The 144,179-nt window shown below is 42.4% G+C and overlaps 5 protein-coding genes across 7 annotated transcripts; 3 read left to right on the top strand and 2 right to left on the bottom strand.

Annotated features, from left to right (window-relative positions):
* Positions 1-11,489: 11,489 nt before the first annotated feature.
* polr3k (polymerase (RNA) III (DNA directed) polypeptide K) lies at positions 11,490-17,651 on the bottom strand. Its single transcript, XM_028814121.2, has 3 exons — positions 17,242-17,651; positions 12,583-12,670; positions 11,490-11,958 (listed from the first exon to the last, which is right to left on the bottom strand). The coding sequence occupies exons 1-3, from the start codon at positions 17,350-17,352 to the stop codon at positions 11,831-11,833; spliced, it is 327 nt and encodes a 108-aa protein (XP_028669954.1). The 5' UTR covers positions 17,353-17,651; the 3' UTR covers positions 11,490-11,830.
* A 42-nt stretch (positions 17,652-17,693) lies between these two features.
* On the top strand, positions 17,694-33,041 carry snrnp25 (small nuclear ribonucleoprotein 25). Its single transcript, XM_028814119.2, has 7 exons — positions 17,694-17,830; positions 21,098-21,277; positions 22,542-22,632; positions 22,833-22,938; positions 27,765-27,839; positions 31,644-31,707; positions 31,865-33,041. The coding sequence occupies exons 2-6, from the start codon at positions 21,104-21,106 to the stop codon at positions 31,699-31,701; spliced, it is 504 nt and encodes a 167-aa protein (XP_028669952.1). The 5' UTR covers positions 17,694-17,830; positions 21,098-21,103; the 3' UTR covers positions 31,702-31,707; positions 31,865-33,041.
* A 5,931-nt stretch (positions 33,042-38,972) lies between these two features.
* On the top strand, positions 38,973-52,165 carry LOC127525833 (coiled-coil domain-containing glutamate-rich protein 1-like). Its single transcript, XM_051934329.1, has 3 exons — positions 38,973-39,142; positions 49,275-49,682; positions 52,110-52,165. Exons 1-3 carry the CDS (start codon positions 38,983-38,985, stop codon positions 52,163-52,165), a joined length of 624 nt encoding a protein of 207 aa, XP_051790289.1. The 5' UTR covers positions 38,973-38,982.
* Positions 52,166-54,916: 2,751 nt separating this feature from the next.
* Positions 54,917-59,839, top strand: LOC114661400 (LITAF domain-containing protein-like). Of its 2 annotated transcripts, XR_007936250.1 has the most exons (3): positions 54,917-55,039; positions 55,442-55,589; positions 58,884-59,771. XR_007936250.1 is itself a non-coding variant. In XM_051933813.1 (2 exons), exons 1-2 carry the CDS (start codon positions 55,369-55,371, stop codon positions 58,990-58,992), a joined length of 330 nt encoding a protein of 109 aa, XP_051789773.1. In that variant the 5' UTR covers positions 55,354-55,368; the 3' UTR covers positions 58,993-59,839. The 2 variants fall into 2 exon arrangements, 1 of the variants encoding a protein (XP_051789773.1); XM_051933813.1 differs by lacking the exon at positions 54,917-55,039 and having other exon boundaries at positions 55,354-55,589; positions 58,884-59,839.
* A 4,657-nt stretch (positions 59,840-64,496) lies between these two features.
* Positions 64,497-130,780, bottom strand: mrtfba (myocardin related transcription factor Ba). 2 transcript variants are annotated; one of them, XM_028814115.2, is made up of 18 exons: positions 130,650-130,780; positions 108,716-108,839; positions 89,829-89,924; positions 85,148-85,362; positions 76,629-76,694; positions 76,094-76,149; positions 75,190-75,265; positions 74,830-74,988; positions 74,197-74,336; positions 73,867-74,007; positions 73,420-73,667; positions 73,160-73,322; positions 69,454-70,197; positions 68,884-69,051; positions 67,813-67,974; positions 67,567-67,692; positions 66,789-66,849; positions 64,497-66,678 (listed from the first exon to the last, which is right to left on the bottom strand). In XM_028814115.2, the coding sequence occupies exons 4-18, from the start codon at positions 85,299-85,301 to the stop codon at positions 66,134-66,136; spliced, it is 3,009 nt and encodes a 1,002-aa protein (XP_028669948.1). In that variant the 5' UTR covers positions 85,302-85,362; positions 89,829-89,924; positions 108,716-108,839; positions 130,650-130,780; the 3' UTR covers positions 64,497-66,133. The 2 variants fall into 2 exon arrangements, with proteins under 2 accessions (XP_028669948.1, XP_028669949.1); XM_028814116.2 differs by having other exon boundaries at positions 85,148-85,359.
* Between the last annotated feature and the right edge of the window lie 13,399 nt (positions 130,781-144,179).

The raw sequence follows: 144,179 nt of genomic DNA, 5'->3' as shown, positions 1-144,179 counted from the left end.
CTCATTGTCAATAGCATGGATGTAATGGAAAGGTGTGGAGGTCAAGTTACATAAACAGCGCCCCTCGGAGGACCCCATGTGACTACAAAGTACACCCATTGAATTACCAGAAATGGCCCCCCTCTGTGCTCATAGTACACTTTCAGTATTACTAGACTTAGAAGTTGGGTTGGGTGGGTTAGCAGTTTTGTGGGGGGGGTCGCCCTCAGTGTCCCCTCATTGTCAATAGCATGGAAAGGTATGTGTTTTCGTTGGGGTGGTGGTATTATTAGACTTGGAGGACTGGGGAAGGGAACACCCCTACCCCCCCCCACCGTGACTACAAAGTACACCCCTTGAATTACCAGAAATGGTGCCCCTCGTTGTCCATCGTGTGGATGTAATGGAGAAGTAGAGCACTCGGGCTACTTGACTTACATAAATGGCGCCCCCTAACTGTCTGGGGCAGGTGCCCCTCAGCTTTTGTAAATGATGCCCTAGGTGGGCACCTGTGTCACCGAGTGGATTGACCGGCACTGATCATATACCTAGTCAATAGCAGTGAGCCCCCAATTTATTTCCCCATCATTATATATGGTGAGCCCCTGAGCCGAGTTACACCATCATGTGAATGTTCACTAAACATCAAGGGGGACCACCCCTCACTCTTCGTGAAAAACCAACTTTTCCCAGCTTCTCAATTTTACATGCATGTAAGACAGCACTACCATCACACCGGGGGGGGGGGTATTAAGACCCCCATACCTGCAGATCCTATGAACGCCCCTCCTCTGACTTCTTACGTAGTGTGATGCAAAACGAGCCACTGGAAGACCTGCTTGTCTTTTTCTAAAGTAAGATTGGCATAAAATGTGCCCCCCCTTGTATCTTCAGAGAACCCTCACTTTGTATTGCCACTGTTGCATGTTCTGCCCACCGTGGGGGGTTTTACTGCTCAACTGTCTTAAGTGGGGGGGGGAACTGACAGCCCACCCACCATTAAAAGATGGTGCGAGAAGAACAGAAATGGCATGGACTTGGTGTGTGGATGAAAGGCGGTGGGCTATTCTCCTCCTCGGAACAGTTCCACACGTGTTGGACCCCCGGCAAGGCGCTAGATAACTGTAATCATGGAAAACGTGGGTGAGGTGCCAAGTGGGTACACGTTTCCCGCTTTTGTATCTCTTGACTTTTGAGGTGAGTGAGGGTCCGCCTGTGGTGGGCTGGCACCCTGCCCAGGGTTTGTTTCCTGTGTTGTGCCCTGTGTTGGCTGGGATTGGCTCCAGCAGACCCCCGTGACCCTGTACTTAGGGTATATCGGGTTGGATAATGGATGGGTGAGGGTCCGCTTGTTTTTATTCCTTTTCCAGTTTTTTGCGTGGAAGCCATTGTCGTGTCCAGGGGTGTAACGAGGAATTAATTATAAGGCGTTGAGAAAGCACAGGAATCACAACTCGGTGTGTGATCAAGCAGCTGGCACTGTCGTCAAATATTATTTTGATGGGGGGGGGGCCTGAAATCCCCCTCCCCCCCCATTCTGTAGCTATGCAGGTGTTGTGGATACTTGAAGCTGAAATGGGCTGCCCAGGGGGGTGAGAGTGGCAGTCATCCTCTCCTGGACCCCTACATTCATATTTGGTGTCCTCTGGTCCCCTCCTCCGTTAATTGGACGTTTATCGACCTCGCCGATGAGTCTAAACCATGGGTGGGCAATGTCGGTCTTGGAGGGCTGCAGGTTTTTGTTTCTTAACGAGAAGTCAATAATTGCTCAAGTGACATTTTGATGCTTCATTGTAGTGGTCTCGCTTGTTAAGGTTCCCCACCCTCGATTTTCTTATTTCAATCTTAAAAGAGCTGCATTCCCAGTTTTAATGGCTCCTTATTAACAATAAGATGGACAGTTAGGTCCATAAATATTTGGACAGAGACAACTTGTTTCTAATTTTGGTTCTGTACGTTACCACAATGAATTTTAAATGAAACAACTCCGATGCAGTTGAAGTGCAGACTTTCAGCTTTAATTCAGTGGGGTGAACAAAACGATTACATAAAAATGTGAGGCAACTAAAGCATTTTGTGAACACAATCCCTTCATTTCAGGGGCTCAAAAGTAATCGGACAGATGAAATAACTGGAAATCAAATGTTCATTTCTAATACTTGGTTGAAAACCCTTTGCTGGCAATGACAGCCTGAAGTCTTGAACTCCTGGACGTCACCAGATGTTGGGTTTCCTCCTTTTTAATGCTCTGCCAGGCCTTTACTGCAGCGGCTTTCAGTTGCTGTTTGTTTGTGGGCCTTTCTGTCTGAAGTTTAGTCTTCAACAAGTGAAATGCCTGCTCAGTTGGGTTAAGATCAGGTGACTGACTTGGCCATTCAAGAATTGTCCACTTCTTTGCTTTAATAAACTCCTGAGTTGCTTTGGCTGTATGTTTTGGGTCATTGTCCATCTGTATCATGAATCAATGTGACTGCTGTATTTAGCTGGATTTGAGCAGACAGTATGTCTCTGAACACCTCAGAATTCATTCGGCTGCTTCTGTCCTGTGTCACATCATCAATAAACACGAGTAGATGATGTGCTATGCTTTGGATAATGAGCTGTTCCACGCCTTCTCCATACTTTTTTCTTGCCATCATTCTGGTAGAGGTTGATCGTGGTTTCATCTGTCCAAAGAATGTTTCTCCAGAACTGTGCTGGCTCTTTTAGATGTTCTTTAGCAAAGTCCAATCTAGTCTTTCTATTCTTGAGGCTTATGAGTGGCTTGTACCTTGCAGTGCACCCTCTGTATTTACTTTCATGCAGTCTTCTCTTTATGGTAGACTTGGATATCGATACGCCCGCCTACCCCCTGGAGAGTGTTGTTCACTTGGCTGGCTGTTGTGAAGGGGTTTCTCTTCACCATGGAAATGATTCTGCGATCATCCACCACTGTTGTCTTCCGTGGACGTCCAGGTCTTTTTGCGTTGCTGAGTTCACCAGCGCTTGCTTTCTTTCTCAGGATGGACCAAACTGTAGATTTTGCCACTCGTAATATTGTAGTAATTTCTCAGATGGGTTTTTTCTGTTTTCGCAGTTTAAGGATGGCTTCTTTCACCTGCATGGAGAGCTCCTTTGACCGCATGTTGTCTGTTCACAGCAAAATCTTCCGCATGCAAGCACCACACCTCAAATCAACTCCAGGCCTTTTATCTGCTTAATTGGACATAACAACGGACTTGACCACACCTGCCCATGAAATAGCCTTTGAGTCAATTGTCCAATTACTTTTGAGCCCCTGGAATGAAGGGATTGTGTTCATAAAGTGCTTTAGTTGCCTCACATTTTTATGCAATCGTTTTGTTCACCCCACTGAATTAAAGCTGAAAGTCTGCACTTCAACTGCATCGGAGTTGTTTCATTTCAAATTCATTGTGGTGATGTACAGAACCAAAATTAGACAAAAGTTGTCTCTGTCCAAATATTTATGGACCTAACTGTAAATGACAAAGTAGCCAGCTTGTTTCCATTTACATCTCTGTGTGTTCATCATGCACTGTTTGATTTAATAAAACAATTAATAGAAAACAGGATGGCACGGTGGCGCAGTGGGTAGCGCTGCTGCCTTGCAGTAAGGAGACCCGAGTTTTCATGTTCTCCCCGTGTCTGCGTGGGTTTCCTCCCACAGTCCAAAGACGTGCAGGTTAGATGCATTGGCCATCCTAAATTGTCCCTAGTGTGTGCTTGGTGTGTGTGTGTGTGTGTGTGTGCCCTGCCCGGGGTTTGTTTCCTGCCTTGTGCCCTGTGTTGGCTGGGTTTGGCTCCAGCAGACCCCCCGTGACCCTGTAGTTAGGATATAGCGGGTTGGATGATGGATGGATTAATAGAAAATGTGACAGACTGAAAATGATCTTTTTTTAGGCTTCAATTCATTTGTTGGATGTCCTCCACTGTAAGAGCCTCACATTGCAGAGCAACAAGCCATGAAGTTAAATAAGGTCTGCGATTGGCGAGCACTGGTGTCTAATGAAGCAATGAAAACCTGCAGCCACTGCGGCCCTCCAGGACCCCTGCTCTAGACGGACGTCCCCAGTCCAACCTGCCACCCTCAGCTCTCCTCCCAGTACAAGTAACTGTTTCCGCCGTCGGGCTGGTAGGACACGATTATGCAAGCCGTCCCGAAGACCCCCCCCCCCAGGGCCACAACACTCAGAATGTCACCTGCCCAGGCCCGCTGTGTCGTTTTCAGATGTCTGTTTATTTTGCACGACCGGGGTTTACTGGTAACTTTTCTAACTACTTAACTTTATCCTGCACTTTGAGCCACGAGCATCCGAGATGCTTTTGCTGGCCCCCCGTCCGTCACGAGGGGCAGTGGGTTTTTATTTTTCCTTCCTTTGGAAATAGAAATTTATTTTACAGCTTGCATGGAAATTGTTAGCGTCTGCTGTGCTCAGATATTCTGTATGAAGTGCTAGTCGTATGTGAATGTGAGGGCCGCAGCAGCATGGCTTGAGAACCTGGTGGGAAGTGGGGTGGGTCGGGGTGTTGGGGGGGGGGGGGTGGTTGGGGGTCTCGCTTCCATTTCCTCGGAGTTCTCGGCTGCCAGTATGCAAAGTTCAGTGGCTTGCGAGGGACACCGAGACAGAAATGACTTGTTAAAATCGCAGTCCTGGCCCTTCGTGTAACTGTATGTCTTAGTGTTGCTAGGTGAACTACAGTTGGACCACTAACTATTGCATACAATAATAAACAAATTATTCTTTTAACAATACAAGTGCCTGCTTTCTTCCAACGGGTATCCCCTTCATGCCCCACATGAAAAAGAGGAAAGCGGACAGACCTGCAGAAAAGGAGGTGCGGTGGATTGACAAAGTCTCACCTTTGATTGGATGGGAAGTGCCATCGATCTTCAGGTCTGGGCCACTCGGGGACACTTGAGAGACTCGTCCTCAGGCCACTCCAGCGTGGTCTTGGCTGTGTGTCATTGAACAGTCGCCCCACTCGGAGGTGGTCTGCACTCTGGAGCAGGTTTTCTTCAAAGTCCCCTCTCTGTTTTTGGTTGCGTTCCTCTTTCCCTCAGTCCTGCCCAGTCTCCCTGTCCCCATAGCATGATGCCACCACCTGCCACCCTGCTTCAGTGTAGAGATGGTATTAGGGAAAGCGATGACGGGTACCTGCTCTTCATTGGACCGCTCCATTTATGTGTGCCGTGAGTCCCTTAAATGCATTCTACTCAGTCGGCCATTTTGTGTGGTGTGGAAGCAGGCTGGCGCGGGCACTCGGGAGTCTCGGGACAGGCAGCAGAATCGGGCTTCATTGTTCAGGTGCATCTCAATAAATGAGATTATCCTTGAAAAGTTCATTTATTTTCAGTAATTCAATTCAAAAAGTGAAACTCGTTACCGAATATGTGTGCAGTGGAGGTTCAGCCCTTTAACACACACAGACAGACAGACCACAGCAGTCCAAAAACACACACGTTACAGCACCACACAATGCCACCAAATCAGCTCACGGTCCCTTCTTTCTTCTCCTTTTCTTAATTCTTCTGCCGCCCCGACTCCCCTAATAGAGTGAGGCGGCCCCTTTTATAATGCCCCCCATGTGCTCCATGATGATCTACCTGATGTGGTGGAACTGCTGCAGTCCAAGGCTCTGTAATCATCGGGGCGCCCCCAGACCCAAAACAGGGTTGAGCTTCTTAGCTCCGATTCTGTGGCCTCAATGCAGACCAGGACGGCTGCCCTCTCGTTGTCCTGGGATGAGGTATTGTCCCTCACCCGGTCCTTCCACCTTCTGGGAGTCTCGGCTGGGGTCCACCACATGACGTATAAGGGCTCGTTTCTACTTCAAGCTCAGAACGTGTACGCGTACGCATCGTTCATTACAGTGCATCCGGAAAGTATTCCCAGCGCATCACTTTTTCCACATTTTGTTATGTTACAGCCTTATTCCAAAATGGATTAAATTCATTTTTTTTCCCTCAGAATTCTACACACAACACCCCATAATGACAACATGAAAAAAGTTTACTTGAGATTTTTACAAATTTAGTAGAAATAAAAAAACTGAGAAATCCCATGTCCATAAGTATTCACAGCCTTTGCTCAATACTTTGTCGATGCACCTTTGGCAGCAATTCCAGCCTCAAGTCTTGTTGAATATGATGCCACAAGCTTGGCACACCTATCCTTGGCCAGTTTGGCCCATTCCTCTTTGCAGCACCTCTCAAGCTCCATCAGGTTGGATGGGAAGCGTCGGTGCACAGCCATTTTAAGATCTCTCCAGAGATGTTCAATCGGATTCAAGTCTGGGCTCTGGCTGGGCCACTCAAGGACATTCACAGAGTTGTCCTGAAGCCACTCCTTTGATATCTTGGCTGTGTGCTTAGGGTCGTTGTTCTGCTGAAATATGAACCGTCGCCCCAGTCTGAGGTCAAGAGTGATCTGGAGCAGGTTTTCACCCAGGATGTCTCTGTACATTGCTGCAGTCATCTTTCCCTTTATCCTGACTAGTCTCCCAGTCCCCACAGCATGATGCTGCCACCACCATGCTTCATTGTAGGGATGGTATTGGCCTGGTGATGAGTGGTACCTGGTTTCCTCCAAACGTGACGCCTGGCATTCACACCAAAGAGTTCAATCTTTGTCTCATCAGACCAGAGAATTTTCTTTCTCATGGTCTGAGAGTCCTTCAGGTGCCTTTTAGCAAACTCCAGGCGGGCTGCCATGTGCCTTTTACTAAGGAGTGGCTTCCGTCTGGCCACTCTACCATACTGGCCTGATTGGTGGATTGCTGCACAGATGGTTGTCCTTCTGGAAGGTTCTCCTCTCTCCACAGAGGACCTCTGGAGCTCTGACAGAGTGACCATCGGGTTCTTGGTCACCTCCCTGACTAAGGCCCTTCTCCCCCGATTGCTCAATTTAGATGGCCAGTCAGCTCTAGGAAGAGTCCTGGTGGTTTCGAACTTCTTCCACTTACGGATGATGGAGGCCACTGTGCTCATTGGGACCTTCAAAGCAGCAGAAATTTTTCTGTCACCTTCCCCAGATTTGTGCCTCGAGACAATCCTGTCTCGGAGGTCTACAGACAATTCCTTTGACTTCATGCTTGGTTTGTGCTCTGACATGAACTGTCAACTGTGGGACCTTATATAGACAGGTGTGTGCCTTTCCAAATCATGTCCAGTCAACTGAATTTGCCACAGGTGGACTCCAATGAAGCTGAAGAAACATCTCAAGGATGATCAGCGGAAACGGGATGCACCTGAGCTCAATTTCGAGCTTCATGGCAAAGGCTGTGAATACTTATGTACATGGGATTTCTCAATTTTTTTATTTTTAATAAATTTGCAAAAATCTCAAGTAAACTTTTTTCACGTTGTCATTATGGGGTGTTGTGTGTAGAATTCTGAGGAAAAAAATGAATTTAATCCATTTTGGAATAAGGCTGTGACATAACAAAATGTGGAAAAAGTGATGAAGCGCTGGGAATACTTTCCAGATGCACTGCAGGTCCTCAGAAATTAACGAGATGCGTGCGCGAGTTGCAGTACCAGCAAAAAGTTGGGGGGCGCAGTGTCATCGAGTCGGGACGTGACGTCAGAGACTCCGTTTACTATCCACATGTGACAGAAAGGCGCTTACAGGATCGATGTGTGCGCTTCGATGTCTGATGAATGTTTGGATGTGGTGAAGCAAAATGCCGACATACAAATATATTCATGGTGCTTTTATATTCAAACGTCACATATTCCCCATTGTAATGACGCGATTCATTTTAAAAGTTTCACCGTCTTGTGTTTTTTTTTTTTGCCACTTCACAACAACATCAGAATGTGCAGCGCTGTATTTGAGCCACAGAGAAAAAATAAAGCATACGGTGAAGAGGCGTATTTTGTGATTAAAGTGGACATTTTGGCTTTAATCGCGAAATGTCCACTTTAACCTTGTAGTTTACTTTATCATTAAAGCAGACCGTCGTAAACGTCACCTTAAAACCGACCCAGTTGTTAATCGCTACAGTTGTGCTTGAAAGTTTGTGAACCCTTTATAATTTTCTATATTTCTACATAAATATGACCTAAAACATCATCAGATTTTCACTCAAGTCCTAAAAGTAGATAAAGAGAAACCAGTTAAACAAATGAGACAAAAATATTATACTTGGTTACTTATTTATTAAGGAAAATGATCAAATATTACATATCTGTGAGTGGCAAAAGTATGTGAACCTTTACTTTCAGTATCTGCTGTGACCCCCTAAACGTTTCCAGTAACTGTTGATCAGTCCTGCAACACCGGCTTGGAGGAATTTGAGCCCATTCCTCCATACAGAACAGCTTCAACTCTGGGATGTTGGTGGGTTTCCTCACATTAACTGCTCGCTTCAGGTCCTTCCACAACATTTCGATTGGATTAATGTCAGGACGTTGACTTGGCCATTCCAAAACATGAACTTTATTCTTCTTTAACCATTCTTTGGTAGAATGACTTGTGTGCTTAGGGTCGTTGTCTTGCTGCATGACCCACCTTCTCTTGAGATTCAGTTCATGGACAGATGTCCTGACATTTTCCTTTAGAATTCTCTGATTATAATTCAGAATTCATTGTTCCATCAATGAAGGCAAGCCGTCCTGGCCCAGATGCAGCAAAACAGGCCCAAACCATGATACTACCACCACCATGTTTCACAGATGGGATGAGGTACTTATGGTGGAATGCAGTGTTTTCCTTTTTCCAAACATAATGCTTTTAATTTAAACCAAAAAGTTCTATTTTGGTCTCCTCCGTCCACAATAGCCTTCTAGTTTGTCCACGTGATCTTTAACAAACTGCAGACGAGCAGCAATGTTTATTTTGGAGAGCAGTGGCTTTCTCCTTGCAACCCTGCCATGCACATCATTGTTGTTCAGTGTTCTCCTGATGGTGGACTCATGAACATGAACATTAGGCCTTCAGTTACTTAGAAGTTCCCCTGGGGTCCTTTGTGACCTCGCCGACTATCACACGCCTTGCTCTTGGAGTGATCTTTGTTGGTCGACCACTCCTGGGGAGGGTAACAATGGTCTTGAATTTCCTCCATTTGTCCACAATCTGTCTGACTGTGGATTGGTGGAGTCCAAACTCTTCAGAGATAGTTTTGTAACCTTTTCCAGCCTGATGAGCATCAACAACTCTTATGAGGTCCTCTGTAATCTCCTTTGTTCGTGCCATGATACACTTCCACAAACATGTGTTGTGAAGAGCAGACTTTGGTAGATCCTGTTCTTTAAATAACACAGGGTGCCCACTCACACCTGATTGTCATCCCATTGATTGAAAACACCGAACTCGAATTTCACCTTCAAACTAACTGCTAATCCTAGAGGTTCACATACTTTTGCCACTCACAGATATGTAATATTTGATCATTTTCCACAATAAATAAATGACCAAGTATAATATTTTTGTCTCATTTGTTTAACTGGTTTCTCTTTATCTACTTTTAGGACTTGAGTGAAAATCTGATGATGTTTTAGGTCATATTTATGCAGAAATATAGAAAATTCTAAAGGGTTCACAAACTTTCAAGCACAACTGTACCTGCTGCTGGGTCTTCCTCCTGAGCCAACAGCAGCGATCGCCACACCAAACACGTTACATGTATGATAGTCCAGCTCTTTGCATATTTAGAATCCTTAGATTTATACTTGATATCACTTTCATGATGAAATGCATTAATGTATGTTACATTTTACAGATAAATCATTCATTTTGTTTAAATACTGTTAATAATTACACACATGGGGGTGACACGGTGGCGGAGTCACGTCCCTTCTGTTCCCTGCATGCTGGGTTTCCACACTGGGCTCCGGTTTCCTTCCAAAGACATGCAGATGTGGTGACACTAAAACGACGCCAGTATGTGTGTGTGTGTGTGTGTTCACCTTGAGCTGATGCCCAGTTTTGTTTCTGCCTCGTGCCCAGTGCTTGCTGGAACGGGCACATCCCTGGATTGATGGATTTAATCCTTAAACATCCTTTTCAGAGATCTTGCGGTAAGGTGTCATCGGAATTTAATGGCAATTCACAACACAGCGAAGCCGAACCTGTTCTCACTGTCGCCGTCACTTCCCCTACCTCTTCATATCTTAAATCATTCTTGAGGCAGATTGAACACTTGAGTGCCAGCTTAAGTGAAAAAGTTAAGGAAAACGTACAAAGTAATCGCAACACAAACACTGACGTAATCAGTTCTAACGTGAAAAGATGGCGACGAAAGAAGAGAAAAAGCGGGCCGGTAGGGTGGAGGAAAGAAGAAGAGCTGCTCAGGAAGGAACAAGCGCATCAACCTCCGAGCAAACGAATGGTAAACATACAGAGAAAGAGGATGAAGACTAGGAATGGTCAAGTCAAGTGTAACGTGCAGTGTGCCATTAGTGGTGTGGTGGACAGCCGGGTCCCATGCCTGGCAGGGACGCCCCTGCTGCTTATGTTCCAGGGGAGCAGCCATGGACAGCTCAGTACCTCCCCCGGGGTCGCTTGGTGGCAGCCTCCCTGGCCAACGGTCATTCCCCAACCTCCCACAGGGCTCCATGGGAGATGGAGTCCTCCACAGCCTGGTTGGGGCCTGGGGTGGCAGCCTGGCTGGACGAATCTTCGGCCCCACCCAGAAGTGCAATTAGGACCAGGTGGTCAAGCACCTGGAAGGCTTCCGGGTGGGCTATAAAAAGGGCCAGCCACCACCACTTGAGGAGCCAGGGGCAGGAGGAGGAAGACTACACTTGTGGAGGAGTGGTGGTAAAAGGACAGGTGAAATAGTGCTTGTGGACTGTGTTAATAATAATAATTCATTACATTTATATAGCGCTTTTCTCAGTACTCAAAGCGCTATCCACACAGGGAGGAACCAGGAAGCGAACCCACAATCTTCCACAGTCTCCTTACTGCAAAGCAGCAGCACCACCATTGTGCCACCTGTGAGGACACCTGTGTGAGGACAATAACCTGTGTTATTGCCTGTGGGTCACGGGGAAGACGTGCGCCCACGGGTGAAGAAAAATAAAGTCTTGTTGGTTTTATACGTGCCTCTGTGTCGGGCCAGGCGCCTATATAGCGCCTTGTTACACTGGTAAATAAATAAATAAATAAAATGAAGCACAAGGAGTATTCTGCTTTGCACATTTGCCTCGCTTCCTCGCATGATGCCATCCTAGACTCCCTATGTTGGACTCGCTTTGAAGTTTATTGACTACTAAAGACTATTCATGGCATTCATTTTTGACACCATTTTTTTTTTTTTTTTTTTACCCACAAGGCTTTTGCACAGAACGTGTACACAAATGGAGAGAGCATCAGTAACGGAGCATGTTGTCGAAAGGGAAGTTTTAAACAGGCCGAGATTGTGGATCTTTTGTAAAATAAATGTTGTCGAAAATAAATTTAGCTTGTAAATCACAGGTCGTTGTTTGCTAATTTATTAGTATTCTCATATAAATACATATTTTTATGATATATTAAAATAACAGAGAAAAAAAAAAGTCAAAAAACGCTTACAAGAATGAATTGCTGCCTGAGTTTCGCCAGGTCAGTGTGTGTCCAGACGGGCCAGCTTGTCTCCGGTAAGACGTCCCGGGACGTTCTGAAGCTCAGACCAGGGCAGAGGTTGAAGCCTCGGTAAGACTCTCAGCCAGTTAAAGAAGATGGTAAACAGGCACCCACCACCACCACCACCCACCGGCCGCCAGCTGTTGATTGCCGAGAAACGCGAGTTGGAGCTCATGACAGTCAAGTCCGTGTGACACACCTTCCGGGCGGAGGACATCTTTGTAACACGGCAGACGCAGCAGGACTCCTTTGGGTAGGCAGGATGGCAGCAGTCCTTCCCCTCAGTCCCTCCAACGATGGCCACACTGCGGATTGCAGCATTTATAGAAAGTAGTCATGGGCTCATCTGCAGATCTTGTCTGAATCTGCATGAAGTATGCACGGGCGTGTTCACATTTAGGACACGTCTCTGAAAGCAGAAAAGTGAGAGCATAGAGGGAGTTAGTGGTGGTGGTGGGGGGGGGGGGTCCTCATCAACATTAATGTCACCCTTTTTCAGATATCAGCGCCACACACCCCTTTACAGTGACCTCATGGCCCTCTATGGTGGCCTATACCTGGTCCAGCCACTTGGGTCCCCAACAATAAGGGTCCTGTGAGTCGGATCACCCTTGGGTAATTGCGCCACATGGCCGTAGTGCCATAACTGGCGCTCCCTCACAGTGCAGGTCATGTGCCCCATTCGGGACTCCGTGAGCAACACAAAGTCAAACCAGCGGGACCCAAGGATTCTCAGAAGAGACCAAAGGAGTCCAGGCTTCATCTCAGGTCACTGGATAACGTCCATGTCTCACAAACAGGAAGCACCAGGACTCTAAAGACTTGGACGTTATATATTACCAGTAATAATAATAATACATTTTTTTTTATATAGCACCTTTCCAATGCTCAAGCCACCTATCAGTATTACTATCATTCCCAAAAATAACAAAAACCTTCAAATGTCTGCTTAGCCTGGGCCTTTAGTTACGCGCCTCTTCAACTATCAGATGCTCGAACAAGGAAGAGGTGGCAAGAGTCTCAGGAAGGTTACCTGGAGTGGAGTCAACGTTTTCCCAGGCGGCAGCTCCTCCCAGAACATCGTCCACCTCCTTCAGCTTTGGATACTTCCTGCTGGTGACCTGCAGAGTTAAAAAACAAACATGAAATAAATAAAACAGCTCATACGTGGCACCCTGGTCTGGTGGCGTCTCACTGCTGTCTCAAAGGCTCAAGGACTTGTGTTGGACTCCTGGCCTGATCAGCATGTGGAATTTGCACGTGACTTCACTCCAGTTACACTAAAAACACACCTGTCAGGTGCACCGGTGTCTGTGAATTGCCCTGTAAGACCGAGAGTCCATTTGGCCGGTGATGGCCTGTCCAGGGATGGTGGCTCCTGCTCCACTCCCTGGGACTCAGTTCAAAGTACACAATATGGCAGGGCAGACACTTCACTTGGCGCCTGGACGTTTACAAGAAAGTGCTGTGCCCTTCATAGTTATGTGAACGAGGGGTGGCTCACCAACACCTGGGCGGGCGCCAGTGGTGTAGCTCAAGTTTGTGCCACTCAGGGTGGGGCGGGGCTTCAATTTGCCGCCCTGCAACAAATATGAATATGTTAACTTATTTAAATTGAAAATTAAAATGACGTATAGAGAAAGATTAAGATACATCTCTATATATAATCTTCATTTGGATCTTGATCTTTGTTTGTCCGCGAATGAATTACAAGAAGAAGCACTAGATGGCAGTAGAGAGACAGCTAAAACATGGGCATTGCATTAAGAATCTCCTCCAGGCTTATACTACTGAAGACTGTAGTACTGCAGTCACACCTCAAAACACAGACATTCAAACTAAACAAATTGTTGTGCTTTAAATTAACTAATCTTTATATATAATCTTCATTTGGATCTTGATCTTTGTTTGTCCGCGAATTCCACGCATGCATAGACCACCTTCCAGTTTAGTACGTTGTTGTTACTCACAGACGTCAACAATGTGCCGGAATAACGAAAGGGGTGGTGGACAGTGTTACGCTGGTTAGCTCCTGAGGCCTGGTTAGAGAATGAGATTGCCGAAGATAAAAGGTACGTGCCTACGTAACATATGAATGAAAGAAAGACAGTGGGTAAAATGAATGATGACATAACGGCACGTTCTGGAAATTATTATTGTTACGTTGTAGCCGGCGAGTGCTGCGCGTCTCACAGTTGTACCGTGGCTTGCTCACATGTCAGTGAAGTGATCCCTATTTATGCTTTAAAGAGCCTGGATACCTATGTGTCACCCTTTAATAACCATTGCTCCGTGTATATCGCCTTACTCTTTGGATTGCCACAAAGCAACCTGTGAGATTGGAGAAAGGTTGAGAAGAGATCGTGAGAGGAAACGACAGCGTCGTGAAAACGAGACGGACTGTGAACGGAGAGAAGCAGAAATGCTCCTACACCACCACATAATTACTATTCGGACAGTGATTCCGAGTAGGCCGTTTCTATCGAATCAATGTCCAAGGGTTTTGTTTTGTAATTTTGTTTCCCTTATAAAAAATCAATGCTGTGCGACGAAGGGCCCAGTTCACGACTGGCAGCCGCGTTTAAACAGGGAGCCCTTCACAGACAACTTTAACACGCGCAACGTAGTTGGGCGCACATGGCTAGTTTTGCATATATTTATTCATATACAGTAATCCCTCGCTATATCGCGCTTCGACTTTCGTGGCTTCACTTTATCGCAGATTTTATATGTAAGCATATCTAAATATATAACGCAGATTTCTGTGAACAATGGGTCTTTTAATTTCTGGTACATGCTTCCTCAGTTGGTTTGCCCAATTGATTTCATACAAGGGACGCTATTGGCGGCTGGCTGAGAAGCTACCCAATCAGAGCACACAGTTAAGTTCCTGTGTGCTGATTGGCTCAGCGACGGAGCGCCGAATTCGATTCCGCTGCATTAACCAGGAAGTCTCGTCTCGCTCATTCAGCATCAACGTGTTTCGCTGTGTAAAGAGTTAACTTTTGTGCTCTTTTGTGTTTATCTTTGTGCGTAGTCGGGCCCTTTGTTATGTCTCCAAAACGATCTGCTCCTGCTACTGCTTCAGGGGCCGTGCCCAAGTGCCAACGATTGCTGAAAAGGTAAAAGGTTTGGATAGAGCTACACCGCTGTAGGACGCCATTACAGCATCAATGAGTCCACGATTCTTTTTATTTAAAAAGGAGGAAAAGAAAATAAGATCTACGGCCGCAGTGTCCTTTAAGCAGGGCGCAAAACGAGTTGCAAGTGGATGTGATAAGGCGGTACTGTAGTCTGGATGGAATCTGCTTTAGGGATTTGGATTGAAGACCAACGGCGGTGCTGCACAGTCACCTGAAGAGGCTCCTTTAGAAGAGCTGTAACGCTGTCCTTTGTTGTGCAGTAAAATTAAACTCATCGTTATCGGGCAAGTCGTCATGTCATTGTTGGTGAGTAACCAGAATTAATTATCTACGTACAGTACTTATTACATGTACATAGTTTAGTGTCACTGTACACACATTTTACTGCATACAATTTTTCTTGCATTGTACGTATTTATTGCTGGTGGCCTGTCTGTCGTAATGGCTGTAACATATGTGATATCGGAGACACTCGATATCTTTAAAATAATATTTAGGTTTTACTGTATATAAACTGTGTTTACATCCGTAATTTCAACGAATCTTACCTAATATCTAAGAGAATACAAACGGTTTATGCTGTATAATTGTGTGGGAAATGTTTATAATAGTGTGGGAGAGTTTATAAGGGCTTAAAATATATAAAAAGAACCATATGAACATATGGTTTCTACTTTGCGGATTTTCACCTTTCGCGGGGGGTTCTGGAACGCAACCCCCGCGATGGAGGAGGGATTACTGTACTTGATCCTGGTGATTTCAGTGTCTTGTATATCTGTAGTACTAGGGTGTTGTACCGTGTTAGCCATTATGAATGTAGAGGAAAGCCAAGCAAAATGACACCTTTTATTGGCTAACTAAAAAGATTACAATATGCAAGCTTTCGAGGCAACTCAGGCCCCTTCTTGTCCTAGAGTGTGTATATAAACACAGGGAACTCCAGTTTCTGTATTACATCTCGCCTGAAGAAGGGGCCTGAGTTGCCTGGAAAGCTTGCATGTTGTAATCTTTTCATATAACTTTCCGGAATGGCCGCTGCTTCTGATCAGATGTCAAAGTGTATTCTCATGGAGTTTTCCCCTGAAAATCTTGGTGCGTGGCGAGTGATGAACATGGTGAGCGATTTCATCAGGACATTTTTTTGAAATGGAAAAATAATACCAAGGCAAGGGGAGTCCCAGAATGGTTGTGGACTACTGCTGGACCCTTAACAGCAGAAAATGCTACTCTACCTTTTAGGTGAGACGCTCGCAGCATCTGCATATACAGTGTAAATAGACATTTATCATAAATTTTAAATTGTGTGACAGAGAAAGTCTGATGCGATCAAAGGTCTCCAGTTCCGGTCCTGGAGCACTACTGCAGCTGCAGGTTTTTCATTCTAACCCTTTTCTTAATTAGTGACCAGTTTTTGCTTTTTTTAATTTGAACTAACTTGTTTAAAATTTACTGGGGTGAGCTGGCGCCCTGCCCGGGGTTTGTTTCCTGCCTTGCGCCCTGTGTTGGCTGGGATTGGCTCCAGCAGACCCCCTGTGACCCTGTAGTTGGATAATGGATGGATGTTTAAAATTTAGTCCTCTGAATTGCTTTCATGTTTCTCCTTAAATGGCACCCATACACAAATGGGATGTGAAGTGAGCCAACTAACGACCAGCGAAGTCAGTCATCTGTCATCCATCAATTTTACCTCAACCAGTTTGTTAATTAGAAGCCGATTCTGGTTATAAATTACACCCGTTATTTAATTTCACGGCTTCTTCGTGCTCTCATTCTGCCAAAGCAGTCATTTCCAAAACTTTCGATTTTCTTTCTTCTTCAAGCAACATCACAATATTCCACGGACCTGAGCAGATCAACATTACCAAGCCTTTCACCTCTCTTTATTTTCAGATATTATATGATAGACACGAGTTTGCTGGTCATGTGTTGGCTCGTTTTGTACCTCATTACTGTCTGGCTGCAAATTAAGGAAAAAAATGACATAATGAAGGGGTCCGAGTCTTAAATAACAAGCCAATTAAAACTTGGGCAAAAAAGTCAATTAGCAACAAAACAGGTCGCTAATTATGAAAAGGGTTAGAATGAAAACCTGCAACCACAGCCCGAGGACCGGAGTTGGAGAACCCTGGATTAGATATCCGAATTTAACACGAAAGATAATGTAAGAGTCACCTATATTGAGTCATGCGACAAAAAAGTTACATTTTGTTACTAAAAAAATCAAATAAATGTTTGCAGGAATACATAAAATACACATTTTAGGTATAGCAAAACTGGATGAGCGGTTTACAAAGGGGATAGACGGGCGGTCATCTGTATAATAACACAACGCAGCCACGCAAATCAAGTGCAGCAAAGTTCGCGCAGACCTTAAAGACGATTGGCTAAATGCAATGCAGCCAACCAATGAGCTCCCAAGGCTGCGCCAGATTTCAGTTTATACGAACTCTGATAAACAGTTCGAAAACAAATGTTCGCCAGCTCAAACGTTTAAACAACTTAACAAATAATCCTCCCTCCCTGTTTGTCTTTCTCGGACATACACGTACCTTTCTTGTAACGTTATGTATATAAGGGCAGGTGTTGCAGGCAAACCGGTAACACTTCTGGCCCTCTTCCACGATCAGTACGTTCCCGCAGGTCGGACAGAACAGCAGCATCTTATTTCTCCTGAAGCGCTCGACAGTTTGGGCGCCTTCTCCGCCTCGGAGGATCCGAGTAGATGATGCTGTCGTTCACACGCTCTCCGCTTGTAGCGTGGGGTCCTCAGGGTGGAGCTCGTGCGGAAACACTGATGGACGATAAACACGGAGATTAGCAGCTTTCCAGTGACTTGTGTCGGTCAACGTGTTTTAACAATATGATCCTATTTATTTTAACCGTATACTTGATTTTAATATAGTGACGTCTGGTGCGTTATTTGGAAACAATTAAAAAAAACACAACTTTCATCTTTTCCTGCCGGTCCGGAAGTGATTATTTGACCCTTGGATGTCAAAGCCGCTTAAAGCGCGAGTGCGCGTGCGTGCTCAATTGGATGCGCGTTTGTAATGAAACTTGCAGTTACAGTGGAACCCCCCCGTTTTGGAAAAGTGCACGCGAATCCTTGTCGGCGCAAAGAAGACCTTATAAAGAGGGGTAAGCTTTTACAAAATAGTTACTTTGAAACTTACTGAAGGACACGCAGTGGATGGCACCTAAACCTCCTTTTTAAGGAATTTAGCGTCGTTTGCACTCGTGTCTATTCCACACACCGTTAATTGTCGTAATGCAATTCAGTGGTGTTTAATTCCACTCCCAGGGGGTCCACTATGGCTGTAGATTTTTGTCCCGACCAATTTCTGCGTATAATTGAACCTCTGCTTTAATTAAGTAAGCGGTTATTAATTGGGTTCTATATTCTGTATAAATACAGAGATGCCAAACCTGCATTTTTGATTGGAATGCAGCAAACCTTTATACATTTTCTGCGGGGATAAAGGCACTTTTTAAAATCGTTTAAGACTTATTATCGGCATGCTTTTCATTCTGTTTTTCCTGGTGTTCTTGATACTACAGCCTTAATAAGCTTGCTACTGGGTGTGACCCTGAGTCAACTGTAACCGCTTAGCACAGGGGTCCTCAGTCACAGTCCTGGAGGTCCGCAGTGGCGGCAGGTTTTCCTTCCAGCTAATTTCCTAATTTAAAAGACTGGCCTTGTGGACAATGAAACTTGGGATTTAACTGTTTGGCTTGTTGTTAGTGCTTTCGTTCATCCAAGTGAAACTTTAATTGCACTGTAGAGTTTCCTTCAGTGAGAACATTATCATTGTGTTTGGTGGAGCAGAACAGATTTAAACTTAACACTCCTTCCAGTTCCCTTCTCGTTTATTTTTAAACATTTTTTTTTTTTAACACCGAGCTCTATTTTGTTTTATAGTTCTTGAGCCCCTGTAAAGGATACATTTCCTTGTGGGACAAATAAAAGTTCCATCTAACCCAGGGGTCCTCAATCACAGTCCAGGAGGGCAGCGGTGGCTGCAGGTTTTTGTTCTAACCCGGTTTCTTTAAATAGAAAGCAATTCTTGCCAATATTTTAATGTCATGGCTTGTTAGTGCTTTAACTCTGCTATGTCAGGTAATTCTCGCATCCTAGATTTTCTTCCCCTTTCTAAGGATATCATCCAAATGATTTGAAGGCTTAAATGGCTGAGTAATTCTTAGCCCTTCCCTTTCCTTCCAAGTATTTAATTAAACCCAATAATGCATGATAAATACACACAGGTGTAAATGGTAAGTTAAATGGAGAAATGCTGGTCTCTTTTGTCATTGTTTTTGCTAATTAGGAGCAATTAAAAACCAAGAATACAGCTGTTTAAGACTAAAATAAGCAATACGGGTTCAAAATCTTAATGAGCAAGACCTCTAAAGTGAAGCAGAACTGTTACTTGAACGATAAGGGCTTCTTATTAAGCAATTGGGTTGGAGCAAAAACCTGCAGCCACTGCGACCCTCCAGGACTGTGATTGAGGACCCCTGATCTAACCTAAGGAACAGTACTGAACACTATTGATTTTTAAAAATTCAGTCCTGGGGATGATGGATGACTTCCTAACATCCATCCATACATACATTATCCAACCCGCTATATCCTAACTACAGTGTCACGGTTTCTGCTGGAGCCAATCCCAGCCAACACAGGGCACAAGGCAGGAACAAATCCCCGGGCAGGGTGCCAGCCCACCGCAAAGCGCACACACACCAATCAGACACTAGGGACAATTTAGGATCGCCAATGCACCTGACCTACATGTCTTTGGACTGTGGGAGGAAACCCACACAGACATGGGGAGAACATGAAAACTCCACACAGGGCGAACCTGGGCCTCCTTACAAGAAGTGATAGCGCTCCTGCCTCATAACAATTAAGTTATTAGGTGCCAGTCTCTGCAGTTAATTAGACCATACATATTGTATTTATTTTTCAGTATTCACTACAAGTGTGGATTTTATTTTTCTGAAATAGTTGTTTTTGATGGCATTAGACATTATAGGCCTGGATGTAGCAATATGATCTTTAATATTACACATCCTTCACTGTTTATTTTTTAAAACTGGCTTTTAATTATCAAAACAGTTAAAATGACCAATATCTATTTGAGAACATTTCTAATCTGACTGAAGTTTTTCAAGTTAGAAATTAGTACATTAAATCCCAGTTATTTAAAATAAATTTTAGCATTAAGATCACAGGGTCACTGATGGAAACAGGGCAGACTTTGCCCAAATGCCAGAAGGTTTATCTTCATATGAAGGACCACAGACACGTGGAGTAAGTGACCAGGTATTGTAGAGAACAGGAGTTGGGGGACCTTCAAATTTCAACTTTTTTTTTTTTTTTTTTTTTTTTTGTGGCCAGTATAGGTGTGTAGCGGTCCGGTGCCGCTAAGATTCACACCGTCAAAATGACGGGGATTTATTTATTTTTATAGAGGAGCCCAGGGGCACTCCCAGCCTTGGTCAGACTCGCTCACGCTCACAGAGACAAAATTAAGCACACTGGGAACTAACAACAATTAAAGAATATAACGACATTAAATAATACCAGCCCAGTACCCCTACGGCGATATTACATTAAACACAACTCCACACAGCAAAGTCCATGGAATAGCACACCGGATGTAATGAGATATGAGCAGAGAGTAAGTCCAGAGATCTGTATGTTATAAGGGAAAGAAAAACCAGTCCTACCGGTAGACAATGTAAGGGTGAAGACGGATGGATGGTTCAGGAGCGCTCCTGTACTTGTGGGAAAGCCGTAAATCCACAATCTGTCCTCGGCACACGGGTAGACAGACGATCCAGACCCCAACAACGAATACAGTCCAGGACACAGTGACTACATACGGCTTAATTGACGGAAGGCAGTCCGACAGGTAAACGAAACACAAAATACAACAACAAAACACTTTTTGTTTTCTCTTTCGGACACCTGCCCTCCTTTTAAACCCCTCTGACCACCTTTGACCCCAACAGCCCCTGCAGGGACTGCTGGGAGATGCAGTTTTAACCACTAGTAACGCTGCTACAGGTGAATAGGATAGGCAAGCTTGCTGGGCAAAGAAAAGCCCACTCGGGCACAGATGCCACGTTCAAATGCCTCCCAGGCAGTGCCAGGGTTGGCCATTATATTTCATGTGCTGCTTCTGGGACAGGCACTTCATCCAACCAGATTAGCAAGTTAGATGCGAATAAGGGACACTTGAATTCAAAAGAACAGTTTATTAATAATTTAAACAGAAAACAAATATTTGAATGCACTTCATCAATCATTTTCACAAATTATTTTAACATAATGCTTGTTGTCAGTCTGCATGGGCCCCATTTAAATGTTCTTGTTTATATTTAAATTCTTTTTAATCACAGCTATTGATGGCAGAAGCTGAACAAGGAGATCTTTTGGTGGTGAAAGAAGAGTGTTGTCAGGATGACCGGATTGAGCAAGAAGACGAAGAGGAGATGACCCACGCTGATGTGCTGGACATCTTTGAAGAAGGCCTTGCGAGGTTGGTCCAAGACCCTCTGCTATGTGATCTGCCCATTCAGGTTTGTCGATGCAGTTTGTGTTCTTCACTGGGGTGGAGAGGGGGTCCTTGGAAAAAGTGCATGTGTGTTTTAGTTGTTACATTTTTATAAGTGATGCATTAAATTTAAATAAGAGGTTGACAGACGAGATTAGGCATGAGCCCTTGTGGACTGTGATGTTTGCTGATGACATTGTGATCTGTAGGGATTAGTAGGGAGCATGTTGAGGAGACCCTGGAGAGGTGGAAATATGAGAGGAATGAAGGTCAGTAGGACCACCAAGACAGAATACATGTGTGTGAATGAGAGGGAGGTCAGTAGAATGGTGAGGATGAGCGCGGAGTAGAGTTGGCAAAGGTGGATGAGTTTAAATACTTGGGATCAACAGTACAGAGTAATGGAGTGTGGAAGAGAAGTGAAGAAGAGAGTGCAGGCAGGGTGGAGTGAGTGGAGAAGAGTGTCAGGAGTGATTTGTGACAGACGGGTATCAGTAAGAGTGAAAGGGAAGGTCTACAGGATGGTAGTGAGACCAGCTGTGTTACATGGGCTGGAGACGGTGGCACAGGAGACAGAGCTGGAGGTGGCAGAGTTAAAGATGCTAAGATTTACATTGGGTGTGACGAGGATGGACAGGATTAGAAATTAGGACATTAGAGGGTCGGCTTAAGTTGGGAGACAAAGTCAGAGGTGAGATTGCGTTGGTTTGGACATGTGCAGAGGAGAGATGAGGGGTATAATGAGCGAAGGGTGCTAAGGATAAAGGTGACGGGTAAAAGGAGGAGAGGAAGGTTTATGGATTTGGTGAGAGAGGACATGCAGGTGATGGGGGTAACGGCAAGATGACGAGGGCAAGAAGAGATGGAAAGAGATGATCTGCTGTGGCAACCCCGAATGGGAGCAGCTGTAAGAAGAAGAAAAGATTGGCAATAAAGAGAACTTACTAAAGCACAAATACATTTTTTGCATGTATAGGTTATTCACCGGGACTCTTCAGTCAGTCAAATTATTATTTTCAGACTGAGCTTGTAAAAAGTATTCACCCCCTAGGAAGTTTTAACATATCCACTGTGAGTCAATATTGTAGAATAATATATGATTTGACTTTTTTGACACTGATTAGCAGAAAGTCTATTTAATGTTATCTTACTCCTGATTTTGTTCTTTTCCATGCTCCATTGGAATTTTAAAACTATTAATGGAAATGTGTGGAAGTGTGTTTCTTAGCACACACAGTTGTCAGCCTCCTAGCCAGTGGGTCTGATTCTGTGCTGTATTTCCTTGACAGGTTACCTTAGAAGAAATTAACTCACAGATTGCCTTAGAGTATGGACAGGCAATTACAGTCCGAGTCTGCAAAGCTGATGGAGAAGTTATGCGTAAGTGGCACCACAAACATTACGGCTGGGACATTACTGCCTCTTTAATGTGGCGATGTGTAGCAGATCTGAATCTGGGGGCAGCAACAATACACTGACTTATCTGTTGTAAATGACAATAAATTCTTTGAATTCTTGCAAAGTAAATTTTTTGATATTTTGCCACCCAATTAATATATTGTCCCATTTTCTTCCTTTAGCAATTGTAGTGGTGCAGAATGCCACAGTTCTGGATCTGAAGAAGGCAATCCGGCGGTACGTGGAACTGAAACAGCAGCGGGAGGGAGGCATCCAGTGTATCGGCTGGTAAGGCAGTGGACTGGGGGTCTCTCGTGCCTCCAATGACAGTGGGGAGCGGTGTTGGCTGATTCTTGTTTAGATTTGTTACAACTAATCAACTGAATCCCCCCTCAATTCTGTTTATACAGCACTCAGTTTTTATACTAATATATATATATATATATATATATATATATATATATATATATATATATATATATATATATATATATATATATATATATAAAATAGTTTATTGTAGTTTTAAAAAAAAAAAAAAAAAAAAATTATTAAATACCAGTAACGGTGCACTGCATGATAACGTGCAGTGAATCCACCTGACTTGAGCATTCCTAGTTCTCATCCTCTCTCTGTAAGTTTACCATTCGTTTGCTCAGAGGTTGATGGGTGTATTATCGTAGTATTTCACTCTACTTACCCGTTACCTGTTTTCCCTCAAGGGTAAGTGTACTCAAGTTCATTATCGGGTTGGTCTACTGTTGCGCTTTAAGATGAACACACACATACACAGATATACGAATACACACAGACCCTAATCACAACAGTGCCCCATGAATGACACACAAATGCTGATTAACCTCTAGCACTTTAAACCACACAAGTGCTTTAGGAATAACACAGCCTGTCACTCGGCACTTCAAGAGACTTCCTTACTTATCGGCACGAACAACATACGATGTTTTAATGATATCTCAGACCTAAATATTACTTTTGGTCTACAAGAATACATTTAAACATACAAAGACTCCGCACTCTTGACTATCGGCCATTTATCAGCCAAGAATACCTGCTTTACTATATAATAGTCTTTAGAAAAAGCTTACAAAAAAAGTTACAGATGACAAGGATGCTAAATCTAACGCCTCCCTGGGACATTCAGTCGATATTCATGATGCTTTTCTGATGACCAGTGACATCTTCATCCGTTCTTCTTCCTCCCTCCTTCCTTACGTCCTTACTTCCCTACTCACTCCTCAGACGAGGCATATTTATTCTAAAATTGTACCGGGGGTTTTGCAAAATGTGATTGATATTCTGATTGGCTGGCTGTCAATATGAAGAATTAATTTACCGTCCGTTTTCACAAGCAATAGCACCTTTTATGTTCTCTGAGATATCGGCAGATCTTCCTTTCCCAGGCTGTAAAATAATTAGATGTCCATCCACATCCCGAGACATGGCTCGGTCTTCCTTTCCCAGGTTATAAAGTAGTTGAGCCACCAGCATGTCGTCTTTTCTATGTTGGAACAGCTGTTTTAAAAGTGAGATATAACTGGGGGGAAAAAATAACATGCATTGATTTGTCCTGAATGTAGTTCATCTGTTGTCTTGAACAAAATATAATGGAAATATAAACCAAAATGTACAGATTTTGTACCCCCACAACAATGTGCTTGCTGCTTCTTGAGCCGCTCTTTTCTCTACCCTAGCGGCCCACTTCTTCTCTTCTTTTGTCGGCATCTGTTTGCTTTTAAAACTGTAAGTCATTGTTTGTGTTGCAATTACTTGGTACGTTTTCCTTAATTTTTCACTTAAGCTGGTACTTAAGTCTTCAATCTGCCTCAAGAATGCTTTAAGATGTGAAGAGGTAGGGGAAGTGACGGCGAAAGTGGTAGGAATGAGAATGGCTCCTGTATGCATGCACCGCATGGTTGCTGCCGAGTTGATTCTACAGTAAAATAAAAATAAGGAAATAACCCGTGGAAATCAATCATCAGCCTGAAAGCGGATTGTAGAGGTCATGTAGTATTTGTGTACCAAATTTCAGATCAATAACTCAAACAGTTTGTGAGCTACAGGTGATTCAGAATCCTGCACAGACAAACGAACAGCCACGGTAGTGTAATAAATGAGCAAGTAATAGAGTGAGCTTGAATGTAAGGTGTTTTAAATTTTTTGGGAGTGGGGGGACAATTTTCATTATTTCAATAAATATCCCTGCAACCCTTTAGACTTACTTACTTAATACATGATTTCTAGATGGCCCTGCATGGAGGCCTTCTGGGAATTCTTCCACTAATTTAAGGGCTTGGAATCAGTATGAGGAAGTTAAATGTCTTTGCCTTCTCATTCAGAATGTGGCCTTAAACCTGACCATCTTGGCTCAGGCCATGACAATTTTTATAATTTACTTGTCCCTTATTAAAAATGACGTAGTTAGTGTTGGGTTACTTTATCATGTATTTGCAAATGGTAAAAAAAAGAATTGGTAAGAATATATATGACTGCATGGAGCAACAGAAAAGTTCAAGCAAATTATAGAAAACAACTAGATCTAAATCCGTTAATTCCCGCGTGAAAAGCGGACAGACAATGCACTTGGAGCACGATATTTTTAAAACCGTTTCTTAGCGAGCACCTATGGGCTAGGGCTAACCTACATTCCAAATTTCAAGTCCGTGGTATTTGACTTTTAGATCTCCTCTCTCTATATAAATGGATATATAAATAAATCTTCTGAATGGTTCCTCTTAAATCTAATAAGCAAGAAGGGCTCTCTGTCCCGATGTTAGTCACAATGCAATCTCCAAGTGAGAGGAAAAGTACTGTAAATATCCAAAAGCTATACTTTTGGTGATTTTAATAAAAAAAAAAAAAAGTGTGAACGTGATTTGAAAAATTTAAAAAAACAAAAAAAAAAAAAAACGCAAAACAGTAAATTCTAATTTAAATTGAAAAAAATATATATCAAGGTTGTGGGAAATGTGGCAACACTGTCACGTCATCTACAAGTAATCAGCTATTCTAACCAGAATCTGAAAGGCAGAGGGCCTTTTCATTCCACATATAGCTGTGATTTCCAATAAACTCCATTTCCTTTTCAAATGACTTCAATTTACGGTACATCTTGTATTTGCAATGTCCATAAATAAAGTGCAAGGACAATCGGTTAAAGTTAACTGCCGTTTACCTCAAAGATCTGTTCGTCGCCTATTCCAGGGTAGGATCAGGAAAGAATTAAAACCGTTCTTTTTCGCGAGTGCAGCATTTCTAAATCTCCTCCTTATTAGAGCAGTAGCGCTCTTAACTGAACAGCCTGAGCATCTCTGTGTAACCTTAGACACTCTGCTCCCATTCCGGTCACTCTGTGTAAAAAAGGTTTTCAGATATGGATGTACCACCTTTTATTTTAAAGGCATTGACTATCTTTCCTTTTTATGAGACCCACTTTATTATTTCTTTATTTTTTTTTTAAACAAATGTTTATACCAGTGTTGCAATGGTTACAGTAAATAGTAGCAGTAGCCACACCCATCATTTGCTCTTTGTGGTATCATTTGTGGCATGAAATTGTATTTCTTGCATTTACAATCTAGTAAATGATGTGTGACTGGAAGGGATGCCTTAAAACCCCCTAACACCAGTGCATAGGCACAGTCCCAGGTTCAAATGGCCATTTATTTTTAGGAAAACGCCTTACGCAGGCTTCTTCCAATGCACAATCAACAATGCAGTCCCTTTTATGTTCTTCCTCTCCCAACTGCAACTCCAAGAGTGAGATGAGACGGCTCCTTTTTATGCTGGACCCAGGAGTACCTTCAGTACCAGAACATTGTAATGCAGCCCTGTGGGCGTCCAAACTGCGAGCCCAGTCACCAGTCATATTGGGGGAACAACTGTACTCCACAGGCAATCTGCCTCTGTTTTCTTATTTATACTAGGGGGCTCTGCCCCCTGCTTGCTTTGCTCGCCAACCCCTGGTCTTGGGTAACCCGAAATAGATTTGAAAGAGATTATTTATCTCCGTCAGTTGTGGTCTTTCGTTTTGAACCCGTGCCTGCTTTGCTTCCGCAGTTTCAGATGTGCATTGTAGGCGCCTGCGTTCATTGATCTTATCCAGGTGGGCTCGTGTTTGTATCGTAGAGCTGTATTGTGTTTGAATTTGGTGTAAAGCGTTCAGCGGTTTGTACAGTCCCAAGCAGCACGTTATTCCTAACTTCACTCCGCTGTAGTGTCACTCACAATATGGCGGTGACGCCTGCGCCTTTCGTACTATCTTTGTGGACCTGTGGGGCCTCCGTAGCCTCTCACGTTTGACTCTGGGGTGCAGTGCAGAATCCTCTTTTTTTGTGTGGTTTTGTCGTTAGTGGTAGCAATGGGCGCGTTGTTGCTTCATTTCTCATTCACGTTAGTTGAGCTCTTTCGTTCTTGGGCCGTGACTCCTTCGTTCGCGGTGGATACGACTTCGCTTGCGGTTTGAGACGCGCGCCTGCGCAGTATGTCTCTCATGGTCCCATCGCCGTGTCCCTGCATCCATATCTGGTTTATTCTCGGTTAGTAATGTGGATTTTTGTCTCGACTGGGAAAGGGCATAGGAATCCTTCTGGTCAGGATGTTCATCCATCTGGCTGTTCTTCCATAATGGCCTCCCAGCTGGGTAATGGACCATTCTCCTTCCCAGCTGGGATGTCCGTCCATCCATTACATGTATCACGGTTGTCTCATTAGAATCTTGGTGTGTGTGTATATATAAGAGAGTCCTTTCCTTTTGAAATATGTTACATTTCACTTTCCAGTGACCATAATGGTTTTTGGTCTCATTTGGGAGTCTTGGCTAGAGCATCTTTTAAATGAGGGCATGAATTTTTAAAAACTTAAACCAGCAAAGTACCACTGCTGAACTCATGAGGCATTAAGATGCTTGTCTCCTCGTCACTGACTTGAAAGGAGACGTGACCATTATGGCATCTCTTAAATGTGGCCAGAAATCTTTTTTTCTTTTCCATTTCAAGTGTGTGTTTCTGCACTTTTCAAGAAATGGAGATCATAATAGAACACTGTTAAGGCCTTGCTGACATCACTGATGCTTTTGTTTTTTGCATATTTTCCAGGAAGTATGTGTGGCGGACTTTTCATCTTGTTTTCCAGGGAGAGAAGCTTGAAGATGACAAGATGAAACTGAAAGAGTGAGTAATTGTTCACCTGTGTGTTCGGCAGTCTCTGAAGAGAAGAAGACGGTTCAATAAACGGGCAGCTTAGGCCAAATGAAGGTGCATGAAATCCAGGTTGAAAATCCTTGTGTACGCCACAAACATTTTGGGATCTCTTTACAAAAAAGAAAAACCAGTAAACATCTTACTGTTGTAATTGCTGAAAATTGAAATATACTTTTGACTCGGAGACAGTTTGATTATAATCCTACACCTCATCAAGAAGGTAGATTACGGGCCACTGTTCAGTGTTTTACATTATGGTAGACTCCTGCGCAGAGATGTTAGCCTTTTCCAGTGAGCTCTTCCTGCCTTTAGCTGCTACTTATGGGTTTGTTTTTTTTAGCATTGTGCCCTTACAGGCCCCTTCTTGATTACATTTTGCCTGAAGAAGGGGCCTGAGTTTGCCTCGAAATCTTGCATATTGTAATCTTTTTAGTTAGCCAATAAAAGGTGTCATTTTGCTTGGCCTTTCTTTAGGCCCCTTCTAGAAAGAGTAGCCACAGCACTAAATCTGTTTATCCACAGTTAGACAAAGGGAGAACTAATGAATATCCACATTTGTCAAAATTACTTTGTAACCCTTTCCAACTTTATGCAGTTCAATAATTCTTGATCATGGGTCTGCTTCCTGTGAATTGCAGACATAAAATGTTACTTTTTTTTATTAATAGGTCAACATAGTTCTAAGCCACGCCTCCACTTTCATTTCATTGGTTTGACACCAAGTTTGCTACCTCCAGAGCCTTTGAAGTCATTAGCTAAGGCAGGGGTCCCCAACCCCCGGTCCGTGGCCCACTACCGGTCCGCAGCCGTCTGACAGCCGGGCCGCGAGAGAACTGCCGGCAACGGCGACCCACTCAGACTTTTCAGAACGTTTGGCGGGTGGGGCTTTGCAGCGGCGCAGAGAGAGGAGAGAGACTATTACAACAAAGTATTGTTACGGTCCCGACAGTTTCCCCATATGACACGAGTCTATAGAAATCGCGTTACTATGAAGTACATTCAGCAGATGCTTTTGTGGTCGCAGCTCAGTTGTGCACGTTTGCACAACGATCCCCAAACATTGTAAAAAAATCTTTCTTCGAACTTTCCTTGTACTGTTTTTATTTTTTATTTATTTTTTTTGCTGTTTTTGTTTTCTGTGGTTTTCAGTGATACCTTTTGCTTATTGCTTGTCAACATTTGAAAAACATCCATTGGAATTTAACTCATTGTCACCCTCCTATAGAAACGGCAGGCACGAAAAAAAGATAGTGTTTAATGTTTGTGATGTGCAATCTGTTGGAATGGCAAATGTAAAGCATATGTCTTTGTTATATGCAAAAAAAGAAGAAAAATCTCAGATTGCAACCGTATGCAAACTGCTTAATAACTTTAATAATAGAAATGTTCTGTAAATTGTGTATAAAACTGCCCCCAAGACAACTGGTCCGTGGAAAAATTTGCATCTAATAAGGTGGTCCTTGCTGTGAAAGGTTGGGGACCACTGAGCTAAGGGGTTTACATACTATGAATATCTGAGTGATCAATATTTACCAGAACATTCAATAATTTGTGTTTTATTAGTTAAAACATATTGTGTTTGTCAGTCCGTCGGTAATTAGAAAAGAAAACCCCGGTCATGCAAAATAAACGGACATCTGAAAACGACACAGCAGGCCTGGGCAGGTGACATTCCGAGTCTTGCGGCCCTTGGGGGGGAATTGGTCTTCGGGACGGCTTGCATAATCGTGTCCTCACCAGCCCAACGGCGGAAACGGTTACTTGTACTGGGAGGAGAGCTCAGAATGGACAGGGTGGCAGGTTGGACTGGAGTCCTGTTGGAGGGGACGTCCGTCTAGAGCAGGGGTCCTGGAGGGCTGCAGTGGCTGCAGGTTTTCATTCCAATCCAGTTGCTTCATTAGAAACCAATCCTTGCTAATCTCGGACCTTATTTAACTTCATGGCTTGTTGCTCTGCAATGTGAGGCTCTTCTATCGGAGGATATCCTACAAATGATTTGAAGCCTAAAAAAGATCATTTTCAGTCTGTCACCTTTTCTATTCATCCATCCATTGTCCAACCCGCTATATCCTAACTACATGGTCACGGGGGGGGTCTGCTGGAGCCAATCCCAGCCAACACAGGGCTCAAGGCAGGAACCAACCCACTGCAGTATTGTTTGTTCATTTTTGTAATTTTAGATGACGATCAGACCATATTTTACGGCAAATTTATATGTAAATGTGGTTCATTCCAAAGAGCTGACATACTTTTTCTTTTAGGTATATGAGGTCAATACTGTGAAGTACAGAGATTCTTTCTTGCATGTAATAAGGAACTTGCAACATTTAGGTTACTACTGTGCAAATATTTTAGGCTAATTTTAACAATCTCTCATTATATTAAAAAAACTTGGGGAAGAGAGATGAGACGCGACTTTTTCAGAGACACTTTCACATCCCGTGAGACAAGACATTGTCTACTGTCTTATTTCCAGCCCCAGGCGTGGTTCAATCTCTTGGCACAAAGTACAATGTCGTAAAGAATTCAACAACGCTGGCATGATACATGTGCAATGCAGGTTAGAGATAATGGATGTATGGAAATTCAAAAGTCCAAAAAAAAATTATAGTGAAGATCGCATTCGTGCAAACGGAAATTACTTGGTGAAACAGAATAAAGAAATTGAATATATTGTTCAGACTTAAACTTTTAAGTCGGAGACTTCTAGGTCATCTATTGCGTGTTGCCAGTCTACCCAATGAAGAGGTGTATCAGTGAGAATTGGTGAAAGTGAAATCCCATGAGAGAGAATTTCAAGCCCCGTAATATAAGAGCTTCTGCAAAGAGATTTGGAAAAAGTCCCACCCACATAACCAGGCACACGGGTCAATCATTTTCTCATTTGTGTGAATGCTGTTGTCAGACACAGTTCTTGTAGAGAGGGAAACGACATTCACTCACGGACAGTTATATGCTGCATTGTCACGATGCAAGTCCAAACACGGAATCAAAATTCAATGCGATCTGACAAAAAAGGTAAGAGGAAAAGATTGTTCGGCTTTAAAGGTTAAGTCGGAGACTTGTAGATTGTCTAATTCGTGTTGCCATCAGGGAAAATGAGTATTTCTACCCAATGACGAGGCCCATCCGCGAGAATTAAAAGATGTGTTTGGTGAAAGTGAAATCCACATATGCGAGTGACAGAGACGTGAAGTTGCTGGCGTGTATCGCGAGGTGGCAAGCAAAGCCCCCTAGTTTTAATTAAAAATAAAAGGGGGGGAAAAAAATGATTATTATTCAGCAGAAAAACACCACTGCAGCTCCTTCTTACCAACGCCATTATAGTGCCTCAGTGGGACTGCGGGCTGCTCTTTATCGTTAGTTAGGTCAGAAGGATTTATTTATTTTAGCTTTCTCTCCTTTGTCGTTCTGGTGTTTGTTTGAGAGGTGGATGGTGGTGTATTTTTAATATTTACTTATCAAGCCGCTGTTTAAAAGCCACTGGGGATAAATGCTGTTCACCTGTTTGTCAAAAGTTGTGTGTTTGTGCAGTGATTTGAATTTATTTTGCTGTGGTTTATGAATGTCTAAATAAACTTTAAACATACAGTACATTTTTCTTTTGTGAAAATTCATCCTGTGAAGCCTGAATCGATTATGAATTGGATTGTGAGCGAAGTGTATTGCCTAATGGTCAAATTATATTTAGGCCGATCAGACTGGAAACACATTAGGTGTGTAAATTCATTGTGTTTGACCAATAATGAGCTCAGTCTAAAATGTCTTCCACAGCTATGGGGTCAAAAACCGAGATGAAATTACTTTTCTGAAAAAGCTGAGGAAAAAGTGAACATTGGTGAGTTGTCTTGTATTATTCCCTCCTCCACACCTCTCGGAGCAGGTTGTGTGTCTAGTAGTCCTGCGTCTAACTTTATGATGTCCAGTTTGTTCCTTTTTTTTGGATGTTATCACTTGTCCTTTTTATAATTCTCTATTCCTCTTCAACTCCCTAGATTCTTGCCTCCATCCTCTACTGCAGTGGATTCCATGACCCCTGATGACTGTTGCGTTTTTAATCATGGAGACCTTTATCTGCTGCTCAGTGCATTTTGGGATGGAAAGTCGGCGACACCTCCTCGCAGACCCTCACTTTTTAGGACCTCGATCCTTTTGGGGAAATAATACAAAACATTTGCAGATGATCGATAATTCAAAAGAAATGTGCACCCTTGTGTGAGTTTGGAGGGCCTTTTAGTTCCCAAACTCCCAAACTTCCCATCTGGCCATTCAGCACATTAACCTTCTATTGACTTGATGTGACTGAGCAGACCACCGTACAGCCTTAGAATTTGCATTCCCATGTCAAGTAGCGAGCGGTCAGTCTGGTATCTTCCTGTCCGAGGTGAAGAGTTTCACTTCACCGTTCAGTGATTATCAGGACTCTGATGTCCCTTCCATTGACATCACCAACAGTCCTCTCTGAACTTGGACACCCTTCCACGCTGAAGAGCTACTGTACGCAGTTCACGGTTTTAGAAACCTTTTATTTTCAATCAACATTTGTGTTTCAGAAATTTGGTTTGGTTACCACAAGGATGCAGCCATTTGAAAGGGGAGGAGATTTAAAACCTGGTAGTGTGAATTGTGTTGCTCTGCAGGGTTGACGTTGTCGGCTGTAGAGTCCTTTTTCCAGTGCTGTCGTTTTTGTCTTCCCGTTCAATTCCTGTGGATTCTTGTTTTTTTTTTTGTGTCCTGGATTATCTCCTGTTGATGGGCATGGACTGTCTGTTTTGGATTCCGTGTCGACCTTTTGAAGAAAGGAGCGCTCCATCATTCGTCGTCATCACGAAATACCGGTAGGACTGTCTTTCCACTTGCATCCAGCACGCTGGTCTCTGGACTGTCGGCCTCCATTTGATGCATCGGTTGCCATTTTCATGGACGACTTCGTGTGTGGTTTTTGTTAGTGATTTGTTATTGAGTTCGCATTTTATTGTGTATTGTTGTAAAGGGAATTGGGGTGGGATCATTTAGTTTGTGTAGTTATATTTTGTTTTATTGTTTTAATACTGTCTTGAATTTCTGTGTTATTACCGGTTGCTTGCTTTTGTCTGTGAACGGAGTGTGTGAGAGTCGGGCCAAGGCCGGGTGCGTTCCGGATATCCCCACCAAAAAAATAAATAAATCCTAGTCAAAGGCAGTGTGAATCTTTTTTTTTAGCTGGGTTTTTTAGTCCGCCACAGATTTTGCTGAGCCAGGTAAGGAGTCCGTCATTGAGGATGAAGGTCAACGTCAACTTAGCAGTCCACAGCGTAACTTCTCGTAGGAAGTAATGAAGACAAAGTAAACCATAACCTCAAGGAGGGACACCAAGCTTTTGGTTTATGGAGCCATTTGTGTTACTAGAGAACTGTATAGCCGCAGACAGACGTGAGAACGACAGTAGGTGCCGTTCTTATTGCACTTTTTTGCATTGTGCGCTAACACACTTAAAAGTAGAGACGAGGCCCTAAGCATGGATTAGATTTTCACAATCCCAGCTACCAAGCTCGGCCATTTGTGTCGGAGCACAAACTGGGTTATCAACGTTTGCTTCAAACTTGAGGGGGATTCTGTCAGGCACTGCCTCCAAGAGTGTCTCGGGATCCCTTGTCAGACATTTTATCAAGTTCCTCTTTAGGCTGACTATTCAATCCTCCAGTAGTCTTTGGCGTATCTAGTCCTGTGCTTGGCTCGGCAATTCTAAATGCGGAGCTCCTGCGTACCATACTTGGTCTGCCTGTGTGAATGAGTCCATAACTGTGTACACAGAGACAGTGACATTAAACTTTAATATTTATAACAAAACTTATAACGGAGACATCGGGACTCGGGTGATTTATATGAACCCCAAAAATAAAAAAGCAAATGAAGAAAATGGTCCTTCTTGAAAGTTGATGAGCACAAAGTCCAACAGGGGGACTTTAGGGCTGTAGTTTTGTCACTACCCACTCTGTGCCCTTCTTCTTTCCTGTTTGGGATCACCACAGCAGATCGTCTTGTTCCATATCTTTCTGTCCTCGTCAAACTTGCTCGGACACACCCATCACCTGCATGTCCTTTCACCACATCCATAAACCTTCTGTTAGACCTTCCTCTTCTCCTCTATCCTTATCACCCTTCTCTCAATATACCCAGCATCTCTCCTCTACCCATGTCCAAACCAACACAATCTTGTCTCTCTGACTTTGTCTCCAAACTTGAGCTGACCCTCTAATGTCCTCATTTCTAATCCTATCCATCCTCGTCACACCCAATGCAAATCTTAACATCTTTAACTCCGCGTCCAGCTCTGTCTTCAGTGCCACCATCACCAGCCTATGTAACATAGCTGGTCTCACTACCATCCTGTAGACCTTCCCTGTCACTCTTGCTGATACCCATCTGTCACGAGTCACTCCTGACACTCTTCTCCACCCATTCCACCCTGCCTGCACGCTCTTCTTCACTTCTCTTCCACAATCCCCGTTACCCCAAGTACTTGATCCCAAGTATTTAAACTCCTCCACCTTCACCAACTCTACTCCCCTCATCCTCACCATTCCACTGACCTCCCTCTCATTCACACACATGTATTCTGTCCTGGTGGTCCTACTGACCTCCTCCTTCCTCTCCTCTCTAGAGCAGATCTCCACCTCTCCGGGGTCTCCTCACCCTGCTGACTACTCACTACGGATGCGGGTATTTCCATTAGAAATGAAAAGTGAATGTGGCCGCCCATCTAGCGGGGAGCGGCTCACCTCAATGGTAAGATTACGGCCCATACTCTTTAGTGCTTAAACACGAGAATACGGGAGTTGAAGTGACCTCTCGAGGGAAATGTGAGTCAGTAATGGAAGTTGCACAAAATGTTTCTCTGTTAAGGCTGATGAGTTTGACAAAATTAGCAAATGCTTTTCGGTGGGAGGCGTTCAACTTTCAGACATTTGTACAGCACGCTGTCTTTGGGATATCTCAAAGGAAATTTGTCGAGTTCAATTTTCATTAAGTGTAAGTGTGTCAATTTTCAACAAAATCGTTCGGTGTGGTTTCTTGCCAACAGGCAGACAGACATGTCATTGGGGGGGGGGGGGGGTGGTTTTGGACATTATTTAAAAAAAAAAAAAAAAAAAGGAAGAGGGTCCGCCAAAGTGATAATCCTATGCCCAGAACACCAGTGTTGTGCATGAACGAGTTCTAAAGAGCGCCTTCATTGAACGAGCGCATGTTTCTAAGAACAACTTTTATTTCTATAGCACATTTTCATACAAATGGAGCTCAAAGTGCTTTATGTGATGAAGAAAGAGAGAGGGGGAAAAAAAGACTAAGAATTAAAATAAGAGAACACTAACCTAATAAGAGTAAAGTCCGATGGCAAGGGAGGACAGAAAAAACAATCTGCAGGGGTCTGAGGCCACGAGACCACCCAGCCCCCTCTAGGCATTCTGCCCAACATCAATGACCTCAATCAGTCCTCATGGTATTCCGGGTTCTCGTGGAAGGACTTGCTGATGATGGTCATGTGGACCTCTGGCCTTTAATCCATCAGTGGAGGGACATCACGGTGCACTGATCAGGTGGTGGTGGCGCAGATCACCACAGAAAACCGGAAAAAGAACAGCAGAGAGAGTAGGGGTTAGTATGGATTTTGGAAACACCATGAATAATAATAATTTAATTGAATATACAGATCATCAGGATTAAAAAACTGATAACTCATTACTGTAACATGACTTTCTCGTAGCTTCGTTTTAGTTTAAAGTGCTCCACCGTATCAGCCTGGTGAATTTCTAGAAGTCAGCTATTCCAGATTTGAGGTGCCTAACAGCAGAAGGCCGCCCGCCTCACCACTTCTTTTAAGTTTATCTCTTGGAATTCTAAGCAGACCCTTATCTGAAGAACTAAGGTTACGATTTGGAATGTAAGGTGACAGACATTCTGAAATATAAGATGGAGTGAGATGATTGAAGGCTTTGTAAACCATCCGCAGGATTTTAAAGTTAATTCTGAATGACACCGGTAACCAGTGTAGTGACACTAAGACTGGGGTGATGTGCTCGGATTTTCTTTTCCTAGTTAAGATTCTAGCAGCTCCATTCTGCACTCGTTGCAATCGATTGATGTCTTTTTTGGGTGGTCCCGAGAGGAGTGCGTTACAGTAGTCTAGTCGACTGAAAACCAAAGCGTGAACTAATTTGTCAGCATCTTTCAATGTTATAAGAGGTCTAATTTTTGTGTTAAGTGAAAAAATGCTGTTCTAGTGATCTGATTTAATATGGGATTTAAAATTCAGGTCACAGTCAAGTTACCCCTAAATTCTTTACCTCCAACTTGACTTTTAAACCTAATACATCAAATTTATTTCTAATAACCTCATTATATCCATTATTGCCAATCACTAAAATTTCAGTTTTCACTTTATTTAGCTTGAGAAAATGACTACTCATCCATTCAAGTAAGACATTGTGTTAGTGAAACAACAGAGTCAACGGTGAACTTAACAAGTGAAGAACTTGAACGTGAGCGAGTTCAGTTCTATGTGACATTCTGGATCTGGTTTGGCTCCAGATTAAACATTTTGACTTACCCTGTAATGTAGGGGTGGAGCCGAATACGGTATTTGGATAAGCACAAATAGTGGATTTTTATGAATATTCGTACAAATTTTTTGTTATTTATTTGTATTTGGGGGGAATAACGTCTAATCAAATCGGCCCTGTCTGTCTACCTGCTTGTGCTTAAACTGCAACCCTGTTGACACGAGCACGCAGTGAATCTCCGCTATCGCTTTTGGGGAAAACGTTGGACTTTGCGAGGCCACTTTATATTTTTCCCCATTGGACATGCAATATGTGACGTGAGTTTTGACTGGCAGTGTAATAAGTTGCTTCGCCTACACACTGTCTCCACAGTCGTCATTTGTGTCACGCAGTTGGAAACGGAGCAGTCATTTATGTGAATACTTGCATCTATTTAATTTCTTTTTTGACCGGAAGGATATTAGCATATACAGTAATCCCTCCTCCATCGCGGGGGTTGCGTTCCAGAGCTACCCGCGAAATAAGAAAATCCGCGAAGTAGAAACCATATGTTTATATGGTTATTTTTATATTGTCATGCTTGGGTCACAGATTTGCGCAGAAACACAGGAGGTTGTAGAGAGACAGGAACGTTATTCAAACACTGCAAACAAACATTTGTCTCTTTTTCAAAAGTTTAAACTGTGCTCCATGACAAGACAGAGATGACGGTTCCGTCTCACAATTAAAAGAATGCAAACATATCTTCCTCTTCAAAGGAGTGCGCGTCAGGAGCAGTGACTGTCACAAAGATAGAGAGAAAAGCAAACAAATCAATAGGTCTGTTTAGCTTTTAAGTATGTGAAGCACCGCGGCACAAAGCTGTTGATGGCGGCAGCTCACACCCCCTTCGTCAGGAGCAGACAAAGTGAGACGGAGTTTGTTTTTCAATCAAAAATCAATACGTGCCCTTCGAGCTTTTAAGTATGCGAAGCACCGTGCAGCATGTCGCTTCAGGAAGCAGCTGCACAAAAGATAGCAACGTGAAGATAATCTTTCAGCATTTTTAGACGAGCGTTCGTATCGTCTAGGTGTGCAAACAGCCCCCCTGCTCAATCCCCCTACGTCAGGATCAGAGAAAGTCAGCGCGAGAGAGAGAGAAAGTAAGCTGGGTAGCTTCTCAGCCATCTGCCAATAGCGTCCCTTGTATGAAATCAACTGGGCAAACCAGCTGAGGAAGCATGTACCAGAAATTAAAAGACCCATTGTCCTCAGAAACCCGCGAAGCAATGAAAAATCCGCGATATATATTTAAATATGCTTACATATAAAATCCGCGATGGAGTGAAGCCGCGAAAGGCGAAGCGCGATATAGCGAGGGATTACTGTATGGTTATACGTGTTTGTTGCTGGGTATAACTCAATAAAGTATTTAAATAAAGTCTTGTATTTTATTCAAGGACACTGTAATAGTCTAATATAAGGCATGCAAAACTGAATCAAGTAAACTCGTGTGTCTTTTATTCTCACTCCTTTAAAAAATACAAAATTGACTGAACTAGTTAAATTGAATGCATTCACGTTCATAGCTCACCATTTCATTTTAATCGGTGGGAACTGAACTTGGAGCGAGTTCTTGGGAGGTGTCAACTTGCACAACACTGCTGAACGCAGATTAGAATTGCAATGATCCCCCATTTTTTAAAATATTTTGAAGAGACGGGACAGAAGAAGGGGGACATCAATTGTCCCTGCTTACTGGAAGGGACTGTAAATGGCGCATCTCCACTACATCAAATGGTCACCTATTAATGGCAGCACCTGCTGGAGCCTCTAGGGGGGAGTGCTTGATGTGTACAGTATTAGAAAAACAAACTGCGGTCTTGTGTCACTCGCACATTAGAGGAAGGCGAAAGGGTTAAAGGGAAGTTTCTGTCCCATCATTTCTCGTTCTGGCTATGATGGCTTTTAACAGCTCCAAACAAAGATGCCACTGAGCAGATTGTGATTACGATCTGTGCAAACACCTGATTTACATGCAGCAGTCACGGCTTCATCTGTTCTTCCTACTTGTGGAGACAATCTTTGACTGTTTTGACACGGACACTGAGCGGTGAAGAATCCTGGTCTTTTCATGGACGTTTCCCCCTCGGGCCACCAAGATCCATTTCACTGCTGACCAGGTTAAGTCTTTCTTTTATTTTAATGTTGTACTTTTTATAGAATTTGACTTTCTAACTCTGACTCTGTGTGCTGGTCCTCCTTCAGTCTTGCCCTGTGCTCTGTGTACATACGCAGGTTCTCGGCTCTGGGGTGGCTCTTTATTTGTGGTGTCCAAGTCTTTAGAGTCCTGGTGCTTCCTGTCTTGCTGTATGGTTGTGAGACATGGACGCTATCCAGTGACCCGAGACGAAGACTGGACTCCTTTGGTACTGTGTCTCTCTCCGGAAAATCCTTGGGTACCGTTGGTTTGACTTTGTGTTGCTCATGGAGTCCTGACTGAGGCACATGACCTGCATTGTGAGGGACAGGTGGCTCTTCCATGTTGATGTCATTTTGCTCTCTGTCCCCCTCCACACACAGTGCTGAGCAAGATGTCCACTTCAACTCCGCAGGAGCAGACTCAGGTGGGACCGACTTGTCATGGGATCATGATGCACAGTCTGATACGCAAAGAGGACCTGCTCAAGACGCGGCAGAAACTCAAACGCACAACCGCCAGCTTGACGGGGGAGCTGCTGCCCCAGCTTGGAGGTATGGCCAGCTTTGTGCTTTTTCTTTGTCTAATTAAAAACCAGGTTTATTCTACTGACCGCCTCCTGCTCGGACCTCTGGGAATCCTTAAAGTGACTAATTAGGAGACGTCACTGCAGAAATAAAAAGTTTGAAGAATATTCTCACCAACAAGGGGGCTCTGCCCCCTGCTCGCTTCGCTCGCCTGCCCCCGGTGTTGGGTAACCCGAAATACATTGATGAATGTATGAGATGTATTGGAGTGTAAAGGTGTAGATGACGAACAAAGGAAGTATAATCATTAATCCTAATGAATGTCCACAAATAGTGGACTCATTACAGAATGCGTTGTCAGCTAATTGGCGGAATTGTTTATCGGCCGTCTGTCGTTCCTTTCTTTGCCGTTTATCTATTCACTCTGCTGTTTGAGAGACACGTTGTAGGCGCCTGCGTTCATTGACTTTATCCAGGCGGGCTCGTTTTTGTATCTCCGTCAGTTGTGGTCTTTCGATTTGAACCCGTGCCTGCTTTGCTTCCGCAGTTTCAGACGCGCGTTGTAGGCGTCTATGTACATTGTATTTGTCCATGCGGGCTCGTTATTGTAGCTCCGTTAGTCGAGATGTTTGGTTTTGGAGCCGAGACAGTTTTGCTTCCGCGGTTTCGGACGCGCGTTGTAGGCACCCACGTCTATTGTTTTTATCCATGCGGGCTTGCATCTTTGTGGACCTGTGGGGCCTCCGTAGGTGTGTTAGAAGCGCGTGGACCATGCTGTGTAGTGTGGCCGTTTAGTTCAGAAGCGCGTTGTAGGCGCATGCGCCTTTCGTACTTTCACGTGCCTTCCGTACTATCTTTGTGGACCTGTGGGGCCTCCGTAGCCTCTTCCGTTTGACTCTGGGGTGCAGCGCGGAATCCTCTTTTTTGTGTGGCTGTGTCGTCACCTATGGGCGTGTTGCCTCATTTCTCATTTACGTCAGTTTTTGAGCTGCGACTCCTTCGTTCTCGGTGGATCAGACTTCGCTCGCTGTCAGCGCCTGCGCACTATGTCTCCTGCATCCATGAGCATGCCATGTACCTGCGTCCATATCCGGTTTACCATTCTCGGTTAGTAATACGGATTTTCCCTGGAATTTTTTTTTTAAATAGGTGACGTGTGCAGATTTTTAAAGGCATATTAATACTCGAGCACTCTGGTTAGGACGGTGGATATCTCTGGGTCCACGGTTCTTGAGGCTGATCCTCCAACTAGCTGTGAACCCCACCAGTCTCACTGCGATGGCACAGGTGGTGATCCAGCTGTGAAAGGCTGCAGGGGTCTGTGGTATCCGGGGTGACCTTCTCCAGGCTGTCCTCCTGGCATTGCAAGCAATCTTTGCTTCCATTTGGGAGACTGGCATCATCCCAATTGACTGGCAAACGGGACTAGTGGTACCTATCTGGAAAGGGAAGGTTGTTTGCCCGGATTGGGGGGGGGGGACTACAGGCGGATAACACTGCTCTCGGTGCCGGGTAAGGTCCTCACTTAGGGTCGTCCTCAATAGGGTCCGTGATCACTTGCTCACCTGCCAGCGACCGGAGCAGTCTGGTTTTACGTCTTAAGGAGTCGACCATCGACCACATCCTGGCACTGAGGGTTCTCATGGAGCGCAAACACGAATATCAGCAGAGTTTCTTTGCAGCCTTTGTCGATTTTCGTAAAGCGTTTGACTCGGTTGATCGAGCTGCCCCTGTGGGACGTCCTGTGGGTTCGCAGGATCCCCTTGAGGTTGCTGGATATCATGGCTGACCTGTACACTGGTACTGTGAGTGGAGGCAGAACCTCCGTGTTTTTCCCAGTTGATTCTGGGGGTCCGTCAGCGGTGTGTTCTGCTCTTACTCTGTTCAATGATCACATGGACTGGGTAGTTGGGCAGGTTGTGGGGTCCAGTGGCTGGGGGGCATCTGTTGGTGAAGAAAGATTCACGGATCTTTGCTGACAATGCTGTGATCTTCAGAGTCAATGGAGGCTCTTAGTGACCGAGAGACTGAGTGAGGAGTCTGAGTGTCCTCATGAAAACCAAAGATCAGGGCCTTTAATGACCTCTTGGGCACGGCCATCAGCATTGTGTCTGTCTGTGGAGAGAGTGTCGACCTCGTCATCGAGAGGTTTACTTACCTTGGCAGTGACATTCATGACTCTGGTGACTCTTCCTATGAAGTCAGTAAACGGATTGGAAGAGCATGTGGGGGGGTCATGAGGTCACTGGAAAGGGGTGTGTGGCGCCCCCGATATCTCAGCAAAAGAACGAAGGTTCAAGTCCTTAGAGTCCTGGTGCTCCCTGTATCGTTGCGAGACATGGATGCTATCCAGTGACCTGAGCCGAAGACTGGACTCCTTCATGTGTGTCTCTCCGGAAAATCCTTGGTGTGCCGCTGGTTTGACTTTGTGTTGCTCATGGAGTCCCGAATGAGTCGCATGACCTGCACTGTGAGGGAGCCTCAGTTACGGCACTACAGCCGTGTGGCGTGTTTCCCCCGAGGGTGATCAGCTTGTATGATCCTCATTGTTGGGGACCCCAGTGGCTGGACCAGGCCAAGGGGGGTCGCCCATGTAATACCTGGCATGCGGCAGATAGAGGGTCATTTTTCAGAGGGTGGTACTGCACTGCGTGTTTGCCTCTTGGGGTTGCCAACCGGGATCCCAAGTTGTTTCGTCGTGTAGTGGGTGTGGCAACACGCTGTACCAGTGCCTGCTCCCCAACTTGACTCTTTACAAGAAGGACCCCCAAGGCATGATGGTCTTGGTCACTATCTACATTCACTGCTCAGAAGCCATTAAGATGGCTGACAAACCATTTAGGTTATATAGCGCCCCCTTGTGTGTGAAGTACAAATTGGGGGTGGTTATACTTGAGCACTATAACACACTGGTGAGGCCTCACTGCCGGTACTGTTTGTTTAGTTTTAGTCTTCATATTAATAAATCCAAATCCTATTATGTGATCTACTGTTTTAGTTCTGCTCTGTACTTGTAATATTTTTACTTTACTATTGGCGTATATACTCGTGTATTAGTTGGGTCTTGAAACCTGAAACATCCATCCATTATCCAACCTGCTATATCCTAACTACGGGTCACGGGGGGTCTGCTGGAGCTAATCCCAGCCAACACAGGGCGCAAGGCAGGAAACAAACCCCGGGCAGGGCGCCAGCTCACCGCAGGGCACACACACACACACCAAGTACCTAACCTGCATGCCTTTGGACTGTGGGAGAAAACCCATGCAGACACGGGGAGAACATGCAAACTCCATGCAGGGAGGACCCAGGAAGCAAACCTCAGGTCTCCTAACTGCGAGGCAGCAGCGCTACCCACTGTGCCACCCCTGAAACTAGAAAACTCGCTCTTAAAATCAGATCCCTACTTATACGCACGTTCAAAAATACGACACTTAAATTTATTTTTTACATCTTCCTGCCTCCTCCAATCTCACATCAGTTTCTCAGACGCATCGAATTTTTGTTGCAGCAGCTCAGTTCCCAATTTCTTTTGCCACTTCAGCGACTTTTAATTTAAAACCAGCTTTATATTTTCTTCTGATCGTAGATCAGGGATGTTCTTACGATGAAGGTTCATGATGGTGTGAGTTTGGGTATTAGAGAGAGAAATTAGGGGCACACGCTAATACAGAGCATCGCCGCACCCACATAGAAGAACAAGGCCGTGTGCCCCGTGGTTCCTCTCTCAGGTGGGCGTTAGCATATCGTAATCTCTTGGACCAATAGTGTGAGTTTTCCACAATCGACTTCTACAACCGACATTATAAAATACCGGAAATTTATACTGTAACACGAAGTCTCGACTTCTCCGCGAGTAGATACGGTAAGTGAAACCCCAGCCGGCTGGCCTCCATTGAACTAATTATGTAAAATTCTAAAACCAGCAGGCTGCGCCAGTGACAATGCAGGGTTGTCCTATTAAAGGGGGTGAATGTTGTCACTTTACAGAGAGCTCTCTTTTCACTTGGACATTTTTTTGTTGCTCAGTGTCGCAAATGCCAAATTTTAAATCCACGGGCATTCAATGTTCTGTAACACTAAAACGTGAGGACCTCTTCTAGGCCCGGAACGTCAGGCAGCGGACTCGATCTCTGAGTGGAGCATCTTGCTGTTCCCAATATTGACAGACCGTTTTGAGTTCTTGTAGGCATTAATTGAGATGGTCAGAGTCGTCCGCAGTTATTCCATGTCATGGAAGTGGACAATCTGTTCTTACCGTTTTACAGGGGGTGTCCCTGCTTAGCAGTACGGTCAGGGTCAGCCACGTGTCCACCCCAAGACAGAACACAAGCTGCTGGGTTACATGGCCACCTGTTCTGCCGTCCTGCAGGAGGAGAACCACAACAACCAATTGGCTTCAACAGAAAGCAACCTTCTTTATTGTCCCATATGCAGAGTCCAGTGAAGTTCTCGCTTGGATGTGCCAATCGGCATGAGACCCGGTGTCCCCCTTCCATCATTTAACTCTTTCCAAAAAACAGTTTCTGGAAAGCAATGGTTTCACACAGAAATCAACATAAAACGCCTGTGGCTGCCAGCTTGCCAAGAACGTGAGGCAGGCTTGCTGCCAGGCTGTCTTCGCATGGCTGGGACAGCAGTGACGGTGATCAGGGTCGCAGTGCATTACAATCTGGTATCATTGTTAAGTGGCAGTCCTCCCTGGCGAATATTGTCAGTACCACGATTAGCTGGGGTACAATCCGCTGAAGCTGGAACCTCACATTCGTTTTCGATTGCTTGTATCAAAATCTGAGTCCGACAAGTCATAGAGACCGGTGCAGAGATAACGGGCAGAACGTCGTCCATGGAGTATTTGGCTTAACGCATTCGCTTTGATCTCTTGCCAGGTATCGGGGCCATTTTTTTTGCCGTCGATTCTGTGCTTCGCTACTCACACGTGCGCAGGAAATCTCAGTCAAACCAATTAATCAACGAGAGTCCAACTAAAACAATTGGTTTAGTTACAGTTTACAGTCGATCACAATCATCAACTCCTCCTTTTGACAAAAGTCGACATCAGCCCTGCAAGTGTTGGAGGTAAACTTGCTCTGCTTATTAAATTTTCTACCTCTCAACTGAAAAATTAAAAAAATAAATCTCCAGTGTTCATTCACAAAACGTCCTGCCGTTAGGAGACCCATGTACGGGGGGTGGGGGGTGAGAAGACAGGCAGTCAGTATCCAAACACGGGGTCACGGGGGGGTCTGCTGGAGCCAATCTCAGCCAGCACAGGGCACAAGTCAAGTCAAGTTGGGGAGCCTGCACACGTCGAAACAGCTCGGAATCCCGGTTGGCAACCCCCCAGGCAGACACGCAGTCCAGTCCTACCCTCCGAAAAATCACCCTCGATCTGCCGCATGCCAGGTATTACATGGGCGACCCCTTGGCCTGGTCCAGCCACTTGGGTCCCCAACAATGAGGATCACCCTCGGGGGGGGGGGGGGGGGGGGAACACGCCACACGGCTGTAGTGCCGTAACTGAAGCTCCCTCACAATGCAGGTCACGTGACTCATTCGGGACTCCATGAGCAACACAAAGTCAAACCAACGGCACCCAAGGATTTTCTGGATAGACACACCTGAAGGAGTCCAGTCTTCATCTCGGGTCACTGGATAGCATCCATGTGTCGCAACCATCTAGTAAGACCAGAAGCCCCAGGACTCTAAAGACTCTCCTTTTGTTGAGATATCAGGAGGGTCGCACACCCCTTTCCATTGACCTCATGACCCCCCAAGTTCTCCCAATCTGCCTACTGACTTCATAAGAAGAGTCACCAGTGTCCTGAATGTCACAGCGGAGGTAACTAAACCTCTCAATGAGGTTGACACTCTCTCCGCTGATGGCCGTGCCCAAGAGGTCATTAAAGGCCTGATGGTGAGGTGTTCCAAGCACGTCCAACCGGGAGGAGGCCCCGGGGAAGACCCAGGACACGCTGGAGGGACTATGTCTCTCGACTGGCCTGGGAACGCCTTGGGATTCTCCCGGAAGAGCTAGAAGAAGTGGCCGGGGAGAGGGAAGTCTGGGCATCTCTGCTCAAGCTGCTGCCCCCGCGACCCGACCTCGGATAAGCGGGAGACAATGGATGGATGGATGTTGTTTTTTAGCAGGACCCTCAGACTCCTCACTCAGTCTCTCAAGTGCCCCAATCAGAGCCTCCATTGACTGTGAAGATCACAGCATTGTCCGCAAAGTCAAGATCCGTGAATCTTTCTTCACCAACAGATGCCCCCCAGCCGCTGGACACCACGACCTGCCCAACACCCAGTCCATGTGATCATTGAACAGAGCAGGAGCAGAACACACCGCTGACGGACCTCCAGAATCAGCTGGGAAAAACACAGAGGTTCTCCTCCACTCTGCACAGTACCAGTGGACAGGCCGGCCATGATATCCAGCAACCTCGAGGGGATCCTGCAAACCCTCAGGACGTCCCACAGGGGCAGCTCAATCAACTGCGTTGAACGCTTTACGAAAATCGACAAAGGCTGCAAAGAAACTCTGCCGATATTCGCGTTTGCACTCCGTGAGAACCCTCAGTGCCAGGATGCGGTCGATGGTCGACTTCTTAGGCGTAAAACCAGACTGTGGGAGGAAACCCACGCAGACATGGGGAGAACATGCAAACTCCACGCAGGGAGGACCCGGGTCTCCTAACTGGGAGGTAGCAGCACTACCGCTGTGCCACCCGGGAATATAATGATTAAAAATAAGATCAAATACTTAATTATTTGAATTCCCCTGCTGAAGTTGTTCATTCCTTTTTATGTGAACAAACTTCATCTTTAATTTTGATGGTAGTTTCATTTTAATGAAGAAAGAGACAGAAAATCAATCAAAAATCCAGCAAAGACGCATTACATCAAAGTTAGAAATTGATTTGCATGTCATTGACAGAAATAAGGATTGGATCCCCTAGAACCCGGCCAAAATTCTGGCCCCCACAGATGGGCTAAGTGCCCGCGTGGCACACAGATGACAATCAATTGATCAATCACAGATCCTCCTCATCTCAACTCATGATGTGTGTAACGCTCACCTGCCCCTGGTGGTGGTGGAGAGGTTGGAATGGAAGAAATCGATTCTGTGGACAAGACCAAAGAGCTGTCAAAGGAGGTGCAGGACAAGGCTGGGGTGGGCTTACAAGACCATCAGCAAGAAGCTTGGCGAGAAGGTGACAACTGTTGGTCATTTTTATATTTCTTCCATTTGTGAATAATCACACCATCCATCGCCCTCCGTCTGGAGCTCCATGCAAGATGTTGACTCATGGGCTGGTGAGGGTGATCATGAGAAAGGTGAGGGATCAGCCTGAAACTTCACGGGAGAAGCCTGTTAAATATCTGAAGGCAGTTGGGACCACCACAGTCACCAAGAACTCCACTGGTAACACACTACGCCATCATGGATTGACATTTTGCAGCGCCCGTAAGGTCCCCCTGCTCAAGATGGCACAGGCCCAGCTTAAATGATTCAGAGAAGGTTTGGGAGAAAATGCTGCGGTCAGAACAAAAACCCAAATCGAGCTCTTTGGCATCAAAGGAGAAAGAGAAATGCTGAGTATGACCCAAAGAACACCATCTCCACAGTCAAACAGGGAGGTGGACACATCACACTCTGGGGTTTGTTTTTCTGCTCACCCCATGAAGTGAGATCTTGCATGGAGCTCCAGAACGAGGGTGATTTGATGGTCATTTGATATTCCTTCCATTTCTGAATGATTGCACCAACAGTTGTTGTCACCTTCTCACCAAGCTTCTTGCTGATTGGTCTTGTAGCCCACCCCAGCCTTGTCCCTGACGGTCCTTTTGACAGCTCTTTGGTGTTGCTTATTATGGTGGAGAGGCTGGAATGGAAGAAATGGATTCTGTGGACAGGTGGGCTTCATACACAACATGAGTTGAGATCGGGAGGATCTGTGATTTGATCGATTGGTTGATTGTAAATCGCTAAACTGTGAGTGCCAGGATTCTGGCCGGGTTGTAGGGGGATCCAATCCTGACATGCAAATCAATTTCTAACTTAGATGTAATGTGTCTTCTGGATTTTTGTGGCTCATCAGTTTTATCCCCCTGTAGTTACTGCAGTCCTGCACATCCCCCTTATTCTTAAATATCGGCCCACCAGTACACTTCTTCTTCTCCTCTCACTTTCCAAGATTCCATTAAACAATCTTGTTTTTAAAACTCTACTGCCATCTCTCCTAAACACCTCCATGCTTCCACAGGTATGTCATCTGGACCAACGGCCTTTCCATTCTTCATCCTCTTCATCACTCTCTGTCCTCACTTCCTCCTTGCTAATCCGTTGCACTTCCTGATTCACGATCTCCAGATCATCCAACCTCTTCTCTCTCTCGTTCTCTTCATTCATCAGCCTCTCAAAGTACTCTTTCCATCTGCTCCACACACTCTCCTTGCTTGTGAGTATGTTTCCATCTTTATCCTTTATCACCCTAACCTGCTGCTCGGCCCCCTCTGTGTAGCCCACCGGTCCTTTTTCCCCCTCCTTAGTGTCCAACCTCTCGTACACCTTTTCTTTAGCCTTCACTACCTCTCTTCACCTTGTGCTCTTGTCTACTTTCTGCATCTCTCCGACTATCCCACTTCTTCTTCTTCACCATCCTCTTCCTCTGTATTTTCTCCTCATTCCAGCCGCAGGTTTTCTTTTCCTCCTTCCTCTGTCCAGATGTCACCCTTACTACTTCTCTCTCTCTCTGTCTCTGTCTCTCCATTAAAATGAAACGACCATAAACATTCCAGTTGGTTCATTTCTTTGCAAGCGAGCAAACTTACAAATTTAGCAAGGGTTCAAATTCTATACCCCCCATACCCCCGTACATCCCATATGCCATTGTAGCTTCGGTAGCCTTTAGCTGTCTGCTGCCCAGGAAGTGAAGCACTTGGTGAATGCGGTGGCCCAAGTTTGTCCTCCGCAGGTCCACGGAGAGAGGGGGGACTCAAGTTGTAGCGGTCCGGTGCCGTTAAGATTCACACCGTCACTGTGACGGGGATTTCTTAATTTTTGTAGAGGAGATCCCAGGGTCGCTCCCAGCCTTGGCCCAACCTGCACACACTCAAAAACAGAGACGAAATAAAGCACACTGGGAACTAACAGTTAAAGAATATCATGAAATTAAATAATATAAATGAAAACAATAATGCCACCCCAGTACCCCAGCGGCGATATTCCATTAAACAAATAAACACAAACACCACACGGCAAAGTCCATGGAATGATACACCAGATGTAACGAGAGTAAGTGAAGAGATCTGCTTGTTGTAAGGGAAAGAAAAACCAGTCCTACCAGTAGACACCGTAAGGGTGACGTCGGATGGATGGTTCAGGAGCGCACCTATACCTGTGGGAAAGCCGTGAATCCACAATCAGTCCTCCGCACACGGGTAGACAGACGACCCAAACCCCAACAACGAATCCAATCCAGGAGACAGCGATTTAAATCTGGCTTAACAGAAGGCAGTCTGACTGGCAAATGAAGCACAAAATACAACAACAAAAAAAGCTCCTTTTTAAACCCCTCTGACGACCTTTGACCCCAACAGCCCCTGCAGGGACTGCTGGGAAATGCAGTTTTAACTCCTAAGTAGCAGGTTACACCTTCTCCCTACCTGCATTTTTAGTTTTCTTTCTGGTCTGTAATTGGGGTTGGAGGTGGGTGGTGGCGTTTATCATAATAGAATTTTATTTATTGGGCTTCTATAAAAAAAGCCAAATTGCGCCCTGGGGACAAAGAAAGTGCTACAGCATCTATCTGCTCCAAAAAGGGGGGGAACGTGAAGTTGACTGTCCTGGTATGAGCGAGTGTGCCCCGTAGTGGACTGGCATCACATATGGAGCTGGGGCCGGGCTTACCACCCCTCTAAACCAGGGGTGTCAGACAGTGCCCAGCATGCCACTACTAAGTTGGCAGTCAGTTTTTTTTTTTTGGGGGGGGGGTGGGGGTGTAAAGAGGTCAATGCAGGGCACATAGTGTGACAACTCGGCCGAGGAAGAGTCCTTTACCTGTCAGGCCACAGAGAGTGCTGCCCGTTTGTAAAACTACAATATGTTAAGGTAAGAGGCTGCCAGTCTGACTCTCACCCTTATTGTCCTGGACAGATCTGGAGGAGGAGGGCTTGGACGACCGCGAGCTTGATGCCATCGAGGAGGAGGCGTTGAGAAATATAAAACCGATAGAGGAGGAGGAGGAAGAAGAAGAAGAGGAGGAGGAGGAGGGGATGGATGGCATGACAGTACTGGGGAAGAGCAATACCAATGCAGCCAAGATGGAGGAGGAGGAGGAGGAGCAACACCAACAGGTAATGGAGCAGATGTCAGTGAGGTGTCCTTCAGATAGAGCTGAGCCGCAGCTGATCGAGGAGGTGGACACCACGATGCCAGCAGAGGAACACATCCCGGGTATTACTGAGATAGATGAGCAGCTCACAGAGCCAACAGAAGGTACCATCACTTCACGTGCCGCTGAGATAGAAGAGAAACTCCTGCACAGCAGCAAGCCCGACTCAGGTGGGTCACGAGTGGCGTTCTGTTTTCTTCTTCTTCCCTTTTTCCTTTATTTTTTTCTCGTTTCTTTTCCTCTTTTTTTTTTTTTTTTTTCCTTCTTTCATTTTTTTCAGTACAGACGCGTTGGGGATTTGAATTTTGTTGTATTATCCAACCTCCTATATCTTAACTACAGGGTCATGGGGGGTCTGCTGGAGACCATCCCAGGGTGCAAGGCTGGAAACAAACCCCAGGCAGGGTGCCAGCCCACCACAGGGCACACACACACACACCAGATCGCCAATGTACCTAACCTGCATGTCTTTGGACTGTGGGAGGAAACCAAAGCAGAAATGGGGAGAACATGCCGACTCCACGTAGGGAGGACCCGGCAAGCAAACACCCAGGTCTCCTAACTACGAGACAGCAGCGCTACCCACTGCGCCACTGTGCCACCCTAAGGGGGACATGCGTTTCATAAATACAACCCCAATTCAGAAAAAGTTGGGACACTGTGCGAAATGTAACTAAAAATGGAATGCCAGGATTTGCAAATCTCACAAACGCCACAGCAGGACCCAGAAAACACGTCAAATGTGGGAAGTGAGGCATTTTACTCTTTCATGAAAAACGTATTTGCTCGTTTTGAATTTAATGGCAGCAACACGTCTCAAATGTTGGGACTGGGGCAACAAACGGCTGAAAGAGCAACTAACAGTAAAAAGAAAAAACTGCTGGAGGAACATTTTGGAACTAATTGGGTGAATCAGCGACATGATTGGGGATCAAAAGAGCATCTTAAAGAGACGAGAGCCTCTCAGAAGTAAAAATGGGCGGAGGTTCACCAACGGCGCCAACACGTTGTGGATCAGGATTATCCTCACAGGTGGCGCAGTGGTAGTGCTGCTGCTTTGCAGTAAGGAGACTGTGGGAGATTGTGGGTTCACTTCCCGGTTCCTCCCTGTGTGGATAGCGCTTTGAGTACTGAGAAAAGCGCTATATAAATGTAATGAATTATTATTATTATTATCAGTCATCTCTATGTGTGAAAGCGAGAGGTGGAGTCGGGGTGAAGGCTCCGCCCCTGAGGAAACCTAAAACTCGCTGAGCCGCTGATAACACAAGCGAGGCCAAAACATCAGCAAAACGAAACCAAAGAAAAGAAAGGCAAAGGTGCTTAGCTTCTAAAATCGCCAAAACGGTATCCCTTTAACATTTCCTTCCGCTGCTAATGCACAAGTGAGGTGAGCACGTCGGCAAAATGAATCCTAGGAGAGAAACGCCCAGAGGAGTTCCTTTCAATGACCTGACATCTCTATTTCAGTTTTTTTCTGACGATTTCAACAGTTTCTAGGTTTTTTATAGCAGGGGCTTACACAGCTAGTGTCAGAATAATGCTCCTCAATTGTAAAATTGAGAAGGCTTTGAATATCTCATCATCATAATATCACCAAATGATTTGAGAATCTGATCATCTCCGTGTGCACAGGATATGACTGCACAGATCAGTACACGAATTCACGAATGTCTCGGTACACGTACAAATCGGTTTACGACCAAAAAGTTGGCCAAACTTTCGCCTCGGTTCACGACCACACACTCGGTATACAAACAAGCCAGGTTCCCTTTTGGTTTGTACGTGTTCAGTCTCTCCTGTGCAGCGCGCGAGAGAGAGCGAGAGTGCGCGATATACACACAGGCAGCGCAAGAGAGAGACACACACACACGTGCGTGCGCGTGTGAGAGAGAGAGAGAGAGCGCGACACACACACACACAGGCGCGTGCGACAGACAGACCGACTGTGCGCGAGAGAGAGAGCTGGACGCATCAGGTAGGAAGGCAGTTAAAGAATGCATTGGGCTTGATTTTGTTTTCACTTCTGTTTACAGATTTCTGCAATGTTACTTTTCTTGGTGGTTTATTAAATTACGGATTTTTTTAAATGTTCATTTTTTTTCCCTGTGGGCTCCAGCAGACCCCCGTGACCCTGTGTTTGGATTCAGCGGGTTAGAAAATGGATGGATGGGATGGATAAAAAAAAGGAGTTTTAAAGTATTTTTAGTGAGTGGTTCCTAGCACTATAGCGCGAACTATTGCAGTGTTAGTTTTCTCTGTTGTTCAAGGTTTTTACATTTAGTTTACTATTACGCTGTGCATGCTATGGTTTAATTAACTATATTTGTGCTTAAACCTTAAAAATATATATATATTTACATACAGTTCGTATGGTCTGGAACGGATTAATTGTATTTACATACAATCCTATGGGGGAAATTGCTTCGGTTCCGAGGTTCCACTGTATTTGATTCCTGTAATCTTCAGGCTGCAGTGCATTAAAAACGGGTCTGATTCGGGGGTCCAGGAAGTCTTCCAGAAATGTCTGTCTGCGAACACAACGTGCCGTGCCAGCCACAGATGCAGCTTAAAGCTCCATTGTGCCATATGTGAAGGTGATCCAGAAACGCCACGGTCTTCTCTGGGCCAAAGCTCCTTTGAAATGGACTGACACAAAGCAGAAAACTCGTGCTGTGATCTGACGAATCGAAACTTGATAATTCGTTTTGGAAAACTTGGGACGCCGGCTTGTTGTTAGCGCTCAGTTCAAAAGCCCGCTACATCTCTGATGGGCTTGGGGGGGGGGGGGGGGGGGGGGGGGGGGTTTGGTGCATTGGGGCCTTTTGAATTGGGCAGCTTGCACATCTGGAACGGCACCAGCAATTCTGAAAGGTCAGTACAAGTTTTAGAGCAACATCTGTACCCATCCAGCCGACTTCTTTTTCAGGGAAGGCCTTGCATATTTCCGCATGACGATGCTAAACCACATACCGCACCTGTAAGAACAGCAAGAGTCCGGGCACTGAACTCTCCTGCCTGCAGTCCGGACCTTTAACCAACTGAAAACATAAAACCAAAAAATATGACAAAGACGACCCCAGGACTGTGGAGCAGTTAGAATCCAACATCAGACATGAATGAGACAACAATCCTCTCCCAAAAGTCACTCTCCGCAGTTCCCGGATGTTGCTAAAAGAGGGGATGCTACAGCGCTATATAAATGTAATGAATTATTATTATTATTATTACAGAGCGGCAAACGGGGTCCCGGCCCAAATCTTGTGAGACGTGTTGCTGCCCGTTCAAAAATTCAAATGCCCGTATTCGTTTCTTAAGATGGTACATTTTCTCAGTTTAAATATTTGATTGGTTTTCTGTGTGCTATGGGCGGAGTGGAGGCTCTGACGGCGGCTAAGGATCTGCGTCGGCAAGCACAAGGTTCCTGGTTCAGAGCCCTTCAACGGCAGATGTGACTCTACTCGGGTGGGTCCCTGAGCAAGACCCTCAACCTGCAATTGCACCGTCCAGGGTATGATGACAATCTGCAGGGAAAAGTTGGGGGTTTGGTGGCAGAATTGGCACTCCGGTCCCCATTTAAAAAAAAAAAAAAACAAACTGAACTTGTGTGGTGCTGAGGGGTCAGGGCCGGGTAGCTAATGTCACTTTAGAAGGGTGGGAGTGCTGCGCTCGCTGCCGTGGTCTTTAAAAGTGTAACCACCCGTATACCGCCGAATTGTGTACATGCTGTGGTTGGAGAGAGCGCGTTGTGGGGGGCTCGGGGCTCCTCCTGAGAGACAGTGCGTGAGAGGGGGTCTTATGGTTAAAGAGGCGGACAAGTGCAAGGCTACCGGTTATTTATGTATTTATTTATTTTAGCGGTGTCTCCGTGACCCAAACAAGGAGCGGGAGGGCACCAAATAAAAAAAAACATTCGGCATTTTGAAGACCCCCACCCCACCCCCTCCGAGAAGCAGCTTCTGGACGTCCCAATACTTTCTTCTATACCGCACTGCTCTGTGCAATTTAGGAGGTACCATACAAGATTTTAATGTCATTTGGCATCCGATATTTAGCGGTTTTATAATAACGAGCACCTCGATTTAACCGAAGTTGCTGTAAATGGCCCAATGCGATTTAAGCAGAGGGTGCCAGGTTTACCCACCTTGGGCCTAAGCAAAATCGAATCGAAATAAGGGACGACTCTTATTATCCAAACGGTTAAAGTGCGGCGGCCCAAAGTGTTCTAACCCTTTATAAAGTGTCTGCGGAATCGCCGGCGCTCGTAACTCTTTGCGATTCCAGGTGGCAGAGTGTCATCTCGTACCCGTTTGTCTGGGTGGCGTCATTGGCATTTTAACTCGACATCTGAAAAATTGCGAAGGAAAAACAGCGATGAGGCGGCCACTCTCACAACCCCACAGCTCTAATCTGTGAGACCCTTTAAAGCCGGGGTGTCCAGTTCAGATTTTCCTTCCTGCCGTTTTCTTAACTAGTAACTAATTTCTGCTGTTAATTGGCATCTTATTTCCCCTCATTTTAATTGCTTCTTTTTTTTTCCTTAAATGGCATCCAAACAAGAACGAGGAGCTAAACTAAGTTGGGGGCCTCAAACGCCAGCCAATTTCACTCCAGCCATTTTCTTAGTTAGAAGCTGATTCCTGTTGGTGTTCTCATTCAACCCCACCAGACAGCATCACCAAGATGTTTTGTGGACCTCAGCAGACCAACATAACAGACCCTCACCTTTCTTTATTTTCAGATATTGTATGATGGGCACAGGTTAGCTGGTCCTGCGTTGGCTCGTTTTGTATCTCGTTATTGTTTGGCTGCTAATTAACGAATGAAAGAAAACAGTTAAGGGATTCTAGTCTTAAATAGCAAGTCCATTAAAATAACGAGAAAAGAAATTAGCAGCAAAAAAGGTAATTAGGGAAATGGTTAGAATGAAAACCTGCTGCCATCCGTGCTTTAAAGGGTTAAAAAAACAGCCGGGCAGCCATCGTTCTTACATTATAAAGCTCAGCAGTGCCATCTAGTGGATAAAGCGCCAAACCGCATTTCATTCCCTCTCCATTTTGATTTTTTTTTTTTGTGACACGGCGACATTTTTTTTTGGACTTGAAGTCATGCAGGCCACATTAACCGACCACCCGACCCCCATGCGGGGGTCTAATTTAATCCTTCAAAAAGTGGGGATCAGTAATACCGGCCTGTGGGTGTCGTTCTATGCCTTGTCAAGGTTGCTGATCGCGACTATGATCAGTATTTTGATATTTGACTCCTTACCGGTGGTCCTGCTGCCCCCTCCAAGAGGCAGTCCGAGAAGGTTCAAAATGACAATTTTAAAATCTAAGCATGCTGGGTGTCATTTTAAGGTTATGAATATGATGTCCTCTTGGATTTGTGATCCCATTAGCGAGGCTTACCCTTATTCCGACTTTTTTTCTTTTACCTGCAGGGTTTTCCAAGGTTAAAGAGGTTGGGATCTTTGTTCTTCCTCCCCTGAGTGACGACTTCTTCCCACCCCCACCACCTCCATTTCAAGGTAAAAGATGAGCAAGTTGGTTAAAGGGGCACTGGTGACTGCTTGTCAGCCCCAACCCAGCAGAGTGCCAGTTTTTTTTTTTTTTTTTTGATACAAGCGGCGGGCACTGCCAGCGGGCTGGTTTTCAACCAGGCTGCCATTTTATCGCATACAGTGAAAGAAGCCCCAAAAGCGCAGAAGACGACATTTATGTCATGTCATTTTCCTCCAGTCTGTCACTTGTGAAATGAAATTCCACCCCAGACCTATTGTCGGGGGTCTCTTACCACCCCACCCATTAAACATTTCAGCTTTTGCTCAGACCTTCCTGTCGTCATCTGCACAAAGACATGCAGCGCAGAATTTACAGCCCACCGGGGTCCTCACCTCTCTTTTTTTTTCTTTCTCTCTACACCTGCACAGCTCCACGGGCGATTCTGAACGTCGAAGAGTTCACACTGCAGCCGTGTATCACCGTGTGCCCCTCCTGTGAGCAGTCCGTCATCACCGAGACCAAGGCTCAAGTGGGCAGCATCACCAGGATCTTGTGTCTGGCGATCACCATGTTCGGGTGAGTTGAGACGGCCGCCACATTTCACAAATACTTAAGACCCCGGCAGTAATGAGGTGACAGGGGCACATTGGGACAACAAGAGACGAGAAGCGGACATTCAGCTCATCAAATTCGAGATTGTCTAACATAACATCAGGTCAGAGTATCCAAACCGGCCCGGGTATCCTTCAACGAGTGAGGGGATGAGGTCGACCCACTCGGCCAGTTAGTCATTGTGATGAGTACGCGGCTCGCCTATGATATTAACTCTATCTAAACTGTTGCCCAACTTAATCTGTACGCTGTTGTTTAGACACAACTTAAAACTTGACGACATGCTTAGAAATAAAACTTAATTTTTATTTTTCATTAACACGGCTTACACATTATTAGAGTACATGTCAAATGTCCTGTCCAAGTGCCAGTACCCTAGTCAGCTAGTAGCTGCTCATTTACAATGGAATAAATTACTGTATAATGAATTGAAATGCTCCATTAACTTAACGATAAACTAGAAATGTCCCGTCCTAATATGAAAAATTCCTATCCTGTGCTTTATAACTTTTTCATCACACTAATAATCGCAGCTGAAAACCACCGATTATCGCTCACGCCGACGACCAAAGAACAATAAACTGCACAATACATAATCTAAACTAATTAGTACCGAAGAATTTAAATACTAGGTACGAGATCAAATAAATTTCAAATAATGTATATGCTAACCGAAATGTAGCGGTATCGAAACAGAAATCGGCAAAAGGAAGTTTTGAGCAAATTTTTCGCTGCAATGTACTGACAACTAAAACAACTTGATAACGTAATACGGCCGGACCATGACCAGACCAGAGTCTGCGGCCCATCGGGCATTGACCAAATGCCCTAATGGCCAAAACCCAACCCATATCAAACCCCCCAATCTCCCCCCCCCCCCCCCCCAACCCCATTAGGTCGAGCTCGGGAGGTCCTTACAGTCCAGGGTTCAACTTAACGAAAATTAAACAAATAGAAACGAAAGACCTTTGTGTGTGTGGAGCAGTCGGCTCTGCTCGCGCTCAACCACAGCCACTAGAGGGCACATTCGTACACTTTTACATTTTTCGTCGCTTGCAAGCACCTCACTTCACAAGTCCTGTGTGTGCGCGTGTGTCCGCGCATGCGTGTAATCCGCTCTGCTGACGCTCAAGCACAGCCACAGGAGTTGGTGTGAATTCTACTGATATAGACGCTTATACGAGTGGGACTTGCGCTTGGATGCACTTAAGTTTTTTTTTTTTTTTTTTTGGCGCAAGCCCGCCCGCACGTCACTTCTCATTCAACCCAAGTAGACCAACTCAGCCTTGTGATACACGCACGTTGTACGTCCACCACACATTCGTATTAAAACGTTCACAGTTTCCCGTTAGAATAGCTTTTGCTATGACAATTAATAAATAACAGGGACAAACATTCGAAAAAGTCGGTTTATTTAATAGAGAGAAAGAAACGAAATTCACTCACGGGCAGGCAGTTATATTTTGCGTTGTTGCAAATGTAACACTGCACATGAAAACTAAAATCTGTTTAAATTGTACACATCCCCATATGCGAGTGGCAGAACCGCAAAGAGGCTAGTGCGTAGTGCAGGCTGGGGGGTTGGCAAGGGACGTGAGCAGGGGGCCCCCTAGTTTAACAAGAAAATGTAAAATGACACAGAAAATTTAAGATACATTTTGTATAGATTTATTCATATATAAAGAAACAGACCCCCCCCCTCCCAGTTGATTTATAAAAAAAAAACAAAAACAAAAAAAAAACACACAACCTGTCATGGGACCGAGTTTGCTCGATGGTCCAGTTCAGCACACAACGGCTCTAGGAAGTCAAAGCGAGTCGTCACCATGGAGGGTCAAAAAAACCCATCATGCTTTAGCCCCCCATTGGTGATATCCTCCTAACGAGCCAACGTTCTGTCGTACAACAGGCCGGACCCCCTTTTTTTATTATTATTTTTTTACCACGCTTATTTTAACTTCACCTGTTTGTTGTCTGGTACAAATCTTGTAATCGATATTGAACCCACTTCCTATTGTCCAAATGACTTGACATTCTGCACACTTAGTCACTTCTGATGACAATACACGAATCAATAATCAGTTTCCACTAATTGATCAATTAATCCATGTTAATTAAGAAATGAAATTTTCATATGAACAGTTCCAAGATTTCACCAGTAGATGGTGCTAGTAACGGATGTTACAGGAAGTGTTAAAATATTGATCACAAAATTATACTAAAACAAACCCAAGACTAAAAAGTTGAAAATATATATAAATACTTTTTAAAAAAACACACTTAATATTAAGTTAAAAAGTAAAAAAAAAAAAAAAAAAGTCTCTCACACATCACCCATAAAATAAAAGCGTGGGTGCTTTTCATCAATCAACATTCAAAAAACACTTCTTAAAATCTTAGGAAAAGTGCCCACGCTTTTATTTTATGGGTGATGCGTGAGAGACTTATATTTTACTTTTTAGTACACTTTTTAACTTAAAAAAATATATATAAAAAAATACTTTTTAAAAACCCCGCTTATATTATTATATGTTCTCCGAACAGATGGCTACACCCTAAACATGAAGTGTGCACATTAGGGGTCACTGAAGGCAGCTGTAAGGTGAGAACGTGTCAGTCCCCTGTGACAATTCACTACTTGGTTCAAAAACATCAGAACGTGATCGACGCTTCACTAAAATGAGATTTTTTTTTTCCGTTCACTTTGGTGTACGGCCCCCCGCAGTCGCTAAAATAGCAACACCAAAAAAAGTCAACAATGGTCGAAAGTTTTAAGCCAATTTTCACATCTTTCCACGTTTTGTGTTTTATAAATCCTGACCTCTGCGTAAGAAATGGCTACCAAGCTTAAGCGAGATTTATACGTGAGGCCCTCGATTTACTAGATAGCTCAGCGCTGACCACTTAGGTCCGTGATGGCAGGTCCCAAAGACCCCCCTCCCTCGCCTACGCAGCGTCTGTGTGTCAAGTTGTTTATTTCTTCTGCTGGGTTGAGTAAAAGAAATGCTCTACCCCGACTGGATCGCCTTCTCTACCAATTGGGTCAGGCCTGGGCATAGGTTACAGGCCTACCCTGGCATCCAGTGCTAAGTGCCATTGCCGTTTTGTTAAACTACACCAGGACGTCAGTGACCACGGCAAGCTCTGCATTTACACTTTCAATACACGGCCTTCGGTTCTTCTTCCTCCATGCCACTCTTTTGAAAGCCTGTTTGCTTTGTACCCATTGGTCTAAACTCATCTGCTCTTCTCTTTCAGTGGAATTTTAGGGTGCTGTTTAATTCCCTTCTGCCTGAAGGAATGCAAAGACGTGACCCACCAGTGCCCAACATGCCAAGCCAGGATCACCACCGTTGAGAGACTCTAAAGGACGAGCATAAAAGATGGGCAGGGCAGGAGGAGCAGCGATCACGGCTTTGTCCTCCTGTCCTGTCAGGCTTTTAAGTGAAAGGTGGAACGACAGAACAATGGCCAGTTCAGTGGGCAGCACTGCCACATCACAGATGTATCGAAACGAGGCTCCATCTGAACCTAAACAGAAGCTCAACTGAGGGTCAAGCAGGTGGGACTGGAAACGGAGCCGGAAGAAGCGACACGTGCAAAGAGCGAGTCAAGGCAGGCGGGTGATGTGTGCCACTCTTTCCCCTCACTGTAATGTAACTGCACTTAACTAATGAGGATTCTTCGTGCACAGGTGGTCTTTTTTTTTTAATTGGAGTAAAATGTTGCTCAAAATGAGTAACAGTACGGTGGGCCGAGATCTCCTCTAGTCTGCGTCATTCACTTCAATCCTTAAAGCGACTATTTAGGAGACGGGGGTTTTTCACCCATCACTGCAGATTTTAACAATAAAAAAAAAAAATAAGGCTTCAACAATCTTCTCTCAGATTTTCCATGGACTTTTTTTTTATATAGATCACATGTACATATTTTTAAAGGCATATTAATATTTGTGCACTATTATATAAAAGAAGGACCCACAAGGCATGATGGACTTGGTCACTATCTACATTCACTGCTCAGAAGCCATTAAGATGGGTGACAAACCGTTTAGGTTATATAGCGCCCCCTTGTGTGTGAAGTACAAATTGGGCGGTGGAAGGGGGTTGTACTTGAGCACTATAACACACTGGTGAGGCCTCACTGCCAGTACTGCGTTCAGTTTTGGTCTTCAAATGAATAAATCCAAATCTTATTATGGGATATCATCTAGTGTTAATCTCTGCTCTGTACTTGTAATATTTTTACTTTACTATTAGCGTATATACTTGCGGATAAGTTGGGTCTTGAAACCTGAACCATCGATCATAAAATCAGACCCTGCCTTGTACACCCATTCAAAAATATGACACTTTATTTATATTTTTATTGCATCTTCTTGCCTCCCCCAATCTCACATCAGTTTCTCAGACACACTGAAGTTAATTGCAGCAGCGCAGTTAACAATTTCTTTCACTACTTTGACGACTTTTAATTTAAAACCAGCTTTATATTTTCTTCTGATCTAACACTCCATCGTAGATAAGTGATGCTCTTACGATGAAGGTGTATGAGGGTGTGAGATACAAAAAACACACAGATCAGTGCAAACGTCGCTTCAGCATAGTGCGGGTCTTACCGTGTGGTCACGTAGGCACAATACACAGAAATAAAAGGCCGTGTGCTCCGTGGTGACTCTCTCAGGCAGGCGTTAGCATATCGTAATCTCTTGGACCAATAGCGCGAGTTTCCACATTTCCTTACACGACCGACATTATAAAATACCAGAAATTATACTGTAAAATGAAGTCTCGACTTATCCACGAGTATATACGGTATGTTGTATTGAGGATTACTTGTGTTCTGTATTGTATTGACCCCCCCTTCCTTCTCTTTGACACCCACTGCATGCCCAACATACCTGGAAAGAGGTCTCTCTTTGAACTGCCTTTCCTAAGGTTTCTTCCATTTTTTTTTTTTTTGGAAGTTTTTCCTTGTCGTCTTTAGAGAGTCAAGGCTGGGGGGCTGTCAAGAGGCAGGGCCTGTTAAAGCCCATTGCGGCACTTATTGTGTGATTTTTGGACTATACAAAAATAAAGACATAGCAGCACTAGAGAAAGTCCAGAGAAGAACGACAAGGCCGATCAGAGGACTGCGGAGTTGGGAGCGACGAGGAGAGACAGACGCACTTGAGCCTTTACAGTTCAAGCCAAAGGAAATGAAGAGGTGACGAGACTGAAACCATGCAGGGAATGGCTACCATCAATGCCAGCTGTTTGATGAACTTCTGTTAAAAGAAACAACAACAACTGGGGGCACAACTAGAAACTCAAGGCTGGATTTCACACAAGTGTTTAAAAACTTTCTAACACAAAGGAGCACAGTGTATGCGATAAGTGACCACATAGTGTGGTAAACAGTAGGACTTTAGGGGTCTTCAAATCCTGAATTGAATTCTTGTGGAGAATCTCGGTGGATGGGATTGCTGAGCTTATTGTTTTAAAAGGTTTGCTCTTCTCAAAACTCTTCAACGACACTCTGATGAGGCCGCTGCAGCCGGCCTGTTGCTAAATTACTGAGCGGTTTTAAGAGGACCCTGACTCATCTCATTAAAAAAAAAACAAGAATGTGAAATCTGGACCCCCTGAGAATGCATAGTTTTTGAAAACTCTTGACTTTTTTTTTTTGGTGGGCAACTGTGTGTGTGTGTGTACAAAGGGTGGTCTAGAACCCAATGTAAAGACGATGTCTATAGAATCATTTCTCTATAACGCTTCTTTTTGTCCCAAGGAGATTTCTTGCTTACCTGTGAAATTTCGGCCCTGGTTGTGAAACACTGAGGCTACTTCATTCTGAACATTTTATTTACATTGTTATTACATTCATATTGCACTTGTGCGGACTAAATGGCCAAGTGATTAGTAAACAAAAAAAAAGCTCAAAAAAAAAAAACATTCTAGTGGTAGGGAGTACTTTCTGGAACATTCTGGGGTTAAAGAGGAGTTTCTATTTTAGCCGTGTCTTTTATTTATTACCAGGTGCAATAGCCGGTGTTGCCCAGGAGAAAAATATATATATTTTTGTTTGAGAAAAATAAAATAAAAAAAAAAAACCTAAATATAAAGTAACAAACAATGAAGACTCACTAATGTGCTTGTCTTGTGGTCTTGTATGTATGTTATTATCCAGTTCACTTTAATTTCAAAAGCAACAGGCGGGCGGCAGTGGTGCTCAAACAAAGAATGCTAGCAGTCACCTCCAGTTCGCCCTCTGGTGCTCATTCCGAGTGTCAACTCGATGATAACATGCATACAAGACAGCAAGATCACCCCCCACCCTACCCAGAAGGGGGTGGATCAGGGTTGATTTTCTCCCTGCAGTATTTTTAGTCGACCAACTAGAAGCGTGTACCAAGTTTCAGGAAAATCGCTCCAGCCATTCAGAAGTGATACTGGAACATACACATTGACTTTAGATATAGAGATAATATGAAAGGCGCTATATAATTAGATAGATAGATATACTAGCTGTGTAAGCCTGGGCTCCTTGAAAACTATTGAAATGGTTGGGGGAAAAAAATTGAAATTCAGAGATCTCAAGTAATTGAAAGGAAATACTCTGGGCAAGGGATGAGGATCTATCTCTGCTGTTGTCCCACTGGTCCAGTTAAGTAGGCACTCGTATTATTTTCATTGTCCCTGCAGGCTTTACATTCAATGTCATACACCTTAAAAAAAACACTTCATGATAAATGACATTCCATATAAAAACCTTGTCGCAATCTTTAGTCAACTTGCCCTGAATTGGGGATTCTTCTACTTTTACTTTGACACTCTGACTCTCTGGGGAATGCCACATACAACTGTCCATGCCCAAAAACTGGTTCCGGCCAATAGATTCCAAAGCGATCCAATGTTTGCCACTGCGACTTATTAACAGTCATTGCAAAAGCTGGCTTTACGGTAAACTGTTGCCGTTTCAATCTGAAAGGCAATCTAGTTTGAGACGGACATAAATCGATTTGAGGAATCAACACTGTATCACCTTCAGCTGATTGAGTAAGAACTTCTGCTTGAATTACATGTTTTGGCCAGACAGTCAGACACACACACTTCCACATGTCTATATACAAGATTATTTTTTTGTATGACAGAAGGTGCTTTCCTACTTTTGGCCACTTTCACTTGTTGCGTTCCCAGCACACAACAGTAACTGTAACCGTTATGCCAAATGTGCAGCAGTTGAAGATGAGTGATGCAGTGTATGGCGCCTCAATCCCGCTCTTATTGCTCTGAAGTGGCAGTTTTGATGCAGTGGATGGTGTGGTAGAGCAGGGAGGTGGCTATGAAGAGTGTGGTGGTGTGTAGTGCAGGGCTCCATCTTCTCTGATAATGCTCCAGGCTACTCACAGATTGGTAAGATGGCACCAGTGTTTGTGCTCAACCAATCAGTGCAATTCATTGCCCGCGCCCCACCCATGATAGTTCATAGGAGTAGGAGCAAAACAACAGTACCAGGAATTACAAATGGCTTGAGATCCTGTGGTGAAAATGCTACAAACGTTCCCAGAGTTTCTAGTAGTACTAGGATGTTGTACCGTGTTAGCCATTACGAATGTAGTGAGAAGTCAAGCAAAATGACGCCTTTTATTGGCGAACTAAACAGATTACAATATGCCAGCTTTCGAGGCAACTCGCGCCCCTTCTTCAGACAAGATGTAACAAGTTACTAGAAAGTCCCTGCTCCCTAAAAAAAGTTCCTGTGGTAGGGAAGTGCCTGGAGTCTCAACAGAAACAAAGGAAAATGATAGTGTCAAGCCTGCAGCGGTCACCATTACCACACAGTCCTTGAGGTCTTAAGCTGACCAACGAGTCTGAACAGTTCATGAGGCCAGCAGAACCGTGGTCAAATGATCCAGTCGTCAACAAATTTTGTGAACTGTTGGCACGCATGACACCGAGTGAGTGACACAAATGAAAGGGAAACGAGTGTCACTGAAAAGTCCAAAGGACGAGGAGCAGAAAGGGTTTTTCCTTCGACTGGTCACAAACCATCGCTAAGACTTTTCCGAGTTCAAAGACACTGCTGATGTTGCGGACCTACAAGTGTGGAACAGTCATCTGCCATTCACTTCAGAGGATGTAAAAACGGCCAAATGGAGTCACCCTGAAATGTCGTTCATTTTCATAAGATTTTAGGGTGTTTGTTATAAATATGATAAAGAATAAAACCAGCCTTGTGAAGAACTTGAATCTCTTAGGGCTTTTTTTTATGGGGTACCCTAGCATGACCACTCGTGATTAGCTACAGACACAATACGGACCAAAATACACTCAAAGAAATTACAAAGCCGTAAACAAGATGATATATGAACGTATTTAAAGAAAACAACAAAAGTATCTGCCAGACAAATTAGCGTCTCATCGGCACACACAGAGCAAGCCGTAAGTGTCCCATCTACAAAAGGCACCGCAGATGCAACACAAGTCATGGAAATGAACAAAAAATAAATACTCCCTTTGATTAAGTGAAGCATTCTCTATTTGTTAATAAAAAATCTTTTATTCTTCCTTAAATTTGAATTTTTATAGTACTGCCCAAGAATTTGGAAAATCCAAAAATCCAGCACTGACAAAATCCTCAAGCAGTCTGGATTTTTGGACTTTGAATGTAAAGGGGATGCATATCAGTAGAGGCTAGGAATAGAATCTCTCTCACACACACACACACTTCTGCTTAAACACAAGTACTTACTTCAGATTTCACCCATCAAACTACCAATTATCTTAATACGGTGGTCTTACAGGGCAAAGTGGCTAAAAATCAAAGCAGAGTTGGCCCTCCTTTGTCACAAGGCACCTAGAAGGAAGAAAGCAGTCACATGAGTGTTAGTAATGTTCACAGTACAGCAGCAGTTTATTGACTGATGAATGACAAACATCATCTGTAGTTCACCATTTGCCACTATTTACAAAACAGAGTGTAGTAGGATATGTGTATAAAAATATGCAATACATTATATATATAAATATGTACACAATGTGCAAAAGGTACAGCCTGCAGAGACATCATGCGCTGTGGAGTGAGATCCCTACCCCACCAGTGTCAGGCCAATCCTGCGGAGGGTTTTTTTTTTTTTTTTGGCTTCTCACCCCCAACCCAACTTACCTGTGATGCTTAACAGACCTCCGCGAGGTTCCACATCTCCTCAGCCCAAAGTGCTACTCGTTAGGATTCCCTATGCCTGCTGCTTTTAAAACCCAAAGCAGAATCATCTGAATCACTCTCTTTTTTTTCACCAGTTTTTCTGTAAAATTTGGCAAAATAAAAAAGGAAAAAACGTGGCACAGCTGCAAAAGGGTTCCGAAATCTCAGTGTGAAATGCGCGCTTTCCCTCACTAGTGGTTTCAAATTTTCTACAATGACCACGTTAACAAAAGCACACTGGAGCACAGTGACTTGAAAACAAAACTTTAAATATATACACCTTGATATAAAAAAAAATTAAAAATCCTTGGCTTCTTATTATCCAGTAATGGCATCGATCCAAGACATGCCCCTCTTTGGCAGTACATGCGCCACTTATGTCCATCTGCATTGGTGGGCTGAGGCTCTTAGCAGAACAGCACTGGAGTTCTAACCAAAGGCCTTCCACCCAAACATCAGCGGCCATCACTACATGGGTATGGGTTGGGACAATCGAATCTTCGAGAGCAGCGTTTTCCAAAGCCAGTCCTGGTATGCCAGTGTGACTGATAATTTTTTTTTTTGTTCCAATCACTTAAATAATCTAAGACCAATTCCCACAGACAGGAAGAGTCAACACTGCTGGCTGGGGGAGCAGGAGAGATGAGCTGGTCTTTGCCCTGGATTGGCATGGGTCTCAAATTCAGGCACTCGCATAAAACCTCGGCCACCTATTCCAACAGTGCAGACACTTCAGTTAGGAAAAGAATTATGGGGTGGGCGGGCATTTTCTGGTTGGCACAGGGAGGAACGGCAGAACTAGAAACAACCTCAAAGGAGAAGAAAAAAAAAAAAAACTACAAAAAGATGGCTTTAAGTGTAGGCTCAGCCGGAGTGAGCATGAGAACACAGCGGCGAGCACAGATCTTTTAAATGGCGCTTCAACTTTACGCCTCAAGGATTTTAGAAGACATAGCAGCCATTAGTCTGAATGGGCACGCATGGCAGACAGCTACCAGCTGCCAAGAGAAAAGGGGAGCAGGACTGTGGTGGTCTTTCTTCTATTACTGCAATATGCTACAAGACGACTCCCAACCTTTACCACCCAGCCCTTAAAGTATTAATAGTAAATGCACCATTTTCAAAGAAAATGAGGGTTCTGCCAATTCCCTTCTTTGGAGCATTAAAAAAAATAAATTATAAATGAACAATCCAGTTTCTGTGGTATGAGAATTTTGAACCCCCTCACATCAAAATGTGGGCTTTTGGGTGAACATTGAAGGGGAAAAAAAATCAAGCCAAGGAGCCACTCTTTAGGAGCCAACAGGTCCCCACTCTCCCAGTCAGTCCCAATGCAACGGGAGGTCGTGAACATCCAAGAAGTCAGTAGAGAACATGCTGCCTGCAGATGCTACTCCCAAAGGGTTCAGGCTGTGGGCAGGTCCCTGCGTGGCAATGTCAAGCCACTCCATGTTGTCCAGGTTAGTGTCATGGAGGTCAAACGTGATGCCTGCACTATCTGGGTCAAAATGGAGTTCAGAGGTGTCCATGGGTGAGCTGGGCTGATCCAAGCAAACAGACTGGTTCAGTAGCTCGCCCTGAATGTCCTCAATCAGAGTCAAGTGCTCTCTGTCCGCTTTACTGGAGCCAGGCTGGGGAACACTCACATCTGCGTTCAGAGATCCTTCTAGAAAGGCCTCCAGTTGGCTGTCCGTGTTGAGCAGCATGCTGGGGCAGGGATCCGGGAGCTGCACTGCAGTGGGTGCCACTTGCACCTGTGGAGGTGGACGGCTCAGAACGGTGTTCACTGGCATGGTGGTGATGCTGGCAGTGACAGGCAACACTTTTCTGGAGGGTGCCACCTCATGTTTGACAAACGGTGAAAGCTCTGCATTGACAGAGAGAAGCAATAACTTAACAGACAGCTGCCGAGAACAACATGTCACAACATGAAGCCTATGTGAAAGTGATGCCCACCACACCCTAACGAAAACTTACCGCCACTCTCGATTAGGATGTCAAACAGATCGTCCATCTGCTGGCTGCTTGCAGTGGGGACCTGGAAAACAGGGGCAAAAACTCATTTCTCTTTCATGTGTCATCTGCACTGACCTGGACTTGAGGGACACTCTTGCTTTTTCCTTTTTCTGTGATCAAGCTGGCAGTGACAACAGGCAGAAACAAAACAACCCTCCCCAAACCCTTGCCCCTGGGGCACCCACCATAAATGTCCCTGTACATGGGGCCCCTATAAGATTACAAGTTACTGATGCGTGTGTAGACTGATGAGAGGATCGACAGACATGGGGAGCCCATGAGGAGAGGGGAGAAAAGGGAAGAGTTAAGGATTAGTAGCATGATGTGGACCCCCCACTGAATGCACAGCATTTTGCCACTTGATCCATTGATCTGTGCTGCCGAAAATTCAATTAAGATTAAAATTAAAGAAGGAGGACTGGCAGAAGTTTACAATGAGCGAGTCAGGAGATTTCCAGCGAGAGGCTAAGATTAGTTTTGCAGAGATGGTGCCGAGACAGGGTAAGCCCTGCTGGATAGAAATCGAGACACTCTTGCTAAAATGTCCATACTGGAATTGAGATTTCCAGACAAATAAGCCATGTTGTAACATTGCTTAAATGGACGTGGGTGGCAGGGCAGCACATGCTGATAGTGTCATCCTGTGGCAGCTTTAGCGTTTTGTGTGCTCCCCGTTAACAAAGAATCTTTTTACAGAGCGACAATAGTACAACATGGATGCTATTAAGTGTGGCCCTACCTGAGCCTGAGCGTTGCGGGTCTGCTTGACTGCCTCCTCATAGCGAGGGGGATCCTTGATCTTTGGAGCCGTGTTACCAAAAGTGGGATGCTGTAGGAGGTACTGTGGCTGAAGCTGTTGTGGTGTCTGAGAGAGAACAGGAAAGCAAATTAACTTAAAGCTGTCATTGTTTTTGTAGCGACTGACACCCACAATACCCACCCCGCCCCATCCACAGGCTGCCCATTTACTCATAAGTAACTGTACCTTGTGTTTTGGCCCATTGTGCATTTTCTGACCCAACACATTTAACGCCTGTTGTTGCTTAGTGTCAGCAGAGATGGTCTTGAAATGCTGCGGGCCTGTTGTTACTGGCTGGCTGCAGCTGAATTGGTAACCAGTGCTTGTAGTTGTGCTGGGTTGGAATACCTGGGGGAGAATAGAAGCCAACAGAGATGAAGGGCAGGGGTCTCAAATAATCTCAATACTCACAGCATTGTCTTCTGTCTGTGCGGAAGCTGAGATCTTTCCTGCCTGAAATCACTTATATTCTGCTGTGCCGGTTTCCTAGATTTTCATGAATGGGGCACATGTACATAACCAAATTTATCAAAAGACAAATTTTGATAAACTAGGGGGCCGTAGCCCCCTGCTCGCGTCGCTTGCCAACCCCCAGGTGGGCGCTACATGCTAGCCACTTCCCAGCTCTGCAGCTCGCGTATGGGGTAGCGGATGTCCAATTTAAAAAGATTGTCATTTTCATAGGAATTGTTACACATGCATAATAGAACTAAGTATTTTACATTATAGCAAGTAATGAACCATAGTATAAAATAGTAAAATGTAATAAATTGAAAGAAAATTATGTTTCATGTTGTGTTAGAGGTTTTCGTTGCGTTATACGTTTTTCTTCTGTTTGGCTTTGAAATTAACACGCAAATACTTTTTAAACTTACACTTTTACCTTAAAACTTCAGTAAAAATAATTTTTTGAATTAACTTTTCGTCAATATAGCTTTGAATTTTGATTCCATGTTTGGACTTACACCGTGACAACGCAACGTATGACTGCCCGTGAGTGAATATTGTGTCTTAAACCCACAGGTTTTATAAACCGCGTCCGACTCAGTTCCACTATTTGAGTGTGCACATAATCCCTTGTAGTGGTGGGAGTTTTCTCTTTTAACCAACCTAGTATGAAGGCCCATGACATCAGTTGTATTTGTGCATACATCATTTAATTACTTTGGTCTAGAAGCTAAACTGGTGACTGTCACTCCATTTCTACATTAAATGGTATATCTGGGGGGGGGGTGGTTGGAGTTGATAAATACTGACCTGTGCAATGTGACAACTTTGAGTCAGAAGCTGCACTGATCCCACAGGCTCCTGCTTTTGAACTTCTGGTACTGGAGTCCGAACAATGCCTGCTGTAGTTGGGATGGGTATGGGACCCTGAACAATGCCTGCTGTAGTCGGGACAACGGAGTTGGGCATGGGCGGTGGCTGAAGGACAGATAAAAATTGCTTGTTAGTATTGTTTAATCACAATATTGTCAACCTGAAATCAGATTTCCAAGAACTGGCTTTGAAAATTTCTCTCAAAATAATGCAGCAAAATAAGTCCTCCTATTTAGACCTTCTGAGGACTGAACAGGATCTACAGTATATGTGGAGTTTACAAGATGGCAGATGTGGAAAGTGGAGTTATGAATGCAATTCCCAGAACTGGATGCTGGGCACCTTCGCTTAAGGACAGAAAAAAAGCAAACTAAAAGTATTCTAAAGGCAGAATGGCATCCCCTCCTATCCTCTGCCTTATAAGAATTCCCATAAAAAGAATGCATCCTAAATACTGCTGCAAACGGTAACATAAGTATCACTTATAAAATACTGCAAACATTCTACCTGGATGCTGATGTTCGCTGCTGGCAGTTGTATTGTAGCCAACAGAGCATGAGGCTGTCCAAGGACCTGCGGTACCCCTGAGTGGCTGACAAAGAACTGGGACAAAGACAGTGGCACAGCCTGCTGTGACTGCTCTTGATTGACTGGAGGTGTGTTGTTCTGGCAACTGGGCAATATTCGACTCTCTTCCTTGACAGAAGGCAGTGTTGAATTGATGTGCTCACCAGCTAGACTTACTGGCGGCAGCTGCATCTGACTGCGCTTCTCTACCTCTAACTGCATTTTGAGCTCTTCCACCAGTCGTTGCTCCTGCTCAAGCTTCCTCTTTAGCTCCTCAATCTGGCGCTCCTTCTCATGCAGTTTGCGGTCCTTGTCAGATGCCTCCACCTCCATCCCCAAATCTTCAATGTTTCCTTTGGATGGAGAGGAGCTTGGAGCTTGCTGAACAGGAGATGCAGTCCTTATGATCTCACTGAAGGTATCCATTAGGGTGCAGCTCTCTAATGTCTGGTTGGATGGCTCAGAGATGACTGGGGATGCAGGTGGGGTTGCAGTAATGTGCTCCATTGGAATAGAAGATGATGTGGAGTCAGTCGCTGGCATGGTAGGTATTGCAGTAGGTGCCAAAGAAGTGTTGGAACCATTGGAGTGATCCTGGTATGGCTTAAGTCTCTCAATAAGGTCCATCTTTGTACCTGAAACAGGAAGACCTCTCAGTTTCAACTCCATCTTCAGCTCTGCTACCTGCCAGAGAAGAACCAAACAGCAAGGGAACAGGTGACATCTTGGATGTAACATTATAACCAACGGAAGTTATAAAAAGGCAAAAAGACTGCAATGACCAGGAGACAAGTCTATGTACTATAAGTGCATGTCACATATGTACAAAGCACTGATAACAGGTCATAATGCACGAGGCACCATTATTACTTTTTCATGAAAGCTTTGTGCATAGCCTAGCTGTGACATGCTGAAAAAGAATGGCAAAATCAAATTGCTCCACTAGACAGGAAAAGACACTTTGGGTCCAGGTGTGCTACCTAACTGCAGGCTTTCAAACACATTACTTAATTAGTGACTCTCTAGTGAAATAAATGGACTTACAGTGCATCCGGAAAGTATTCACAGTGCATCCGGAAAGTATTCACAGCGCATCAGTTTTTCCACATTTTGTTATGTTACAGCCTTATTCCAAAATGGATTAAATTCTTTTTTTTCCTCAGAATTCTACACACAACACCCCATAATGACAACGTGAAAAAAAGTTTACTTGAGATTTTTGCATATTTATTAAAAATAAAAAAATTGAGAAAGCACATGTACATAAGTATTCACAGCCTTTGCCATGAAGCTCAAAATTGAGCTGAGGTGCATCCTGTTTCCCCTGATCATCCTTGAGATGTTTCTGCAGCTTCATTGGAGTCCACCTGTGGTAAATTCAGTTGATTGGACATGATTTGGAAAGGCACACACCTGTCTACATAAGGTCCCACAGTTGACAGTTCATGTCAGAGCACAAACCAAGCATGAAGTCAAAGGAATTGTCTGTAGACCTCCAAGACAGGATTGTCACGAGGCACAAATCTGGGGAAGGTTACAGAAAAATTTCTGCTGCTTTGAAGGTCCAAATGAGCACAGTGGCCTCCATCATCCGTAAGTGGAAGAAGTTTGAAACCACCAGGACTCTTCCTAGAGCTGGCCAGCCATCTAAACTGAGCGATCGGGGGAGAAGGGCCTTAGTCAGGGAGGTGACCAAGAACCCGATGGTCACTCTGTCAGAGCTCTAGAGATCCTCTGTGGAGAGAGGAGAACCTTCCAGAAGGACAACCATCTCTGCAGCAATCCACCAATCAGGCCTGTATGGTAGAGTGGCCAGACGGAAGCCACTCCTTACTAAAAGGCACATGGAAGCCCACCTGGAGTTTGCCAAAAGGCACCTGAAGGACTCTCAGACCATGAGAAAGAAAATTCTCTGGTCTGATGAGACAAAGATTGAACTCTTTGGTGTGAATGCCAGGCATCACGTTTGGAGGAAACCAGGCACCGCTCATCACCAGGCCAATACCATCCCTACAGTGAAGCATGGTGGTGGCAGCATCATGCTGTGGGGATGTTTTTCAGCGGCAGGGACTAGGAGACTAGTCAGGATAAAGGGAAAGATGACTGCAGCAATGTACAGAGACATCCTGGATGAAAACCTGCTCCAGAGCACTCTTGGCCTCAGACTGGGGTGACGGTTCATCTTTCAGCAGGACAACGACCCTAAGCACACAGCCAAGATATCAAAGGAGTGGCTTCAGGACAACTCTGTGAATGTCCTTGAGTGGCCCAGTCAGAGCCCAGACTTGAATCTAATTGAACATCTCTGGAGAGATCTTAAAATGGCTGTGCACCGACGCTTCACATCCAACCTGATGGAGCTTGAGAGGTGCTGCAAAGAGGAATGGGCGAAACTGGCCAAGGATAGGTGTGCCAAGCTTGTGGCATCATATTCAAAAAGACTTGAGGCTGTAATTGCTGCCAAAGGTGCATCGATAAAGTATTAAGCAAAGGCTATGAATACTTATGTACATGGGATTTCTCAGTTTTTTTATTTTTAATAAATTTGCAAAAACCTCAAGTAAACTTTTTTTCACGTTGTCATTATGAGGTGTTGTGTGTAGAATTCTGAGGGAAAAAATGAATTTAATCCATTTTGGAATAAGGCTGTAACATAACAAAATGTGGAAAAAGTGATGCGCTGTGAATACTTTCCAGATGCACTGTAACTAAAGAGAATGAGAGTGCCTGGTGTTTTTAAGAATGGAGGCCTCAGACTATTCCAGATATTAAATTTAACTGAACTCATTGTATTCTTGTACTGATTTTCAATGAAGACTTGTACAAAACACCAACACATACAGTATTTACAAATACAAATCATGCCTGAAGAAGGGGCCTGAGTTGCCTTGAAAGCTTGCATATTGTAATCTTTTTAGTTAGCCAATAAAAGGTGTCATTTTGCTTGACTTCTCACTACATTCATAATGGCTAACATGGTACAACACCCTAGTACTACAAATACAAATCAGATATACAAATGTACATAATCAGGAAATACTTGTACATAAAAGCACAAATGTATATAAATCATCTGTAAAGGAGTGATTGATAAACTTTAGCTAAAATGTGGTAGAAGTCATGCTAACAGAGGATCAGCTCTTTCACTATGGCAGGAAAGAAAAGCACAAACACTAATATAACCCTCTGTGTACACCAACTGTTTGCTTTCCCCTCTCCAGCTGCCCACAGTATTAAATAGCTCAGGCCCAAATCCATATCTGTGGTCTAGTTTGATGCTAAATCTGTCACTGATGATAAACGTTCCCAATCCCACTGGTGTCTCACTACATGACTAGGAGTAGCTGCCCTCTTACATATTAAAAGACATGATGAGGACAGGAAGTAATTATTATAACTAGTGTAACAGAACGGTTACTGATAGAACTTCATTTAGGGTTATGGAAACCTGATGAATTGTTAGTAACATCTTTTATTAACCAAGCAGCTACACATGGGTAGTTATTTTCAGGGGGCACCTCACCAACTTTTTTCGAAGGAATGCAGACTATGTTGGGGTGTAGATATAAACACCTCCACTGGAGTTAACGTATGGCCTACACCCAACTAAATTTGGTCTTTATTATTCCTTCACATACACACTTACCTTCATGTCGTCTAGATTGGCAGGCAATGGCCCAGGTTTACGACTGGCCAAGTTGCTGTTGTGCCGGGCACTACTGCTGGTAGGCAGAGAAACCACAATGGATGTTGGCATGTTGTTAGTCAAAGCCATAGTAGTAGGACTGTTCTGATTGTCAGTTACTGGTCTGAGGTAGAAAGACACAGGAAAGCAATGGTAAGAACAGCAAGTATACAGAGAAACAAGAACCACCAAGGTGGGGCACCGAGGATCAGAGGGCATACTTGAGAGGTGCAGGAAGGATGGTCTGGTAGTTGTAGTGTTGCTGTTGCTGACTAAGGATCTGGAGCTGCAAGAACACCTGCTGTTGCTGTAGCAGCCGAGCATATGAGGAATCCATTGGTACTTCACTAGGTTCATTCTTCTGGTCTGGAGGAATGTACTGATGGTATTTCAGCTTTTTCACACGTGGCTTTGTCTCTTTGTTCTTCTTATTACGGCTCTTTTCACTTGCAGACTTTGGTTGACTTTGCTGCAGAGGTGACAGGGAATTATTTGTAGGAAAATGTAAGTCTCAATGGATAAAAAGCTGAACTTACAATTCACTAACTGATTTTGCTGGTTTAGAGGATTCAATAAATAAACCACAAAAGCACTGCTTAGCTGACTTGTCCAAGAAATCAACATTTACATTATCAAACTTTGAACGGGAACATCATTGCAGCACTTACCTTGACCAGTGTGGGTGTTGGTTTTGTTGATGTCATGCCAGTGATTGTCTGGGAGGATGTAATCAAACGGTTAGGCTGCAAATCAGAAACTGAGGTTGGCTTTGGTAACTCCTGGTTATGCTGCTGGACTAGAGTATGGTGCTGTGGCGTAATGAAAGTTCAGAAAACTATGGTTACTATGATGAGCATAAAAAAAAGAAAACATTCCAGTGTGGCAGACTAAGCAACTAACTTAACTTTGTCACTCAAGATCACCTCACCCAAAAAAGACTGGAGTTTGCTCATCACTTATCACAGAACAGGGATTTGGGAAGACTCTAAAGAACTGACCTGTTGTATGGAACTGAGAGTCGGGGATGATGCCTCACTGAACTTGATTTCCGCAGGAGAAGGCAACGATCCCTGGGACTCTTGACTGGCAGGCTGATCTGGGGACAATGCATCTCCACTGTCTTCATCAAACGACAAACCTAGAGGGGGAAAAAAAGAGCAAAACTAATAAGGATCATGATTGCCATGGCCTGGAGACACAGGACCTCTAAGATGAACAACATTTTGAGGTAGCAACATGAAACCCGTCTGTTCAGATCACAGTTTATCAAGTACTGTACCACACTTTCTGAGGATGAAGCTATTTATACATCATTACACCAGTACAGGTTCAGAGGCCAGAGCCTATTCTGGCTGCATTAGATTAAAGATAAAAAACACCTCTAGAGAAGGCACCAGCCCATTACAATGAACAATTATACATTCGACCCACAATTACTCACAATTGGCCAATTTAGAGATGTTGACCTTATTTGCATACCTATGATGTGGGATGCATTGACGCATTCCAAGAAAAACCCAGGCAGACATGGAGTAAACATAGAAACTGCACAGAAACAGTAGCAAGGATGGGATTGACATTCAGAAATAGCACCCACTTATTCTGAAAGGGTGTTAAAAAAATCTTCATACCAATTGCATCCTTGAGGCTGGAATCAAAGGGCAAGATGTTCTTCTCTACTAACTCCATTGGACCTGGCCTCTGAGAAATCTTCTCATTTAGATCATCAGCCAGACGAGCACGTTTCAACTTCAGCTGAGTGGCCTGCAATGATGGTTCAGCCAGGGTCTCTGAAATAGGAAGAGTGAGATTTTCAATAATTATTTCATCCTCTGCAATACTGCAATAACTAGTTTATAAATATGTTTGGACACTTCTGAAAATAAACTCAGAATGCCCTATGTATTTAACAGTAATCTTGAAGTGTGTATTATGTAAAGTCAAAAGGTACAAAAACAACAGCAGCTTGCACAGGGAGTGATGGTGTATACCCTGAAGTATGTGCATCCTAACCAGTTCTGCACGCTCTGGACGGCTCCGGATCTTGTGCTTGAGGAAGTTTTCAGTCTATAAAGAGAAAGGAGAATGCAAAGACATCATGGTTATCTATCAGCTGATAGCAGAGATGACCTGTGACTTACAGGTGAAATACAGGAAAGGAAATGAACAGACACACACATTGACATAGTCCTCACTGCCCCACGAGCTCTAGGACCATGATAAAATTAAGGGGAAAGTGAGTTGCTGGGTATAAGCTGTTTACCTAAGGAACGGCAATAAGGACTGTAATGGACAGCCGGGATGCCTCCATAACAGAAGGACCGGGGGGAGGAGCTTTCATGGAGCAATACCTCCCCTAGAATGACAGGGGCAGCCCCTCTAGCTTGCTACAGTGCCATGTAAGCTCAACCCTGTTGGGGCCCATGGCCACAGCCAGGAGGCACATCGAGAAAGGCTGAGCCCTCCTCTGCAGAGCTGCCACCACACCCTGAAGTGGCCGGAACGAGATTGTAGAACATGTGGAGTACTTCTGGGTGCTCTATAAAAGGGGCCACCTTACTCCATTCATGGAGCCAGAATCGGGAGGTGGAGGATAAAGCTTGCTGGAGGAGGAGTGGAGGTGGACAAGAGACAGAAGATAGAGAAATGAAGAAGAAACAGACTGTATATTGATGCTTATTGTACTGTGCTGTATAAGGTGGGAAATGAGGGAAAAAAGTTTACCACACTTAATAAAGGCGCGTTTTGTGATGGACTTGGGCTCTGTGTTTGTTGTGTCTGGGGTTTGAGGAGCTGTATGTCTCCTGGTGTCGATAGGACCTATGTCCTAATATATTGGACACTAGATCAGGTGTATATGCAGTTTCATAGCAAACTACGATTTACTCAACTTACCCGCGCTCTTTCCAGGCTACGAATTTGCTCATGGAAGGCAGCAGGGCTCTTCAAAGCTGTAGAAATAAAATACTAGAGTGAGAAGATTGTCAAAATAGTTGCTTGCAGGAAATAAACTGGGGTCACAAGAAGCTGAACCAATCCTTGATGATTCCTCAGGAGATCTATAAAGAATAAGATAAAGTGACTGATTTGTGCAAAAGTGCATGTGGTCCTGGTGGGATAAGCTCTGGATTGCAATTCCAATTTATCCAGAAGCAGCTTATGCCTGCAAACACATTTTAGAAGGTGAGGGAGAAAAGGGTGGAGTAAGGATTTGCACAAAGGTAACTATGATAACTCCGCTAATATCCCATTTTATTCTGCCTCTTAGGATGATAAACAATTGCAAACACAATTTGTATAAAGCTTATCATTTAAACAAAAAGCCATGATACATGCAAACTGACACAGAAAACATGTCAGTAAGCCAAAAAATTCCTTCATTTTGGAGCTTCAACATGTGAAAAAGGAACATGGCAAAGGCGTCACTCACGTGGCATGATGCCCTGATCCACCAGCTGCTCCCTAGTTCTTCTTTGCTGTAATCTCAGTTGAAGGACTTTAGAGAGAAAGCAAAACACAAGATGTGGTTAAAGCCTATCATATACATAAAATAAATAAGTAAAATATAGCACACACATTCTGAGATTTAACATTCTCCAACTCAACTATATATCTATATCTACATGGAACGGGGCAAGAGACTATACTGGCAGCAGTGGATGGGATGAATTGGTTGAACTTCTTTGCAGAGCCTTTAAATAACAAGTCAATGTCTGTATTGCCTGCGGTGGGTTGGCACCCTGCCCAGGATTGTTTCCTGCCTTGTGCCCTGTGTTGGCTGGGATTGGCTCCAGCAGACCCCCGTGACCCTGTGTTCGGATTCAGCGGGTTGGAAAATGGATGGATGGATGTCTGTATTGCAGCCAGTAGAGACGTAGTGTTGGCGTGTTTAAATTTACAATTAATGCCTGCTTTAATAATTGTGCCAAAGAATGAAAATTAGGGGGGAGCTACTAAACAAAGGTAATCTGCAACTGTTATGTCCTGTTTAGTAATAGATGTGCACACATCATCTTGAAAACAACTGCGGTTGGTAACTAGTGCCAGACCCTTAAACAGGATGATAATGTGACTTTTACTCAGATGCCACCTGTCTGGCATGCTTTGTGAAGGTAATGCCAATAGATTTGTTTCACAGGAGTTAACTTCAGTTTCCATCCAACAAAGATAGCTTGTATACTATGGTACAGCCTTTCATCACAACCGCCTCAGTGAGAGGCCCGAGGACCTGTAATATTGTCAACACAGCTGTGGAGAAAGGAGATTAAGAAATACATTATAAACCACAGCACCTGAACATCTGAAGCCCTGCCTACTTGATATCACAGCAAATCAAACTCAAAACAATATGAAAACTGAGTGTGCATCTTTGGGATAAGTAAAAGGAAAGGCGGCAGATTCACAGAAATGAGAAACTGAAAAGCCACGCTTACCAGTGTTCTTCTTAACGCTGTACCAAGCTGTGAAGACTTTGGTTCATGCTTCTGGTAGTTTTAAATTAACTACACTTCTCTAACAAAACCATTAAGAAACATACACAATCTAGACTCCTCTGAGAGGTTAAACAAAAAAGAAAAGATATCAAGAAGAAGAAAAATCTCACTACATAAACTGAACCTTATCTGAATCTGCCCCCAGGTAGACGAGAAGCCTCTGATTCCAGTAGGATCACCTATTTAAAGATTCCAGTTATTCACCAGATGAGCGTGGGACAGCCCTAAGCACAGACAGGTAAGCAGGTCACAATGATCAGTCCACAGGGAGGATAGATTAAATTAGCTGTAACAGGCATTTCTCTATGTTGTTCCGCTCTCAACAGCCTTCACTGCTATTGGCAAGCACACTCACAGCAGAACACGGCCTATCAGAGAGGCAGCTGGGAAATCCATAGTCATGCAAAGTTAACCCCACAGGCTCCAAAAAAAACTGAAAAAGTACAAGACTGAGAATTTCAGGCAGCATGAGTACTGAGACGGGAGATGGCAAGAAAACAATTTATTTAAAAAATCAAAAAATGACTCTTTAGAGGCTAAACTGCATTTTGTTGTACCTGCACAAGGACAATAAAGTTGAATCTAATCTAATCTCTCTAGCAAAATCCATACCTCTTCTGGAGTAGAGATTTGCATACTGATGCTGCTCTGAAGCCAAAGCGTACTGCGGGAGACCATCACTTACAGGATAAAATACAACAAGTGTGGTACAAAACAGTGCAGGGAATATGAAAGGAGTCTGAAAAAGGATTATAAAAGATTGAAAAATGTATATTAATAAAAAAGGTTGCAATTGTGAAGGACCCCACACTACTTGGATCGTGAAATGACTAGTCTGTGCAGTGTCCCCAGATAGATTACAGCTGAAATAAAAAAAAAAAATGTGTCATTTTAATAAACCTAAAAATATAAGTCAAATTTTTTCAATGTAAATGTTTTATTCATTTTTTCTACTTCAAATATTTAAATATTTTTACAGTAGGATGAGAAATACTTGATTATAGTACCCAACATAATCATAGGTACACAGACAACATTTGGTATTGGTTGATGTTTTTTGAGATGAACCCTTGTGTGAAATGGTGGTATCAACCAATAATTATGATGGGAATGTGCGTTTAGAATTCTAGGGGCTACAGGTATGTATGGGATACTACTACATGTACTTGTCTGTAGGAGAGTATTAGTGTATTTTTGTTACAAATTGATCAAGCATTAACCTTTAACATATTTGTCAAATTGTGGGACAAAGCTCTGCAACTATATGTGACTAGAGATTTTATATTGACCTTCTACTACATAAAATTCTGACACACACACTTACACTGAGAGAGCTATGGCACTAAGTATGCACTTTCAGATTTCTCTTTTATTACATCACTATGTGCATGCACAGAATGAAAAGTTCATGAGAGAAACACAACTGTCAGCTATTGCTCTTGAAAGGAAGGCTGGGACCACTTTTGCTTTCCCCCCAACTGTATAGTATGTTTTATTGCTAAGAACAGAAAAGGCCATTTCTTAAAATTAAAAAAATCCCACAATGTTGCTGACTAAAGATGTGAAAATTTTCAAAACAATTTTAAATACGGAGTCTGTAACAAACGACATACAATACATTAAACATCAACTTGATTTTCATGTTGGTTTTTAAGTAGCATGTTGCCTATGAAACCTTTTCCTATAATATTATGAAAATCAAAACAGGTCCAAACACTCAACTTAAGTGTGCACAGAGCATTTTCAATCAAAATATTGGCAAGCTATGCTAACTTTAATGCCTCTCAGTGCTCTTCATGTTCTATGTAAGTGCCTTTACAGTCAATTTACATTGTAATGCAGGTACCAAAATGATTTAAAAAGCATAACCACAAAATGAAAAATGCTCATTACTTGTCTTCAGTTTACTGATGACGTGTGTCAAAAATAATGACATACTTCAATAACCCTATGGGTGGAGTTGACTGCTTTATTTCCAAATCATAACCCCATGACAGCCCATGGATTTAACAGCACATCTAGGATAAATTCACGGCTAAATGCAGTTTCTAAAGTTATTTCTGATTACAAGGAATTTTAAAACAAGCTCAGTAGGTACTTGTTAAATAAAAATGTGTTGTATGTCGCTTTGTTAATTTGGCACTTTCTTCTTATTTTAGCATACGTGAGAGTTTGATCTAGTCTCACTAGTTCAGTAAATAAGGCATTACCATAGAAAAAAACAAGATGTGGAGTTGGCTGAATCACAAATAACTGTTATGATTTATGGATGATAAACAGTTGTTCAGTGTTATGGGTTTATTTAAAAAAAAAAGGTCTTATTTTAGTAAACATTTTCCTACAGAAGCAGTGCTCCCCTATCAGGAGATTAGTGCTGTACCTTGAATTAACACTAGTATAAAAAAAAAGTCCTAAATCCTAACAGCTGCCAAATATTATGCTAAGAATTGCTAATGCAGGTTTTCTCTACTAGGGCTGTAAAATCATACAAAAATTACGGTTTGAATTCTCATATTAAAAATAGTTAAATATTCAAAGATATTCTAATGTAGATTCAAAGTTCTAAGTGCTACTATACAGCATGTATGTTTGCAATAAAGCTGCCTTTGTGTGCTTCATTATTAATAATATTATTGCTTGTGGTGCCTCAGCAAAGCATGCAGCACCTATGACTCGTGCACTGACGTAGCCTTCACTTGGAAAACTGAGACCTTCAAAAAAAAAACAGGATTTTCTGTGCAGGGAAAGTGACATGATGAAATAGAAGACTGTATATGCCTGTAATGCATATATGAAACCAATTCAGAATCGCTCACAATTACTTAAATATGTTCCACATACACATGACTTTAGTCTTCGCAGCCTGCCTCCTCCAACTCCTTCAGGCCTCTTTTCTGTTGTCTGCCTTTCTAGCTCTTGGGTGTAGTGACAAGTCAAGTAAAATGACCCCTTTCTATTGGCTAATTAAAAAGATTACAATAGGCAAGCATTCGGGCAGCTCAGGCTCCTTCTTCAGGCAAGATGTAATACAGAAACTGGAGTTCCCGGTGTTTATATACACACTAGGACAAGTAACAACATTTGAAAACCTTTAAGTGAGACATCTTAAATATTAAAAATTAATTGACTTCTTCAGGCTAAGATGCATTTAACAAGAGAGGAGAACAATGTATGGTCAAGATCTATGGATAAGACAACTGTCCAAAACAACAAAGTCTTTTGAAGTTTCTGATGAGTTTTTCAATACAATGTGGGTCTGTAGACAGGTAAGGCAGTTTGAAAAATGGGAAAATATCCAGTGAGCAGCAGTTCTCTGAGCAAAAATGTCTTGTTGATGCCAGAAGTCAAAGGAGAATGGCCAGACTGGTTCAATCTGACAGAAAGGCAACAATAACTCAAATGACCATTTGTTACAACCAAGGTATGCAGAAGAGCATCTCCGAACTCACAACACGTCGAACCTTGAAGCAGATGGGCTACAGCAGCAGGAGACCACACCGGATGCCATTCCTGTCATCTAAGAATAGGCAGCTGAGGCTACAATTAGCACGAGCTCACCAAAATTGGACAAGAGAAGACTGGAAAAGTTGCCTGGTCTGATAAGTCTCAATTTCTGCTGCAACACTCAGATGGTAGGGCAAGAATTTGGCATCAACAACATGAAAGCATGGATCCATCATGACTTGTATCTTACGGTTCAGGCTGGTGGTGGTGGTGTAATGGTGTGGGGGCCCCTTAGTACCAACTGAGCATCGTTTAAATGCCACAGCCTACCTGAGTATTGATGCTGACCATGTCCATCCCTGTATGACTGCAGTGTACTTATCTTCTGATGGCTACTTCCAGCAGGATAACACATCATGTCACACGTCACAAAGCTCAAATCATCTCAAACTGGTTTCTTGAACATGACAATGAGTTTACTGGACTCAAGTGGCCTCCACAGTCACCTGATCTCCATCTAATGGAGCACAATTGGCACTTGGAGGACTTGGAAATTTGCATCATGGACGTGCAGCTGACAAATCTACAGCAACTGTGTAATGCTATCATATCAATAAGGACCAAAATCCCTGAGGAATGTTTCTAGCACCTTGTTGAATCTACGCCAGAAAGAATTACAGTAATTCTGAAGGCAAAAGGGGGTTCAACCTGGTACTAGTAAGATGTACCTAATAAAGAAGCTGGTGAGTGTACATCCAAGGTATGCGGTCACTGAAAATTGCAACTATACAGAAACTGAGAAAACCCTCCTCCCCTGTCCACAGAGGTTATATCACATCCACAAATGAAAACATGAAACATCACAATATTACACTGTTGTCCTTGTTGTCCCCGTCATTCATCTGTGTCTTGTTCAGCAGAGTAGGAGAGCAGGAGGATGAGGCATCACGCAGTGCCAGACCCAAGCAGGTCCAGCAAGGCTGTCACATGAATTGTTAGGCAAGTTTCAAGTATTCCTGGGCATGTTTACTATTTTGTAACATTCAAGAAATCACATGACAATCTGAGTAAATAACGGTGTACTGGCTTTCTAGAAAGAATTCTAGCCTGCCTTACGATGCAACTGTGAATTGTGAATGTGAATTTCCCCTTGGGATTAATAAAGTATGTATGTATGTATGTATGTATCTATATCTATCAACCAACTCTGGCATCCGTAACAGTTCCATTTAAAAAGTCCAATGAGATTTCTTAATTAGAAACTGATCCTTGCTAATAACAGATTTCATTTAATTTTAAGGCTTGGTGGTGTTCTCACTTTTCCATGTCCGCTTATTCTTATACCACAGATTTTTATTCCCTTTCCATAGATATCAACAAAATGATTTGTGGCCTGAAGTGGATAGTAATTCTTAATCCTTCATTTTGTGCCTTCAGTTTCATTCCAAATATTTTATTAAACCAGAGAGCTCACAATCAATAAACAAAGGTGCAGACTGAGAACTGCTGCTTCCTTTGTCATTTGTATCTTGCAGCTGTTGAAGACTAAAATAATCATTTAAGGGTGGGTAACCTTAACAAGTGAGCCAACTAAAATGAAGAATAAAAATGTTGCTTAAGCAATAAGTGCTTCAACAGAAATACAGTAACCGACTTTTCATTAAGAAATTGGGTTTAAACAAAAACTTGCTGTCACATGGGTTCTCCAAGACCAACCTTGCATACCCTCAGTCTAACTCATTGTGCATTTCTCATGTACAGCAAGTAGGTTGATTTAATACTTTTAACTGTTACAGCAAGCTAAAGGTATAACTGTATGTAATTACCATACATGATAATAAAGTAACAAGGGTCCCAGACCACAGAAACATATTAATTACTATTTAAAGTGATATGATCAGAATGTGAACAGCTATAAAGTGTTAAAGGGGCAATAGACACCAAAGGGTCAATGAAACTTACAGATAAAATAAGGAGAGGCTAGGGATCTGCACTGGCAATCGGAAGGTTGCCAGTTCGAATCCCATAAATGCCAAAAGAGACTCTGCTCTGTTGGGCCCTTGAGCAAGGCCCTTAACTTGCAATTGCTGAGCGCTTTGAGTAGTGAGAAAAGCGCTACATAAATGAAAAAAAAAAAAAAAGAATTATTGTAAAGACAGTCATTTTGATGTTAAAAAAAATGCTGAAGAGAGATACAGCTCAAAAGACAGAGACTCCATTGCGCTAAGGGTCATGCCTTCATAACAGATAAAAGAATCGACTTACATAGTAATAATGGAGAAACATTCAAAAGATCTTGTTCAAATAGCAGCAGTAGGGATAACAACAAATATGTTAGGAAACTACTTCTGTATTTGCAAACGTGTGCACACTACTTGTACATTTTAGAATGAACTGAAAAGGCACGTACAAAAATCACAGTTTGGATTTTATGCTTGTGTCTGTGTAGGTTCACAAGGTACTCAGTGCCCAAACGCCTCCCACCACCTACTTCATAAGACATGCATCTTTGGTTAACTGGTGACTGTAGAGTAATTGTTAATTGTAAAACGGAACCTCTGTAAGAGTGAGCCTACACGTATTCTAAGTTGATGTTCTGAAGAACCAGAGCACCCAAATCATGCTGAATCCTGCCTTGAGAACGATGCTTCAAGGATTGGCTTACTTCTATTAAACATACTGGTTTCGATTACTAGGACAAATAAAAGTCCTAATAGATGTCATCTTTCAGAGTTTACAAGGTCACAAAATAATTTATGCAATACAATAACACATGCACTAAAACAGACTATTAAAGCAGTCCATTCCAGTTGTGGAACCTCTCCAGTCATTCCAGTATGTACACATAGATACTATCACATGTCGTGCATATTGGCCTGCTTTATCAGCATCCTATAAATCTAGTGCTGCTGGTAACTGAATCACCAGCACATAACTTCCATGTGCTGCCTCATCTAGCAGAAATCGCATTCCGTTTTTCTCTTTGTAGTAACTCTGTATAGACACACAGTCACTGCCTGAACTTGTTTAACCTGCCCAAAATCTTAAATCAACTCTTTATGACATTATTCAGCTGCCAACATGATTTAGTGACATAACTCTTCTAAAGTAACCACTTTGGGCTGACATGGTATAAACACAATACAGAAACTCTGAGAGGTGGGCACCTAGTGCTCTGTTAATATATGCTTCCGATTAATTGGAGAATTTTGTCAGTGTCTAGACTTTCAACAGCCTAAAGTTATGTAGTGGTTAAAATTAAATGTGTGCAACAAGTTCTCTGTTGGGGCAGCACATTGGTCATAAAATGAGCTCTATGCCTCTGTGCCACTCTAAAAGAGGTCAGCCAGACCACATCCCCAGGGGCCTGCACCCCTTGCCCTCCTGCTATATTTCACATACCATGCAAAATGCTTCCAGACAGAGTCTGCCTGGCTGACTCCCAGGGAATGCTGGGATTGTGGGAACCAAATACACCACCCAATCATATTATGTTTACCGGAAATAGACATTTCCTGAAGCCTTGGAGGTGTAAAGAAATCAAAAGACAGGGAAGCTAAGTTAAAAATATTAAGATGAAAACTTTCAACACAGTATTTAAAAGTTAGCAGAGACACAATCTAGAACATTAGTTAGTATTTCCTATTTAATGACTATGATAGGTGTGCAAGTAGCAACAGGAAGTAAAATATATAAAGTATAAGGGCAAACCATTTAGGGTTTTTCATTTCTTGGGCACGAAAATGAAAAAAACACAAGTCCCGAACAGAAGGAATGGTGGGACTTCCAAGGCAAACTGGCTGGGAATAAAAAGAGACTATCTATCTGCAATTCTGCCACCGTGATGGCCATCCTTTATTCCTGAATCCATTCTCAGTGCTCCCTGGATATCAGATAGACAGACAAACATACATACATAGCAACTTCCCCTTGTTTTTGTTTTTTTTTTTGGAGAAGCTTGAAGGGAAGTGTCAAAATCTGAAAAGCAGGCTTAGCATAGCTGGGTTCTTACCATTCTTGCGCTCATTGAGCGGGGGTAGGTTCTGGCTAGGATGTAAGGACAATTCTTCCAGCTCATGAGCTACTGCTTCACTCTGGGGGCTGTCAGTCAGAGATTCAAAAATCCCAGGCTCCTCTTGTAACCCTAAGAATTCTTGGTGCTCCATTACTGTCCACAGGGCAGGACCTGGAGATGGAGTCTCCTTTGAAGCACTCAGGACTCTGCTGCTAAATGAAAAAAAAAATTATATTATATATCATCAAAACACAATTCTACAGATCCAATGCTTACACATAACTAATCCACATCAATAATCCATCTGCTTTGCAATTCAAAACAATGTTTAGATTATCCCAAATAAACTATCACAGAGCAGAACAATGTGAGGAAAATATTGAGGATGGATAACTGTACAGTCTCTCAAAATTATTCAAGCATGTGACAGTAACTTTATTGTGTTTGCTGTTTTTAATTACTGCTTAGATAAACTTGATAGGTTCAGTAAGTTATTGTGAACAATATTTAGATGTCAAGCTGTTTCAGAATTCTTTAAAAATGGCACCAGTAACAAGATGCCATAGCTCTACATTCTTACATATCACAGAATCCTCACTTCAGCACTAAAGTAATAGCGAGATGTGTGGAGACAATGACAAGAGTAATCTCCTTATCTAATTCTCCTCATACTTGATACAACATTTCACAGTTGAGCATTACCAAAAAAAACATATTTATTCAAACCTCCTCCCCAACCCATTAATGTCTTACTCAAAAACAGCTGAAATAACAGAGACAAGGGGTTCAAAGCAATGAACACCTAACTTCAGACAGACTTCTAAAAACACTGTGAGTCATCTTCACCAATTTTACAAATAGCTCAGCCCTGGTCTGCATTCTTATAGATGCTGAATTATGACTCAGCATTGATTACAAAGCCCACCAAACACAAGGTGTGCTGCTCTGTGTGACTGACACGGAACAAGTCCTGTGCAGTGTCTTTTGAGTAAGACAAACTATTTGCTTTTTCAAGTTGGATGTATTAGAGAGTGGAACAATAGAGCACTGGGAGTGAAAACATTTGTGTGTATTGCTCAGCTGTCAGAATGTCTGTAAAACTGCAGCTTAGAGGTGTCTTGATCACATCACCACTACAGTTTAGGGAAGGCTTGATCTTGACTGCATTAATCTAAATCAATGAGCAGTGGAAGGCTCTGGAAAAATAACCCTAGACAACAAAGAGTTTTGCTTCCCGAACACTTTTGGGTGTACCATATGGATTTTGGCCTACTAAGCACAAAAATAACCTTTATTTTTCTTATCACATACACTTTTGTTGCAATTGCCTATTTTTGTGATATACTCTAATATTATTAATTTACATAATGTAAAAGAGTACAACTTGAACATCTGTATGGATCTAAAAGTAGCGGCACTGCTACTAGGAATGCAGATCGGATATAAAAAGTACTGTTGTTTCAGTTGTGAATGACACAGCCATGCTAAAAAGCCTTATTATGTTAAATAGAACTGGCCACTACAGGGCAGACAAGTGTGGCGCATAAACCACTTGTTGACCCAACAATATTTTTGTCTCATCAGCATATAAAACATTTACCGATGAAAAATATTGTGAGAGACATGAACAAGGACAGTGAAGGCTTTTGATATTTGAGACAGATGTTTCCACAAATAACTGATGCCAAAATTGACAAAGGCATTTTTGTTGGTCCACAAATCAGACATGCCATCAATGACAAGCAGTCCGAGGATCTATCTGTTACTTGGGCTGGAGGAAATTTCAAGGAAGGCATTCAAAACATTATTGAGAATTTTCTTGGCAACTACTGAGCACTAAACTACATCCAGCTGGTTGAAAACATGTTTCAAGCATACAAAAGTGCATTATTTTGTTAAGGATTCATTTTCTGCATTCATAAAAGGACTTATATTCCCTGCTAATTCTGGTGCAGTCAGTGATGACTTGCAGGACACTGCAATGATGGAAAAGCAGTATCAGAGAACACATCAATCCTGGCTGACTATTGTTGAACGCTGAAACAAGAAGCATGAGATGCTGATTACAAACAAAATTCAGCCAAAAGCCATATTTAGCTCAACAAAACTAATGCAATGTATCAGCATCATTAAGTGGTTATAAACGCTAAATTCAATTAAAGTTAACTTAATATTTCTCCAAATTCCTACAAGATACAAACAGCCAGAAGTTACATTTCTGTTTAGCTTGAAGGTGTCTATAATAATCAAGATTTTTCAGGAAATTAAACTTTTGAGAAAAAAAAAAAGTATTGTTCAGTGAAATCAGATAAGGTGTTAAGTGGGGAAAAATGTTCATTACACAAGGTTGCACGCAGTTTTTATAACAAATCAGGGTACACACATTTCAACATACACATGATAAGGCTAGCAATGCCTTAGTCAACTATTTATTGCAGATGTAAAGTACTTGAAAATGGTACACACAGTATAATTTAATATTATAAGTTTCATCTGACAGTACTAGGTCAACTGCAACAGCTGTACCATACAGCAGCAATCTTACACGATCTGTGCAAAGTGAGTAACAAATTACAAATTTGCATCAGATTGCAGAATTGAATCCTTACTTAAAATACTATATATCCTATCTCTGACAGACTAACATTAAGCACTTTCAGCCAATTCAGCACTCTTGTGTCAAGACACACTATGGGGTCTCCTTTATACCAACGCCTTTATATGCCAACATAATGCCTCAGTGTGACTGTAACGGCCAAGTCAGAAGTTTTCTTTCCTTTCAGTCATTCTAGTATATTTGAATTTGTCATATTTATTTATTGAGCTAATATAAAAAGCCACATTTTCTCTGGGGACAAATAAAGTTCTATGTAAAATGCTGCAAAACATAAAAAATATGTCATATACCGTAGTACATCATAAGAACAAGAACTGAGAGGATATCGTATCACAGGGCCTGTGGCAATTTCCATCCCTATTTGGGGAGATAATTTTCCTCTTTATTGATTTATTTTATTGTTTTAAATAAAAATAAAGCGTCTAGAGCAGTGTTGCCCAACATCGGTCCTGTGGCCCCCCCTGTGGCTGCAGGTTTTTGTTCCAACCAGCTTCTGTTTTTAATTGGACTCCTGGAATAATTAAGTGATGTGTTATTTCCCAAGTTCTGTGTTTTGGGAACAATATAGAAATTAGGAAACTATCCATCCATCCATTACACAACCCGCTACATCCTAACTACAGGGTCACGGGGGTCTGCTGGAGCCAATCCCAGCCAATATAGGGCGCAAGTCAGGAAACAAACCCCGGGCAGGGCGCCAGTCAACAGAACACACCAACACATCAAGCACACACTAGGGACAATTTAGGATCACCAATGCACCTAACCTGCATGTCTTTGGATTGTGGGAGAAACCAAAGCAGACACGGGGAGAACATGCAAACTCCACGCAGGGAGGACCCGGGAAGCAAACCTGGGCCTCCTACCTGCGAGGCAGCAGCGCTACCCACTGCGCCCCCATGCCGCCCAATTAGAAAACTAAGTTTGGTACAAAAAAATTATATATTAAAATGTACCATGCAGTTATAAGGGAATAATGTATTTTTTCTTTTTAACAATAATTTCATCTTGATTTTCATTCTACTGTTCTAGGTATTCTAATTGTTTAATTAATCAATTATTTACTAATTAGTGGGTCTGATGCTAAAGTAGTTGCAGCCTTTGACTATTCAGTGTTGTTTGCCAGCGTGTCTGCTCTGCTAATTTTTAATTGTCATTAAAACGATACAACAAAGGGGAAAAACTGCACAGAGAAAGGGCAAAATATAATGAAATCAACAAAAGAGAGTTAAGTATTTAAATCTATAGCAAAAGCAGAAATATTTCTAAATGTCTTATAAATGTAAAAATCATGCTGCTGTGCTTTTCTGAATGTAGAATAAAAGAAAAATAATACCAGCTAATTAAATGAGATCAGTGCCATCAGGTGTTGTCACTGATTAGGAATCTGGTTGGAACAAAAACCTGCAGTCATGGGGTGGTGTGGGAGGGCGACAGGACCGAGGTTGGGAAACACTGGTCTAGAGATAATGACAACATGCCACCATAGTGACAAAAATAATGTTCACTTCAAAAGTGAAAAACAATAACAACCAGAATCCCAACTTTTATCCAGTCATAGCTACAAAGGAAATTCCTTATTTTTGACATATGTTAACATCATTACATGCAACACGGACAACAATACCCTAGGAATAATGAACAAAGGTACCATAACTGTGGAACACAAAAGAGAACAACCAGTTTATTGAAAGAATTACCAAAGACTTCTGGAATGCAGTTGGAAGAAACATATTTCTTTCTAATTTCTGCTTGCTGGGTTTATTTTTTATTCCTAAACTTCAAATGCTGAAATCACTACATGCTCATTTCCTTTCCCAAGATGACCTGAATGCATGTACTGTTACATCAATAGCTGCTTACGTGTGTAAAAAGAAGATCGTGCTGAATAAAGTGAATTTGAAGGGTGCCTACTCTCCAGTCTGTAAATAGCTTCAGGGATAAAGGTCCAACTGTGACTAACCAGATGGTTGTGGATGAGAGATGAAACCAGATCTGAATGTGCATGTGGAGTCTAATGAGGTGGTTGCTTACGGTTTCATTTAGAGTGTCACAACCTACCTTCAGCCTGGAGTTGGACTCAAGGCTGCTAAAATGTCAAGCTCTTACAGTGTCCTGGAAAGGAAAGCAATCTGCATTCTTGGGGTGTGTATTAATCTGTGAATAAAAGAAAACAAAATTGTTAAGGTGATCTTTTACAAACCATGGTAGAGTCACATATTTCTTTAGCTAAAAATATCCTGTTTTGAAAGAAGAATGGTAAAAAATAAATAGTACAACAAAGGGCTACACAAGGAAATATCTGACTAACATTTCAAGTGAGAATCCTTTGGTCTGAACTGTTTGATTCACTGGGCAGCAGGGTCTTCTCTTAAGGACTTGGCTTGGGGCACACACAGTGGATCAGTTTCAAGTGAAAGATCTGAAGGATTACTGGGAGACCTCCCTTCAAAGGCATAACAGCCATTGGGGATCCATATTGTCAAGATGAAGGGCACGGTGGCCTAAGGAATTTTGAGGCTTAAAAGTGACAATAACATTTTTATGGAAGTCCTATTTTTCCTTGTAAAAAATGAAAAAAGTAACCTCCGAATCAGGCCAAAAGTTCTCGAACAGGCTTTACTACTATCTTTTAATAATCAAATTCTCATGCCACGAAATCTGCCAATTAGTAAGATGACAAGATGAAGCCATTATATCTCAGAATATGTTTTATTTGAACATGCTCAACAAAGCTGTGAGCTTCATCAGGTAACAAAATTCAGAAATACCATGGACAATGCCACATTTATAAAGGGGGGGGGGTCGGGTCGAGAATACCCTGTAAGCAGGCAAGTGGGAGTCCAAAACATGTATTACACATCTGGTAGATTAACAAGACTGTTGCTAAAAGTGCAACAATTGCACAGCTGGAGCCAGATCAATAAACCGCTTCATTAAAACCACATTTCTGTATATTTAACAAACACCAGGCAGATAAACAAGGCGCGTGAGTAAGACTTCCAACCCTGCCAAAGACCGAGTGCACAAATAACTCAGCAGGTCAGCGTGACCTCCATCGTGGACAGGTTAACCTCAACATCATGCCAGCCACGGCTTTGAACCTTCCACTGTGAATGTTAAGTATAAGAGTCCAAACGGGTTTAACAATAAAGCACTTAATTGATGCACCCCACAAGAACTAGGCCTAAATAAATGTGCGTTTCTGTCCTGCTCAGACTGGGGGGTTTGGCAGGCTTTCATAATCAGAGAATGGTGGGGCCTACCTTCATTTAAGGCAATGCCCCACACTTCCATCTAATTCTAAAGTTAAAATAAGCTTTTTTCCCCTAGGTTGGGGGTACTCAGCTCTGCTCCTGGAGGTCAACAGTGGCTGCATGTTTTCCTTTAACCAAAATGTTTAATTAGAACTTATTTATTTACTAGTAAAGCAGTATGTTCTTTTGGGTGTAGTTTTACTTAACTCATTTATGATTCAGAACCCTTAATTGCCTATTTTAGTTTTAAATAGCTGCATTACAAGTTTTAATTGTCTGTTTTCTTAAGCAGTCATCAGTTAATAATGAGGTACAAATGATAAAGGAACCACCAGCTCTCCAATTAACAGGCTTCCATTTAAACCTGTGTATATGCATCATTTAATGCAGTGTTTCTCCACCTTTAAGTATTTGTGACCCGAGTTTTCATAACAGTATTAATCGCGCCCCCCTAATGTTTTTTTGAAGCCCTAATAAAATTTATTCCTATATTTTTTGCTGCCGATACACCGCTACGAATAGCGAAATTACGCCACATATGGCAACATTCGCACCCCCTTTTTTGTTACATCCCCACAGTTTGAGAACCGCGGATTTAATGCAATGTTTCGAAACAAATGAGAGAGAAAAGTAAGGACCAAGAGGTACAAATCTGTTCTGGACCATAAAACATATGAATAATGTTCTCAGAAAATAAAAAAATCTACACTTTGATAAAGATTTGTCTTGGAGAAATGAGAGTACTAATGGCATATAATTAAAATACAAAGTTTCATTATCTGCTAGGCCTGGCTTCTAATTACAAAACTGGTTGGAATAAAAACCTGTACCCATTACAGACCTCCAGGACTGGAGCTGAGCACCCCTATTCAAGGTTCATAAAGCACAGACGTAGGGGCAGAAAGACAAAGATGGACAAATGGTCACTGATAAAGGGTGCACTAGGTGACCTGCTTATATTTCTGGCAGTTTCATGATGTTCCCTGTCAAACCCCACAAACGACTCATATCCGACCGCTTACTTCATTGCTAAACCCCTACGCCAGGGGTGGGCAAAGTTTTTTTGTTCCAACTCAATTGCTTAATTAAAAAAAAAATCCTTGTCAATTATTTAATTTCATGGCTTGTTAATGCTTTAACTCTGCCATGTCAAGTCATTCTCATATTCTAGATTTTTTTTTCCTTTCTAAGGATATCATCCAAATGATTTGAAGTCTAAAACAGAAGTGTAATTCTCAGCCATTCACTTTTTTCTCTTGACTTTACTTCCAAGTATTTAATTAAACCAAATAATGCACGATAAACACACACAGGTGTAAATGGAAACCAGCTAAATGGAGAAATACTGGTTTCTTTTGTCATTTGCATCCGATTGCTACACAGCAAAAACTGGAGAGTTTAAATTTCAGGGTTAAATATTTCCGAGTTCATTTTCACCCCCAAAGTGTAATTTTAACACATTCCGATATAAATGGTGTTCACAGTTGGAGTTATTAAACAGAGTTGATCACATCAGTGTTAGTCCAACTCTGCAGAAATGTAATTAAGCTCCACCCATGAATTTCACTTCAGTTGGAGACGAAGGACAGAAGTTGGCGGCATTTTCCTCCTCTCAAGCAGTTGTACACGGTAAGTGCAATCAAGTCAAAGTCACCTAAATTCATGCAGTAAACTGTAATATGCACAAACACACATTTGCGGAGAATACACCCCCCCTCCCCCCAAGTTTTGCGGCGGTTTGGCCTCGTGTCCACATGACAATGGCGTTTTCCGGGCCTCAAAACGTTTTGTAAGTGGGTTCCAGAGTGGAGACTTTTGAAAACACAACTCTGTCGTCGCCGTGTTTACAGGTGAAAACTTTGATTAAACTTATCCATAGACTGGTCAAAATAAAAATGGTTCAAAATAAATAATTTAAAATAATTACTTCTTGGCTGCATTCTTTTTGCACACAGTATCTGTCTTGATTTACAATCCATGCGACTTCGGGGAAAAAAGGACATTTCGTTGCTGAAGAAACAGATAGTAAAATTGGCTTAAACATCTCGGAGATGCAGTAATCAAATTATTTTTGGCAGCTCGGGCACTTCCCTTTCATTCCAGTTCGTTTCACATTCTGCCTTTGTCAATTTCAGTGATTTTTCCTTCGGTTTTATAACGATTGGTGTTTAAGTTTTATTTCTGTTTAGTCTGAATAAATCCCACGGTGTTTTTACGTTTCCTTGTGGACGGTGTTTCTTAAAAGGTCGTGAGGACATGAACCTTTTTGAAAAGGCTAGAAGAAAAACATTGTTTTTAAGAGTCTCTTTTGCCACGTGGACTGGGCCTTAGTTGTCCGTGACCATGACTTCACTATATTATTATTATTATTATTCACAGTTTTACCTTTAAATGAAAATTTACTTTGTCAATCATTATTACGTTTCAGTACAAACATGCTAGTTCAGGTGAAGCATAACCAACAACAGAAGTATGTGAAGTTGGATGAGGATGAAGGGCAGTTTGACTTTCTGCAGTTCCATGAAAAAGGTAAAATTATACGTTGCTTAGAAAAATGGTTAAAAAAAAAATCATTCTGAATGCACCTTGTAGACTCTGATTTCTTTACATTCCTTTAGCAAACTATTTCATAAATGGGTGTAAATTGCTAAAGTTCTGCAACATGTGCCTCAAGAGTAAAATATACATCAGCTATTTAGGAGGGAATGGGTAGTGATGTCATAAAATATTTATTGATCAGGAAGTTAATATATTTCATTTTAAATGGGATGATTAATATCTACACTTTCAGTTAGCCTTCTGTTTAATGTAGTCTGTAATAACAGCTTTTGGAGACAAGGGGGTGATATAAAATCCATAGGCCTTGTGAAGACACAATCTGACCTGAAAACTGCACATTCACAGTCAGGCTTCATCTAGTGGTAGTTCCTTAAATGACGGTGAATACAGATAAACCTTTGTAACTTGAATAATTAAGAGTTTGAGTATTTATTTTAGCCTATTTATTTCTATCGGAAAAAATGTCGATATATAGATAGCCATTAGGAAAATTTTCTGAATATCAATGCATGTAAAAGGCATCGATCCCCAGCCTAGGAATGGGTTTTGTGAGAGAAAAGTCTCGTAATGATTATACAGTGGCCGATGGGTATATTTAACGTGAACAGTCATTGGTTGTGAGGCAAAAAAACAGTGCTGACCTCAAAAGCATATTAATTTTTAACTCACTGTCTTTTTCAGTCATTGAGAAATTTTGCCTGCCACCTGATGCAAAAGTTATATATAGAGATGCAACAGGGACAGAAATTGATGCAGAAATATTCAATGAACTTGTTGGACAAGGCAATGTGGTGGTGACAGTTTTCTGTGATGATGGTAAGAAGTAAAGTCAGGTATATTGAAGCACTTTTACACCCTATAGAATATTCCTTTACATTCCTATTCTATTCCTTTAGAGTTCTCTACATGTTCCTTGTCTTCTGTTTCTGAGATGTCTGATTCAAGCTTAAACTCAAATGCATCAACTGTAATAGTAGATGAGGTCCCTAGCAAGAGACGGAGAATTGAGGATGGTGCATTGTCTTCTAAACAGGTTTTAACAAAGCTCTCTGGAGTTTCTTAACATATTTTTTACTCTGTCTCTAGAAAAGCTGTGTATCACCATGTTTTGCATTCTCATGCTTTTCTTTTTATTAGTTGATAGAAGATGTGCTAAGAGCCAAGTCTGGTGGTGAAAAAGTACTACAGGAGTACCAAACATCAGAAACCCTAACAGATAGCACAAGAAGACAAATGATTCACATATTGGTGACTCACATGATTGATAATCATGGGTATGTTTTTATATTCTTTTTATTTGTGATGAATAACTGCATGTACACTGCACAAATTTTGATTACTAATTTAATAATCTTCTCTCAGGCTCCATCCTACTAAAGCAATCCGAGAAGAGTATGCTCTTGGGATAGTGACACTGTTCCCTTCCCTCAAGGATCCATATACCAAGAGAGGCTATGTAATAATCCATCCATCCATTGTCTCCCGCTTATCCGAGGTCGGGTCGCGGGGGCAGCAGCTTGAGCCAGAGATGCCCAGACTTCCCTCTCCCCGGCCACTTCTTCTAGCTCTTCCGGGAGAATCCCAAGGCGTTCCCAGGCCAGTCGAGAGACATAGTCCCTCCAGCGTGTCCTGGGTCTTCCCCGGGGCCTCCTCCCGGTTGGACGTGCCCGGAACACCTCACCAGGGAGGCGTCCAGGAGGCATCCTGATCAGATGCCCGAGCCACCTCATCTGACTCCTCTCGATGCGGAGGAGCAGCGGCTCTACTCTGAGCCCCTCCCGGATGACTGAGCTTCTCACCCTATCTTTAAGGGAAAGCCCAGACACCCTGCGGAGGAAACTCATTTCAGCCGCTTGTATTCGCGATCTCGTTCTTTCGGTCACTACCCATAGCTCATGACCATAGGTGAGGGTAGGAACATAGATCGACTGGTAAATTGAGAGCTTCGCCTTGCGGCTCAGCTCCTTTTTCACCACGACAGACCGATGCAATGTCCGCATTACTGCGGATGCCGCACCGATCCGCCTGTCGATCTCACGCTCCATTCTTCCCTCACTCGTGAACAAGACCCCGAGATACTTGAACTCCTCCACTTGGGGCAGGATCTCGCTACCAACCCTGAGAGGGCACTCCACCCTTTTCCGGCTGAGGACCATGGTCTCGGATTTGGAGGTGCTGATTCTCATCCCAGCCGCTTCACACTCGGCTGCGAACCGATCCAGAGAGAGCTGAAGATCACGGCCTGATGAAGCAAATAGGACAACATCATCTGCAAAAAGCAGTGACCCAATCCTGAGCCCACCAAACTGGACCCCCTCAACACCCTGGCTGCGCCTAGAAATTCTGTCCATAAAAGATATGAACAGAATCGGTGACAAAGGGCAGCCCTGGCGGAGTCCAACTCTCACTGGAAACGGGTTCGACTTACTGCCGGCAATGCGGACCAAGCTCTGGCACCGATCGTACAGGGACTGAACAGCCCTTATCAGGGGGGCCGGTACCCCATACTCTCGGACTCTCGGAGTACCCCCCACAGGATTCCCCGAGGGACACGGTCGAATGCCTTTTCTAAGTCCACAAAACACATGTAGACTGGTTGGGCAAACTCCCATGCACCCTCCAGGACCCTGCTAAGGGTATAGAGCTGGTCCACTGTTCCGCGACCAGGACGAAAACCACACTGTTCCTCCTGAATCCGAGGCTCGACTATCCGACGGACCCTCCTCTCCAGGACCCCTGAATAGACTTTTCCAGGGAGGCTGAGGAGTGTGATCCCTCTGTAGTTGGAACACACCCTCCGATCCCCCTTCTTAAAGAGGGGGACCACCACCCCGGTCTGCCAATCCAGAGGCACTGTCCCTGATGTCCATGCGATGTTGCAGAGGCGTGTCAGCCAAGACAGTCCTACAACATCCAGAGCCTTGAGGAACTCTGGGCGTATCTCATCCACCCCCGGGGCCCTACCACCAAGGAGTTTTTTGACCACCTCGGTGACCTCAGTCCCAGAGATGGGGGAGCCCACCTCTGAGTCCCCAGGCTCTGCTTCCTCATTGGAAGGCATGTTAATGGGATTGAGGAGGTCTTCGAAGTATTCCCCCCACCGACCCACAACATCCCGAGTCGAGGTCAGCAGCGCACCATCCCCACCATATACAGTGTTGACACTGCACTGCTTCCCCTTCCTGAGACGCCGGATGGTGGACCAGAATCTCCTCGAAGCCGTCCGAAAGTCATTCTCCATGGCCTCCCCAAACTCCTCCCACGCCCGAGTTTTTGCCTCAGAAACCACCAAAGCCGCATTCCGCTTGGCCTGCCGGTACCTATCAGCTGCCTTCAGCTACATAACAATAATAATTGCATGATTTTTTCATGTCATACTTGCAAAGCTGTGTGCATGGCATTCACATTTAAATTTTCTGAGATTATTTATGACCCAAGTATGACAATGTAATTAATTTTGTTCTTTTTCTTTCAGGAACACTTCTATGATGCTGCAAGTAGCACGGGTTACATTTCTTGGCGTCTGAAGACAGTCCAAAGAAAGATTTGCAGAGAATCTGCACTTCCAACAAAAAGCTCTAAAGACTTTTCTCCAGGAGGCCCAAATTTCCAAAGGATGGTTACTGTTGAAAGGCAGCTTGATGGGGATGCTTGCAAAGAGGCCATGTCTTTGCTCAACCATACCACAGACAATTCCCTGATTTTTCAGAAGATGAGAGAGACCTTTCAGTACCGTCAGAATCTTGTTAATGACCCAGACAGAAGTGTTGATATCCTCTCCACTTTCCCAAGATTCCTGGATACAAAAGGACTGGTAAATTTGTAATACACTGTTTAGAATGGCTTGACATTTGAAAGTATTTCTTGTAGTACTAGTTTAATGTATTGTTTCTTAAAGGTGGATCAAGATTTCACTCTCCTATTCGATGATGACACGTCCTCTAGGCTGTTTCAAAAATGGGATCTGTTCTTCAAGCCAAATGTCATAAAAGAGGCTAAGTGTCTCACTTCAACACCAGAGTTGCGCCGCTTGATGCAGTCAGCAGAAAGTCTCCCAGGAAGTGATCTTGATGAGGCAACAAGTGAGTTGTATTTGTTTTGAAGAATTTTCTGTTACAGTTTTTATTACTAAGTGATTACAATTAGGAAGCAACAGCATCTATGATATTCTTTTTTTACTAGATTTGTTTATTCAGTGCATCTCTGACAGTTGATCTGTTATTTTGGATAAATATGAACAATACTGTTTAAAAATTTCATATTGTCTCCTTGTTCTTTCAACTTTAATTTTAAGTTTTCATTTAATTTTTGTGAATCTTTGTACTCAGCTTATGACCAAGAAATGGCCTCCCTGTTGTTGCTGATACATCTTCTTCCACCACGTCCTGGAGGACCAAAGGCTCCTAAAATTAGTGCATGTGATGCGGTTGAGAGACTTGTAGTCTTTCATAAGGTAAATGATATTGTGGGGATTATAATAATTTGTCATGTCACTTTCTAAGTAGGGCTGGGCCATATGCTCTGGAATACTTTGTGATTATTTGACACCTTTACCTTGGTTATGATTAATACACTTGTCAAGAACTCCTCATTTCACTTTCAAAGTAACCCCATTGGGAGTCTACATGCTTACCAAAACAATTTTGAATTGGGCCCATATAGCTTTTTATCCACTGTGTTTATTTTATTTTAAGTGTGATGAGAAGTGTGTTAATGAACCTGGGGGCAGCCTGTATTCTTATTTATCAAGTGAGTAAGCTACTATAGAATGAAAAACAATCACCTTTATCAGAGTTGTCAAAATGAGGCTGAGGTGGTATTATCCTGATCATGGGCATGTGTGTATGTGGAAGTACACTGTGCCTTCAATTGGCTGAAGCAAACACTTTTTATAAACAACTTATTTTAGGAGTTCTAGTTCTAAAAATTGTAAATTTCTTCAGTTATATAATTATCACATATATGAACACATGTAACAGTATTTGCAAGCGGAAAACCATTCTTGCTGAAGAGTGCATTTCTGCTCTGCATGCCCAAACGTGGACTCAAGAGCAGAGCTGTGATGAGCACTCATCAAATACATTAACCAAATACACTGACTTGAGCACAATTACATCAGTTAGGAATAGGAAATCACTTTTGGTGTTTTTTTGGTTAATTGCCCACTCCAGCTTCTAAGCCACATGTATAAATGAGTATTAAAAAGTGAATGAAATCGCCTTCATATGCACTAACATCTGGCCAGTGAAGTGTTTGAATAATGGCTTTAAATATAGTTTTTTCCATGGCTGCAGATTATACTTGTCTAATGTTCTGTTTCCTTGTCTAAACCCTAGTCATGCTGCAGTTTGGAGGAGCATGTCCGCAGCCAGCACGGTCGGCAGCCATACCTTCTCACTGTTGGGCGTCAGAAGAGCAAGATTGACAGCTTCTACATCTCCATGGATAAGCACCTCGTCCCATGCCAGGCAAACCGCTCCCTTGCGGCATTTGATGAACTTTTCAAAGCACATTTTGTGTTTAATTTGTCTTATGATGCTGCATTAGTGAATTTTTATACATTCCTGCAGACAACAGTATATAACATTGATGTGGGGAAGATGAAGGAGTCACCCAGAGTTAGAGAATTGAGAGCCAGACTGCTTAACCAGCCAGTACAGTTTTCACTCTGAGAGTAAGAGGCTAAAATGATGCTGACCTGTTTCATGTGTCAGAAACTGTATCCCAGCAGTCAGCAGTTGATTTCACATTTAAGAGTTACATATGGTTACTATCCTGGACCAAAGTTCAAATTGTTTTGTGCTCAGCAAGGGTGTAGGCGTCAGTTCCTAACCTTTGCAGGTTTTCGGAAGCACCTTAATAGTGTTCATAGCAATGTTCAGCAAGTTGCTCAAACTTCAACTATTGTGTGTTCCGATAGCGAGACAATTGCATCTTTATCTCAGGCACATGCTTTGGAAGACAGATTTGGTCCCCAAAATCAATTGGACTTTTCTAGTGTTTCTTCTGAGAGCAATGATTCAGGACTTAAAGATCTAACCAAAGAAATGTGTGCATCCATTGTGGCCAAATTACAGGGCAGTGGAATTTCTAACAGTTTGGTGTCCTCAATTGTAGGAGATTTGGAGGAACTAACACGTGAGCTCCGCTCACAAGCAAAGCATACCGCTATTTCTGCTATACCTATTAATGACCCCAACATATCTGAGATAAATGAATCTTTTAAAAAATTAGAAAACCCATTTACAAATCTTAATACTGAATGGAAATGAAATAAATACTTCAGCCTAAAATGGGGAGTTGTCGAGCCAGTTGAAATAACATTGGGAGTCAGATATGACAACAGGCGAAATCAGAAATCTGGTACTTATGATCAAGTACCAGTAAATGATACTTTTATATATGTACCAGTTTTAGAAACATTGAAATTCATGTTCAGAAATCCAGACATTTGTGCTTTCCTAACAGAAGAGTGTAAACCAGAGCCTGACACTTACAATGATTTTTCTGATGAAAGTTATTTTAAATCCCATCCTTTGTTTAGCACAAAAAGACATGCCTTACAAATTCAAGTCTACTATGACGATTTTGAAACCGCCAATCCCCTGGGCTCCAAACATGGCATTCATAAAATTGGTTGTCTTTATTTTGTTTTAAGAAACTTGCCCCCAAAATTTAATTCGGTTTTGATGAACATTCATTTGGTATCGCTTTTTCATGCACAAGATTTGCACAAGTATGGTTTTGATGTTATACTGGAACCATTTATAAATGATTTGAAAATACTGGAACACCAAGGGCTGACCCTTCCCTTTTCTGATGAGCAGATATATGGTACAATCTCACAGATCACTGGAGATAATCTAGGAATGCACAAAATTCTTGGTTTTAGTGAGTCATTCAGTAGCCGTCATTTCTGTCGCCTTTGTTTGATGGAAAAGAATGATTCTCAAACAGTATACAGTGAGGATGATCCTAAGGTGATCCTTCGTGGAAAAGACATATTTGAAATGCATTGCAAGTCTCTATATGAAAACCCACAATTGGTGTCATTATATGGTTTGAAAAAAAATTCAGTACTTAATTCACTGAATTATTTCCATGTTTGTAACAACTATTCATTTGATATAATGCATGATCTCCTAGAAGGTGTGGCCCAATATGAAATCAAATTGCTTTTTGCATATCTTACAGAACACTATTTCAGAACAGGACTTGTTGTCCAGAATTTATTGTTATGATTATGGATTTTTAGAACGAAAAAACCGCCCCACAAAGATAATTTTGGAGACTGCTGGCAACAGCATTGGTTTGAATTCTGTTCAGACATTGTGTCTTGTGAAAAACATCCCACTGTTGTTTGGTGACATCATTAATGCAGGGAACAAAAACTGGAATTTGTTACTGTTGTTACTTCAAATATTGAACATAGTTTTTTCACCTTCTCTCACTCTGGGCATGACAATATATTTAAAGCATTTAATTGTTGACCACCATAAGCTATTTAAGTACTTGTATCCACATAGAAACCTATTGCCCAAGCATCATTTTATGATCCACTACCCATCTTCTATAAGGAAGATTGGCCCCTTATTATATATGTGGTCTATGAGGTTTGAAGCCAAACACAAGGTGTTTAAAGATTATTTCAAAAATTTCAAAAACATCACAAAATCACTGGCTAAAAAGCATCAGATGGCCATTGCCTATCACTGGGAAACCTTCAACCTCAAACAAAACGAGTATGGGCCAATTAAATCTTTTTCTCTCAGAGATGAGAATGTGGTCAACAATGAAATGCTTGAAATGATCTTGTCAAATGATGTTTTCTCAACTAGTTGGGTTAAAGTTGATGGTGTAGAATATAAACCTGGACTTGTTGTTTGCAGTGCAATTGAGGAAGGCATACCAGTGTTTTCTCAAATAAGTGAAATACTTCTGGTTGATCAAATTTTCTTCTTGACAAACAAGCTATTCACAGAGAAGTTTGATGATCATCATCATGCATTCATAGTATTACGAAGTGAGGAATTTTGTCTAACAAAAATGTCTGAGCTTAAAATTCATAAACCATTTGATATTCAAAGTTCATACAATGTTTCAGATGAAAGACTGTACATTGTACCTTCATTTACAATGTTTTAATCAAATTGTATGAAAAAGTATAAAAAGGCAAAAATAAATGTTATTTTTGAAAATTATTTTGTTTTGTTGACATCAATTCTTATTATAACATTTTTTTTCAGTCCAGATAACTTGACACTTTAGGGAGTGAAACTAACAATTAAATTAGTAAAAGAAATTAACTCTGAGCAGTGTTGTTTGTCTAATCCCTTAATGTTACTTCAACTCAGTTTTGTGAGTTAAAGAAAGAACTCTGACATAGTGTTAAATATTTAACACTTTTGAATGTGTTAATTTAACTCTGGAGAGTGTGGAGCTATATAAACCCAGAAAAAGTGTTGAAATCAACTCTGTGGGAGTTCATTCAACACTGGACTTTTTGCTGTGTAATAAGGGGTAATTAAAAACCAAGAATACAGCTGTTTAAGACTAAAATAAGCAATAAAGTGATCAAAATCTTAACTAGTGAGACAACTGAAATGAAGCAGAAGTGTTACTTGAGCAACAAGCACTTCTTATTGAGCAACAAGCAAGCACTTCTTATTAAGCAACTGGGTTGGAACAAAAACCCGCAGCCACTGCGGCCCTCCAGGAATGACTTTGCCCACCTCTGCCCTATGCCTTTTGTAGTGTGTGGTTCACACTAATATACAAAATAAAAATAAGAACATAAACCGCTGAATGTTTGCTGCACGTATACAGAAATGGTGTTTACAGTAGAGTTGAACAGTGAGGAATACATTTCAACAATATTTCCATTATGAACTAGAACAACAATTACTATTGCTTGTTCCCACTCTTAATACAAGATTAAAACATCAAGGTAAAATTTGGCATGAAGACTAAATTTTTTTTTCAAATTAATATGTGAGCAAATATGCTATGAAAGGCATTAACAATGCATCTTGTCAACATGAATACTGTAGCAAGATTGTTGAAAACCTAAGATCACAGTAGGTCACAGCACTCATAAGTATTGTGGAGGAGTGATTAAAGGGAAAAGAAATTAACAAAGCAAATGAACAGAAACATTGGGCACGATTATACAGGTCCTGGCCTATCGAGTGGACTGTCTTCCCACTAGCTAAAACACGGTCCTCCCTCACTCTTCTCCCCGTCTCGTCTACTCTGGTTGCCTTGTCCAAACTTTAGGGTGATGGGAGTAATGTTGGTGAGCTACGTTTAAAAATCTCTTCTGGGGTTACATCTGGGACAATTACTAGATGTTCTTCTCCACATTCTGCAACATCCTCCCCAGGTGCTCCTGTACTAGTAAGCTCCAACATAACTATTAATGGATACTTACATAATTATAACTCAGTTTCATGCAGGCCTCTCTAGAAGTGTGCATCTTCCACAGTACTTGTACAACTGGCATACATAGTGTCTTCTACTGTATTTTAGTTGGATTAAACACAAAAGGAGTATGTATGACGACTTGTCTTTTTATCTGCTACCATTTTCTAAACCACCAAACAAGGAGTTGACCAAATGAATCTCTAAAGCACTGAGCCTGAAGGTGTTTTCTGGTTTTTGGGAAAGCCTAATCTGTTCCATCTTCCTTGTATTTGATTCCACTGCCTTACTACTTTTGTAGGATTTTACCAATTTTGTTTTCATATTCTCACTGTAAAAATGTTAAATTTGTGAATTAGTTATTAGTAAAATAGCCTTTTAAATAATGTTCTCACAAATAAAGACTGAAGCTTATACAAAATCCATACTGTTTCAATGTTAAAAAAAAAATAAAATAATTTACTCTGAAAACAAGAAACAATCAGTTTCAGTACTGGAAATGTGCTAAGTGAAGAATGAGAGAATATAAGTGTTTTATATGCAAGAAATATTCTTGAGGAAATTTGTGTACAACTACAGGCAGAGCTGTTTACATAACACGCAAAGCTCCCACCCCACCAGACTGGTGGGTCGACATACACATGCTTTGTAATTGCTGGGTCCTATACCACCTCCCACCCTTCCCGACGTTAAGAGTGATAATGATAATTGTACTTTTTGTGAATGTTATGTGGAGAGATACCGAAGGAACCTAGTTGTTGCTTCCCACAATTATCTTAAAGCATCTCTGATGATTCCACAAATATTGAATTCATGAAAAAAGAAAACAACCTAAAATGTGCCACTGCAAGGTCTGAAGGGTTTATAAATATGGACTCAGTTATTTGCTTGACAAATACCAACAAAGCTGTCAGCGTTGTGCTAGATGAAAACATGACCCTTCTAAGCTCACAAACATCTGGATCAGATAAACATCACAGCCCAAGAGCCAAAAGTGATGTCACAGCTCTGTGAAACTTATCTTCATCACTACAAATCTGACCAAATAGCTCTGCCTGATTGCAAAGCTGATGACTGCATTTCCTGTGGTTCTAATGCCTAATGTACATTGAGGGGGTGGAGGTGGGAGTAGCAGCCAAATGATGAGAAGCCAAGCCAACACTCGGCCTTCTTTGTGTCTCTCACTCAATGATAAAGCACATATGGCAAAAACAACAAGTAGCTAGTATTACAGGCATGTGTATGAATGTGCAAATAAACAGAAAATCAGGGCTTAAAAAACTTTTTCAACAAAATTCACAGGTATTCAGCATCCTGAACTTTGTTGGTTATTTGTAATTTACAAACCTAACTACTCTTTAACTTCAGACCAAAAGAGAATGAAAAATTCTTCCCATGTTTATCTAGACTCACTTCTAGATACGGACTTGACCCATCCTTGATAAAACTATGAAGGCTAATTCAATGTAATACTCCACCATTATTTACAATATTGTGTGTTTTAGTAACAGAACATGAATTGTACTATGCAAAAGACAATAATCTTAATCAACCAGAGAGTGACGCATTAACATGTTTTGATTATGATTCCTTTGTGACCATCACTAGACCACTGAAAGAGATGAGGGATCAGAGGATAGACCCTCCAACAGGTTATCAAATAATTGGAAGAGGATACTAAGCAAAGCAGCAACTGGCTCTGGCTAAAAAGAAAGGACCAAAAATTAGTGACAACATGACCATCAGCCAACAGGCAGGGTTAATGGTGGGTGCAGCTGGCAGGTCAAGTGTTAGTGTTGAACCTTTCACAGGCATCATGTGCCTATCAATGAAACAAAAAGGGAAGGAGAGTGCCCACCTGATGACCCTATAATGCCATCATATAGATAAGTATCTGGGGGTCCATATCAGTGACTGGCTGGACTGGACTGATAACATGCATGTATGTGATATGACATTGATTTGATCTGTAATTTTCACCTTTGCTGCTATTCCTTAGTATTGTTCCAGTACTACCATAAATCCCTCTTCCTCCCACTCCCCTGCACCTATGTTGATATGTATAAATCAAGGAAATTACCATACTGATATGTGTAATTTAAAACTTTTAAATAAAAGTTTACTTTTCTAAATTTTTAAAGGTAGTATATAAATATCGTACTGGATGTGTATGTAATTCTTTAGATTCATACTTAACTTTTTTGTATTATTGTTTCATCATGTAAAACAAAATTACATGAAAATGATGAAAACACTTTCTGACGCGATTGCCTAGTTGCCCTGGACAGCATTTTTTAACGCATTAAACAGCCACATTGACCATAAAAGTTAACACATTAGCTTTCCCAGGTCTTATTTGCATATTAAAATTTATACCGATTGCAAATGTGACAATTTTATCAGGAACTATGAGCAAACATGTTCAATTATAAAAAGTTATTTTATGTTCTTTTATATATTTACATTTAACAAAATGAGTATTTTCTAAAGTATAATCATTTTAGGGTTTTGAATATTCATTTATCATAATTCATCCATATTCTTAATTTTTTTTTTTTTTTGGATCATCTAATTTAGTTGTTTGTTTAGAACTTCATGATCTATACACTGTCTGTGTGTGGAAAGCAGCTACCCACACATTTTTGCTAACTCATTATTGAAATGTTTTCCAACTCTACATTGCTGATTGTCAACAACAGCATCTCTGTTATAAATAAAAATGAATTTACAGCATTACAGAGTCATTGTAAAATCATAACTACTGTATAGCTGCATGAATATTTGTATGAATATTATACCTTGACTAAATTATGTCTTATTCCACATTGATAGTAGTAGGGTGTTGAGCAGTGTTAGCCATTATGGATGCAATGAGAAGTTAAGCAAAATGACACCTTTTATTGGCTAACTGAACCAATTACAATATGCAAGCTTTCAAGGCAACCTTTTTCTGAGAGTGTGTTCACAAGTGCACTTTGTTTGTTAAGTCCAGCAAAGTTAGCCTTGGCACCCAACGAACACAATACAACCACCGACCCTCCTATAGAAAACAAGTACAGGTATTTGTACAGAGTATTTTGTTACAGATTTCTTGTGTATTTTAACAATAAACAAGAGAAAGTTATTTTTTATTCCCATTGTTTTCCATCAGCTGATCTCAGTACAGTACACTCACTTACCGCTAGTAGACGAGACCTCATGATTGTATTCAAATCCACTTCCAGCCGTCACACACAAAGTGGGCAATCGGATGACATCATCACTGGACACCTTTTGCCCATCACTTAAGTTAAAATTGATGCCAAGTAAGTGTTCATGGTGAAGATTCAAAAATAACTTCTGGCGCTAATTTTCCGACATACTGAATTTGGGACTTTCATTAGTTGTCAGTTATAATCATCAACATTAAAAGAAATAAACATTTGAAATACATCAGTGTGTGTGTAATGAATGAATCTAATATACAAGTTTCACTTTTTGAATGGAATTACTGAAATAAATCAACTTTGTCATGATATTCTAATTTTATGACCAGCACCTGTATATTTTATACACAATAAGATTAAAAAATAACAAAATGAACTGTTTCACCATTAAATATTCCTAATTTACATCAAAGTAAAAGGAGAGGTGCAATTTTCAAAACAAATATTGACAATTTGATAGGTACTCCGAGAAATTATCGATTAATCACAGTAAAGCACCGACAAAAGAATGGTGAGCGGTTACCCCGTTTCAGGAGTACAGCTGGAAGGCACTTCCAAACTGCTATATGGTAGGAAGCTTGAGTGGCCTGATTAACAGCAGAGCGGCAGTTCAAAACAGCTGAGCAGCCACCCTGAAAAAAGCCTGACGACACTCGAATATCTGTGTGTGCTACTCTGTACCGACAGTTAAAGTATGCCTACCCATGACCCACACTGGACCAACGGGGCCTAAATTGCAATGAACTGAATACTTTGTGAACAATGTATGGCCAAATGGCCAGTCTCAATTAGAGCTGGAAGTCAGCTCATGACTGTGTTTAATACATGTTAGAAAAAAATCAGGAGTGGTCTCCCCCTAGACTTTCTCGTATACTCAGAAATATGGATGGATATTTGAGGAGTAAACCGGTAGACAATGATCATATTTTTATATTATGTACATTAAAGAACAATCGACAACAGTCAGTCAGTCATTGTCCAACCCACTGCAGCTGGAGCCAATCCCAGCCAACACAGAGTGCAAGGCAGAAACAAACCCCGGGCAGGGCGCCAGCCCACCGCAGACAATCGACAACAAATCAAATTAAATTAATAATATATCGAACAATTACTATAAAAGTAAAGTTGAATAAATCTTTGCAGCTGCATGAATAAAAGGTAAAGTACCACTTCTGGTTAGCAGAAATAGCCCAAAAGTTGATAGAAATCTGTGTTTTGTACCAAATAATTGCATGTAATATTTTGTTGACCTAAGTGAAAGTGTACTCATTATTGTGTTTACTTACACACACACACACACACACACACACACACACACACACACAGACACAGACGTGATTCCAAAAATGGTATTTTCGGACTCAGGGAAGTCTAAAACGTCAAGATTCACCAAAATATCGAAATGGAATATTTGGATGATTCCAATACTTTCCCTCTACGAGAAAGTCAGGGAGGTCTAAAACGTCGAGATTCATCAAAATCTCAACATCAAATTTTTGGACAATTACGACACTTTCCCTATACTTCGTATACGAGAAAGTAATGACCAAAAAAAAAAAAGGCAAGTGTAATGGTAAATACTGTAATTAAGAAGTAAGTGAAGAAATGTGAGCTATGTCCACATTACAAAGTATTAAACAGCTAAATGAAAGGTAATTAATCTTTCTTTTTTTCAGTCATGGCAACTATTTAATATGCATACCTGATTCACATAATGCAACACCCAGTTTACAACAAAAGCTAATTCAAAATATTTTACACACAAACTGAAAACTAGAACATTTTTTATGGCAAAAGAAGCTTCCCTTTGTCAGGTATACTATGCTGAGAAAGTGGAAGGGAAATTGCAACATCTGTTCAACAATTAGCTACCTCTTTACACTGTAAAAATAAATACCAATGTACTTCCATATGGTTGAAGACATATAAACAGTACAAAGTGCACAATACATCTAATCAAAATACCACCACAGCAGGAATGAAAAAATGTAAGGAACATCAAGACAGACAATAGATGATTTATAGAGACGCCTACTCTTGTGTGAACTTTCACACAGATTTCTAGGCGATGTCACTTCAGCTAGGTAAACACATGACAGACAGTGCAGACTTCATTCATATGCACACTGTACAAGTATCACAAAACACACTTTTAATAAAATCACCAAGTTACTGTAGCAACAGCAATTAGAAATCTCTGCACTGCGTCATTACGACTTCAGCAGCGCTCTTCAGAGACAATGTCTCTTAGGTATTTATAGACCCAAGAGTCTCTTCAAAGGAAGATGAGACTCTTCAGGGACCTGCATCCCCTTAATTCTACATTCAAGCAGCACAAAGACTTCATTCAATCATGAATATTTCAGGGTAGCCTTAAACTCTAGCCAACAAAGGTTATTTAAATTTTTCACTGTATCTTGCGAAAATGACGAAAGCAGGGGAAGAATAACAAAATTTCAGTGGATTCACTGCCTTTCATTAAAACGCATTGGTCTAGAAGCCTCACCTGCGAGCAGGACAACTCGACTCTCCAGGCTGCAAGGTCTCTAATTTCCGTTCTGTCGTGTCGTTCATGCTCCCTTGTCCTTCTGCATATCCTCATTTGACTGTTGGTATACAAGCATGACCACCTAAAAAGAGGGAGAAGAAAAAAGAAAAAAAAAAAGTGAAGCTCTCTGGAGCAGATCACGTCTGACTGCAGTGTGTGTGTCACAGCCTTTATTTCAGTTGTTATAGCCAAGAACAGAAATGCTGTCTGTTTTCTTCTCTTCTGTGCCCTGACCCACACATATTTTTACAGTGACAAAGCAGAATCCCAAACTGTAATTAATAGAACAAATCACCCCAAGGGCAGCGACGGAGGGGAAAGAAATTGATTCTTGATCAGCTAGAGAGTAGGTTTCGTTTTTTCAAGTAAAAACCAGAATGCCTTCACCTCCATTTAAAACAGGAAAGTGTCTGTATATCCTAATTGTTTGTGTATGTTGTGGTAAACTTTATAAACATTTTGTAGCTGGCTGTTTATGAAATCATTTTTGGTACAGAACAAAATCAGTGTCTCGTATCCTTACTACTGGTATTCTTTTTACAGAGAAGGAGTTACAGGCAGCAATTTCCCTGCTATACATAATACAGAGTTAAGAAGACTAGAAAAACGAAGCTTTGAAATAAAAGAGGGAACACAAATGATGGGGTCACATAACGTAAACCAGTCATCCACTGTCTGGAAAAAAGGTCATAAAGCTTAAGCTATGGGTTACAAAGCACCTTTCACCCTGAATCCTATTACTATGGCATCTAACAAATGTGTCTTTCAGGGCCACAAGAAAAACAGGCTGACTTTAAAGTGGCTTTCTATAAAGAATTGCACAGGGAATGTTTCCCATTCAAACAATCATCCAGACAATACCACTTTCCTGTCCCCACTTCCGCTTATTCCGGAAATATGCTTTCATGAGCAGCTGGCAAATGGCAGCAGCTGTTTCCACTTGCAACCATAAAGAACTCAAGGATCTGTATCACAACAGCCAAGTTCATATCAACCCCTTTGACAGGTGGTTTCCAATAACAGATAACCTAATGTTAATACGGGATTATAAACCAGGGAGGAAAGACCTCTCTCTCGTCAAGGAAGGCCTTGTTAATAGAAATTCATTTGAAAGAGAGAGAAAAAAATAGTGAACTGGGACAATAACCTTAATGAGGCAAGAAAATGCCAAGCAGAGTTCAGTAGAAACCATCATCTGATGCAAGTAACGCTGAAATCAGTAACAACTTTGGTAATTAATTCAAGGAGAAGAAAAAAAATGAAGTGTGTTATTTAAACAACCATTTAAACTCTAAAGTGTGTGATTTAAATTGGATCACTCAAAAGAAAAATACTTATGAAAATGACTCTCTGACAGGGGCTAACCATTAAATAAATCTTGCTTTCAGTTCAAGTAGCATGAATTGGCCTAAAGCCAGCATCACACTAGTTTTTGATCCTTATAGGTGGACATCTTTTTGGATTTATTGACTGCATTTGCCTCTATCTTGGTGCTTTGAAGTGTCAAATTAAGCCGGTGGCACACTAAATGACTTCTAGTCAGAGGGGCTGTCGAACCTGATGACTGCTGTTGCTGATCTGGTCGTCTGAGGATGACTCCATGATGACTAAGCCACACAGTTTCACACATTTTCAAGGTACAGCGAGCACGCACCTTCTCCTGAAAGCCAATAAAGTGCACAACAGAGCTGGTGCTGTACAAATATTTTCCAGGATGGCGAGTTTGGTGGCAATCTTGCACATTAAGTTCTATTTCATCATGGTACATAAAAACACAAGACATTAGACAAAAAAAAAATCTCTTTTCTCTTTGTGAGGTTTAAAACACCCACGTTTCCTTACTCCTCGTAACTGGATTACACGCATTACACTTCCGGTTGAGCACTTATTGGTTCTCAACTCTTCTGAACACACAGTGAGCGCCTACAAATTAAGACAAAAATCAAACCTGTCTGATTTTGTCAAAGTGAGTCACAGACTTATTGGAATGAATCAGTGGGGTATACAAGTCTTTATAATTGAAGGTCACAGCAGCATGCATGCCACAACTGCCTGCGGCTTGCTATACCCTATGTACATGAAGCCTACGACTAAAATTTGTCGGTAAAGTAATGACAGGACATTTATAAGTCGGAATAGCAGGTGGTAACTGATTATAGGATTTCCTCACGACTTGTCATCATTGCTCCAAATTTCACATTGCACTATGGAAGTTAACGTAAAGTTGCCTCATTTCAGTAGCCATTCCATATGGAGCACAATGGTATGACAAACACAAGGTATTGAAAAGCCACCAGTGCTGGCTCTGAAGTCTGACAAGCCTCTCCTATGCACACAGTCCAAATCACTCTCTTTCCTTTTTATCATTCAGTCGCCATTATTCCTCACTGTTTGCAGGTATTGTATGCATTGAACGCCTGGTTAAGCACACACTGGCTGCTATGTTTCTCAGACAGAGACCACCATGCAACCGGCTATGAGAATAAGAAACCAGTTTGATTTTATGACAGCAAGTCCCAGAGGGTTGTGGGGGCTATTCAGAGAGTTATGACTGAGTTCCTGTGCCTGTCACAACTGACAACACAGGGCATGTACTGCAACTGTCTACAACTCATGACCGAACCAAGATTAGTAGGGAAGTCCAAGTGTGAATGCAGAACATGAATGTTTAACAACATGACGTATGTTGTGGTTTTGTAGGCTTGAAGCATCAGCTGCTCATAGATTGGTGCTCTACAGTTGCCACGAAAAATTTTCAGTAAGACCCTTGAATTCCTTCTCCATAAGCTTTCCTCCAGCCCTACTAGCAGATCTTTGAACCGCTTGTCATTGATGATGTGTCTGATTTGTTGACCAACATAAATGCCTTTCTTAGTCTTGGAATCAGTTATTCATGGAAACAGTCAGTCAATTATTTGCTAACCTGCTTAATCCTGAACAGGGTCATGAAGTTCTGCTGGAGCCTATCACAGCTCTCATAAAGCACAGGAAAAGGAAAAAACTCTGGAAAGGGTGCCAGTCCACCGCAGGGCAAACACCCCCCCCCCCCACACACACACACGGGACAAGTGATGTTCACCAATTAACCTAACCTGCATGTCTTTGGACTGTGGGAGGAAACCCACACAGACATGGGGAGAACATGCAAACCCCACGCAGAGAGGACCCGGGACGCTCAACCTTGGCCGTCTTGCTATGAGCTGGCAGTGCTACCACTGCACCACCATGCCGTCCCATTCATGGAAACAAATCCTTCATCTTCCTTGTTCCTTTCACAGTCCAAGTTGTACTGTATATGTACAGGAGTCAAAAATACTGTATATTTATTGGGTCAGCAAGTGGTTTATGTGCCACACTTTTCTGCATTATGGAAAGGCCAGTTCTTTTCAGTGTAATGAGATTCTTTAACACTGTTGTCCCAATCACAAATACAACAGGACTTGGTATTGTGGGGAACAACCCGGACACAGACAGGTAGACATCACTTTGTTACCCAACACACGTTTATTTACAAGTCTATTTACAATATTCAGTGCTCCACAACCCACAGACTCCCCAAAGTCCAGGCCAAACCACCATGCCTCACTCTTCAGGCCGCCCCCGTGTCTCATCCTGAGACCTTGTCCAACTTCTCTCCCGACTCCAGCCTCTCTCTGAAGGGAGGCGGCCCCTTTTATGTGCACCCGGATGAGCTCCAGGTGCTTCACGGCAATTTCCCACCAGCACTTCCCAATGTGACGGAAGTGCCGGCTGCGTACCCGGAAACACTATGGGTGTCCCCACTCGTCTTCCCGTCCAGGGTTCTCCAGGCATGGGGGCGCCCCCTGGCAGCGACCACGGACCCCTACAAGGTTGAGCTTCCCAGCTCCGTGCCCGTGGACCCCAAAGGAACTAGGGCGGTCGCCCCCTCGTGGTCTGGAGGAGGCACAAGCCCTCCAGCTTTCCTGGATTCCACTGGCCAATTACTTCACATCTTTTAATGTGCACGCTTATCAGGTTTAAGACCAAATGAATGAATAAAAAAACGGATTTTGCATTTGAGCAGTTACTGTATAGATATACTTCATATATGATAGAAGATCACAAAATAGGTGATTGCAATAAAACAGTCCATGATTCCCTGTGGCGCAGTGGTGGTGTTGTTGCTCTGCGGTAAGGAGATCGTGGGTTCGGGTCGTGTGTGGAGTTTGCAAAGTGTTTTGAGTAGTGAGAACTATGTATGGGAATGTAAAGAATTATTACTATACAAAAAAATTTGAGGGGAGTTTTGAGGTCAGCAGGCCAAAATCCATAAGATACACCCAAAAGTGTTTGGGAAGCAAAATCTTCATTGTCCAGTCTTTGTGGATTTAAAAAGTGTAACTCATGATATATGTGTTTTCCTTAGTCATTTTTCTTTTGCCAAACTTATCAGGATTATTAACTGGTATTCATTATATTAATTAATGAGGCCTCATAATCTACTCAAGGCTTGTGTTTTTTATATTCAGTGCATTTCCACCAGGAGAGGAAAAAATGTGAAATCTTTGATTGATACAACTAAAATGTACTGGAATACAAACGTATGCAAAGTTTTAAAGAATGGCAGGAGTCAAAATCCTAATGAATATAATACCATGTCATGAAAATCCCTGCGGCTGATGGCAGAATAAATGAATGCAGTTACTCCGAAAGTAAAAGTCCTATAAAAGTAAAACGATCCCTGAGCAGTTACGGTCACATTGGTGTATTATATGGGATATGTCTTGGCAACAACATCACAGGCAATCATGACAGCAGACATCTGCAAAACAAGCCAGTGGTCAAGAGACTTGAAGCCGCTACAAGCGCAAAAAAAAAAAGAAAACAAAAAGATGGTGCAGGACGAGAGTCTCTAAAAATAACCAGAGTGCAAATGTGTAGCCATGGCTATTTCAGGCCTGGCACTTACAGCATGTAAGTGATTGTGCTGTCAATGTCAGCCACAAAATGAACATTCATAAAAGAAGAGAAAATAAGGAAAATCCCATTACTGCATATAGCTGTTAAAAAAAAAAAAAAAAAAGTTGGCCATTTGCAAACAATTTTTTTTAAGGTATGAGGCACACTACAGACTCCAATGATCTAATATTTCATGGCAGCAGAGTATCATGTGGCACACTTGCCAACTGCAGCCTAACAAACAGCACATCATGTGACACAAGAGAAAAGGAAAAAAAAAAAAAAACAACAAAAACGCCCAATCTGAAGATGCAACTGGAAAGAAGGCAGTTAGTGAACCCAAACTGTCAGCTGATCAAATCACTGAAGGCTGTCGAAGAGTACAGCTGCCACAAGAATCTGTGCCCCGTCCATGGCTCTGGGTCCCTGCAGCCCTACACTTGGATTAAGCAGGCTTAATAATGAGGGGGTTAGGCGAGGAGGATCAAAACATAAAAAAAGCTCTGAAAGTTGTGTTTTTATTTGGATACAGTTGACAGAAAAAGTATTAAAATAAATAAAAAGTGTGAAAGTTTCAAAGACACCCAGTCAACACGACAAACTGATCTGGCGCAAAAATGTATATCAAAAAAAAAAAAAAAAAAAGCAGTCACAAGCACACAGAGTGGGGACAGTTATATCTACATGTAGTGTAGGCTTCTCTACACCTCCCATGTTAAAAATGCCTTCTGTTCAGAGCCCTAACTCTCCCTCATCAAACCCAGTGCCACTTAATGCGGCAGGACGTATGCTCTCTCACTTTCCTGTCCCCTGACCTGCTTCCATTTTCCAGAAGGTGGTCATTATGTGCCCGTTCTCCATTGAAAAGTTTCAGATATTGTAGACGTTTTCTCACTCCTCTTATTTGGCCTTTTGAAAGTCAGTACTGTGGAAAAGTATACAAGCGATTGTCAGTGTCGTGACAGGTAATGATTGCCAAAAAAGAGACCAGGAAACTATATAGTCAACAGGAAGAAAGGCTTTGACCACCTGTTTTCCACACAGTGAATGAATGAAATGACAGGCTACATGTGCAGTTTAGATCAAAAAGCACGGTGAATGTTGATGCAGAGCACCATCCAAGAGCAATGCAAAAAAAATTCAATGCCGGTCCTGGCTTGTCCATCCTAGAGCCGAGTTTGTGACAAGTGTCAACTTGTTTGATACAGTCAGTCGTTTGTGAGCCACTGTTGAGTTCAAGTGTGTCGTTAATAATGGATATCGAGCAACGCATTAACATGAAATTTTGTTTCAAATTGCAAAAAGCTCAGGAAATCCATCAGATGTTAAAATCGGTTTATGGTGACACTACACCGACAATTTAGACTGTTTACAATTGGTTTGATCGATTTCATAATGGATCTGACACTGTTGAAGATGTGAATAGATCAGTACGTCCTTCAACATCAATAACCGAGGACAATGTTGAAATGGTTTCATTCTTCATCACGACAACGCTCCTTGTCACACATCCCTTCTAGTATGACAATTTCTGTCGAATAAAAACATTACACTGTGTCCCCACCGTGCAACTTCGGGCTGTTCCCTAAATTGTAAATGACCATGAAAGGCAAACGATTTCAATCCATTGAGGACATCCAGGCAGCCACGACAGCCCAACTAAAAACCCGCTTGAAAGAAAACTTCCAGAACTGCTTTGCAAAGTGGCAGGAGCATTGAGGATAAGTGCATTCGAAGTGAAGGAGAGTATTTTGAGGGTGACTAGTAGTTGTAAATATTTTACTGCAATAAACGTTTCTTTTTTAAAACATTCACTGTATTTTTTTTTTTTTTTTAAATCACACCTCGTGTATATATTGAAACAACAAACTCATGGTGAAGCAAGCTTTTTTTCCCCCCTCTTTAAGAATAGAATAGGTTTGTATGTTTCAGGAGAGAAAAGCCAAGCAAAATGACACCTTTTATTGGCTAACTAAAAAGATTACAATATACAAGCTTTCGAGGTAACTCAGGCCCCTTCTTCAGGCAAGATGTAATTTCAGGAGCATAAACTGGTCTTTTTGGTTAAGGGTGGTGGTGAGTGTGTGATGGGAACGGTCAAAAAAAAAAAAAAAAAAAAAGTTAATAAAATTTCATACACTGACACACGCAGTACACCAGTGAGAATAACGTAGGCAGAAAAACAGATTTAAAATAGTTATGATCTACATTCACACGCCTAGCTCTGCTCCTTGTTCCCCTCAAACAGGAAGTGAAATCACAGAATCTTGAGCAATGAAGATAAGCCAACATGCAATGCCTGCAATCCACCCACAGAACTGGAGCTGGAGTTGACACACAGGTCAAGCTCAGCTTTCCTGGATTCCATTGGCCAATTACTTCACATCTTTTAATGTGCACTCTTATCAGGCTTAAGACCAAATGAATGAATGAAAAAAGAGATTTTGCATTTGAGCAGTTACTGTATAGATATAGTTCATATATGATAGAAGATCACAAAATAGGTGACTGCAATAAAACAGTCCATGATTCAATGTGGTGCAGTGGTGGTGTTGTTGCCCCGTGGTAAGGAGATGGTGGGTTTGCGTCCTGTGTCTTCCCTGCATAGAGTTTGCAAAGTGCTTTGAGTAGTGAGAAAAACACTATAGAAATGTAAAGATAAAAAAATCTGAGGGGAGTTTTGAGGTCAGCAGGCCAAAATTCTTTATACCCAAAAGTGATCAGGAAGCAAAATCGTCACTGCTCAGTCTTTCTGGATTTAAAAAGTGTAACTCATGCTATATTTGTTTTCCTTAGTCATTTTTCTTTTGCCAAACTTATTACTCATCAGGATTATTAATTGGTATTCATTATATTAATGAGGCCTCATATTCTACACAAGACTTGTGTTTTTTTTTTTTTGGTTTTTTTTTTAAATTCATTGCATTTCCACCAGGAGGGGTAAAAAAGGTGACATCTTTGATTGATACAACTAAAAACGACACCTAAAGTACTGGAATATAAATGGATGCAATGTTTTAAAGAGAAGAATGGCAGGGGTCAAAATCCTAATGAATATAATATCATGTCATGTAAATTCCCTGCTATGAATGGCAGAATAAATTAATGCAGTTACTCTGAAAGTAAAAGTCCTATAAAAGTTACTTTCCCGATATCAAGGCATGACAAAAAGAGATTCAGTCAGAAAGGTATACTCAGTAAAATATGTATGAAAGTAGAGTGGAACCTAATCCTTCTGTGACGGATAATGTTGGTGACTGAAAGACCTGGAACTTTAAAACATCCAGTTTGTCAACTTTTCAAGAAAGTTTTTTTCTGAAGGTTTATGTAATTAGCAAATCCATACATCAAAAAATGAATGTTTCTAATTGAAATGTTGTTTTGAACCTTTTGCCATTAGGGTGCAAACATAAAAGTATGGTCTCCGATTTTATGTCCAGTTTAAGCGTAAAGTGCAGTAGTTGAGACAAGAAGGCAATGCACATCAAATGTTGCAACAGGAAGCTGTCACAGTTAGTGGAGGTGTGAAGATGCGCCAGACAGACATTATATATAGAGCGCACAGGTTTCTACAGCCTATCCAATTAGCATTAAGTACAAGGCAGGAAATAACAAAAGACAGGATGCCACGCCATCCCCGAGCACAAGCATACACATTGTGTACTCACTGAAGCCAGACAAACTTAGACATGCTCATACACTTAACTTGTTCATCTCTAAGAGGCACATAAAGGCCACCATACCACAGAGAAAGTTCACACAGAAACTCTGCACTACACTTTCTTCTTTTTCTCCTTTGTAAAGGCTTTACAAGTATGGCAAGTTAATCATCATCATATCATATCTTATCACGCCACTGCCGTGTCCAGGTAAAAGCGACATCATTAGCATCCTTATGATCTTCATCAGTACATGTAGGGCCTCGGGTACATGCATGGAGAATGTGATCCATTGTTTGGGTGGGCTCACCACAGGTACATTCAGCGCTTGTTGTGAGGCCCAATCTAAATAGGTTGTCCCTTGTTTTGCTCACCTTTGACCTAGCTCGGTTAAGAGCGACCCAGTCTTTCCTAGAGAGGGATGTTCCAGTGGGTAGATGCTCTTGAGGTGTAGGAAGAGCTTCATTGGGAGGGCTACAGTCAGTTTCTCGCCACCTCTCGAGCCTATGTTTTGTGGACTACTTTGGATTAAGGGGTGCCACTGTGGCGAAGCTCGTCGATTTACCTCCTGGTGATGGTGAAGTGGGTGTCTGGAGTCCATCAGTTGCTTGAACCTTTCTACTCTTGAATTACTTTCTTGTCATATATGGGGAGGTGCGATTCCCAGCCAGCCTGTATAAAGCAGGAAGGCACATTGTTCGCAATGTACCGGTGATGATTCGGCATGTACTATTTAGCTCAGGGTCAACCTTGTTGGCATGGGTTGATAAGTTAATTATAATAATAATTAAAAAAAATTATTTATATAGCGCCTTTCCCCTGCTCAAGGTGCTGTTCAGCTGCAATCTCAGCTTTTTTTCTATTCTGTCACAGTATATAAAACACAAAACATCAGACAGGTAACTTCCATTTGTCGGGTCCAAAATAGCCATGTTCCCTGTAGTTGTAGAAGATGCATTGTACTTCTGGGTGAGCAGTCATTGGTTGTCTGCTTTCACATGCTCGAAACTTAATACAAAATAAAACCTATAAAAATAAGACCAGTCCGATTGAATCACTGGATATGTCCAACTACACGACTGAGATTGCTAAGATTATGTAAATAAAGTTTAACTAAAAATTGCCAGAAAGGCTATTCAATGTGACATGGCCACTATTCAATGACAGGCAGTAGTGTGTACACCTGCAAGTTAAGAAAAACTAAAAGGCGAAACAGCAAGAGCATATGCAAGACCTCAAATTAGTTAGAAATCTAACAAAAATAGCAAAACTTACTTGTTATCTTTATTGAAGACAACTAATAGGTTTCTTCTAAATTAAATGCCCTCTATAAAAGTCACTTGCTAAACAGAAAGTCATAAGAAGCTCAGACTCCACCAACATTTTATAAAGCCATCATGAGTAAGTAAGCAAAGTGACAAAGGAAGTGATGATTTCACTGGTCAGTAACGTAACACGTACCAATTTTGGAAACACATTTAAATGTTGTGTTTTAGTATGCTACATTATTAGATTCTCGAAAAAGATAAAATTGAAATCTACTGACAGGAAAGACACTTTAATATCATATACACAGCCACTCCGAGAGTCAGGGTGTTGCTTGATCCCCCTTATAAGCAGCTTTTCAATAAATGTGACACAATATTTTATTCAAATTCTCATTTAAGTCGAGCTGCAGTGGACGCTGTGCTCAGTGATGGGCTTTTTCCATTTTACCTGCATAGTCTCAGTATCACTCACCATTACGGAGCAGAGAAAATGTTTATCTTCATTGTGCTTGCTTGCACTTCATCAATGTATAATGGAAGAATTGAGCAGTTCATATTTCTAATATGCAGCCATTTGCATGTTTTGAATGTGGGCTAAAGTTTCTGGTGGCTATATATATGTTGGCTTCAGTATATAGTACAATAACACCAATACAGGACTTTATTTCCACATCTCAGAAAATAACGACAATAATTGCATCTAACATAGTAGGAAAAAATAATGATGCAATGAAAAAGAAAAACAAATCACATGCTGTAATAGTCAGGCAGTAAAGAATAAGCACTATGGTAATAATCACACTGTTAATAACCAACAATGAAGAGTAAATCTACTATTACCTACCAAGTAAAGAAGAAACACTACTGATTATGTTGCATTTGTTATATTGCATAAAGCAAAACAAACCGAATGCATGAAATTTTCTACTCCGAGCAAAACTGAAAATTCATAGGAAAAAAAAAAAAATTATCTACTCTCTATATATAAAATCCTAAGCCTAAAAGTGCAATGATTTTATGTGACTTTCTTTGTCACGCTTTAAATCGGGCTTATTTTAAAACCTACATATATATGTTTGGTATCATTCTTTTCAGAATTTATCGAACTTTAATGTGATGTTGTTAGGTTTTCTATTCTTATTCCGTTTTTAAATTATAAACTAAAAAAATATCAAGAACTTGCACCCCGTGAGACAAGACTTTGTGCCAAGAGATTTAACCACGCCCGGGTCCGGAAACAAAAGACAAAGAGTAGGACAGCTGCTGTACAGGCTTTTAAATGTCCAAAGCGCCGTGTGAGATGCAGATCATGTGGTACGGCAACAGCAGCAAGCCGGCAGCTGGTCGAGCAAAGAGAAGGTTAAAAAAAAAAAAAAAAAACCACAGGCCAGGGGGGTTGGAGAGCGAAATGAGCAGGGGGGAACCCCCTAGTATATATTTTTTTAAATTTTCTTAGAGACATTAAGTTTATACATCTTGTTAGTTGTCCTGAGGTGAGGACTTTAGGCGCTACTGCAAACTCTTCTTTACCATTTGAGATTCATAGAAATTATTCTATTAAAACACTTCTACCATGTATCAAATATGTCACAACCAAGCCCATCTCACCGTTTATAGCTGGTGAAAAAATGGCAGTATCCCTTCATGTTTGCATGGGTATGTAAATCTTTATGTCATGGTTTGTCTTGTCTCGCTATTGTAAAGCTTTGGCAAGTTTAGAATGCTGCAGCTAAGGTCTTAAAAAGATGTAAACTTTGCAAAAGTAGGAATTATTTTATACCAGAGTATTAATAGCTCCCTTTACAAGACTACATTATTAAAATCAATGTCCTCCCAATGTTTAAAGCCCTTAACACTTTTGCCTCTTTGTATACAGTACTACAGATCTCTCAGTACTGACATTTTGCCAGTTTTGAAGTTTCAAGCTCTCTGCCTCAGCCAAATTGGGCCATTTTGGGATTAAAATAGAATATGTTTTTGTGACACAGTCTTTTGTATTACATATATTCACACATTTTATATATATATTATACACACACACACATATATATATCCATGGTGTTTAAATTATGCCATTAGCTGCATCAAAAATAGGACCCTTTGGACTTTTCTTAAACTAAACATATGTCTTATAAATGTTGCCTAAACTAAAAACTTAATAGCTCTATATGAGGAATAATAATTAAAAAAAAATGACTTACAGTAATTGCTTTTGCAACATATGTCAAGTTAAGTACCCTATCTTTATTTGCCTTCATTCACTGGAAAGGCTTTGCAATGGGCAGAAGACAAGCACCCATCAATGCCATCTCCTCTACCTCTCCAAAATAATCAAAAGGTTAATTCACAGTGGAGTTTGCATGTCCAAAGGGTGTATTCTCCATGTGCTCTGGTTTACTCATACATTTCAACGACATACTGGTTAGGTGAACTGGAGCTGTAAAACTGGACCTAGTGAGGGTGAGAATTTGTTTGTGTTCACCCAGCAATGGAGGGGCGTACTATCCAGGTGCGGTTTCTGCCATACGTCTAATGATTACTATAATTGGCTCCAGCAGTCCCACGACCCTTCCCTAGATAAGCAGGTTAAGAAATGGATCAATGGATGTTCTGGGATTTTATCAAGTCAGGAAGATACAAGGTTTGAATTGAGGCAGTCCTGCTTAGTAATATTGATGCTGGAGAGTGTTGACATGCTGCACTGTTGATTAGCAGATGCAAGTGTGAATTTCAATGTACTGCCTAAGTGCATTTGACAATGACCTGGTAAACCTATAAGACAAGATGCTTATCACTTATAATTCAATAAAATTCTCAGTACCGATATGTGCTTTAGATGGTTAATGTATGTCCCATTACGTTGCTAAAGGATGCCCACAAAAGACTTCTGTGTAAGATGGCCATTTCATTCTGATCACCCTGAAATTAATGGAACTCCCAACATAGAAACACAAACCCCAGTCACCATGGCTGTGCATTCCAGTTTTAGTTTCATAAAGAATAAACCAGAATGTGGTTCAACAAACTGAAAAACAATCCTAATGAATCACAACTTCCATCTCTTTTTTTTTTTTTTTACTTTAAATTATTAAGTAATACACTTCCCTTAATTCGAACCAGAAAACAAGAGCAACTCGATTCAAATAGTGAAGAAAAGACACATCCTAAAACAATTTGAGGGCTGGTGACATGTTCTGATCTTCTGGTCCTTTTTCTTGAACACAGATTGCATAACTACGCATATAAGACAGAACACTTTTGAGAATTTTGTAATTGCTGCTTCAACATAATTCAGTAAGGCATTGACACTATTCTTTGGATTATTGTCAAATGGTCAGCTGGTTCAAATAAAAGATCAAGAAATACAAATACATTCCCCACCATGGCTCTAAGGGCCCATTCACACTTGAGCATTGTAAATTTCCTGCATTTGGCATTTTTCAAGCTTTATAATGGTGTTTTACAAATGAAGTTTCAGGCATTTCACGGGAGTTTTTCCAAGTGCTTTCAAAGAGGTGTGTTGTGCAGAAAATATGATTGCCATCATTTCTGGTCACCATTTTGTATGCTGTGACCTGTTATAGTGTAGTGATATAATTGATGTCTTATATCACTTTAGTGCTTTTAACCCCGACAATCACTGTACTGAACAGAAGGTTTGTTTAGTATGCAGTGTTAAAACAGGTAATCTACCACACTCATCGATAGCACTCAATCCAGAAATGTATGTGGAGAACATGTAAACTCCACGCAGACTCTGGTGCAGTGAGGGAGGAATGAAAGCTCTGCACTACCACTCTGTCTATATGTAAAAACATCTGTACTTAACTTACTGAACTTTAACCTGATTACAACTAAATGTATATTGATCATTTTTGTTCTGTTCTTGTCACTTGATTAGAAGCTGCATGCACGTCTAATTTCTGTGTCACTAGATGTCAAGACAAGTGACGACATTGGTCTGTTTTTTTAAGTTTTGATGAGCTAACTCACTCATCATAACTCCCTGTAAAAAGCATTTTAGGAGCATTACCATTCATTTCAAAAGAACAAGCACTTGACTGAAACTACCCAAACTCTGCAGCAGAGAGGAGTTTTCTAAACTGCTTAGATATGAATCCTGCCATTGAAAATCATGGCAAATAACTTTACAAGCAGTTTATGAGCATTCTGATCTAGCGCCGAAACGCTAGAAAAACATTTGGGTGTGAATGGGCTCTAAATCTACAAATCAAACATACTTTTTGCCAATAGAATTTTTCTCTATCACATCACAAAATATTTTATTATAATCCATCTCTTTGGTGGGGGGGCACAGTGATGCAATCAAAGGGACTCCTACCTAAAGCACTAAAGACTTCAGTTAGAAACTTATCCTGGCTTACAATAGCACAGTCTACCTGTATCTGCATGTTTTTTCACCCCCATCTGTTTTTCTCCCGTAATTCAAATATAACCATGGTTTGTAAGCCAGTGACTTTCCAAGGTCCCAGTGTATGTGAGTGTGTGCCGTGCAATGAACTGCTGCTTCATCAAGGGTTGGCTGCAACCCTAACTGGATTAGGAATGGAGGTTATTGCTGCATCGCAACTGCAAGGATATGCATGTTAATGCCAGCATTGCCATTATCTGCATGTAGTTTGCATTTTCACATTATTCCCAGCATTGTCATTATCTGTGTGTAATTTGCATTTTTACCCATTTGAGTGAAATACTGGGTACTAAGGGCTCCTCTTACAAAGGAAAAAAAAACACATGCTAGGTTAACAACTCTAAATTGGTCAATTTTGGGTATTTCTTTATGTGTCTTATGATTAAAATTAATCCTGTCATGGGTTGTTTCTAGTTTATTTGCAAAACGTCATGAAATTGAAAGAATAGGTTCAGTGAAGTAATTGGCAGACATCAGATGCTGCTGCCGAAGATGATTCAAATACCAACATCTCACTTACAGTCAGGTTCCAAACTACCACTACTACAGAAATGTCCACTTATTAGCAACACTAGTAGCCTTTTATCTGACACAGAATAGAAACGTAAGATATACAATTTAGTGCGGAACAACAGAATTATGATATAGCGCTTGAGAATGAAGCAGATTTTCTCTTAAAAGTGTACTGTCAATTGAAAAAAAATTTTTTTTAACTGTGGCTATTTTGTCACCCCTCAACTCACATGCTGCACAAGTTCACCTCACAGTATTGTGAACCCCTGGGCAGAATCCTCTAACTCTACAACAACAAGACAGACACAAACAATGCTGGTGAAATTCAAATCCGTTTTTGGAAAGCATATAAAGAAAGTTAAATCCCAACTGCCGCCGGCACCCCTGGGCACTTCTTCAATCCATTTCAGAGAATAAATGGTTTACATCACACACTATTCTACTTAATACACAGTTACATCACCAAGTGAAATAATATCCCCTTATGTGCTGTTTTAGTCTGGAAGGAAGCACAGAAACACTACCTCTGTTTAAATGAACACTCTTCCACATTTAATAGATTACCTGCCAAAGAAACTTCACCCTTGAAAAATATAGAAACAGTATAAATAAAAAAAATATCGGCATATAGGACCAGTAGGGGAAAATAAAAGTGGGGTCTTAAAATAAGTGCAGTTTTCTCACTGAAAAATGTATTCTGATGCCAAAAAGGATGTACACAATAGTACCCAAGCATTCTCTATTTTATCTATCTCTATATCTATGTGAATGCACGCTAAGGAGATGCGGATGGATCAGCTGCTTGCTTGCTGCTGCAGAACTGCCTGTTCTGCTTGTCGCAGTGCGCATCAATCTTTTAAAAGCCTGTACAGCAGCTGTCCTTTTGTCTCACTGCTTTCTCTCGTGGGACGTCAAAGTGTCTTCCGAGAAGATCACGTCTGGACCCATGTTCTTTTTTTATTATAATAGGGAAATATATTATCTGTGTACGCCTGTGCTGTAAAAAGCCCAGGCTCCTAGAAACTATGGATTCTGGCACTTCAATCAATCAATCAATTGCATCAGTTGTGCATTAGTGGCTAAGTGAGATTCTCTTTCCTCGGCCGTTTTGTTTTGCCCACGTGCTCGACTCCGTTGTCTATCAGCAACTAAGTGAGTTTCTCTCTCCTCTGTGGTTTTGTTTTGTCGATATTCTCGCCTCGCTTGTGTATCAGCGGCTAAGTGAATTTCTCTTTTGTCGGCAGTTTCACTTTGGTGATAGAGTAGCTTTCTTTGAGCTTCATGCTGTAGCCTCGCACTTCCGGGCCAGATAGACAGACACAAACACACACACACTTCCACATGTAGACGTTTATCCATCCATCCATTTTCTAACCCACTGAATCTGAACACAGGGGTCTACTGGAGCCAATCCTAGCCAACACAGGGAGCAAGGCAGGAACTAATCCCAGACACACACACACACACACACGATGCACACACTAAGGCCAATTTAGAATTGCCAATCCACCTAACCTGCATGTCTTTGGACTGTGGGAGGAACCCCATGCAGACACAGGGAGAACATGCAAACTCCACTCAGGGAGGACCTGGGAAGCGAACCCGTGTCTCCTTACTGCGAGGCAGCAGCGCTACCACTGTGCCGCCTGCGTAGACGTTTATATACAAATTATATATATGGAAAAATGGAGACATAGTTATTGTTCAAACATAAACACAACACCTTCTGAATCCTTCAACCCTTAAGACCCTGTCACATTACACAATTTTACAAGAATTTTCCAGTCACGGCCATTATTTACATAACCTTAGTAAGTGGGGAGCAGTTGTGGCTTGCTCCTCTGATGCAAGATGTGTAATACAACATCTCCAGACACTCACCCTGACAAAAATCAAACCACTCGTAGGGACGGGCTTGTGAATATCTGAGTGCTGACAATGAATGCTCATCAGGTACTACAATGCATATAATGCAGCTGTAAGAAATAAGGAACGCAGGTGTTTTGGTCCTCACGAACAGAAGAGAGGCTCATCTGCCCGATGTCTTGTGTTTTACTTACCAAGTGTTTCATTTTGCAACCATGAAAACTTACAAAATGAACATGTGGCCATTGATTAGCAACTACAAGATTAAAACATATGGGAAAATAAACCAGGTCATAAACATGTGAACTTGATGACAGTTGGAGAGTTAAAAAGTAATTTACACCAAGATAAGCAAAAATTGAATAACAACTGAATTTAGAATTCTAATGATGGCCTAGGTCTGAAGGATGTAACTTATATTTACATTACATTTATTCTCTTAGCAGACGCTTTTACCCAAAGTGACTTACAAACAAGGTCAACATAACTGAGTTAACATCAGTCTGGGAAACTGGTTTGGAACAGGTATTACAGAAAAAGGTTAGCAATATTGATTATCTCAAGGGAAGAGCTCAAAACAAAATGCCAACTAGGTACACTTCTGTAAATGAAAGAACCCGTCAAAGCCATTAATAATGAGACAGAAATTCACAGAGAAAAAGTCTTTAAACGCTTCTTAAACACAATAAGGGAGTGAGCAGCTAAAAGCTACACATGAAGAGTCTGGATTGAGATTTGATGCCACACAGAGGTGGCATTAGCAGACCTCAGTAGGCAAGAAGGAGCATAGGACCTCACAAATGTCTCAATATATAGACCTATAGACTACTCTGTAAGCAAGCATTAAGGATTTGAGCTTTATCTGTGCTGCTACAGAGAGCCAATGTAGTGACCTTAAAAGAGGGTTGCTATATGTCTGTCTTGGCTGGTTGAACACCAGATGTGCCACTACAATTTGCATCATCTCCAGCAGCTTGGCAACACATTCTGCTACTTCTGCCAGCAGAGAAATGCAGCAGTCGACACATGACAAGACCAAAGTCAAGAGATGTGAAGGTCTGATCTTGATGCTGTTGTGAACAGTCAATCTGCAAGACCGACAGACAGTTCTTTCCTCAATTTACTCTACGTAGATCCATTCTTTGGCCTTTCAAGAGCATCTGAGAACAGAACTGGACAAACCATTTTAACCCTGAAAAGTAGAGTATTGACAATATTCTTTTCTTCTAAAAAGCAACATTGCAGTGCCACTTAACTATATCTTGGAAAACCAGCCCAGTAATCTTACAAAGGAAGAGCAAACCCTGCCAGATACAACTTGGTCAAAGCATCTTGCACGGAGAGAGGAAAATGCACACTCTTGTCATATATGCATTGAAAGCATCCATAAGCTTTCATTTTTTTTGTTTTGAACTGTATATGTGCACTGGAGACATTTCAGACATGATAAAGACTTAAAAGCAGGCAACTGCAATTAACAACTAAAGAATCTTTTTATAGCATCTTCCACAATAAGTTCCATCAACTGAAAATCTGCCAATGTGATACAGAGTAACAAAATTAAGGATGCCAGCCAGACAATTAAAATACAACAGAAATCTCAGACAAAAATCCCTGAAACAACAGTCTGGCATATTTATCATGGGGGGGGGGGGGGGGCTGCTACTAGGCATATGCATTCTTCCTAGAAACTGCCTTCTTCCACCTACACATTCTGATAAATCCACCAGGGCAATGTTTCCTAATTATAGACCTAGAGGAGTACTAGGGTTGCTAGATTTCGAACTAACAGATTTCCTAATCAGATGGAATTTCCAGCCTTAAATAAAAGTCTTTACATAATTTAATCAATCATATTTTCTTCCCAGGCAAAATCAGATTCAGAAAATGGATGAATGGAATACTTTGTAGTGATCCAAGTTTCAAACTGTTTGCACTATAACAAGGGCATTAACATTAATTTATTCCTAACAGATGTAGACGTTTATCCATCCATCCATTTTCTAACCCGCTGAATCTGAACACAGGGTCACGGGGGTCTGCTGGACTTCAGTGACTTCAGCTATATATGTGTGCATGCTTACACCATCAAGTGACCTTCTGTAAAAATATCTCTCAGTAGATAATGGAGTTACATATGTATTTTTTAATGTGGCACATGCAATACACAATTTTAGGTATTTCTGAAAAGGAATACAAAGTTTGGAAGTAAATGTGGCATGCTGTCTTGTGAAAATTTGAAGAGATGGACTCCATTGAATTGCATTGCAGCCTAGTTTGTAGCCTGTGTGTAGTTTGCACCATTTGTGCGAGGTTTTCATCTCACATCACAAACAAACACACATCTGGTGAACTGGTGACACTAAATTGTCCCCGAAAGAAAGGCTGTGACCTATAATTTGCACATTTTGTGCGGGGTTTTCATCTCACATCACAAAGAAACACACATCTGGTGAACAAGTGACAATAAATTGTCCCTGAATGAATATGACCAATAAAAGAATGGCACCCTTCCCAGGATTTGTTTTTACCTTGCATCCAATGCTACAAGGGTATAATTATACTGAATGGATAGGCATTGCTAAATTGGCTCTAGTGTCGAGTGTGAATGTGCTCACACCGAGATGGGCTTGCGCCCTGTGCAGGTTTTACTCCTGTTGTGCACCCTATGACGGCTGGGATTGGCCTTCTGTCACTGCCCCAGGTAAGTGGGAATTTTACAGAATTCTTTTTGATCTCTGGCTGGGGTTACTTTTATTTACAGTTCACATGTTCTCACTATGTCTGAGATGTTTTCCTCCAGGAGGTCTAATCTTCTCTCACACTCCAAGGTTGACTGACAAATGTGAGTAAGAGTATGCCCTGCAACAAACTTGCATACTTTGTAGGGCACCGGTGTTGAACTCCGGTCCTGGGGGGCCACAGTGGTTGCAGGTTTTCATTCTAACCATCTTCTTAATTAGTGACCAGTTTTTGCTGCTAATTCCATTTTTTTGCCTTCATTTTAATTAACCTGACTCAGGCCCTTGTGTTGTTTCTTCTTTCTTAATTAGCAGCCAAACAATAATGAGACACAAAACAAGCCGCCACATGACCAGCTAACCTGCGCCCATCACACAATATGTGAAAATAAAGAAAGGTGGAGGCCTCAGTAAGGCTGATCTCTCAGGTCTCCAAAACATTTTTTTTTTTTGTTCTTTATTTCACCTTATACAATTTCTTGTATTAGGAATTTGTTAGTTTTTGCATACCCCTTGCGGTCAGAGCACAGGGTCAGCCATTGTACAGCGCCCCTGGAGCACTTACAGGTTAAGGGACTTGCTCAAGGGCCCAGCAGAGTAGGTTCTCTTTTGGCAATGACGGGGATTCAAACCAGCAACCTTCTGGATACCAGCGCAGATCCTTAGCCTCAGAGCCACCACTCTGCCCCAAGGCGCAGTGGTAATGCTGCTGCTTTGCAGTAAGGAGACTGTGGAAGATTGTGGGTTTGCTTCCTGGTTCCTCCCTGTGTGGATAGTGCTTTGAGTACTGAGAAAAGTGCTATATAAATGTAATGAATTATTATTCATTTGACTGTTCTTAGAAAAAAACAGAAAATCAACAGTTTTGGAAATGTCTACTGTGGCAGAATGAGAGCAGCAACAAGCCATGGAATTAAAAAACAAGATTAATTAACAGCAAGAATCGACTTCTCATTAAGAAAGTGGTTGGAGTGAAAGTGGTTGGCATTTGAAGCCTCGATTTAGCTGGTCAACTGTTGGCTCGCTTCACATCTCATTTCTGTTTGGCTGTCATTTAATGAAGAGAAGAATCAATTCAGAGGACTGAATCCTTAAAAACAGGGGCATTCAAAATGAAGGGAAAAATAGTTTAATTAGCAGTGAAAACTGGTCACTGATTAGGAAAAGGGCAGCCACTGCGGCCCTCCAGGCCTGCAGTTCGATACCCCTGATGGTGGGTATGTTCCTGAACTTCAACCTAAATCAGACTAGATAGACTCTATGCCCCTGTGATCACATATCACATAATCGAGTGTAAAAAGTAAACAGAATGATGCAATACTACAAAGAGAGAATCGGAAATTAGGGGTTTAGTTAAACAATAACATAATTTAAGCAAGAGTGTGTCCTTTGACTAAAGAACCCTTTGAGTTTAAAATCAGTCGTTTTGCCACCACACCCAGACACACTGTACACAAGTGGATCAATAATTGGCAAATGAATCTTGAACACACGTCTACTGATCCCCTTACACCTCAAGGTCAGTAGACTTGCTTAACTTCTAAGTTGATTCAAAGACATTTTGCACTATCGCTCTTTTGATCAGCTGGAAATCACCCTCCTTATTATGCCCAGCTGCTTTCTGATTAAAGTCCTGTTCGAGTTTACAATCAGTCATTAATCCACTGGACCTGGATGCACTGTAAACAAGTGTTGTCAACAATCGGCAACGGAATATTAAACATGGGAATCGCGACTTCTGGTTGCCTTTTCCGTCATGATCAGCAGCAGCCTCCTTTCATCTCCAAGCTGATTAAATGAGAGATCTTTCCTGTCTCACTTTTTGAGCAGCTGGAAATAACCGACTTGAAGTCCAGATACCTTTTAAGCAGCTCAAAAAACACACTACTGGGGGGAGAAAAAATCCTACTTGTGACCAGTGGCGCCGCCTCTGTTTGAACCATAACCCCCCACCCCAACTTCATCTCAAACATAAGAGGCTGCGTGTAGAAACCTGAATCCCATTCACTCCTCTTCTTCTTCCCGTATGAAGGAGGCTACAGCTCGCCTATAACTCGGAGAAGCAACCGGCCAACCACATAACCCGTAAACCTGGGAGACACACTCCGGGGCTGATGGACTCCGTGTCTGGGTGACTTTCTATCGGTAAATTCGAGGGGTCTGGGTACCCACGAGCGCCTGCCAGCTCCGATTTTTGGACTCGGCCGTCCCCATTTGTGTAATTCTGTTGCCGGTAAACGACTGACGATGCGGATGAGTAAATCGGGAGTCTTTTAATTCAGACCGAATGACACTGCGCGCATACACACTAACGTCGGGCTAGGCGGACTGTGCAACTCCGTAGTCGCGGGACTGTCTTGCTGGTGTTAAACACTTCTCCCCAATCGCTGGAAACACAACAAACAAACCGAACACTAAGCACCCAGTCTACCCGCTTGAACTATCCGGTGGAAACGCGCCGTTCACCGACATTTATATTCACGCGGTGCTTACCTCTTAACGTCCGGTAGCCCCACTCTCAATGTCCAGAGTTGATACTTTTAGGAGCTTGTGGATTGGAGCCTCGGTACTCGGGAGAAGATGGCCGCTACGGCGGTGTTCAGTGACGTCACGAAGCAGACTGCGCTCAGTCGAGAGCGCGCGCGCGCCGGCGGGCTACTGACGCGTAGCCTGGTGGCTTTCGCCGGGCTGTCGGATGAGCGCGCGCGGGAAAAACTTGACTTGTCAGCATGGAGTTCGCCTGCGAATGCTTGAATGTTTCTTCCTGACAAAAAAAATGACGGAATCGGGATATTTCACAACATACGTGCTAGCGGCAGCGACGCAGACCATGGTTACATACAAAATATGTATACTGTGGTCAGGGCCGGATTTATATGAAAAGAGGCCCTAGGCTATTCCACTTATGAGGCCCTTTCACCTTCCATTTTTAAGTTTGTAAATTACATGAGAGATAATAAAATACATCATTACTGTGATTAACCAATACATTTTTATGTTTGTTTATTAGTCATCCATCCATGGTCCAACCCGCTGAATCCGAATACAGGGTCACGGGGGTCTGCTGGAGCCAATCCCAGCCAACACAGGGCACAAGGCAGGAACCAATCCCGGGCAGGGTGCCAACCCACCGCAGGACACACACACACACACACACACCTAGCACACACTAGGGCCAATTTTAGAATCGCCAATCCACCTAACCTGCATGTCTTTGGACTGTGGGAGGAAACCGGAGCGCCCGGAGGAAACCCACGCAGACACGGGGAGAACATGCAAACTCCACGCAGGGAGGACCCGGGAAGTGAACCCAGGTCCCCAGATCTCCCAACTGCGAGGCAGCAGCGCTACCCACTGCGCCACCGTGCCGCCCTGTTTATTAGTCATGTGCGTAGAATTTCTCCTTATTTTCAGTTCAGTGTTTTAGTGTTCACTGTTTTTAGAATAGTGTAATTTTAATTTTGCTAACAATTTGAATGTAGGCCCCTCTTGATCTTGAGGCCCTAGGCTGAAGCCTAGTTAGCCTATAGGAAAATCCGGCCCTGACTGTGGTCATTTCATGAAAGCCACATACTACATACTAATGATGGCCCGCAATGTCCAAAGCAGGTAGGCTTGTGCTTGTAAAACTAATAGTTAATATAAAATATAAACTTCGACGTACTAATGACGGCCCGCCATGTCCAAAACAGGTAGGCTTATGCTTGTAAAACTGATAGTTACAGTGGGGCAAAAAAGTATTTAGTCAGCCACCAATTGTGCAAGTTCTCCCACTTAAAAAGATGAGAGAGGCCTGTAATTTTCGTCATAGGTATACCTCAACTATGAGAGACAAAATGAGAAAAAAAAAAATCCAGAAAATCACATTGTCTGATTTTTGAAGAATGTATTTGCAAATTATGGTGGATCCTTGGGGTAATCATACCACATGGCCGTAGTGCCGTAACTGATGCTCCCTCACAATGCAGGTAATGTGTCTCTTTCGGGACTCCATGAGCAACACAAAGTCAAACCAGTGGGACCCAAAGATTCTCTGAAGAGACCAAAGGGGTCCGGTCTTCATCTCAGGTGACTGGATAGCGTCCTTGTCTTACAAACTGGAAGCCCCAGGACTCTAAACACTTGGACTTTTGCAGAGGTATCAGGAGTACCACACACCCCTTTCCTGCGACATCATGACCCCCCATGCTTTCCCAATCCTTCTACTGACTTCATAGGAAGAGTCACATGAATGTCACTGCTGAGGTAAGTAAACCTCTCGACAAGGTCGACACTCTCTCCGCCGACAGACACACTGCTGATGGCTGTGCCTTAGTGGTCATTAAAGGCCTGGTTCTTGGTTTTAATCAGGACACTTGCAAGCCCAGACACTCAGACCCCTCACTCAGTCTCTCGAGAGCCTTGATTAGAGCCTACATCGACTCCACGAAGATCACAGCATCATCTGCAAAGTCGAGATCAGTGAATCCTTCTTCGCCTGCAGATGCCCCACGACCCTGACCCCTTCTTTGCAAAACTTTTTAACATTTGTGTAAAATCTGTCCATAACAAGTTTCCAGCTGTGTCCTGGTGTTTTTCTTGAAGAATTTAAAGTAACAGCAGGGATCCACTGTACTAATTCCATTCATAATTTTAAAGACTTTGATCATGTCACCGCTTAATCTCTCACTAAACTATGAACACTGAGCTCCTCCAGTCTCTCCTCAGAGCTCATACCTCTAAATCCTGGAATTAATGTACTTGTTCTTCTCTGAATTTATTAATCTCTATTTTTCTCCGTTTTCTGGTCTTTCTGTGGTGGCAATCTGCACTGCCACCATCGCCTGATCAAAGTGCCGTGCAGTCGTCTGTGATGTTTGAATGAAAGCGGATACCCCAACCTGCCACCAGACCCACTGCGTTGAATCCTCTAACACAAAGCCTTTAAAAAAAAAAATCAATAAAGAACTATTTAAGAACATTTATTTTAGGCAGAATGCCCAGGGAGGGCTGGGTGGTCCTTTGGCTTGGAACCCATACAGACTTTGTTTTTTCTCTAAGCTTGACTGGATTTTTTTATTTTTATTTTTCTGTCCACCCTAGCCATCTGACCTTATCAGCAGACTCGCCTTTAGAGACTTAAAAATAAATTCTGTATTTAAGGACTCAATTTCTTTTACTAGCATATCTATCTAATGTAAGTTTGCATTATTTATTGGTTTGCGCCCTCCCCCGCCATAACCTATTGTTAAAGGGGTGGGGGGTGAGAGCGAAAGCTTTAGATTTGTCACAAATTTCGATCTCTGGTTTTCGATGGATCTCACTGTTTTAGGGTCCCGATACTGAAAACATTGATATCTCAATGATGGGTGTGTGTCTGTCTGTCTGTGTGTCACAGTTTCTTGAGGTCAGTCTAGAGCAGGGGTCTCCAACCTTTTATCCCCCATAGCTCATAGCTTATTTCAATCCAAACAAACTGAATAAGCCTGTTTTGCTGGAACATTTACAAAATGTTGGTGTCCACAACTCACATTTTCCATTAAAACATCACAAAAAAATATTTAGTTCACCTGCAGGTGCATTTTGTATGTCTGTATGCAAGTTCTAGTGTATCTCCATCCATCCATCCATCCTCTTCCGATTATCCGAGGTCGGGTCGCGGGGGCAGTGGCTTGAGCAGAGATGCCCAGACTTCCTTCTCCCCAGCCACTTCTTCACACTAGCTCAGGCTCCTTCCCCTTCAGAGAGGTGACATTCCACGTCCCAAGAGCCGGCTTCTGTAGCCGAGGATCGGACTGCCAAGGTCCCCGCCTTTCGGCCACCACCCAACTCACACTGCAACCTCCTTGGCCCCTGGAAAGGGGGACCCATGTTACCAGTTTCGGGCTGTGCCCGGCCAAGCCCCATGGGTGCAGGCCCGGCCACCAGGCGTTCGCCATCGAGCCCCACCTCCAGGCCTGGCTCCAGAGGGGGGCCCCAGTGACCCACGTCTGGGCGAGGGAAAACTCCGTCCAAAGTTTTCATTCATCATAGAAGGTTTGAACCGCTCTTTGTCTCATCCCTCACCTAGGAGCAGTTTGCCTTGGGTGTATCTCACACTATTGAATTAAAACATGAATGCTGTCAAAACAAAACAATGCAATTCCAAATACATAGATATGACTTATTCATTTGTCACTTTATTCACATGTCCAGTTGCATGTGTGATGTGTTTTTTAGTTAGTCAGATGACTGGCACTGAGGTGTACGGTGGAGTGGAGCCACTCAGGTTGACTCTTATGGAGTCATTTAAATTTTCGTCTGTCCGTCTTGTTCTGAACTTTGATTTCATGACATTAATGTCAGACTCACAGAGGTATGGAGACCCAAACAAAGCAGACATTTTCAGAGCTGCTTGGTGAAGATTCTTATAGTTATCTGACTCTACTAAGCTCGAGAAATGCAAAGACTGCTGTTGAGACTTTAACTGCACATTATTTTAAAGGTTTACTAATATATAATATATAAAATCCAATGTCTGTCTGTCTGTATGTGTGTGTGTCCACTTTTCACGAGAGAACTACTTAACAGATTTGGATCGGGTTTTTTTCTATAATTTGGTTGAACATTCCGGTTGATTTTGCAGCTTCTCTCATTTCGGTATGTATCATAGTTCGCCTGTGGTACCGATTTATGTGCACAAATCCGAGATCCACGCAGAGCGTCGGTGGGAGGGGCCTTCCTCACTCACTCACTCGTCAGCTTCGGGCGTGTCCCTTAACTCCGCTTAGCTAGCGAACGAGAGAACAATTGAATTTAACTTTGTTTGATATTTAAAATAAAGTGTTACTTAGGTCTTGATGAGTTTTTTTTTTTTAATCTTTATTTCGCCTTGTACAATTTCTTGTATTAGGAATTTGTTAGTTTTCACATACCCCTTGGGGTCAGAGCGCAGGGTCAGCCATTGTAAAGCACCCCTTGAGTAATTGAAGGTTAAGGGCCTTGCTCAAGGGCCCAGCAGAGTAGGATCTCTTTTGGCAGTGACAGGGATTCGAACCGGCAACCTTCAGGATACCAGCGCAGATCCTTAGCCTCTGAGCCACCACTCCGCCCTGTTTGAGTCCGGATAGTCTCTTAAGTGTATGCCACATTGAAAAGATAGATTGCAATTCAGATTGTGGATCGTGATTTTGTGTTAAAAGGATCGTGATATTATTTTTTGGAAAGATCGCCCACCCCTAATTTGACTAATCAAGTTTTCAAATTTATGTAGGATTCATTAACCCTTTGGTGAGCTACTTGGAAAGGGGTGACATGTTGGAGACCCCTGGTCTAGAGCTAAAACGACTGGAAGGAAAAATACCAAACTTGAAACTTAAGCCTGTTATGAGATGACAATGAGCTCATTAGTTTTTGAGCCAAATCGTGCAAGGGGTGCTGTAGAGGAACCCTCAAATACTGGAATTCTGCAGTTGCTATCGTAGTGACCTATTTTATGATCAGAAAGATCAGCATCAGGGTGGTAAATAATTACTGAAATGTTATAGAACAGTTTGGGTAATTTGGATCCAGGTGTGCAAAGCCTACTGACGCTCACGTCCAAATTTTTTTTGTACATTATTTATTCATTGTTTTCTTTATCCAGTTTTGTTTTTCTTTGCATGTACAGTCGTGGAATCATTAATGTATTCATCCAGATGCAATCAAGAAGGCTAATAGGATGTTTGGTCATATGGCACTTTCATGTGTGGAGTGCTACCTATAGATCTATCACTATATGGAGATAGGGAGAACTGGCCTTGCTAATCATAGTGCAGCTTTTGTACAAACTTCAATAGACTAATTAATAGGAAATTGAAATCAATGGTGGAGCAGGATAGGAAGATCACTTTTATATTGGATCTTTCATTAAAAACCAAAAAAATAACAGCCTTGTGAAAGGGTGTTACCATCAAATGTACAATGTAAAGATGAATGTGTGTGTATTTTTGTCTAGTATGTAAATCCACACTGTTGAACCTCTCCAAGATATTTTGCACCGATTCTTCATTTGGACGGAGAAACACCTTGGGCTATGTTTGATTCCAAGGTTTAGTTAGTGTGCTCCTGCTAGTTTGTAAAACGATACGACTTCACTATGGTAACTTAAGGACATTGGCATTAAGTACTGCAGGTAGTCTGGCAGGTGTGGAATGGGTGATCGTTCACATTCAAGTTCAACTAATTAGCCAGTGAATCAGTGATGTGCAGTGAGGTTCATGGCTGGTGAGGCGCTGACTCCTTCAGAGTCAGATTTACAAATATTTGAACCCAAAAGAGCAGCTTATTCACTATTCAGTTGGCAGCCTGCACCTTGACTACTGGTTATGTTTCATAACTCATCACCATTCTTTACACACACATCGGTAAGGCGCAAATCTCCCTGAGAAGGAACGTTACATTAATAGCGGCGAGAGAGAGAGCAGAGAGAGCGCATTTGCTCCTCACTCTCCATGTGCTCTAAATTTGCCATTGCAATCCCACAATTCATACTTATTCAATACAAATGAAAGTACTGAGTGGTGTACAGAAAAAAAAGGATTTCAATTTTGACCATAATTGAAATATTTAGTTGTTTTTAAAAGCTTTTAATTCTGATGCTTTAATCAATTTTAATACAGACTGTTCAACAAAAGGATAACATGGAAAAACAAAAGAGTGTTTTATTTAAGGTCAACATTTAGTTTTTAAATATCCCATTTTTTTTATAAAATTGAAAACCGTTTATGGTCTTACCTTTATTTGTAAATAAAGTCCATGCGCCTATCCTTCTCCACAAAAATCTCTTGTCACTTTCTTCTAAAAGCCCCTTCTTATTTTCCTTTTGTTTCAAAAATCTTAATCTTCAATTTTGGCAGTCAGTCTGAACAAATAATAAAAATAAACAGACCGCTGCAGCGCACCCGACTTTCTGATATCGCTAACTTATTGGCTCCTCTGCGTAGGAGAACAGCAGCAACGAGCACCTGTTGGGCTCACATGCGCCCCCTTCAGGGCGGTACGGTACTGTCTGCCTCACCTTGTGCCTTTTCACTGCGGTTTTATGTCCGATCAGCAAGACAAAATATGTCACACACATTCATTAAAGATCTTAGAAAGTCAGGGTGTATAATAAACATTATATTGGAGACATACAGAGAGACAGTGACAGGCACGCGCCAATCGCACGCATCAACCCCGTGTGTGAGGGACAGCGCAGTCCGAAGGGAAGTGAGGCTACCGCTCCACGCGTTTCTCCTCAGTATTTGAACAGTAAATGCTCAAATTCAATGATTTTGCCTATAAAAATGATCAGAATTATTGGAATCCTACAGAAAACAAAATTTATTGCACAGACCAGTGGACACATTTATTTTATGTTATCATTATTAGTATTTTTACTTTTCATGATGACAGGTGAAGCTCTGCCTCACCTGCCTCCCCTGACTGCATGTCCCTGCAGTGAATGAAATTTGTATTCCTATGGATATCAAGTTTATTTCAGCAGTTTCTTTTCTCTCTCCCTCCAAGAAAATATGAGTAGCTGCCAAAAGTGAAGCCAAAATAAATATAATCAAAGCTAAATCAGTAGAAGGACTGGAAATTCTTCAAAGTGCAATAACACAAAATCCAGCATGTTTCTCATTTGAGCTTTGTTGTTAGTAGCTGCCATGTGGTATCTAACACAGAGAACATTTGGAAGAGCAAAAACAACTTGGACCATCTCGTGAGAGTAATGATCTGATAAGTCCTCCAAAAATCGAATGTGATAACAATGTACTGACTCGGTGGTCTGAGAAGGATGTCATATAACAATACGGCGCCTTTAGAAAGTATTCAGACCCCTTCTTTATTTTCCCACTTTATGTTTCCAGGCTGTGCTAAACTTAATTTAAATTCACTTTTCCCCTAATCAAACAGCAATCACTACTCGAGAATGGGCTCAGGAGCATCCCATTCTATTTATCACTACTGAGATGTTTCTACACCTGGTTTGGAGTCCACCTGTGGTCAATTCAGATCACTGCACATGATTAGGAAAGACCTACACCTCTCTATAGAAGGTCCAACAGTTTAGCAACAGCCAAGCCATGAGGTCAAAGGAACTGCCTGCAGACCTCAAGAGAGAGGATTATGTCAAGGCACATATCTGTGAAAGGCTACTTCACTAAAGGCTCCCAAGAGAACAATGGCCTCCATAATTCTTAAACGGAAGAAGTTTGGAACAACCACAACTCTTTCTAGAGCTGGTTGCCCAGCCAAACTCCACAATAGGGGGTGAAGGACCACAGTAAGAGAGGTGACCAAGAATCCGAAAGTCACTCTGGCTGAGCTCCAGAGAGCTTGTGTGGAGATGGGAGAAACTTCCAGAGAGACAACTGTTACTGCAACACTCCACTAATCTGGGATTTATAGACGAGTGTCCAGATGACAGAAGAAAGCCTGCAGAATAGGATTCTCTGCTCTGATGAAACCAAGATGGAACTATTTGACCTCAATTTTACTGTCACCCCTGGAGAAAACCAGGCAAAGAGCATCACCTGAGTATCTAGCAAAGAAGCATGGCGGTGACAGCATCATGCTTCAGCAGCAGGGATTGGAAGACTAATTGAGGTTTGAGGAAAGTACATAGCTATCCTTCATGGAACCCTGCTCAGTGTGCTCAGGACCATCAGACTGGGCCGAAGGTTCAACTTCCAACAGCACTGTGATCCTAAACACGATCCAAAGACAAAACACGGGTGGGTTATGGCCTCAACTCTGGGAATGTGCTCGAGTTGCCCATCTAGAACCTGGCGACCTGAACCCAACAGAACGCCTCTATGGAGAGACCTGAAAATAGCTGTACAGTGATGTTCTCCATCCAACCATGATAAAGCTTGAGGAGATCTGCAGAGAAGAGCGGCAGAAAATCCCCAAATACAGCCATGCAAAGCCTGTCATGTCAACCCCCAGGAAGACTCCTGGCCGTAATGACTGCTAAAGGAGCTTCAAGTAAGTATGTCGTGAAGGCTCTGAAGATTTGTGTCAATGTGATATTTCAGTTTTTTATTTTTCAAAAATTCCTAAAATCCTGTTTTTATATTGTCAGTGTAGGATATTGAGTGTTGTTTGATGAGGTAAAAAACATTTAGAGGATTTGAGCACAAGCTTGTAACATAACAAACTGAGACAAAGTGAAAGAGTCTGAATACTTCCTGATGGTGCGGTACATGGGGGTTTCTTCTCAGATGCATTTGTTAGCTTCGCTGGTGACCCCAAATTGCCCTCTACCATGGGTTTGCCCAGCAATGCCTTGATGTCATTTCCAGGGTTTTGTTCCCATGTAGCTGATACCACTGATAGCTGTAGCCCTTGTGACAATAAATTAGACCTATGAAGACGTACAGTCGTGGCCAAAAGTTTTGAGAATGACACACACATGAATTTTCACGAAGTCTACTGCCCCAGTTTTTATGTTGGCAATGGACGTCTACTCCAGAATGTTCTGAAGAGTGATCAGACGAATTGCAATTCATTGCAAAGTCCATCTTTACCATGAAAATAAACTTCATCCCAAAAACCCCATTTCCACTGCATATTAACCCTGCCACAAAAGAACCTGCTGACGTCATTTCAGTCATCCTCTGAAACTCCGGTGAAAGTGTCAACGAGGACAAGGCTGGAGATCACTCTGTCATGCTGATTGAGTTACAACAGAGAGGTTCAATTGTTGTGAAGAAGGCTTCAGGGTGCCCAAGAAAGTCCAGCAAGCACCAGGAGCGTCTCCTGAAGTTGATTCAGTTGTGGGCATTGCCAGTCCAAAGCTTGCTCAGGAATGGCAGCAGGCAGGTGGAGTGAGGTGAAGACTTTTGGAGGATGGCCTGGTGGGTGTCAAGAAGGGCAGCAAAGAAGCCAAGAAAAACATCAGGGACAGACTGATATTCTGGGATTGGACTGCTGAGAACTGCTGGGGGTCAAGTAATTTTCTTTGATGAATTCCCTTTCCGATTGTGGCATCCGGAAAAAAGACAAGAAAAGGTGAGTGGCACTTCCATCAGTCTTGGGTCATGCCAAAACAGTAAAGCATCCTGAGACCATTCATGTCACTTGAGGTTGCTTCTCAGCCAAGGCAATGGGCTCCCTCACAATTTGGCCTAAGAACACAGCCATGAATAAAGAATGGGACCAAAACCTCCTCCGAGCACAACTTCTCCCAACCATCCAACAACAGTTTGGTGACCCCCCAATGCCTTTTCAAACATGATGGAGCACCGGGCCATAAGGCCAAAGTGAGAAACAAGTGGCTTGGAGAACAAAACATCGAAATTTGGAGTCCACGTCGAGGAAACTCCCCATTGAGAATGTGCGGTCAATCCTCAAGAGGCGGGTGAACAAACACAAACTCACCAACTCTGACAAACTCCAAGCATTGAGTCTGCAAGAATGGGCTGCCATCAGTCAGGATTTGGCCCACAAGTTGATGGACAGACAGCATGCCAGGGTGAATTGCAGAGGTCTTGAAAAAGAAAGAAGGGCCAACACTGCAAATATGGACTCTGTGCATAAACTTCATGTCATTGTCAATAAAAGCCTTTGAAACTTCTGAACTGCTTGAACTTCTACTTCAGTATCCCATAGAAACATCTGACACAAAGATCTAAAAACTCTGAAGCAGCAGACTTTGTGAAAACCAACACTTGGTTCCTTCTCAAAACTTTTGGCCATGACTGTACATGTGACAATTTTGAAAAAGACACTACGATGTAGGCTGACATTACAAGAGTTAGGGGTGGAGATGAGCCTGCAAATGTTAAGTAAAAGGCTAAAAAGTTCAACAAACTTGGCAACGCAATGTTTCACGTATTCATCTGTCATCACTTATTTTATGGATTTGCTTGATTAAATTTTTTAGGTGGTAGTGAGCCAGAGTCTACCATCAGGAAATGGATAAAATATTTATGTCACAAAACTCATTTTCTACAATTTACAAATGCCATTTCTAGTTTTACTTGGCAAGGGTCACAAAGCCTTCCAGTGAGTCATCGGTTCCAACTGGCCATTGCTCTCCTTAAGACAGGATGAGTGTTAATTTACAACACGACCAACTAATTGCCAGTTTGTTTAGTGGCATGAATTGAAACCGACGTGAACTTTAATTAAAAAGCGTATTTGAAAAACTCTGCCTACAGAGCACCTCCCCATTTTTATGAAGCCATCTGCTCACCCTGAAGTCAGAGGGTGGCCAGGCGGATCCGAGTTACGGTCCCAGATGTGCTGCCATTGTGCGTCTCAGCCAAGTCTCCGCACCTCATTCTGTCTTCTCGAGAGCCAAATTTAAGAAAAGATGATAAAAAAATGACAGAAAGGACAAGCCAACCGAAAAGAAAGAACTTTTAGTGCTAGATAAAAATAACACGGGTTTGTCATCCATGGCCTAAAAATAAAGAGTGGGACTGTGCCAGCTCTGAACAGCAAGAAATAAGCAAACGCTCCGCAGGAACATCCAAGCTGATAGATGTAACTCCACTGGCCGGCTTCTTGCTCGCTTTGACCTCTCCAGCACATTAGTGGTGTGGGAAAGAAAACAGGATCAGGTGGACAGCTGCTGTTTTATGAGTGTCCCTTGGCAGAAGGGGAAGCTGAGAGAGGTGCGAGTTTCGAGTCTCCAACAAGAAGTTGCTTTTATGTTTGACACGTCCGCCGCCAACCGCTAACAGGGCAGCTTATTTGAATGCAGATGGTATAATTCTCGAGTTTTCACTTTCTGCCAATCCCAGTATATTCCATGCTTCCTGAATCTTATTTTTATTATGACTAGGGGGCTCCGCACCCGGCTTGCTTCGCTCACCCACCCCCGGGTTTGGTTTACCGGATATACAATTTAAAGAGATTGTTATTTTCATGGGAATTGTTACATATGCACATTTTTACTTTTACATTGAAACTTTTGTTAAAACAATATTTGTCCTTTATTTCCGGCCCCGAGCGTGGATAAATCTCTTTCTCGCGGGACGTATAACGCTACTCGAGTTGTGAGGGGGAGGCGGCTGAATGCACACTAAGGAGATGCGGTCGGATCATCTGCTGGCTTGCTGCTGCTGGCAAGCTGCGTGTTCTGTTTGTCGTTGTTTTAAGAGCTGGGAACACATGACCTGTATTTGCCAAAAGCATTCCAACAACTGCTAGGTTAGATGTCCATGAACTTGTTTTAAATCATTTGTACAGTGGGTAAGGAAAGTATTCAGACCCCCTTCAATTTTTCACTCTGTCATATTGCAGCCATTTGCTAAAATCATTTAAATTAATTTTTTTCCCTCATTAATGTACACACAGCACCCCATATTGACAGACAAAAAAAAGAATTTTTGAAATTGTTGCAGATTTATTAAAAAAGAAAAACTGAAATATCACATGGTCCTAAGTATTCAGACCCTTTGCTCAGTATTTAGTAGATGCCCCCTTTTGAGCTAATACATCCATGAGTCTTCTTGGGAAAGATGCAACAAGTTTTTCACACCTGGATTTGGGGATCCTCTGCCATTCCTCCTTGCAGATCCTCTCCAGTTCTGTCAGGTTGGATGGTAAACGTTGGTGGACAGCCATTTTTAGGTCTCTCCAGAGATGCTCAATTGGGTTTAAGTTAGGGCTCTGGCTGGGCCATTCAAGAACAGTCACAGAGTTGTTGTGAAGCCACTCCATTATTTTAGCGGTGTGCTTAGGGTCATTGTCTTGTTGGAAGGTAAACCTTCAGCCCAGTCTGAGGTCCTTAGCACTCTGGAGAAGGTTTTTGTCCAGGATATCCCTGTACTTGGCCGCATTCATCTTTCCCTTGATTGCAACCAGTCGTCCTGTCCCTGCAGCTGAAAAACACCCCCGCAGCATGATGCTGCCACCGCCATGCTTCACTGTGGGGACTGTATTGGACAAGTGATGAGCAGCGCCTGGTTGTCTCCACACATACCACTTAGAATTAAGGCCAAAAAGTTCTATCTTGGTCTCATCAGACCAGAGAATCTTATTTCTCACCATCTCAGAGTCCTTCAGGTATCATGCTATGGGGGTGTTTTTCAGCTGCAGGGACAGGATGATTGGTTGCAATTGAGGGAAAGATGAATGTGGCCAAGTACAGGGATATCCTGGACAAAAACCTTCTCCAGAGTGCTAAGGACCTCAGACTGGGCTGAAGGTTTACCTTCCAACAAGACAATGACCCTAAGCACACAGCTAAAATAACGAAGGAGTGACTTCACAACAACTCTGTGTCTGTTCTTGAATGGCCCAGCCAGAGCCCTGACTTAAACCCAATTGAGCATCTCTGGAGAGACCTAAAAATGGCTGTCCACCAACGTTTACCATCCAACCTGACAGAACTGGAGAGGATCTGCAAGGTGGAATGGCAGAGGATCCCCAAATCCAGGTGTGAAAAACTTGTTGCATCTTTCCCAAGAAGACTCATGGCTGTATTAGCTCAAAAGGGTGCTTCTACTAAATACTGAGCAAAGGGTCTGAATACTTAGGACCATATGATATTTCAGTTTTTCTTTTTTAATAAATCTGCAACAATTTCAAAAATTCTTTTTTTTGTCTGTCAATATGGGGTGCTGTGTGTACATTAATGAGGGAAAAAAATTAATTTAAATGATTTTAGCAAATGGCTGCAATATGACAAAGTGAAAAATTGAAGGGGGTCTGAATACTTTCCGTACCCACTGTAAGTAGGGCATGACGTGCAAAAGTCACCGTCTCACGGGTTTTGCTTCCTAAGGTTGTAATGTCTAGTCTCGTGTGTTGTCAAAGTGTCTCTCTCCGAGATGATCTGGTCTTATTTGCTTCGCTCAATTGTAATTTTCTATTTCTGTTTAATAAATCCAAATTTATTTGCCCTTCTGTGCATAAGCCATGGGTTTACGGTTATCCTCTTCCTTGCAGGGCTTTTGCTTTATTTTGAGACTTTTCTTGTTCTGTTGCCAGCTCTTTTGTTTAGGGTCTCCTAGGCCTAGACCTAGTTTTGAGTAAGGTGGCCTCTTTTGGACTGGCGTGTAAGGCTTCTGGCCTGCTTCTTGC

Source organism: Erpetoichthys calabaricus, chromosome 11, assembly GCF_900747795.2.
Source record: "Erpetoichthys calabaricus chromosome 11, fErpCal1.3, whole genome shotgun sequence".
NCBI classification, from domain to species: domain Eukaryota; kingdom Metazoa; phylum Chordata; class Cladistia; order Polypteriformes; family Polypteridae; genus Erpetoichthys; species Erpetoichthys calabaricus.
This window is presented reverse-complemented; position numbering and strand designations above follow the sequence as displayed.

Excerpts from the sequence above, each read along its gene's own strand:
- snrnp25 (XM_028814119.2), top strand. The coding sequence starts at position 21,104 with ATGGCAGAAGCTGAACAAGGAGATCTTTTGGTGGTGAAAGAAGAGTGT. Across the intron at positions 21,278-22,541 it reads TATGTGATCTGCCCATTCAG|GTTACCTTAGAAGAAATTAA; the intron begins GTTTGTCGATGC and ends TTTCCTTGACAG. Across the intron at positions 22,939-27,764 it reads GGCATCCAGTGTATCGGCTG|GAAGTATGTGTGGCGGACTT; the intron begins GTAAGGCAGTGG and ends CATATTTTCCAG.
- LOC114661400 (XM_051933813.1), top strand. The coding sequence starts at position 55,369 with ATGCAGCGCAGAATTTACAGCCCACCGGGGTCCTCACCTCTCTTTTTT. Across the intron at positions 55,590-58,883 it reads CTGGCGATCACCATGTTCGG|TGGAATTTTAGGGTGCTGTT; the intron begins GTGAGTTGAGAC and ends CTTCTCTTTCAG.
- LOC127525833 (XM_051934329.1), top strand. The coding sequence starts at position 38,983 with ATGTCCACTTCAACTCCGCAGGAGCAGACTCAGGTGGGACCGACTTGT. Across the intron at positions 39,143-49,274 it reads GCTGCTGCCCCAGCTTGGAG|ATCTGGAGGAGGAGGGCTTG; the intron begins GTATGGCCAGCT and ends TGTCCTGGACAG. Across the intron at positions 49,683-52,109 it reads CAGCAGCAAGCCCGACTCAG|GTGATCCAGAAACGCCACGG; the intron begins GTGGGTCACGAG and ends CCATATGTGAAG.
- mrtfba (XM_028814115.2), bottom strand. The coding sequence starts at position 85,301 with ATGGAGCACCAAGAATTCTTAGGGTTACAAGAGGAGCCTGGGATTTTT. Across the intron at positions 76,695-85,147 it reads GCTCAATGAGCGCAAGAATG|TCCTTCAACTGAGATTACAG; the intron begins GTAAGAACCCAG and ends TTCTCTCTAAAG. Across the intron at positions 73,668-73,866 it reads CAACACCCACACTGGTCAAG|CAAAGTCAACCAAAGTCTGC; the intron begins GTAAGTGCTGCA and ends TCACCTCTGCAG.
- polr3k (XM_028814121.2), bottom strand. The coding sequence starts at position 17,352 with ATGCTGCTGTTCTGTCCGACCTGCGGGAACGTACTGATCGTGGAAGAG. Across the intron at positions 12,671-17,241 it reads TACATAACGTTACAAGAAAG|GTCACCAGCAGGAAGTATCC; the intron begins GTACGTGTATGT and ends TTAACTCTGCAG. Across the intron at positions 11,959-12,582 it reads AAACGTTGACTCCACTCCAG|AGACGTGTCCTAAATGTGAA; the intron begins GTAACCTTCCTG and ends TTCTGCTTTCAG.